General features: G+C 42.4%; 1 protein-coding gene across 1 annotated transcript; it reads right to left on the bottom strand.

Moving 5' to 3' along the window:
• Window positions 1–6,367: 6,367 nt before the first annotated feature.
• SLC9A7 (solute carrier family 9 member A7) lies at window positions 6,368–111,213 on the bottom strand. The gene is made up of 17 exons (XM_065411081.1): window positions 110,958–111,213; window positions 50,563–50,762; window positions 49,302–49,379; window positions 48,480–48,556; window positions 46,332–46,444; window positions 44,676–44,781; window positions 44,189–44,344; window positions 40,685–40,797; window positions 39,503–39,591; window positions 39,263–39,376; window positions 35,980–36,091; window positions 34,435–34,588; window positions 27,567–27,626; window positions 22,405–22,468; window positions 19,056–19,138; window positions 16,179–16,284; window positions 6,368–6,616 (listed from the first exon to the last, which is right to left on the bottom strand). The coding sequence occupies exons 1-17, from the start codon at window positions 111,211–111,213 to the stop codon at window positions 6,368–6,370; spliced, it is 2,130 nt and encodes a 709-aa protein (XP_065267153.1).
• Window positions 111,214–121,802: the final 10,589 nt, after the last annotated feature.

Genomic DNA, 121,802 nt, shown 5'->3' with positions numbered 1-121,802 from the left:
TACTGGCCTTCCTTGGATTCCCCCTCCCACCCTCTTCTTTCTGTTCTCTGGGACTTTAGTCCATATACATGAAGGGTATTACTCCCACTGGCTACTAGATGACTCATTGAATACTGATTTCACTCTGACAGACTTTTTTCCTATCTTACAAGCTTAGCATCTCATGCTTTAACTTTTTTTTTTTTTTTTTAAGCACTAAATTCCATTCACTCATGTGCAGAAGCAGGAACTCTGCCAAAATGGAGTTGGAGCAAGTTATTAGTGGTGAGTTACAACTTCAAAACAAAAGTTCCAAAAGGCAACACTGAACCTTTCTCTGAAGGGCATTAGAATGAGTGTAGTGTTCAGGTTTACTGTGCAGAATCAGCCTCCTGTAACCAAGATGCTGAATTTTTTTAAGTGAATAACTACTCCTCTGATCATTAGTGTCTGAAGAAAGATTGCAGGTTTTGTTAAACTGAAATTATGTAGAAGGACCAAGTCCTTCAACCCCCACTCATTTCAATGGGGCTATGTGCATGTGTAAGCTTACAGAACTGGGCCCTGTTGTGGTTATAGGTAGAGCTGGTAGCACCACCTATTAAAGTTACCCAACACTTCCCATTATAAGACCCTGTTTTCAATTGCTATTTTTTGCCAAACAGTAAGCACGTAGGCCAAAATGTTCCATGCTGGGCATCTACCTCAGCTTGAAATCTTTTTAGAAAATTTCACCAAGATGGGGGTTCAGCTGTTTTAGAGAATGACGTTAGGGGGGGGGGGGGAAATACATTTTTCACTATTCAAAAATTCCAATTACCTCTTGGAAAAATTAGAGGCCCCATCCTGTGGAGCAAGGACTTTAAATTGGGCAGGGGCTGGGCCTTTGTATTGGGCTGTGCCTTTTACCATCCCCATGAAAGTTTGTCCAAAGGTGGCCAAGTTATATATCCACCTTTCAAAAATGGCAGTTAGCACATGCTCATACTTGATTTTAGCAGCTAAAATTTTAAAGATTCTCTCCTTGCTTAGCATGTTTGAGCCTCTCACAGCCCCTAGTGTTGATGACCAGGCTCTGCCTGGGCCATCCCCACAAAGCATGCTCCCTCCCCCTCACACTACATGGCAAAGGCAGATATTTCCTTGTAACTGCTGCTTCTGCCTGTTCTAGACTAGGCACTGGAACTGGGGGAATCTGTCTTTCCTGTACTCTGTGACCCCTCTGCTAGTACCCAGGCAGCATGCAGCTGGAAGCACTCACACCTGTGTGAAGTCAGTCAAGGGGAGCTGTGCTTTGAACAATAAAGTGCTAATATAATAGGAAGTACTCTGACATATCAGGTTATGGGTGTCAAGCTAGGCACCCACAATGGGGGAACTGAGATTTTAAGTAACCACGATCTGTGAAACTGGGTTAATATCTAATGTGCTCAGGTTGTGACACCCTCATTCTAGCAATAAGTGCCATAGAAAAGCCTATGAGGATTTTTTTTTTTTTTTTGGTCCTCAGAGCCAGGTTCAATAGTGTGCACTAAATCAGACATAGGGCCACACACTGTACAATGGGGATAAAATAAAATACTGAGTGCACTGAATGAGACAGGCCCCATAGAAAAAAGTGATCATAATTAATTAAACTAGCAATGCATACACACAAGGGGGTCAAATTAAGGTCACAGGAACCTTAATTGTAGCATTTCTTTTCACAAGAGCTTGTCTTTGCAACTTTAATGATTTTAACAGATTTTGTTTGCATGTAATCCACATATACAAGTTCCACTGGTAAGTGACGTACATAGGAGTAAGAGGTAGTTGTGCAGGAGAGAGAGAAAAGGTTTGTTTGTTTTTTTGTACAGGAGTGTGAACAAATTAGTTTCACATCTACTAGCACTGGGGCAAAGAAACGGGCATAGTCATATTAAAAGCAGAAGTTCGAAATTTATTAATTTTTTTACATCCTTCCACATGACCCCACTGAAAGCACTTCCATAATTTTTCAGCAGACATGAGCACACCAAGGAAGGGTTAGCTGTGTGCCGAGACGGTTCAGGTACTATGATTGGGTAATTGTACTACAATGGCTTTTCCAGGATTGAATGAATGTTAACATCCTGTATAAAAATCTTTAAGTAGCTGCAAAACAGCTTTCCAAACACAATTGGTACATTAGCTTCTGTGGAGTGTTAAAGATGATTATAATCTTAACTTTATCACTCATTTGGGACAAAGCTCATGCTGGCTCAAAGTACTAAACATAATTTTGTTTTAATGGCTAGAGAGGTGAAGCAGTTTGTCAGTAAACTCAGTTCTTAAGCAAATTCCATAGCCCATTCCTTGAACCACAGGGTACATAGACTTTTGGTAAGCCATAGTTTAAATATTGAATTGACATTAATATCTTAACATTACACTACTGCTATGAAGGCATAATGCACAGGCAGATGTCAGTCACATCTTTGATACAGGTATCAGCCAATGAAGTGATCTTACATATTGTAGGCTGTCTGACTCAGCAACTCACACCTGTTAGTAGGAAGACCAGCTCTTAAATTTCACTCTGATCTGACTAAGATACTAATGTATAGGGGTTGCCTTATTGCTCATCACAGTCTTAAACTATGATTTCCATTCAGAGACTCAGAGCAAGCTTGAGGGGGAAAAATACAGGAATTTCAGTAACTTTCCATAGTTTTGTTACTACATCTATTTGTATGTCTAAGTCAAGCTCTAGCCTAACCCAGCTTCAGTACTGGCATGAAGTTAAAATTTATCACACTGTTCCATGAAAAGGATTTTCACATTTAGAGCAAAATTTCAGTACAAGGTAAATTGGAAGAGCACATGAACCACAAAGGAGAAGGAAAAAAATCTGAGTACCAGCTGAAAACATACCATGCTAAAGATTAGATGTTTCTTGTGAGTTTTTAGTAAAGAAATCTTATTAAAGGGTAACTTTCTGTAACAGTTAATGATTTCTATAGTAACAAGTGGTTGGTGCTGTTAGTTCATTTAGCTTTGATTCATTCTGAAGTCTAAATTGGGAAGAAAGGTTGAAGTCAAAACTGATAAAGTGAAAGACCCATGTTCATTTCATTGTTTTAAAGCAGTGGCTCTCAACCCTTTCAGACTACTGTACCTCTTTCAGGAAGTTGATCTGTCTTGCATACCCCCAAGTCTCACCTCACTTAAACTACTTGCTTACAAAAATCAAACATAAAAATACAAGTGTCACAGCACACTTACTGAACAATTGCTTACTTTCTCATTTTTACTATACAATTATAAAATCAATTGGAATATAAATATTGTACTTACATTTTAGTGTATATTATATAGAGAAGTATAAACCAGTCATTTTCTGTATGAAATTTTAGTTTGTACTGACTTCGCTAGTGCTTTTTATGTAGCCTGTTCTAAACTAGGGAAATATCTAGAAGAGTTGATGTACCCCCTGGAAGATCTCTGCATACCCCCTGGGGTACATGTACCCGATTGAGAACCACTATTTTAAAGCATAAAACTTATAATTAAAGACCCTTTCCTTTTAAGGGCGCATAATGAAGTTATCCCTCAGTCTGACATTCAGATAACTCTGTACTAGACAACTTTGCTGCAAGATGACTTTACATTAGTTTTTACAGTTAAGGGCTAAGGAATGAAACACTAAGAGGAAAGGTACTAGGCCCTCTTTCAGGGTTAGCATTTCAGATTTAACTCCATTTTAAGTATGCTCAGTCTTAACTCTGCTATTGGAAGCATTCTGGTACAGGATGTGCTAAAACTTGGAGCGAGTCTTGCAGTAGAAAATGGTAATTTTGAAAAGTCTCTGTCTCTGGCACTTCATTATAGCATTTTTGAGAAATAAAATGATACTTATTCCTAAATGCTTTGAGCCAATATAGTTTTTCTTGTGTGCAGTGTTGTTGTAGCCTTGTAGGTCCCAGGATATTAGAGATACAAGGTGGGTGAGGTAATATCTTTTACTGGACCAACTTCTGTTGGTGAGAGAGGCAAGTTTGTTGAAGTTGGTTCAATAAAAGATATTACCTCACCCACCTTCTCTCTTTAATAGTCTTTGACAGCTTTTAGCCTGTCTTGAATTGCATATAAAGGTTTGCCTGACTCCAGAGATGGGCAAGTCCATCTGATTTGGACAGGTTCTGCTCTCTAAAATCTGAAAAGCAGTTTGCACCACTTGAGGTTGGCTAATGATTTAAGTTTTTACAAAAGGAAAAGTCTGACATTATTAGGATTTATCACGCCAAATGTGGAATTCAGTAGGCTCTAAAGAGTTAAAGTTATCAAGAGTAAACTTCATCATTTTCATCACTCCAGAAGAAGCAATTTCCTCCATGGTAGTATTTAAGAAGCAAGTCCTGGAATAGCAGAGATAGTGAGTGCTCACACACGATGCTATCCATTCTAATCCTGGGAGCAGAGTGCCAGACAGTTTACGTGGTCTGTTGCTTGAAGTGCTGTCAGCAGGATGCTTGAACTTTTCATCTCTGAACTACTCAAGAAGGGAGCGGATGGACACTGTGACCTTTCCAATTCCACCACAGAAGTGGCAGGTCTAGCTTTAGAAATCTTTTATTGCCTTGCCCCATGATGCAGTCATTAATTTGATTCTTTCAGACAGATCAATATTTTGTCTTTAAGAGGGAAGAAGTAGGAGGTAGATCACTGTATTTAAAATAAACGAAACTAAGTGCTGCTGTGCAGTTGGAACTTGTAATTTTAAAGTTAGCCCATTGTTTAGTTGAACTAGTCACTTAAGGAAAAACCAGAATGGATTTTTATTCATATATAAATTTTATGGGAAAGGAACAAACTGAAGTGGCAAGTAAAAAAAAAAAAAAAAAAAGCACTTTAGCAAACTGATATTACATTACATTTTAATAGTGGGCCACAAAATGCCAGTTTAAAAAATAACATTTTCTAAACCATTTTGAGCCATGAAAGTATAACTTTACACCATTTTAAAGCATGCTTTCAGTAGCTGAGCTTCTGTTTAGGAGGTAATAGATTTCAACTATTTGCTTTAATACGCCAGAGGTCACTTATAGCTACTGAGCTGGGAATTAAAAAGCCTTAAGCAATAAGTTAAAGCAAGTCTACATGAACATGGGCCAAGTATTAAGCAAAGACATTTTTCCCTTTTCACATTTCAGATGGGACTATAGTGTGTAGGCCACTTGCACAGTTTATATATTGTGCAGTGCCTTGCTGAAAGTTCACATGTACTCTGCAAGAGAGAATGAATATAAACACCTTTCTTCAGTTGTAATAACCACAAATGGTTAAATTTATAGTATTATCTTCCCCTTTTGAAATAAAAACATTTGCAGTTTAAACCATCACAGCTAACAGGCAATCAAAGCAGATTCCAGGGATACTTCCCATCTCATTATGGAACCTTTTGGTTTCATATATGTTCAATACTGTTTTCTAGCTTCACTGTAAGCAATATCACTATCTGCTCTATCTCCATCAAAAAAATTGGGTTCTGGCTTCCTTCATCTGATTTTTAACAACCTAATGAGAGAACAAGTGGTTTTTTAAATCTGAGCCTAGATAAGGGCTTGAGTCATTCATTTCGGTCTTGGACACTAAGAAGTTTTTCTCTTGTGATGTGCTAGAAGATATGCAAACAGTAATACTCAAGTTGTCCAAAGCTAAGGGACTAAACAACATTCACTGCCTCCCTATTTAAATACTGAATTATTCTAAACTGTACCTACTATATGTTGCCAGCGAGGAAGTTGTGCTGTTTTCCCTTTTTCCTGAAGTAATTCAGTGCAGTTTGTCATAGTAACAAATCCCAGAAAAGTGTTGCATTCATGCACCTGTACGCCTAGTACATACTGTTCCCTTTTATACATAGTTTCAAGTTTTCTAGAGAGCAATTTAACACTGGACTGCCCGAAAATCAGACATGCACCCATACCTTTAAGTCTCAGAATAACTAGACTTTTGTTTGGGTTTCCCCTCCCTCATTCCCAAACCAAGCTAGAACTCCACCCAGCCTGAATTAGCTTGGTTCTGCTGGGTAACATTTTCACATACCTCTTCTCAGAAAGGTGCTGCAACTGAATGAGAGAGAATTGCAGCATGCTAATTCTACTTAGATTCAGTATGCAATTTTGTGAGAAGAGACTGATCAATTTTCCCATTTCTCTAGTTTAGACATTTAAAAACCCACTGTCAGCATCTTGAGTAAAAAAAAAAAAAAAAAAAAAAGTCAAGGTTGGTGTCTTCAGACTTTAGTAAAACCACTTATAAACAGGTTAGTTCAATTCAGTAAGCATTCCCACCTCAAGTGACACTGGGGCCTTCAGTCTTCCTTGATCCATCCACAGCTATAGCTGTATTTTTACTGAGGCAGTAGTCATGCATTGTCTTCCAAAGGAAATACTAGTCGGGTGCCCCTGCTTGTAACTTCATTATCTCCCATTCCCAGATCATGTTCCAATGCCTCCTCTGAACTACTTTTTGTTTTCCTGCCATCGAGGCTAGTGGTAGCAGTGCGGGAGCCAGAAGAGCCATTAGCAGTTATTGTCGTATCACCATATGTCAGAGTGAGGTCACCATCATTCAGAATAAAATCTGAATCCTCCTCTCTAAGCTGCTCCTGATTCTGAAAAAGAGAGCATCCAGTAACACTTGGTTAATATTCTCTTTTCATTGTTGTAAAATAGCTGAACAAAGGGGTCTACACTTACCAGTCAATACATAAGAGTTAACAGTCAAAATATACTAGAAAAACCTGAACTACTAAATTCTTGAAGTCTAGCCTACGTAAGTAAAAGCTAAAACTTTAAACCAAGTGGTTAAACAACATCTTACTGTTCCCTGTAAAGTTACTGCTATAAATGTAGGTGGTTTTTTTTTTAAGTTTAAAACCCTGAGTCATGGAGCAACTATGGTTGGTTCTTAGCACTGAAGAGTCACTGCAAAATAGTATCATGGAAGAAAGATAATAGTACAAGAGTCTAAAAATCTAGGCTAATTTTTTGCAGGCCAATATGCTAAATTATAAAGTGGGGTAAAAAGTCTAAAGAAAAACAGCAAGCCAAGATTATCAAGGAGAACAATAAATAACAAAGCACTTACAAATATTAAGCTTCACAACACGCATATGATAGGTAAGTACTACTATCCCCATTTTACAGATACAAATGCAAACATGTGAAGTGACTTGTTCAACATTACACAGGAATCAGTCATTACCACAAAAGATGGAGATACTTACTCCAGGCACTGTTGAGAATGGGTGTGTGTGTGGGGGGGGGGGTGTCAAAAGAGGGATGTGCAAACTGATGAAGATTAACAAGTCACCAGCACCAGATGCTGTACATCCAAGAGTTCTTAAAGAATTTTAAGAATGAGGTGACTCAGTAACAAAAATATGAACATATTAAAACTAGCTCCCAGACTGGAAAGCAGGGCATATGTGTGTGAGTGAGTGAGTGAAAGAGCACTGAGGGCAATCCTGAGAATGAAGCCAGTATAGCCTACTTGAGCACAAGGTAAATTAATTTAACTGATATAAAAAAACCCAACAGATCATGATAGCAGCTCATATAAACTTCCATAAATCCTTTAAGAAATTGATTCACAAGAGGCTATGAATACACTCAGTCATCATTGGGTGAGATGCAATGAACTGCTAGGGAAAACAGAAAGTAGGAATAATGGCTAATTTCCAATGCAGCAAAATGGGGCAAGGGACCACAAAGTTCTGTGTTAAAACCAGTGTTCAATATGATATTGGAAAAAAGAGTGAACAGTACAGCTGGTCAGAAAACAGCAACCTCCCCCTGCCCAAGCACCCTCCACCCATGGAAATTTTTGTTAACAAAACCAAATTTCCCCCCCCATGAAATTTCTGTAGAAAATTGACATGGTGGTGAAATATTTCAGCTGAAAAACAAATATTTTGATTTAAATGGTGCTGTGGTGTCTTATGGCACTTGTAATTCAGATGTCTTATACTCCTTTATGGGCTCTCTGACAGGCTACATTTTCCATGATGCACCATGGCCGGGGATTCCTATGATACACCTCTGCAGATCACTAAGAAGAGAGAAAGTAGTGCATTCAAACTGGAACCACAGTGCCTCATGGAAGTTGAAGTTCAAGTGTCTTATGCTCCCATTCTCCACTGTAGGCTAGGCTGACTATTAGACTATATCTCCCATCAGGCATCACTTTCTCCACTTCTGGTGATGGGAGGTGGTGTGTCATAGAAGTCATGGTCTGTAGTGCATCATGTGTAAGGATAGGATTTCATCACAGAGGTCCCTGATTCCATGACTAACAGACCTCGGACTTCTTTTGGTTCAGCTGCACGGCAGGGCTCAAGCTGTCAGCCTCCCCGAACAGGCCCCGGGCTTCTGTGAATTTTTGTTTATTGCCCGTGACCTGTCAGTGACTTTTACTAAAAATAATTGAGACAAAATCTTAACCTTAATCATGTGAGGTGTAGTACAGCAAGAGAGCCCTGAATGGAGAGGAGAACGGGAGCACAGGACTGTTGTATTGTGGCTCCATTTTTAATGGAAATACCCAAATTTTCCACAGGAAGCTACTACACAGAAAATTTCATCTAGCTTAAAATTTTCCACTGAAAAAACAGATTAGATGGAGAATGGTCTATTAGCCCAGGTGAATGGTGAGGTAGCAAAACTTCAGATGATACAAAATATAGCAGTGGTTCCCAAACTGGGGTTCGTGAACCCCTGGGGGTTCAAAAAATGTTACGGGGGTGCTCAGAAAAAAATTCCCTAATGGCGGACAGAGCTGTCCCTAGGGATCCTGGGCAGCACGGGGCCAGCAGCCCGGAGCCCCTAGACTTCCAAGAGCTAAGCAGATCAAAGCAAGCCTATCTATCACACTGAGGAGATTTAAACTTCAAGACTCCTTATACGAAATAGAAAGGGAGGTGGATATTTTTTGCTGTTTTTAAAATTAAATAGGCTGCTAGTGTTATTTTAAAATTATTATGAAGAACAAGTTTAAGCTTTGTTGTAATGTACATTGTTTGCCTGGACTGCTCAAGACCTGAATGCTTGTGTAGGAGGAACTCTTTGAGTTGGCTTCTTAAATACCTTCATGCTGGTTTCACATCTGACACTCCTTGATGAAACATAGGAGGCAGAGATGCCAGTACGGGGGGCGACGAGGGTCATGTGCCGCCCCCACGTCGGCGCACCGTCCCACAGGGTCCTCCTCTTTTTTTCCAGCAGCCCCTGTGGGCCCCCCCACTTTTCTACTGGCACCTCTGATAGGAGCCTTGTATTATAACAGGCTTAATCAAAAGTGATTAAGCTACAAAAGTGAGATCTATGTCGTTTTCATAATGTAATAAAAATACTGTAATGATAAATAATAAATAGTGTGTAATTAGAATGTCATAAAAACAAATTTTATATTTCCAAGATCCCTGCTTTTATAATTTATGCTGAGGTAAGGGAGAAAATCCCTGGAAATATTCATTTTTACGAGGGGGTTCACAAGACTTGACATTTTAGTGAAAGGGGTTCGCAGGTTGCTAAAGTTTGGGAACCACTGAAATATAGGTTAGTCAGGACTGGAGAAGGATGTGATTAATTAATTATTTAGGCAAGGTAAGCAAGACACTCCTATTTACCATGTTGTATAATTAAGGCTGCAAGACTGTCACGGATTCCGTGACTTTCCATGACTTCTGCAGCAGCCAATACAGCTGGCTATGGGGCGTCTCAGGCAGCCCCTGCGCCAAGTGCACCAGCCACTGCTGGGGCAGTCTTGGGCCACCACACCCTCCCATTCCTCCCCCAGCAGCAGAATTTGGGTGTGGGAGGGGACAAGGAGTTGGGGCATGAGATGGGGTGAGACGGGCTCTGGATGGCACTTACCTGGGGCCTCTCCAGAAGCAGCAACATCCCCCTTGCTCAGCTGCTAGCTGGAGGCGTGGCCAGGCCGCTCTGGGCGCTGCCTCCACCCAGAGTGTTGGCTTCACAGCTCCCATTGGCCAGGAACCGTGACCAATGGGAGCTGCGGGGATGGGGCCTGCAGGCGGAGGCAGCACGCAGAGCTCCCTGGCCATGCCTCTGCCTAGGACCTGAGTTAGGGGGATGTTGCAGCTTCTGGGGAGCCCCCCAGGTAAGTGCTGCCCAGAGCCTGCCTCACCCCACCCTGTGCCCCAACCCCCTGCCCTCTCCCACACATAAACTCTGCTGCTGGGGGGGCAGGAGGTGCAGAGCGTGGTAGGGAGCTTGCTGGCCCCGCCAACACCCCCCCCCCCCCAGCACCAGCGGGGGTCCCGGGCCATCTGCCGCCCCCTCCCCAGCACCCAGGCTGCCCTCCCCCAGCACCCGTGTGGCCCCCAGGCAGCCCCCCCAAGTTTTATTCACTAGTATTTTTAGTAAAAGACATGGACAGGTCATGGGCCGTGAATTTTTGTTTACTACCCGTGACCTGTCCATGATTTTTACTAAAAATACCCGTGACTAAAACGTAGCCTTATGTATACTACAAGAGGGTAAAATCAACGATGCTGCAAGACAGAAGATTTAAGACTAAAGTATCAGAGTCTAATATAGAAGACCTTGATGTTTGTATGAATAAGAACATCCAATTAGACTGAATAGAGAAAAATAGATTTTCAGAAGGTATATAAATGCTTATATTGACCAATAAATGAGGATTGTGACAAAAACAGTAAATCATTTCACAAATTATCTACTATAAAGCTTCTTGCATCTTCCCCTGAAGCATCCGGTGTTGGCCTCTTCTGGAGACTGACTAGGTGGACCATGTGGTCGGATCCTGCTTTGCAGCTCCTGCTTTGCTCTTGGCTACCATCCTATGATTTTGCCATAAGACCATGCTTATGAACTTACAAATGCGATCAATTTTAGGGCAAACAAATGAGTTTTCGCCAATATTTAAGAAGAATGGCCTTCTATAACCCAAGAGACTATTGTATTTATCCCAACTCTTTGATTAGCATTTGCAACCAACAGGCTATTTAATGTTTTTTTCTGAACAATCCAGGCTGCTATGAAAGTTGCTTCACAAATGATGAAACTTGTTTTCACAGAACATGTACTCTAACAATTATGTTTAATATGTAAATCTGTGATTGCATATTCCCAAGCAGAAAGGATGTGTGAATGAACCTACTGAGCTTCAGAAGGATCCCAGGCAACATGAAGAATTCTTTTGAGAAAGACAGGAAATGTATCCAAGTGGATCCCTGGGGACTTGAAATTCTTCCAAGAATAACTCTAAATTGGCCTCTACAATCCCCTATCATTCTGTGAAAGGAGCAGTTTGAATTCACTCAAGAAATATATATTTTACTTCACTGTTAACTCATTCAATTTGTCAGTTACACCCCCCCCCCCAATTCTGCCCTGATCTATACACTGCAATGCATTCACTTCAATGAATTTCACAGGCAGTAAGTCACAGTAAAACTTGGCTCTTAAGACTATCACACTCCTGGGAAAGGGTGCTGGGGTTACTAGTGGTTAAAAGATTAGAACCTATTTAAGATCACTAATTACACAGGCAATCTCCTCTGCTATCTATTAGAAAAGAACTGGGAGTGCGAAAGACGTGTACATGGCACGGTTTATATGGTTTTTGTACCAATAGCTGCGGTTTAATTGTAACTACTATCACCACTTTTTACCAGCACAGACAGTATGTGTAATTTAAATGACCACTTCTGATGCAAAGTTTTCAACTGTAACAAACAATATCAAGTAGCATGAGCACAAAAATCTGTGCTACCTTAAATTTGGTGGGGAATGCACTCTGTCTTCAATATTTCTATTAAATAATCAAGCAAAATTCTGTATACCATCATGGAACAAATGCATGCAAGTCTGGTATAAAAACAAGTCAATAAAAACCATGGGGTGGGGGGAGAAACTGAGAATTTCTGCACAATTTTATTCCTGTTTGTCGAAATTTCAAGGAAAAAAGACTTTCCAAATTTTGAAATGTGAAAACTTTTGACCAGCTGTAGTAAAAACCTATTGCCAGGTTTTCACTACCCTGAAAAGTAATTTAGCTCCCTCTGCTGGTTTTACGCCAGCAATGTTCTGTCCCTAATACATCCTGACATCAAAAGTATGAGTGCCCAATCAAGCAAGCTATTAACAGAAAACCTTTGATAAAATGTAGCTTCATTAGGACGAGCAGACAATAGCACACAGCTGTGTTTTCAAACAGAAGAAAAAAAGATTTGGTAGGATAAGCCAGTTTAAAGTAACAGCAAATATTATAAGCTTTTATAGAGATATCTGTAAAGACTTAAAAGGCAAACACCAGGGTTATTGTATGGGTTATTTATTTATTTTTTAAATAATGAGCTTCAGTATGGGAGGTATAACAAAGTTATTTTAAAATTACAATTTGTTCCATTACTCCCATTTGTGCTAGTAAACCAGCATTTGAGGAAGTAAGGATTAAAGATTCTGGGTGGGGTTTCCAGAAGCAATCAGTGTTGGCTTACCTCTCCTTCACTGGAGTCAATGGGAGAACTTCAGTGGGAGCAGAAGTAAGCCAATGCTGACTGCTTTTGAAAAATATCCCGCTCTACATACCAAGGTTTGCTGCCTCAGCACCTCACATTCAAACTACTTGAATTCAAGTGGTAAGGAGTACAGTAAATATCAAAGTTGGAAGCCATTATTTGCATTCCACGTACAAATGGGGTTGCTTGACTGCCAGCAAGGTATTCGATCCCTTTTCATCCAATTAAAACGCATCCAGTGCACAATGGGAAGCATCCACAATGTGAAAATAGCAAGATAATTTTAAAACCAGCTGTGGAAAGGGGAGGCTGCTTAAGTTCCCTCTAAGCTGCACCTACCAAGGGCCATGCAGGCGGGGAGAGGTGCCTGTCCCCCGGCCCCAGCCTCGGAGCTGCTGCGGCTGGGGGAAAGGCACCTCCCCCCTGGCCCCGGACTGCTGAGGCAAGAGAGGGCTGGGGGGGGGTGAGGGGAGTCCTCTCTCCCCACCGCAGCCCCAGGACAGCCTGCACCCCAAACCCCTCATCCCCAGCCCACCCCCCCAGCCTGAGCCCTCACTCCCCCACCCTCTGCCCCAGCCCTGAGCCCCCTCCCACACTCCGAACCCCTTGGGCCCATCCCTGCCACACATTGCCTCCATATTGGTGCGCATAACAAAATTCATTCCGCACATGGATGTAAAAAAATGAGAGGGAACATTGGCACTGTCTGCCCATTACTTCAGAGAAGGAGCACGACAAAAAGGTTGAAGGGTAAAAGCAATGTGCTCATGCACGGTCTTCTCACCACAACCTGCAGATCATGATCTCCTCAGGCAAAGGCCTACAGGAGATCTCAGAACTGGACCTCATTTTATTAAGTAGCTTTACTTCTTCCCTTTGGAACTAAGTTTTTGGCTGTGTTAGTAATGCATTTTTAGATAAGTCATTAATTTTATTCTTTAATCCTCTCAATTATACTATTTAAATGTACTAAACGGAGGGCACCAGCACAAAAGCATATGCATTACGGGCTGATCTCTTTATTCCACAACAGACAGGACTGTGTTTTAACTGAATCCCCTGCACCTGGTAGGGAAGGGAGAAAAACGTCCTCTGGTTTGAAGTGTATGACAAGCTGGAGAGCTTACACAGCTGTCGCAGAACCATAGTCACCTACTAGGGTGACCAGACGTCCTGTCCCGATATTTGCTTATTTGTCCCGCATCCCGACCTACCTTCGGTCGGGACGCGAATTGTCCCGATATTTTGCCTCCGCTCACAGGCGGAGCGGAGCCCGAAGGGGGCTCACGCCCCCCCTGCCCCGATTCCGCCCCCTCCTTCCCCCATTGGATCCCTCCCCAAATCCCCGCCCTGGCCCCGCCTCTTCCCCAAGCACGCCGCATTCCTCCTCCTCCCCCGTCTCTCCCAGGCTTGCGCTGATCAGCTGTATGATGGCGCAAGCGCTGGAGGGAGGGGGGAGATGGAGACGGAGCGGAGGCAAGCTAGTGGGGGGGGCAGGGCGTGGAGCTCCGGCGGCCAATTTTTTTTTTTTTTTTTGTTGCTCGCTCCACCTGCCCTCCCACCCCCACCCCGTGTCCCGATATTTCACCTGTGTGATCTGGTCACCCTGTCACCTACTGAAAGTTGTAGCATAAGGATAAGCATAGAACAACTCTGGGGTTCAGAGCTCTGGCAGAGACGCCAGTGTATAAAGCTTAAGGTTATTAGTTTTTTTCTAAATCTAAATTTAGGAACACGCCAAGGCTACATCTATACCTCCTACCACTGTACAAGAGTGAAAAGCACTGCAGTGAAAAAGCACACCGTGTCCACACGGCTGTGTGTAGCAATACATGTCAGTGAAAGGCTCTAGCAGAGGGGAGGCAATGGGGAAAGGCTGAACCTTTCACTGCTGTGAGAGCCTTTTCCTGTTGCTAGTCTTTTTCCACTCTGGGGAAAGGCTCCAGCATCAGGGGGGTGGCAGAGCCTTTCCCCACTGCTGTCTGGGGAAGGGCTCTGGCAACTGGGAAAGGCTCTAGCAGTGGGGAGGCAGTGGGACACTACGCTGCTAAGAACAGCAGTATAGACGAGGAAGCACAGGTCGGGTGCATAAAGAGCTGTGTAGAGAATGTATTACAGTACATACCCACGCCTTTCCGGAGTGTCTTTACTCCCCTAAACTGTGCCTCATGGTCTACTCTGCTATTTATATCCGTGTGAGAGGGGCTACGTGGGTACATTCACTACATGCCATCACAGAAGCAAGCAGTGTAGACATAGCTCAAGAGAAAAAGGGACAGAAAGAGTGAGAGTTTCACAGTATTGCTTTTTACAGTACAAGAGTTACATAGCTGAGCAATTTGGCTTACAGATTAAAAGTTGCATCCTCATGAGAGTTTTTGATATACAAACAGTAAATCATCAGCTGATTAGGGCAATGCCCCAAGAGGAAAACCAAAAAACTGTACTGATTCAAATGTACTACTAGCTAACTTACCATTTGAATTGGAAGTTTAAAGTATGTAAAAGAATAAGAGTAGAAAATAAAGCCAGACTACAGAGCTAAATGAAATCCAAGACCTGCACACTCAACTAGTTAAATCCTTAGTTAACGGATAAAAGGTGAAGCTGAACTATAATAAGCTTTGAGATCATAAAAGGGCTGCTGACAGTATGCTAAATGGTTTGATGGAAGCCTTCCAGCCTAAAATCTATTTTAAGATTCCTAATGGCATGCCTATGATGGGAACAATGCCACTTTTAATGTCTACTGACAGAGAGCAATTAGTGTCATGGGAATTCACAAACTTTTTTAGGTCTAAAGTTTGACTTTGAAATGAAAAATGAGTTTCTAACGTGTGCAGAGACGGTGGAAGAAAGTTTTTCAAAACTTCTGGTGGAGGGTTATAAATCTTTACTAGAAACAGGAGAGTTCTTAACAGTCTGCGTCAAGAGTACGTAGCACGACACCCACATTTAAACACCAGAGAACCTGCAAGTTTGAATTCGGTCACATTTAATATTAAGGTTCCATTTATAAAGCGTTAACAGATGTTCTAAGCAAATTCAACTTGAGGAGTACGAGTTAGATTGTTGCAAGAGCATCAGTAGAAGGGGCTGGTTATTTTAAAAGTGATGAAAGCAGCATACTGACCGGTTGGTCTATCAATCTATAAAAATTATTAACAATTAATGAATTATTTATAAACAGAACCTTAATAAAGTGTTTTACCAAGTTCTGCAGATTGCCTGCTGAAAGTGGATCATTTGGCTCTCCTAAGAGACGCTAAAATGCAACCCCCAAAATAATGAACAGAAATCTTGGTCTTGTCTTAATCATTTTGTATTTAAAACCAGAAGGGATACTTTTAAGGGACTGAACAGTAGCTAGATTGCTGACAGGGCTTCATGGCCTCCTAATATCATGAAACGTAAATACTATTTGTGTATGACTTGAAAACATCATAGGCTAGATTCTCAGCTGGTGTAAGTCAGTGAAGTCATTGGAGTGACTGATTTATACCAGCAAACGATATTGCCCTATGGATTGGGTCTCAAACCTTTTGCTACCATAACTTAGCACGAAGCAGCACTTGCAACATCTTTCAAGTTATGTAATTTGTCCTGTAAAGGAAACTTTTTAGTGGAAGGTAGAAAAACAAAGTTAATATTTTGCCGTCATACTTACATCATAAACCTGTGGAGTAGTCAAACAGCGGGCCAGCAGACCACAGCAACTTGGAAGGGTTGTAGTTAGCGGAGGGCCACTATGGGTGAGAATGGGCTTTAAATAACTTTTAAAAACAATTAAGGAAAACAGATGTGTGCTTGAAAACCACTGTAAAAACAAGATGTTGTAATATAAATAATCCAGTCATTGATGCATAGCCAGTTCAAGTACTCTGTGTAAACTGATTACACTAACAGAAAAATCGGGTTTTTGGGTTTTTTTGCTTAAAAAAATTAACACACACCAAAGTGGAAAAAGACTTTTCCCTTTAGTGAGTTTCCCCATGATCCTGTTGGAATCTTTTCCCCTCCCACATACTTCCAACAGAGGACTGGACTACTCTCTTCCCAATCATTCATGAAACAATAGCTGGATCCATATCTGGGCACCATCTGGAACGGACAGAGGAGAAAAGTGTGCACATCTGGAAAAGCTTTAGTTTTCTGTGTTGGCAGGCTAGGCAGAGGGGCTCAGGAAGGACAGACACGTTCTCCCACAATCCGCAATGAAACAATTTCTAGAGCGGCTCGGTTTAGTATGGCACTAAGAACTAAGCAATAAAGGCAGCGCTGGTGCTCATCGCTGACCGAGAACAAGCGAGGGCAGGAAGCACAAAACTTGAACCTTGCCATCTTCAGCATAATGCAGTTCCCAGGCGTGGGAGCTGGGGGAGAAAATTGGAAGGCCAGTAAAATGGCATCCCAAATTCCTTAAATCCTAAAAACTACTACAAAACCACTAACTATATACAAGAATAAAAACAGTCTTTTATCTGCGTTTTAGAAAACACATCACAAGGGACGAGAGAACAACAGAGGCTCTGACTCAGACCATGCAGTGGTGAGAAGGAACTGAGGGCGCGGTTGGTCTTCCCCGCCCTTTATCGCCTGGGACAAAACCATGAGATGGAGCCAGGCTGCATGCATGGACCAACAGACACTAGTTCTTTTTAAGTAGACTAGGGGTCTACTTAAATCACAGAGAAATCTCACGATTTTCACGGGTTGGTCATGGAATAAATAGCAAATTTTGTGGAGGTGTTACCCAACCATGAAATTTGCTATTTATGCTGTAACCAACCCATGCAAAAGGTGTGATTTCTCCACAGCATTTCTCAAACTAGACGCCCAGACCCAAAAGCGGGTCACAGGCCTATTAGGGGGTCGTGGTATTGCCACCCTCACTTCTGCGCTGGCTGTACCTGAAGTTGGGGTGGTGGGAGAGTGGTGGCTGCTGCCCAGCATGTTATTGGCACCCTTACTTCTCTATAGCTGCTGGTGGGCAGAGCTGGGCTCCTGGCCAGCAGCTGCCACTCTCCCTTCAGAGCTGGGTAGTGGGGGACCAGGGAAGACCATATTTCATGGTCCATGACACGATTTCCACAGCCGCAAATTTGGAGGACGCCTATGTGTAACCCCTCAGTGGAATACAATAGGGACTATCACTCAAAGAAGAAGAATCTCCTTTTTACTTGTGAAACAATTGAACAAATTTCATTTGTTGAGAGAGCTATCCTGCAACTACTTTAAACTTGGGATTCAGAGGTGACAGGCTTCTAAATGAGCCCAGTGTATTAACCAACTCCAACAAGCAGATAACATTTGTACTGAACTGTACCCACCAGAAACCTATTGCGCCCTACCCAGTCATCGGTGCTGAAGGGCACATTTTAACCGTGCTCTTTGTGAAACTAAAAAAAGCCAATAGCAATAAGAAATTCTATTTCTGGATTCCAATGTTTCATCAGCACAAAGCCTGCAAAGATCTTTCCCCAGCCCACTAGTCGCTATTGAGAAAACAAGTGCGTTAGAAGCCAATCTCTTACATTCAAAATTCAACTGTAATAGAGCGAACAAAGCTGCTTTAAATTAATGCTTTCCCCTCTCCTGCACCTGCTGGGGACTGTGCTTGTGCCAGGGTCGGACAAGAGGAAATAAACACTGCCAGCCAACCCTAGTTTACAAAGGCACATCCTTCAGGAGGGGGAGGTGTAGTTTAGTCAGCTCTGCTTCCTTCTTCAAAGGCAGTTAATCACTACCACATACTCTGAATTATTTCCCAGCTCTCTTCACAGTGAGTCTCACAAAAGAATGCTAAGTAGCAGTACTATCACAGCAGTTTGGCCTAAAAATTGACCTACTGATACTTTGACAGAGGCTCCAACCACTTGAAAAGTTGTCTCTTAAGGATTACAAACATTTACAAGTATTTCAACAAATCAGTGTATGTGCTCCCTTAGGTTATGTCTACACATCAATGCAAGCCTGGGCTCAAGCCTAACCTATCTTGCGTCCACACACCAATTGTGCTAACATTTGTAGCCAGGGACTTTTTTGGAGGGTGGATGAGTCAGACTGAACTTCTGAGTCCTAGACATCTCATATCATCTACAGGGTATCGCATAAGGGCTCCATCCTAATGAAGCAGTATGGCTATTCAAAGCAAAGTAACTGAGCTGGAGAACAGAGGTTCAGGAAGAACTAGACTGCTAGTTCTTTGGGCATTAGCAAAAATGAGAATTGTTTTGCAAAATGGATCACTGACTAGAACATTTGATCTGTTTCCCGATCATTGCTTTTGATGCAGAATTCCTTTTCTCAGTAAAGCTCTTCTCTCCCCACACAAGGGTGAAATACCACATGCCATAATGAAGGAAATTAACTGCAAGTTCAAGTTTCTGCCCTGTGCCCCAAATCTATAATGCCCTCTGCTGAATGACCTTTATAAAACCCCATCTTCAAATCCATAAATCCAGAGAGTAATAAATGGCAAAGAAATTGAACATTACATTAGCTTCCATATCTTGAAGCTAAGCAATGCTTGTTAAAAGGATACTTGTGATCAAAGCTATACCATAACCTGAAGAGCCAAGCACTTTCCTGCTTTGTCCGGTTTCCTCTTTCAGAATCTGGACCATCCTGAGAATGAAAGGACAAAATGCACTCTGTTATTTCTGGAAACACAAACATACACTTCCACCCAAAAATTCCACTGAAATTATAGACATAAATGTAATCCCCCTGAAATGAGTAACACCACACTTACATGGGATTTTACGGGGGCGGGGGAATAATTTAAAAAAGAGTTAGGAAGACTGGTGTGCTGAGAAAATGCCCCACCCTACTCAGATCAGTGAAGGGCCATTCCGCTTGGTTCAGTGCAGAAGATGTATGCTGCATGTCATGGGTCCCTCTGCACTGGAGTGAAATTCATCCTTAATTACTTGAATGATAAAAAACATTCCTTGTCCTAAGACTAGTTAAATCACTGATGACTGACTGTGTACCTTGGGGAAAAGTCACTTTACCTCTTGTGACTCAGCTGATGCAGTAGTAGCATTGGGTAAAAATCTAAAGCTGAAAACCGGATGTTGCATCAGAGAGCTAAGCCTTCCTGGATAAATACTCTTAAACATTAGACCCTATGGTTTGAAAGTTTTTACTGAATAAAATGGACTGGAACATTTCCAGATTTGTTCCTATTCATCTCAACTTTGGCTTCCTTTACTCTGGGTTTATTTGATATCTTTGCCTTAAGCTTCTTGTTTCATGGTCAGAACAAGAGGCTTTAGCACACCTGATGAATTTCAGAGATAAAATTATGCTTTGTCAATCAGCATTAGAAGAAATAGGCTCATCAGTGAATCCATGTAAGCTTGATACATTATATTTGGGTGAGGTTGTGAAGGATTTGGTAAGTGCCAGATCAGACTAAGTCTCAGAAGTATTAAAGCATTAAACAGGGGCTGTGCCCGGGGGGGTGAGGGGGCTTGCTTTCCACCCCAAAACTTGCTTTAGCTCCCCCCCACATAGCCACCCCTCCCAGCGCAAAGGTCAAACCTTACACAGATACTTCTCCTCTGCCTTCAGAACTGGGTGCCTGGCCAGCAGCCACTGCTCTCCAGCCACCCAGCTCTGGAGGCAGCGCCGCTGCCAGCAGCAGCGGAGAAGTAAGCCCAGGAGGGGGGCAGGGATCCAGGGCGCACCACCAAGGGCAGGTGGAGGGTCCAGAGCTCCCCAGAGCAGCCTGGACTGACCCGCTCCGGACTGGGCTACTGGGCCCCACCCCTCTGCAGTCGCTGCCCCCCCGAGGGCTCTCCCGGCACAAGAGCCAGGTCCCCCCAGCCTGGGTGGCTTTTACAGGCTGAGAGCAGTCAAAGGGCGAAAAGGAGCTGAGGCGCATACACAGCCCTGGGGCTCTGAGCAGCAGCAGGAGATGGGGAAGCGTTACGGCCACCCGCACCATGGCACTAGCCAGCGCATCCGCACTGCCCGGCTCCAGCTTCTGGCCTCCAACGTGGCCATGGGGCAGGGCCCCAGGGGAGGAGGCAGGGCTGGCACTTAACTGAGGAGCAGGGGATGGGGCCTTGTGGCAGGGGGCACAGCCCCCCCAATTTTCTGTCTAATCCACATCAACCCTTGCACTAAGAAGAGTTCCTGGCATTAAATATAAGCCTTTTAATGTAATAGCAGCAGCACAAGTGATCAACCAGATGGTGTTCAGCTGCATTTGTTTTTACTTTTGTAACCGCTTTTTCTTTTGGCTAGAAGCTGCCAAAGCTAGGTCAGAGAAACCAATGAAGTGAGAACACCCATGAAACAAATCTTCAAATCATTGGAGAAATAATACTGAAAGCCACAGAAAGCCAGACTTCTCAACAAACAGCTCTCTGGTCCCTCCCAAATGATAAATCTATTCTGCTGTAATTGCGACCTGCTCCTGATCTTGGGCCTGTAAAATAGGGGGAGAAATCCCACGGAAACTATAACTAATGGCTTTTGTTAAGGATACAATACACACAAGTAAGCAGAAACACAGTTCAGACAAATGCTTTACATTTCAGTGGGACAGAATATAGAACAAATGACTAGCTTCTAATTTCTTCACAAATATTGCCAATGTGAATATTATACCTTGTTTTTTCTAATTTTTTCTGCTGCAAGCAGTTCCTCAGATACGGCTCAGTCTAGTCTGAATTGGCTGAGAACATTACATCATTGCACTGCCATCTAACCTTGGGTCTTACCCTGCTTCCACTGTCTTCCTTGGGACTGGGTAGGGCATACAGAGATTAGGAAAGGCAGAAAGAGAGACTTCTGTCGCTGGACTGGGCCTATTCTAAGATCTTCCAGACACAAAAGGCCAAATTCATACTTTGTGTTACCGTATCCCCACAGTCTTAGAAATTACATATAACATGCTGTTGACTTCAGTGAAGTTATACCAGGGATGGATTTGACCCAATATCTACAAGGAGCTCAATTCAGATGTGTAGCTCAGTTCCTGTGATAAAGAAAACTGAACAAGTTCTTTTTAATCGTCATTTGCTTACAAGAGGAACAGCAAGCTAACAGCAAGGAGATACAGCTAACAGAAACTTCACTCCAAATGCAGTCAGTGATATGTGTGTGTTCTGTTGGTGTTCTGTACCCTGAATTTCATGGAACTGAGAAACTAGAGCCCTGTGAATCTTCTGGGTAGAAATATATTAGTGTTTTATGTTGTGCGCTTTGTTTCCCCCTTGGTCTTGCAGTGGTGATCGGCAATACAGGGGTGAGGTCAAACTGTGCTGGTGCCCTCTGTAAAATAGTGAGGGTGCGCATTAACATAGTGGTGAGCACAAGGGAACTTTTAATTTGTGCTGGCAGGGTCTACCTGTGCTGTTAGCATGCAACACATTGGTGCACCTTTGAAATCATTGCCCTCTAGTGCACACTGATGTAGATGAGACCAAAGATTAAATTTGATAATCTGACTGCAGCTACTTTACACAGTTAAAAGTGCAGTATTTGGTAGCAGTCACTGAACAGAAGCCAAGAGGACTTTTCTCTATCCATTGCTCCTAAAAAGAACTGGTTATGGTTTAGAACATTTAAAGAATCCCTACTGAAAAAATAAAAAAGCAAGCCATTAGACAGCATGCAAAAAACTCAGATCTGGGGAATTTTCTGGTGCTCTTACAAAAGATCCAAATTTGAATTACAAAATTTAGAAGCACATATCAAGCACGTATTCTGTGACCTGAAAATGTTCCCATCGGCCACCACAGGTATCAATCAGCAAATAAAATGCATCTCTCACTAGAGAAAATATTCACCAATGTCACATACCCTTCACGTTCTTTTGGATTATCTCATTTTATATTAGCTCACCAGCCTAGTAAGGAAGTTATCTGATTACTTACTCCTTGTAAGACTTGAAAGCTGTCATTGCTGGGTGGGGGATCCTGATCTGGGTCAACTCCAACCCTATAGAAACATTAGGAAAACAAACAACACAAAAGCAAACGGTTATCAGATGGTCATAAACACCATAAGCAGACGAGAATGCATTTTTAAAAGCGGCTTAAGTGGTTAGTTCAACAGCATTCCACATACTTATTATAGAAGTCATTTTAGGAAGAGTCTTTCTTTATTCCATCATAGTTACATAGACCCATTACAAAGAAGTTCCTCTTTCAATCAACCAGAATCCTTCTCCAGGCAGCAGATTTTCATTTACAACTCACTACACTCTTCCTTGGCTGGCTGCCATCCCTGCTGGGTCTTTTAGAACCATATCACTTTGTGCACAGACTAGCAGAGTTGTGGCCAGCCTCTTGTTCTGCAGGGAACGTGCCTCCTGTATGGCAGACTGTGTACACAAGAGTACTGTGATGCTAGACAGGCCTCAAAATGGCATAAGCATATATGATCACTTACACTTTTAAAATATACTTCCTAAAAAGGGATCAGCAAAAGAGTTTCGAAAGCTAGGTCTTCACTGCCCCCCAGTTTGGATTACAGTAGTGTGAACAGCAGAGTGCCCCAAAGTGCTATACTCCCCCTTGAGGATGCTGCGGGCGTGAACTAAAAGGTTCCTAGTTCACATGAATGTAATCCTGTTTGAAGAGGACTATGTTAACGTGAACTGGGAACCTATTAGTTTGCATCCACACAGGAGTTACAGCATTGGACTTTGAGGCAGACTGCTAGTCACACCCCTGTAGTCTGAACTGCCCGGGAATTCATTATCTTAGTTTGCTCTGTCTTTGGGGAAGTTTCATTATCCTAAATAACATGGGAATTGCCACACTGGATCAGACTAGTAATCCCTCTAGTCCAGTCTCCTCTCTCTTAAAGTGATCAGGACCAGATGCTTCAGAGAAGGAGCAAGAAACCAGACAGCAGGCAATTACAGACTAGCAGGCCCATAAGGGAATTTCCTTGCTATAGTTATTCAGTTAGTGATCGTCTTATGCCTGAAGTATCCCTTCCAAACATCTATTTAATCTTATCTAAAGTAACTCAATATTTCCGTTATCCTTATAGTTGTCAAGTCCTTCTGAAATCCTATTAAGCCCTTGATCTCCAGGATCTCTTGTGGCACCAAATTCCACAGATTAATTGTGCATTCCACAAGAGAATGGTTTATCAGTGTTAAATTTATTGTCTTTCAATTTTATTGAATGTCTCCTCGTATTAGGAGTAAGGGAAAAAATAGGAGTAAATTACACACTCACGTTGTGTAACTTAATCATGTTCTCTCTTATTTGTTTACTTTTGGAGAAAACGGACCGTTTAGTTTACTCTCCTCATATAGAAGATTTTCCAGGCCACTCGTTACATATCTATAACTCTCCTCTATTTCGGCTACATCCTTTTAGAGATGGGATTACCAGAACTGAACAGAAAATCCCAGGCGAGGGCCTATCAATGGTGGACAGAAGGGACATGATAAAGTTACAATGAATGGGACAGAGAAGATAGATTGGACATTACTGTTCCCCTCTTATCATAAAAAAAAGAGGGCATCAATGAAACTGAAAGGGAACAAGCTTTAAACTGATACGGAAATACTTTTTCCGCACAGGGTGAGATTCTATGTTGTGCCTCTTAAAAGCACAGCACAAAGAGGAGAATGGGGGCATGAGGCACTTGAACTACAACTCCCATGAAGCACCATGGCAGCATTTCCAAAACAGAATTATTTTGGGTTTTGGCTAAAAATTTTCAGTATTCAAATTTCTGCTCCAAACTGAAATTTTCTGTGGAAAATTTAGATGCAAACTTTTAAAGTTTTCATTGCAATTTTCTGTGGAGGAAAAAAACCTCATTTCTGTTGATTTCCCTTTGTAGAAGTCAGACGGGTTATTTCCTATCATATGTTTACCTTAGTGTTCTTCAGTCCTATTTTTGACTTGTTTCAGACAATTAACAGGGTACCAAAATAGGGCCTACTGGTTTGAATTATTAGTCTCACCTTTCAGCATTTTTTTAAACAGGTACAATATTTGGTGTCCTCCAGTATAGTAGCTGATTTTAATGCAAGTGTTTATTTTTCTTAGCAGCTCAGCCACTTCATTCTTAGGCTTGTACTAACTGGGTGACTTTTTGCTTTTTATCAATTTGTTCTAGCAGCTCTTCTTTTTGAGACCATAATCTCAGACAGTACGTCATTTTATTACCAGAAAAAAGGGTAAGTATCTCCCTAATATGCTCTGTGGTGAAGACAGATGCAAAGAAAATATTTAGCGTCAATGTCCTTCTCCTCCTTAATTGGTTCCTTTGCTCCCTGTTAGTCTGTACTCACCAGTCCCTCAAAGTCTTTGGTGTTTTACCCTCCTTGCTTCCCAACTTCAGTACAACCTCACTTCATATCTTCATATAAAGCAGTCTTTCCTAAAAAAAAATCTCTTTGTTTAATGTCTTTGATTATTTGCTCTTCAAAATTCTCTTATCCTTCATAATTCCCATTTTACCTGCTGTAATTTATAGGCTTTTCTATAGGCTTCACTTAACCTGGATTTCCATTTTCTGACACACACCTCTGAGGCTCAAATAACCTCTTGCATCTTAACACTTAGCCAAGCTAACTTTTTTCTTGCCCGTCTGCTTCTTTTTTGTTTAGGGGGTACGTGTGCCTGATGTGTCTATTATGGAATGCTTATTAATAGTTTTCATGCAAAGTCTAAGGATTTTTAGTTCTTCGCTTAACTTCAGGGTCTTTTTGACTAGGTCTCTCCTTTAAATAAGTCCCTTTTCTAAAGTTTAAATGTTCGAGTGCTAGTTTTTGTTAACATTACTCCCACAAGGATGTTGGCCACTAGTAATTAAGCAACCACCAAATAATTAATAATCTTTAACTACAATTCATGACAAATCCTACTATTCCCACCATCAGAATTTAGTGCAGAGAATGTAATCAAATATTATAGTTCACTTTGAAGTCAAGACAGAGTTCCAGTTCAGTTCAAGAAAAGCTCTTGATGTTGGAGAAAAGTCTCTCAAAGCAAAGTGGTTTCCCTTTACTTGCCTGCTTCATAAGCAATTACAAAGATCAATTGCTATGGAAGTAAATATTTGTTCCTGTTGACTTGAATTGTATTGAAGTACAAAATTCTTCAGGGCTGGATTGATTTACTTGGATTAGCTCTTATACACCAGGTGCACAGTGACCATAGTAAGCCCAATCATCTTGGAATTTCACTGAAATAGTCTACTGGAAAGCCAGATGAACAAGCATATGTTGGTCTAAGCACTGACCAGATTACGTGACTTGAAGGGCATGTCAGCTGCAATGCAGCCAAGAACATGGCAGTGCAGTCCCAGCAGCCACCACTATTTTCTGTGCTATCCACTCTGACAATCCATAGCTGCAACATATGGTTTCTAGGATTGCACAGATGAAGTGTTTGATTTGGCAACAAAATTATTTACGTAAGACTTGGCTGAGGGATAACAGTATATGAGAAAAGTCACGCGTGAAAAATTTTCTGTTGTGACTAGATAAAAAAGTCTGAAATCGGCCAATTAAAAATGCATTTCTCCTTTCAGCATCAATTCACTATTTTATTATGTAGAACCAGATGACTACAAACTGTCCTAGTAAAAATACTATTTAGTCACCATTTTCATTCTGGTCTTGGGATAGTCAGTGGAATTTATACAGACACAACAAAGTAACAGTCTCTAGAGCAGAAAACAAGCTCATTGAAGTGAAGGTGTGACCCTTATGAAAATAATTCTCTATTTTTCAGAATATGAACAGCTTATCTTACTTTAAGACATGTTTTAATGGTAAATGGATTATCACTGAGCTTGTAACTTCATCTGCCAACTGAGTTCCTTAACTACCAACCTTTCCCTGTCAACACTATTTCCTTAACCAATTTGGTTTGGAAGGGATCTAGAATTACAGTAGAATTCCAGCATCACTCTTGGTGCCATAGTAACTACTCAGATGTGCCACTTGTGACCCAAAAGCTGAGCACTGTAGTTAGGCAGACTCCTCCCCACCTTGCATGCACATGTTCATGAGCCCAGTCCCTGTGACAATGGTGCTACTGTCATTGTGACTTCTGCCAACACACACGAAAACAAACTCAAAGGGAAAGTTTACATGGAAAACAAAAAAAAGTTGGCAAAAAACACTTTTAAAAGCCCGATTGATCCTCACTTTGAGAAACTCCACACTGGGCCATAGAAAGCAGAGCAGCTTTAATTCTTGGTGATATTGCCTAAGTCCAGCCTTCCCAAAGCCTGAAATGGAGGGCAGGAATTCACCATAGGTGGCATGTCTAACTAAGCATGTACAGTTACTGTGGTAACAGCCCTGAATGCTGGTAGTACTTTAACTATTCTGGTTCTCAATGCAGCTTGTTTTGGTGTTGGCCTATTTGTGGTTCTAAAAACTAACCGGCTGATTGGGACTCCTGTGATACAACAGGGTGCATTAAAGATGCACCAAAGGAATGTAATTATTACACTATACACATCTTCAACAGCCTACAACAGGCCTTGTTTACCAGTTCACTGGTTTTGGAAACTGATCTTGACTCCCCTCCCACTAAACTCAATGGATCAGCTCCGATCAGCACCTTTCTTGGGAGGGTTCCAATATGGAACAGTCCTGCAACTGTGGTGGGAGTCAATCTTACTCTCCTGAGTAACCCCTTGGAAGTCACGTAGACTACTTGCATGAATAAGGATTATAGGATCAAATCCATGATTTCCCAATTCACAGAAGTCAGATGAGGCTTTTATTTTTACTATTTTTACAATAAAAGAACCATTTTACTTTCTTTCCTAAGCGTGTGGTGAGGTAGAAGGGGTCTGTTATCCAGATTTTAATGGGAATAACAAAAAAAAAAATTGGAAAAACTGAAAGAGTGAAAGCCCTGCCTGTGGGAACCACACCCTTTCAGCTCACAGGAACTAAACTGGTTCAGAATTATGGAAATTGTACAGTCCCTCATTTGAAAAGCAGCAGCATGCCACAGCATAGAAAGAGAACACATACTTTGGGTTAGAAAGGTGAAGAAAGCCAAGCACCAGGTTAATTTTATACTGAGGAAACCAGTGTCACCTGAAGTACAGCCAGCGGCTTTCATTTATCTCTTCCACCGATGGAGCATGATCACCAACTCTGGTACAGCACAAGAATGGAATGTAAGTAACAGAAAATGTTTGTGAGCTGGTATCTTTAGCCATGCTCAAAATAAAAACAAACCAAAACCAACAACAAAAACAAACACACAAAATAAAAATGGAATACAAAATAACAAAAAAAAAAAAATCATAGAAAGGAACAATGACAACACTGTATGATAAACATTTGCCAATAACATCCCTTAGTTTGTTTTCATACAACCATGTGGGTGGTAATCACATCCAGAAGCTATCACCTCCAAGAAAAGGAAATCCAACCATGTTACCACAGAATCTTTACAGGACAACAAAGTGCATGTAACAATTATTTCTAGTAATTATTACAAGGTGGACAAAATTACTATAAGGTGGGTGCCCAACTGGTTGAAAGACCATACTCAAAGAGAAGTTATCAGTGGGTCGCTGTCAAACTGGGAGGGTGTATTTAGTGGGTCTTGCAAGGGTCAGTCCTGGGTCTGGTACTATTCAGTATTTTCATTAATGACTTGGATAATGTAGTGGAGAGTATGGCTATAAAATCTGCAGATGACACCATACTGGGAAGGGTTGCAAGCACTTCGGAGGACAGGATTAGAATTCAAAATGACTTCGACAAATTGGAGAATTGGTCTAAATTCAACAAGAAGAAATTCAGTAAAGATAAGTGCAAAGTACTACATTTTGGAAGTAAAAATCAAATGTACAACTACAAAATGGGGAACAGTACTGCTGAAAAGGATCTGGGAGTTATAGTGGATCACAAATTGAATACGAGTCAACAATGTGATGCAGTTTTTAAAAAGGTTAATATCATTCTAGGGTGTATTAAAGGGAGTGTCGTACCGAAGTCCCAGAAGGTAATCATCCGACTCTACTCTGCGCTAGTGAGGCCTCAGCTGGAATAGTGTCCAATTCTGGGTGCCATACTTTAGGAAAGATGTGGACAACCTGGAGCGAGTCCAAAGGACAGCCACAAACATGAGAAAAGCTTTAGTAAACCTGATCTACAAGGAAAGATTAAAAAAAACTGGGCATTTTAAATCTTGAGAAAAGAAGACAGAGGGACTTAATAAAAATCTTCAAATATGCTAATGGCTGTTATCAAGAGGACTGTGATCAATTGTTCTCCACGTCCACTAAAGGTAGGACAAGTAGTAACTGGCTTAATCTGCAGCAAGGGAGGTTTAAGTTAGATATTAGCAAAAACTTTTCAGCTAGAAGGGTAGTTAAGTTCTGGGACAGGCTTCCAAGGGAGGTTGTGGAATCCCCCTCAATGGAGGTTTTTAAGAACAGGCTGGACAAACACCCGTCAGAGATGGTCTAGGTTTACTTTCTCCTGCTTCAGTGCAGGGGCTGGACTAGATGCCCTCTCAAGGTCCCTTCCAGCCTTATGTTGCTATGATTGGCTACACATATACATATAAGATATAGCTATAACAGTGGTAGGCAACCTATGGCACATGTGCTGAAGGCGGCACGCGAGCTGATTTTCAGTGGCACTCACACTGCCCGGGTCTTGGCCACCAGTCCGGGGGGCTCTGCATTTTAATTTAATTTTAAATGAAGCTTCTTAAACATTTTAAAAACCTTATTTACTTTACATACAACAATAGTTTAGTTATATATTATAGACTTATAGAAAGAGACCTTCTAAAAACGTTAAAATGTATTACTGGCATTTATTAGACCCATGAGTTTATTATTAGAGTTAATAAATGAAGACTCGGCACACCACTTCTGAAAGGTTGCCGACCCCTGAGCTATAATATAGATATAGATTGGAGAGAGAGATTGTGTGCATATGTACATAAGATATGGCCAATTCATATACACACAAAAATATATTTAAAAAAAAACATTAAAGGTTGCAAAGTTGAGCATTCTAAAATTAGCACATTCCAGAATTAAGGTTACCTTGTGCAGGTAGTCACACCTACAGTTAAGGTTGCCTGAGTCTCTCCATTCTAAGATTCTCTTTTCAGTTGCTTATAACTGCCAAACTAACAGGCAGATATTTTCCATGGTGTATGTCCATGGAAGATATTTTTGGAAAATTATAGCAAAACCTGTTCAGCTTTTTCATCAGAATAAGTTTAGGGAAAAATACATTTTTACTGAGGTTAAAATATCCATCCAACCATTCTGTTGAGAAGCTCTAGTGCCTCCATACTTTGGAGCAGGGACTTCAAATCTGGCAGGAGGGCACCCTGGTGTCAGGGATGTGCCTTTTGGCATCCCCCGCAATAACCCACACTAATTTAACCACATTACAAGCCCCTAAAAATTCCACTTTGCACATGCTCAGTAGACACTTCTTGGAGTTTGGCCACTAAATTTTCCTGAAGAGTCCATATGCTCTGAGCACGCTCTGGCCCTGGGATGCAGGGACGGAGCAGGATTAACTGCTCTTTCCCAGTACTGGAGGCTACAGTGGCACCAGCACAGGAACTGAGAGCAGGAAGCCCGTCTCTCCAGGCAGAACAGAGGATGAAGCAGTCTGACTTGAAGGCAGAGGGGACTAAGGCCAGAATGGGGTGAAGGGGTGATTGGGTCCTATTGGTCAAGGAGACAGGGAGCCAGGGAGGGTAGGGATGGGGAGACTGAGCTCACACTCAAAATTGTGGGGGAGGGTAGGGAGACCGGTTGGGCAAGGAGATTGGGAGTCGGGGAAGGTAGAGATCAGATATGGAGCCTGGGGAGGAGGCTGGGACTTGGACAGAGAACCTGGAGGAAGAGAAGACTGGGATGAGGAGCCAGGGCTTAGGAAGGGGGCTAAATAGGTTTCAACCCAGCTGATGACCCATGTGGGTGTCAGTATGATGTAAGTTCTGCCTGTGCAATCTTAATTCAGACCCTTGTGATCATGTAATTAAAAGCTGAATTACAATCTGCACATTTTCTCCATAGGACACCTGCTAATTCAGTGCACTGGATGGTGCTCACTGAATGAGTTAGCTATTAAATATTTTGTTTTATTCTCATGGGTCAGTATCTGGCCCCATGCCTCATTTACTGCACATCCCTCAATTTCTCATTGCTTAAATTTTTAAGCACAGTCGTACATTGTGCAATTTTACTTCCATATAGTTAAAACATTCAATAAGTCTTTGTATCTGAATAAGCTGGACAACAGGACTTCAATTAAAAATCCTGCTATTTCAATAGTAACCATGTCACTATGCATCATTTAAGTACCAAAAAAACAGAAAAGTTAGTATTGGAAATCAAAACCTCTCCCCCCAGCAAGAACAGTGCTTAATTATATTCTCTCTCACAAGCTACTTTACAGTTCCTAAAATTCAGAAAAAAGTTTGTTTACTAATTAAAATTCATGTTTTGAAATGAATTAATTTCAGCTACTTGTAGTGACTCTTCCCACCCACCTAGTTTGAAACAACAAATTCTGAACAAAAAAGGGGAGGACATTAGTCAGCATTTTGCTTCAATGGCAACAGTCAGTACTAAACTGGAAAAAGGAAGCACTGCCCCAACGGGTCACCCATTCCTAATGAACAATGACAGGTTTGTCATTTTGAGATATAAATGCAAGAGTTCCCTTTCCCTGTGAGAAGTACAAGTGAAACCTTGTCAGCCACTCTCTAGAGAGGAACTTTGACAATGCTTCTGATTTATTGGCCTGTCAGATCTCTCTGAAGTTTTTTAGCAGCTTCAGGCAGGAAAAATGTTTCTTGTCTTTAACCACCACTGGATTTTTAAACTTCCCCCAACCCCCGCTAGATTATTCAAGCTAAACTGTATTTTCCCAAACAAAAACAAACTCACTCCTCCAAGAACATAGCCATTTACCATTCAGGGACTTAAATGTAATCTTCCAAAAAGACATCTATGAGATCCAAGAAACTCAAGCATCTGGCATGATGGGAATGAAAAATTATTATTACTGATGTTTAAATTTTTAACATGTTTAGTTTCCAATGGCTGAATCTAAAATGGACACAACTTCCCAAACAAGGCAAGCGTGGAAGAATGTTATTAGTTTTAGCTGGACTTTTGGTTTTTTCTTTTATAAACTCGTTATACTAATGGCTCAAGAATTAAATTGAAGTTTAAGGTTAAAACCACTCTGAATTTCACAGGGTACAAGTGGCCTTTTTTATGGTTGTCTGCAACTTCTGAATTATAGGTCCAGTTCATGAACTGCATCATTGCCCCCCTCTCCCACTTAATCTAGTAAATGAACAAAAAGCAATGTTAACCTTTAATCTCTTTTCTGTTAAAGTATCCTGTATAATTAAACACTTCTTAACTCTCAACCTCTCACGCTTTATTTACTGCCATCTAATTTAAAAGGGCATAAGTGCCAGGGGTCCAGGCATCATCCATTTAAAGAAACAGTGAATACCTTGAATTCCATACTGCACCTCAGCTGAGCCCTATATTCCATGCTATTGCTTCTGTTTGAGATACAGACTTCCTTTAGTTTTTTCTTTATACTGCATCTTCTGATGCCTCACACCCCACCCAAAAGGATAAGAACTAGCATGTTAAACTCTTCTGAACTTCACTAGGAAGCTGCAATCTCTATCCCCCTGCTACCCTCCTATAACAAAGGGGGCATTTTACTTCTCAGTGGCTGGCACTGTATCATGACAAATGACCACTAACCAGTGTTTGAGTTTCTAACTCTTATTCAGCTGCACATGGCTGCCATCTCCTGGTTTAAGTAAGTTTAATTTTATGTGGCCTATGGGAAGACAAACTGCCCCAATTCCAGTGAACACTGTACAGGGGTCAGTCAAATACTGCATTTCCTAATCAGAATGCTACAAACAGATCTATATAATTATATAGATGAGAGGTTAACCATTTTGTTCTGTTCAACCAAGCCAAAAAGGTAGTGATTTCTTGTCACTTCCAATCAGGGGGTTCTGTTATGCCTCCAACACACAATTTAATATCTATAGGTATGTCAATCTGCCCTGCTGTGACATTACAGTTGTCTTTTGGAAGCCATTCCAGGAGTGGTATCACAGCACTGGTCAACTAGTGTTTTCACCTGTGCTGCTTCATGGCCTGAATTATTGATTTTGGGGAGCGGCACTTTCATGAACAGCATAAGAAAAGAACATGGTATCACTTACTGATGGAGCAAAACTATTGAAGTGGCCCTATCATCAACAAAACAATGTCAGAAAAACCAATGTCCTCCCTCAAATGCCTCCAGAAATGCTCATGTCACCTCAGGTTCCTGGACCATCAAAAAAAGGTTCGTCACTGCAAGAGGAGAGGTACACCTCATCCTCAAATTGCAAAAAATAACGACAGGCCTGTGATATGAGTAATATTTCCAGCTGTCCCAACTAAGCCCAACCCAAACACTCAAGAATGTACCCAGCTGTTTGAATTTAACCATCAGCCATCTGGAATGACCCCAAGGTCATCACGGCGAGGTGAGAATCTAAGGAGTTGGGGGTGGGTAATGCCTGAGTGTCTTTGCTAGCCATAGCTAGTCTTTCTTCTGAGAATTTGTCTAGAAAATTCTAGAGGAAAACAAGTCAGTGTGTGGGATTCCCAGAAGTGCTCAGCGCTGGCCTGTTTCTGCGCCCATTGACTGCAATGGTTCAACTTCCACTGATTTCAATGGGAGCAGTTAGGCCAATTCCAAGTGCTTTTGGAAATCCCACCCACTCCGAGTCATTTCTTAACTGAACCAAGGAAATACATATCAGCTGGCAATTTCCTCTCTTTGTCCAACTACAGAGGTGGTCCCTAACCTGCTAACTTTAGCAAAGATAAATAGAGACTGTTACCTCAGCATCTGCAGTTTTCCCTGGTGCTTACCTATACCCTACTACAGGACCTTGGATATTGCAAATTCTGGTGAACACACTTAGTATTGAAGGCAATCAGTATGTTGTAAGGGCCACACAGCATGTGTACAGTACGCCAAAACCCTAATATAGCAGGAGCATACCTGCTAAATAACTGTTGATGGATTCATGATTCTCTACGAGGGCTTTTGCTTCCCAAGATAAGTAGCTTCAAAAATATACACCTCTACCCCGATATAATGCTGTCCTCGGGAGCCAAAAAATCTTACCGCATTATAGGTGAAACCGCGTTATATTGAACTTGCTTTGATCCGCCGGAGTGCGCAGCCCCGCCCCGCCGGAGTACTGCTTTACCGCGTTATATCCAAATTCGTGTTATATCGGGTCGCGTTATATCGGGGTAGAGGTGTATATGCCTATAACCTCAGAGCATCTGTATATTGGCAGTTTGACTACGTTGTTATGATTACATACCATAACCATAATCTTTATGTTGGCCATGTCCTCAAGCAGTACAGTAAGATCCTGATTGTTCTAACAGTCCAGGAAATACCAGATTTGTTTGGATAACAGCCTGTTTAGATCCAGCTCCCACTGAAACCATGGAAAGTCTCACACTGAATTCAATGGGATCAGGGCTATTATCAGGGGCCAAGAGATGGGGACTGGTGTTAGTTCATTGATTTAGAAGTTGGGATACAGGGGCCCTATTGTCTCCTTGTAGGATGTGAGCAATTTCCATTCAAGTCAATAGATGTTACTTGTATCCTGCTAAGGAGCTCAGGCCTCCAGGTGTTTTGGTTAATAGGGATCCTACTGTACTATACACTCATAGTGTCAACGAAAGTAACTTCTTATTTAGTGTCCTTACCAATACATCTGTACCCCTTAAAATCTAGAGATGCCTAACAAGCATCACACAGGTGGTTTTAGTGTATCAGCGACTAGCAGAGTACAGTGTTTTTTTCTTTTTTAAAGACTATAACATTACCCAGTGTTTGGATGTGTACTGACCTAATGTTCAGCCATGACAGCATGGGTGTTGTGCCTCCACCAATAATCCAGACAGTGAAAAAGACAATAAGAAGGGTTGTTGAGAACATCATTTGATGGGAGTAAGTAGCAGTGTCTCGTATGGCCAGAGCAAATGCCATGGCTCCTCTAAGACCTGCACAGAAAGAAAGGAATGAACTAGGTGAACTTCTTAAGTACTAGTGACAGTTTTCACAGCACTTCCTTAAACATTCATCCAGTCTAAAAACAAAACCCCAAGATAGTGTGTAGGAGCCAAAAGAAGGGACTCCCCACTGTATCAGCTTCTTAAAATAACCAAACACCATGAAAACACCACCTGATCTGGCCCATTAAGATGTGCAATGTCAGCACTGCAATGCCCTGCACAAACTCCCACTCACCTCAGGCACAGGGGCTACGTTATGATAGGGAGGGGACATGGTTAGAGTGTTCTGTGCTCCAGCTATGCTCAGCTGGTTATGGTTCCTTACAAACCAGAGTCAGCAGGCATAAGTTAGAGCAGCTCTTAGACTGCTCTAACCTATGCCATGCCTCAGGGCGGAGCATATCTGCCCTGAAAATGAGGAAGCAGTAACAAGGTACCTGACAGCTTCATTCTCTGCCACAGCATTTTCATTAACATGGTTATGAGTCCAAAGGTAACTGTATAAATAATAGGGACAAATATTTCCAGAAAAGCTTGTGGAAAGAAGTTGCCTGCTGACTGAAGTAAAAATACTTTTTAGAAATTAAGAAGCTCCCTGCATCCAGAAAGAGCATGCAAACCTTTCAATTTGCTCCCACAGCTCTAATACCAGTGTTGCTATAAAAGAGCTGAGAGCTTGGAGAATTCTGGGTAATAACATGCTTCTAAGCACAACACACATCCCAGGGGGTTTCAGAATTCCAGCAGCAAGGCCTACCCAGACAGGCAGCCACGGACTTATTTGTAACAGTAAAAACACTCAGTAATTTGTTTTTACTAGCAAGGAAGCATGAACATTAGCAGCTCACTTGTGTGACAGAGAAAGCAAATAAAAATACTCCCCTCTCCTTTTCTTTACTTTAACTCTAGCTCTAGGTGGTTTTTCCACACTTATATTTCTGACAGCATTGGTTCCGGTCCTGTCATTCCCTAAAGGTAATTTTTTTTGGGGGGGGGGGGGAAGGAGGGGGAGGGAGGAGAATATTGCAAAATTTCTATTTGCAAAATTTCAAAACAAACATTTTGACCAATCTTAGTCATAACCATGCAGGGATCATCCAGCTGCCAGAGGCCAGAGACTGTCACTACTGTCAGAATCATGACAGCTTCTGATCTGTCTGTAAAGAAATGAAGTTGAATAGGAGACAGACACTGTATAAAGATGCTATGCTAAGTCAATTGCTACAGCATTATTATTTTTTTTTAATTAAAAAAAACACACACCACACTACTCTTCTCCCGATTAGAAATTGCACATCAGTTATAAAAAGGAGGATTTTCACGAGAGGATTATTTAGACTTATGTAAAACAGAATTATTGCTTCACCAAACACTTTTACCTGAAAACATCATCATGTGCTGAAAGTTCCAACTGATCTTGTGCCTTCTGCCCAGATTCAAGAAGAAAGAGAGAGGGTAGATGTGTGCAGCTCTGCCCAGAAAGATTGCAATCTGATCACAGCTGGGGGTTAAGGATCCACTGGTCTTAAGATAAATACACAGTCGCTGACATCTGCTCCATCATCATGCTACTGGAAACTTAACACAACCTACTCACTGGAGCAAAAGGTACGTTATTTTTCCTCCTATAAGTGACTTAGAAATGTACACGGACAGTAAAAAGGTCTTCTTACTCATTAGGCTGATTACTTTATACCTTATTGCAGTATATAAGTTTGATACTGTATATATAAATCAAGACTATTTGATGCAGATTGAAATATAAAAAAAATTGAAGGATGCAGACAAACACCTTCAAATATTAACAACTAACAGACCTCAGCACAAGAACTTAAACTCTGCTTTTTAATACAGCTCAGAAAACTAGCAGGAACCGAAGAGGATTCGCCTGCCCCATTTATTTGTTCTGAATCAGTCTGTTGAGGGGAGAGGGGTGGATGAGAAGAAGGAAGATACAGCCTCCTCCAAAGCACTTTTAAAATACAATATGGTACACAATATGGTACAAAAACCTCATTGGTTGCCCATATGTTTAGCTCACACAACAGGGAACCACTTTATATGCAGTACTTTGCTATAGTATGTGGAATTTGAAAAGGCCGCATATTAGGCAGGGTGAGAGAACAGCAGAGGAAGGAGAATATGAGATTAAAATACACTAGTGGAAGGCATCTTTTGAAAAAAAAAAAAAAATCAAACCCATCCATCCAAAACTCAGGAGACTAGGCACATTGGGAAGGGGACACCTTCTGTGAACCTTGCCATCAAGTTTAACTATGTAATTCCCTTGGGCAGGTTTATATTTTATCATAATGAAGGCTGCAAAAATCCATGCACATTGTTCAGATGGGGCGTGAGATAAAACAACCTCCTTATAAACAATATTCTTACCTAGCCCATCCCAGATGTGTTTTGATGTGCAGATGATACAAAACTACTTAAGATAGTTAAGACCCAGGCAGACTGTGAAGAGCTACCAAAGGATCTCTCAAAACTGGGTGACTGGGCAACAAAATGGCATATGAAATTCAATGTTGATAAATGCAAAATAATGCACATTGGAAAACATAATCCCAACTATACATATAAAATGATGGGGTCTAAATTAGCTGTTACCACGCAAGAAAGAGATCTTGGAGTCATTGTGAATAGTTTTCTGAAAACATCCACTCAATGTGCAGGGCAGTCAAAAAAGCAAACAGAATGTTGGGAATCATTAGGAAATGGATAGATAATAAGACCGAAAATATCATATTGCCTCTATATAAACCCATGGTACGTCCACATCTTGAATACTGTGTGCAGATGTGGTCGCCCCATCTCAAAAAAGATATATTTGAATTGGAAAAGGTTCAGAAAATGGCAACAAAAATGCTTTGGGGCATGGAACAGCTTCTGTATGAGGCGAGATTAAGAAGACTGGGACTTTTCAGCTTGGAAAAGAGAAGACGGGGGGGGGGGGATTATCACAGAAGTCTATAAAATCATGACTAGTGTGAAGAAAGTGTTATTTACTCCTTCTCATAAGAACTAGGTGTCACCCAATTAAATTAATAGGCAGCAGGTTTTAAACAAACAAAAGGAAGTATTTCTTTACACAACGCACTGTCAACCTGTGGAACTCTTTGCCAAAGGATGTTGTGAAGGCCAAGACTATAACAGGGTTCAAAAAAGAACTAGATAAGTTCATGGCGGATAGTTCCATCAATCGCTATTAGCAAGGATGGGCAGGGATGGTGTCCCTAGCCTCTGTTTGCCAGAAGCTGGGAATGGGCGACGGGATGGATCACTTGATGACTGCCTGTTTTCTTTATTTCCTCTGAAGCACCTGGCACTGGCCACTGTCAGAAGACAGGTTGCTGGGCTAGATGGACCATTGGTCTGACCCAGTATGGGTGTGTGTGTGTGTGTGTGTGTGTGTGTGTGTGTGTGTGTGTGTGTGTGTGTGTGTGTGTGTGTGTGTGTGTGTGTGTTAATGCCAGGCAATACAACATACTTCCTTGTGTTTTAAAACCTGGAGAAGATAAACTTTACTGAGCCATTTCTATTTTACAAGAGGTGATTAAGGCTAGATGTGTTCTGGACTAGCTAAAAACCCAACACCACAAAAACCTAGAACCCTAACTTCATCTTGTTTTATTGAGCCATCGCTGTTCACAGAAAGCTAGTACTCTCTTATATGGACTCTGACATGGTAGGTTCTCAGTTATTTACACTCAGCTAATCCATTTTCCAGGTATGTGCAAAGGAGTGTCTAAGGCCTGTCTCCACTACAAAGTAAGTCCATGTAAGGCAGCTTACGTCAATCTAACTATGTAAGCGTACACACTACAGTGTTCTGCCTGTTGCTGTAATTCGTCTGCTACGCCGACCTAGTAAACCCACCTCGACGAGAGGGGCAAGGCTTAGGCTGATGTAGGTTGGGCGATGCAGTATCTGTATAGGCTCCAGCTGGGAGCTCCGTGGGGAGCCGGGAGCTGAGAGCACGGGCGGCAGCCGGGCTCCAGCTGGGAGCTTGGTGCCGAGCTGAGAGCCTGGGCTCTCAGCCCACACACTGCCCCTCTTAAGTTGGTGCAAGCGCTCTTGGTGAGGATGCGCACCACTGACAGAAGGAAAAAAACGCACCACTGACGGACATGGAAAAAAACGCAGTAATTATTGCAGTGGCTGTAAGTCAGCCTAACGTAGGTCAACTTAATTGTGTAGTATAGACATGGCCTAACTAATGCAAGATAGTGCCTTGATTTGTGTACGCTGATTTGAGCGGACAACATAGGGTATCCTTCTCCTATCCTTTAATTCAGAAACACCTTTTCCACCCTGAATATTTGAAGCTTTAAGTTCTGTTATAACGGCAGGGAGTGTAGCTGTCTCCAGCATATTTGCTGTTGAGCACATAAACCAATGATACACAGCTCTTAGAAGCTGTTCAGGTACATGAGAGCCCTGGGGCTTGCATGCCATAAGGTCCTTAGCTCTGCAGGGGCAGATGAAGGTTGTTTTCAAAAGATTCTTGCATCAGCAGCACATTGCAGGAAAACACAAGTCAAAAAACATCATCTCTTTGAGATGCATGAGTGGCTGAGGGAAGGCAAAAAGGCATGGCAAGTTTTCAGGAACCTAAAATAAATAACTTGTTAGATGAAAAGCAAGAAAGGATACAAAAGCTCCAATGATGAAAATTGGGCTGAATATGTGTTTCTGGAAAGTAAAAAGGGCTAAACCCATATATGAAAATATGAAGTTTTCAGCCAGGAAGTGCAGTACCTCAAAGAGCTGGGGAGAAAAACATTCACATTGAAGAATTACATAGTAAAACTGACAGTCTTATTTTTTATTTAAAAAAAAAAAAAAACACCAACCAACACTACACCACATGGGAAGTGAAGAATAGGGTCTTACCTGCTTAGTTCGGCTCCTTGACTCGACTGACAAATTGTTGTATGTATAATGAGCCTGTGTAATTCCACAAAAGAGAACCGCCACCACACCTGCCAATAGATTCACAGACACAAACAGAGCTGGATGATAAAGTTCTTTGCTTACCATCTTAAATCCAGTATAAACATAATTACTTGATTCTCCTGACTGCCTTGTTTATTATTTGTATGACCATTGCACCGAGGAGCTCTAGTCATGGACCAGGATCCCACTGTGCTAGGTGCTGTACCAACACAGAACAAAAAGACAGTCGCTTGCCCTCCTACCTTTGCTTATACTCGTGGTTTAACACATTGTTCTTTAGTTCTGGAAGATTTATTCCTCACAGTAAAGGGACGTTTATATGATGTTTTTGTTAACCAACCATTTCTTTAAGACTATCAAATTTTAGAGCTCTCCAAATGGTCTTCAACAAAATAAATGAGCAACATAGCTTGGACACACTGCTGGTAACAGAAAGCAGAATCACTTCAATACCTAGGTTTAGGTAACTCAGTGCAGTAGACTGGATATCTTCTCTGAGAAGATTCATTAGGAGAGGAGAGCGGCCCTTGATTTAAGTCCAGGAGAGAAGATTTGATGTAGTGTTCTGTATATTATGTTTAGCTGGGGATTTGGGGAAACCATTACCAAGCATCTGAAGAAGTGAGGTTTTTACCCACGAAAGCTTATGCTCCCAATACTTCTGTTAGTCTTAAAGGTGCCACAGGACCCTTTGTTGCTCATTACCAAGCTGTATCTGAAGACATCTCAAGTTACGTAATACAGAGGTGACAATGAGGTGCAAATAGAATTATTTAGCTTTAAAGCTACAATCTGAAGTAGCAACTAAAAACAGAAAGCCAGCTCCCTGGGTAATCAGTGTGGATATTACGGTCAACACAAAATTAACAATCAAGATTAACATTTCTTGCTTAGAGCCAAGTTCTAACATGCACAGACTTTGACAGGTAATAAGAAAAGCCCACATTTTCCAGGGGTTGTTTTCCAGTGTAGTTTTACCAGTAAGGAAAGTGAAAACATTTTAGCACTAAAAACATTCATCCTATATGAAGTGCTGTTAAAACAGATTTAATTCGGCAAGTGAACAAAGGAGATGGACAGAAGTTTGATCTCTTTTTGCTTGACTCCAAAACATCTCACCTGTAAACCCACAAGCTTCAGCTAGCAAGAAAGTGCTCCAGGACATCAGGAAGAAGAGAGCTGTCTCCAGCAGGGGGAAGCAATGCAGTTTGGTAAACTTGGTCACATAAATACTTTGTTAAGGGATCAACAAATACCTGGTGATTTTGGCTGAATGTTAGTACAGTTACACCTAATGTTTATAAAAAGCCTTTTTGTTTGCATTAGTGTGAAGTGTCAATCCAAACCAAGACAATTTCAACATTAAATCCATCAACTCATCTATGTCAAGGCTGAAGTATCAGACACTCAAGAATGAGGAAGTTTAAGGTTTCTTTTGCAACAGTAACCTGGCCACCTTGCACATCTTTGAGGATGAGGCAAGGATGGAGTCTGCAGCATAATTTGGCTGGAGTTAGAGTTAGATAAGACCAACCTGAGATGATGAAGGCTATTCAATGATGGTGACATTACACCAAAGAGTAAATGACATTACACCAACTGGTATTTTGGCTACTACCTTATTCTTCATATTATTCCTTTCCCTCATCAAAGCCCACAATATTGTAGAGAGGGCACTGTACTGTGCTTGTATGCACAACAAGCAGGCAGACTCTGCACTTGCAAGGAAATAGTATGTACAATACTCTTACTATATATATATATATATATATATATATATATATATATATAGTATCACATATAGTTGAGTGTGGCAATACTGACCAGCTATCAGTCCCTGGATATCTTACTAAAAACCAAAAGATCAAAAGCAAGTTATTTGCACAACTATTAGAAACAATCAAAACAATTTTAAAGTGGGTAATGCATGACTAAACTTCCCCTATTTATTTAATCAACCCTCAATGACAAAGAGATGCAGAGGCAGGCAAAGTGCTCTAAGAACTACAGCTGTGTCAGTACTGGGGAAAATCAGTCAGAAGCAGAAGTTTATGAAGCTTGTGTGTGACTTAACAGTAACGTGTTACTGTTCTTTTATAGCTAATTAAAACCTTTATTTTCAGTATTATACTTGGATACAATTAAATTATTTTTTGACGTGAATCTCACTTTTAAAAGAAAGAGTTTAAAGTTTCATATCCTAACTGACGATTCCAGTGCATGTATGGTAAAGCAAAGTCTCATGCTTTTTCTTAACAGATGTTATCTTGTGAACAACCTCCCTTTCCATTCCCTGACTGGCCACTCTGCCTCCCATTCATCAGCAAGTAATATCCCTGTGTCAGCTAGAGCAAATGCTAAAATGGATGTGTCATGTTACAACTATTTATATATTTTAGCTGTATTTTAAATACAATTTGGTAGTTGAATATAAATTGAAATAGCAGCAACATGCGACCAACCAGCTCCATATGGACCATTGGCAGACCAGAGCCCAGTTTGAGAAGAACTATATTAATATCATGTTAATGGTCACTCAAACCTGAGAAGTCTAAAATTTCAGATTGTAAAAGGTACCACGGCACCTTTTCTCTCTTAATGCCTTAAGCATTTTCATTATGCAGGACATGAGCGGGGTGGGGGCAGGGAGAGCAGTCAGATAGCCTGGACTATGGGAACATGTAATGAGAGACACTTTTGGAGAAATGTTGTCCAAAATAAAATGTCATGGATTTATGATTTAAAAAATATTTATCACTTTCCACTCCTTTGAGGTTAGTTTTCTGATGCACACATGCATCAAAGTAAGACAGACTGTGTTTGAGTAAGAGTACACCAGCATATCTAGAAGAAAAGGCTGTGAGTTTGATGAAGCATCATGACCTCTTACTCCGGTCAAGCTTTAGGTCCAATGCCCCACTCCTGCAACCAGATCCACAGAGACTGATCATTGTACCTGTATACAACACTCCACTGCAGATCCAATAGTAGAATTGGGACATAGGCTTGAAAATAATGGAAAAAAATCACGTGAAGTGGGTTGTATTATATCAATACTGATAAGGCAGAATCGAGTTTTATTTGAACAATATCTGAGATGAGACTCCTGCAGAAAGATTAAACATAAGGCCCATAGCAAGAGCCCAATAGTGTCTGAAAGGGTTATTAATGGCTCAAGTGGTTAAGGCATTGGAACAGTGAATATGAACCACCAAGTTGCCTTCCAAGTGTTAAAACTGCTTCTTTTTAAGGGTAGGTCTCCACTACAATTACAATCTATATGTAAGTCTCACTAGTGTAGCTATGTCACTTAGCGATGTGTAATTTTTACCGATATTGTTATACCAATAAAATCCTTAGTGTGGAAAGAGTTATACCAGCATGAAGGTGGTGTAGAGGGGTGGCAGGCCTCTCAGGAGCTTCCCCTTGGCAGAGTGCATATGCAAGCCCTTTCTCTCCTTGTAGTCCTCCTTGGGCTAAGGCCCTTAATTAGTCCCATAGTCTTTAAATGGCCTCGACCCTGGTATCGAGCTGTACTCCAAGACGATTTCCCTGAAGGCAATGTCCATATCCTCTCTAGGCCTTTCTGTCCCCAGCTCTCCTCCTGGGCTACTAAAAGGGTTCAGTTCCCCTTCTGAGGTGTATCAAAGTCCAGGTCACTTCCCCAGTTGCCAATGGGGGGGGACCCAGGCCCACCCACTACTCTGGGTCCCAGCCTAGGGACCCTATAATAGCAGCCATCCACTCTGTCCCTTTATCTATGCTGAGTCGCTGCTATGATTTCCTGGGCCACTTCCCCACAGGCCCAGCACATTCTTCACCCTTACCTCAGGGCCTCGTCCTGGTTGAGTCCCAGCAGCCAGCCAGGAGCTCCTTCTTGCTCCCCCCGGTCTCTGCCAGCACTGCTCTATCCGAGGTCCTGTAGCTTCATCAGCCAGCCAGGCACACCATCCACACTCCTCCAGCTCCAGCAAGGAACTGAACTCACTCTGGCCCTCCAGCTCTTTTTATACTAACCTGCTGAGCCCTGATTGGCTGCCTCCCCTGCGGCCTCTTTAGGCCACTTGGCGGACTCCACCCTACTGCCTTTTTCTGGGGCGGGATGTGGTAAGACCACAGGGCTCTCCAGAGGGCCTCAAAGAGGCCGTCACAGGTGGTTATACAGCTATTCCCCTTGCTGTATGGGTGACTAAGGCCTGATCTACACTTAAAAATGTTGCTGGCAGAACTGTATAGTTTAGGAGCACAAAAAAACAAACAAACAGTTACCCTCCAGATCCACACAGCTATGCTAGCAAAAGTCCCAATGTAGATGCAGTTATGCCAATAATAATGTCCTTTTGTCAACATAGCTTATTTTGTTTGGGGAACTGGTATAACCTACATGAGCAAGAGTTCTTTATAAGCTGTGTCTCCACCTGTTTTGCTGTTATAGCTACATCAGCAAACCCTTCTTAGCAGAGACAAGGCCTAAAATGACATAATACTGATCATGCTTTTACAGTCAGTCAATGTAGACTACGGCAAGTTGTGTTCAGCAATGTGTTGACTAATAATGATTGAAACCTGCTGGATCAGGGCTTCGTTTAATGCTAACACACCTGCACTTTGGAAGAGTTAAACACAAGAAAGGATATCAGAGCTGTAACAACCCCTGTCACTGCTCCCATCATGAAAGAGCCACTGAATATTCCAAGGAAAACTCCAACTGATTTGAAAAATGCTGCGGCATCAAATGCATGGGTGTTTTCACCTGTTGGCTGGTAGGCAACTATTGATCTAGGGAGAAAAAAAGAGAGTCAGATGACAATGGAGGAGTTAGTGATGGCAACAAAATCTTTTATGCCAGATCATTAAGCAAAGGGATATTGTATTCTGCTAGATTCAGATTCTAAATGCCAATTCTCTTCTGACTGATTCATTACACACCTCTGTAGCATAGACAAAAACGTTAGCAACATTTATCAATTCAGTTCACAAGGCAGAATCCATTTAGAAAAAGAAATGTGGAGATTAAGTTTTTAGAAAAATAATATGATTCATAGCTACCACTTAAACCACAAGAAGAAATAGAAAATTTCACATAGTGGAAGCCTGAATTGTTACTTACGAAGACAAGACAATGGCAACAGCATCATTTAGAACACTCTCTCCAAACAGAAGGGCATAGAGATCGACATCAGCATGCAGCTCATTAAATATTGCCAGCACGGTAACTATAAAAATAAGAAGAAAGAACATGTATGTTAGTTTATTGTGAGTGCTTGTAAGCTGGAAGGAGCAGACATTTTCCAATTTGTCTAAAAGAAGCAGAAACCATAGACTGTGGAACAATTTCAAACCAAAATGGGAAGACTTTAGACATATTTAATTAAGGGTCATACTGTACAGGTAAATTGACTGTTGGAGGTGGAATGACAGTTTTAGGGCAGTCTTGTTCCAAAATGGGTCTGGATCACTTGCTGTGTCTCTCACACACAAGAAATTTCTCTAGGAAGTCCTCCCAACCATTGGACATAAATAGACAACAGTTCCACTCTGCCAGAATCCTACTATTTTTTAAACAATACGTCCAAGTTTCACAATCAAATAGCCAGAAAAAAGTTGTGGACTGGTAACAAACAATAGAAGGCGTTTACAGTCTTTTCACACAAATCTTTAGTATTTCAGTTCTTTAAAAAAAAAAAAAAAAAACTAAAACAAAGAACAAAAAAAAACCACATAAAACCATTCGTAAGTACCTTGTCCAAAAAGTACACTCTATGTTATAAACATATTTGCAAACAGAAGTTGAGAGGGACAAGACAAGACTAGTAATTATTCAAAGCAATCCTTTCAAACAATAACTTCGGTCTGATATTGAGGAAGAAGGTCCTGGAGACTCATCCCATGTGTACCTTATTTTCACTCATCATATGCCAGTTTCCATATAAAAGGAAGCAGAAGTGAATCCAACTACCAGCAGTCCATCTCAACTGCTGGCTGCCACTTCCCATTTTCCCAGAAACAGATACTGAATATGTAAAAATATGTGTTTTAAAATATAGTTCCTGGTTTCAAGTATCAAAGGGGTAGCCGTGTTAGTCTGGATCTGTAAAAGCAGCAAAGAGTCCTGTGGCACCTTATAGACTAACAGACGTATAGGATCATGAGCTTTCGTGGGTGAATACCCACTTCTTCGGATGCATGACATCCTGGTTAGTACTTCAGACAGACATATGCATAACAGTTCTCCAGAGACGTTCATTTCCAAAACATACAACTTTATGGGTCTGTAGCACTTTGAAATTTGAAGACAACATTTCAAAAAAGGTTAAACAGTTGGCTATAAAAAAAGTGTCCTTATACTTGAAATACTACAATATATTAAAATAAAAAAAAACCTTCAAATTTCAAATTGCACCTATTTTATAAAAAGTAATACTACATTTCAAGCAGTGAATCTATAAAGGGATAGCCAGGCTCTCCAGAAAATGAAAAGATTACATTCATTCAACTGAATTAAAGTTTATATTCATGAAACTCTATTAAGGAAAACATATCAGCAGAGCCAACCAGTACATTTTGTTTCTAAATGTGTTGTCTCGCCAGATACCAGCACAGTCTTTGCCAGATACCAACTGTCCTGATGCCCAATATATACATCATACAGTACATACACAGAGTTACCATTGTAAGGTAAGTGAAAAGAAAAAAAAAAAGTTAGAATTGTCAGCTATACATCCTCAATGTGTTATCAATGGAATAATTTAAGTAACTGCAGTACCTGGATCAGTAGCAGATATGACAGCTCCGAAGAGGAGACAGTCTGTATAGTAAAATTTATCAGAGAGTTGTCCCACCAACTTCATTAGTTTTACAACACCATACATGAGATTCCTGCAGTAAAAGAGGATAAAGCAGTGTTTATCAAAACAGGGAGGGTGGTGTCTCCTTTGTGAGGCTCTGAAGAGTATAGGAAAGATAAAATCCTCTCATCACTGCTCAGGTAGGCCTTGCCACACTAAGGGGGGGGGGGAATATCTACACTTGAAATGCTACAGCTTTGGTGTAGGTAGTGTCTACACTGATGGGAGGGGTTCTCCCATCGGCCTAGGTCAGTGATTTTCAAACTTTTTTTCTGCCAACCCAGTTGAAGAAAATTGTTGATGCCCACAACCCAAGGGAGTTGGGGATGAGGGGTTTGGGGTATGGGAGGGGCTCAGGGCTGGTGCAGAGGGTTGGGGTGTGGGGGTGAGGGCTGCAGGGTGGGGCCAGGAATGAGGGGTTCAGGGATTGGGAGGGGGGCTCTGAGCTAGGGGTTCAGGCTCTGGGGTGGGGCTGGGGATGAGGAGTTTGGGGTGCAGGAAGGGGCTTCAGGTTTGGGGAGGGTTCAGGGCAGGAGATTGGGGCACGGGATTACCTCTGGTGGCTCTCAATCAGTGGTGCAGCAGGGCTGCTAAGGCAGGCTTCCTCCCTGTCCTGGCACCGTGGACTGCACTGTGCCCCAGAAGCGGCCAGCAGCAGGTCCAGCTCCTAGGCGGATGCGCACAAACGGCTTTGCGCGGCTCTCACCCGCAGGCACTGCCCCTGCACCCAGCTCCCATTGGCTGGGAAGCAGCCAATGGGAGTGCGGATCCAGTGCTTGGGAGCGCATGGAGCCCCGTGGCACCCCCGCCTAAGAGCCAGACCTGCTGCTGGCTGCTTTCGGGGCATAGCGAGGTGTTGGAACAGATAGGAACTAGCCTGCCTTAACCAGGCAGCACCGCCAATGGGACTTTTAACGGCCTCGTCGGCAGTGCTGACCAGAGCCGCTGCGACCCAGTGCCTTACATTTTGCGACCCAATTCTGGGTCGCGAACCGCAGTTTGAAAACCACTGGTCTAGTAATACACCTCGTTGAGAAGCAGTAACTAGATCGATGGAAGAATTCTTCTGTCAATCTAGCGCTGTCCACGCAGGGATTCAGGTCAGCTTAACAACGCCTCTCAGGGGTGTGGATTTTTCACACCTCTGACTGACGTAATTAAACTGACCTAATTTTCTAGTGAAGCCAAGGCCCAGAGTTCAGTATCGAACAGTGAGAGTGGAACTCTAATCTCTCAACAGTTGTTTCCTCATCATCTGAGTCCAGAGTGTGATATGACCCAACACAGGTCATTTAGCACCCAGGAAGTCAGACATGTAGTTTGTCCCCATGATCAAAAAACACAATCCAACAATTTCCCCTAATGAATTGTGTAGTACTTAGGGAAGGAACTTTGCAGTGTAACAGCTATTAAATTATTTTTTCCTCTGAAGTGAAATTCCCTCAAGGTAGCATATGCAATAAAGCAGCTACTGAGTATATATACGCATTAAAGCTCTTACAAAAGTCCACATGCTGAAAAGATGCAACATTGTTAACAGAGTAAGTATTCACAATCAAAACCATTTTGCTTATGTGTCTTATTTTTAAATAGGTGAAAGAGGATGCTTCTAAAAACTGATAGTCAAGATTCTTGGTTAGCAGTTGCCTCTATTCTCTGGATTAATGTATCTTCATTAGAAATAGAGGCCAATTCATGTAGAATCAAGTATTTTGTAAAGTTTTGTTTTCATAACTGATTAATTGAACCAACAGAACCGTGGATCTCTAGGACTGTAAGGTTGGACAATAGCAGTGACCACCACGGAACTGAATTGTTTGGACAAACTTCGTGGTCTGTTTCTGGCTGCTCTGTAAGAAAGCAAAACCCTATTTGAAGTCAACGAAATTCTAGCATCATTTTAGAGGCTCAATTTTGCCCAAAGGGCACACCAATAAAACCCTAATTGAAAATTTACAGTTACTGTTCTAATCACTCGAAATCAGAAGTTTAGGGAGATATGGCATTTATTTCATCAACTTGAAACTAGTATATAAAAGTTGCACAATCTCACAAAACTCACTCACCCGATAATAAAACAAGAGACTGCAGTTCCTAAAAAGGCATAAGCCAGGATAGACCCCAGATTCCTGAAAAAGTGTCTCTGTATGAGAAAAAAATATATATATTAAAGCTCAGCTATGTGAAAACTCAGACATCAACAAAATGTATAGGACAGCCCTACAGCAAGATAAGGAAACAGCCTTCCACTCTGGGAGGAAATAATATTTCCAATCTTACTATGTAAATCTTCTGTAATATTTAAACAAATTTAATATAAGTCCCACCTGAATCACGTTTAAAACCTTGTGGGGCTTGTTGAGACACAGCTTTATAACCAGATGCTTGTGTGACTAATGTAACAGAGGGCCAAGAGTTTAAAAGAAAAATAACTGTAGGTGATGACCCCAAGTCACAAAGTGCAGTCCTGAATTCCCATCCTCCAATATTCAGAGGTGTTCAGATCGCAGTTTAAGTTTGGGCCCATCTCTCTAAAAGTAACTCACTGAATGCATACAATGCAGAGGAAAACCAGACAATTCACTGGGATATATTGTTTAAGTTTATCTTGCTTATTCAATAGCAATGTTCAGGGGTAAATAATGTAAGAAAACATGTAATTAAAACAGCATTCTATATATTTGGTAGTAAAATAATATACTTTCTCTTAAAACTAGCCAACTGTTTAGAAACAATGGACAAGACTTTCTAGCTTTGCAAGAGACACCACAAAAGAGACACTTGTGCTCAGGACTGCGGCACTAATGGAGATTGTACTCTAGCGGTTAGTGATGCAGCATTAGGCCGAAAGTGTCATGGTTACATTCTCAGAAAGTGCTTACGCTTACCTTCTTCAAGCTGTACCCAGCATGGAAAATAATAGGAGGCAACAGAATGTTGAAGAAAACTTCTGGGTCAAATGTTACCTTTATAAAAAAAAAAAAAAAAAAAAAAAAAAAAAAAAATGTAAAAGCCTATTTAAAACCAAAAAAAGAACGGAGTACACAGACAGCAGTTGCCAATAAAATCCTTACAATTTTACCATTGGAAGTAGTTAATGTTAACAAACAATTTGCTAGGTATTTTCTTTACTACCCATGAAGTAACATTATATATGTGCAAAGGCAACAAAATTAAGGTTTTAATAGAGACCACTGTATTTGGAGAACTTTGGTATAACAATATATTCAGGGTTCTTCTAAAGTTTAACAGTCCCAACTGGCGGCCCCCTCCTTAAATGAACCAGAAACACAGAAATTTAGATTCAAAAGGTGCTGCATAAAGCCCCTTATCATGGTATCAACCATGATGTTTCTGCAGATTTCTGGTTCTTATTTGTAGCGCCAACTCTATTTACACCTTTTGCATATAGTTACCATATGAGTAAGTCACCCAAACCACAGGCGTGCACGTATACACACACACACACACACACACACACACACACACACACACTTTCTTCAGTGGAAGTTGTAAGTGTCAAGTCCCAATGAAAGCCAGGCCAAACTGTTCAAGGCAGCAAAAGAATTTAAAATTAAAGATACACCAGCGATTGTAAAAAGTCAGTGATCAGTACTACTAGAAAACTGTTGTGTCTAACTTAGGGTTTATATGTAAACTCCCAGTTTCAGATATTTTACATTTGATGGAAGGGGGGAGAAATTAAACTAGTTTTTCCTTGAACATAATAGAACTAAAAAAATAGAGAAGAAAAATCAAAGATGCTAAGTGTAGAAAACTCCCTGTACTATAGGACTGAGTTAGACCTCAGTAGCAATTAGTGTCTTGACGTTGCTCCATAAATGTTAGCTAATTATACAGAAATGGCTTTGGTTATACTGAGCATACATTAATTCTTGAACTGTTATGAAAGGACACGTGAACACTATGATACAAAGAAGATACAATTTTGCCAATGAATGCTATACAGAGGACACTTTTGAATGAGTTTAAATAATTTAGTTCTATTACATCTGGAAATACAATACTTAATATCATACCATACACTCAGTTTGGAGGAGAAGAAGGGAAATGTGGGTAAAAGGAGCAGCGTGAAACAGGAAATGTCACCTATGCAGCAGTCATTCACAAAATCTCAACTATCCTTACCTTTCGCAACATGTCATTCTGTTCCACGTTGTGTATTTTTCCAGGGCTTATTTCTCCTTTAAGGGTGTACTCAAAAAACTTTCCACTGACATTGACCAACAGCGTTGTAAATGGTCTGTCCTCCTGCGAGCAGCTGAATGGCTTGTCATGGCCACTGCTGGAGGGAGAACCATATCTCAAGATCACGCCAACAATGAGTCCTGAAAGATAAAATGTTTTTAAGAGTCTGTAATAACATGACTCTGGCATAAGCTGAGAGTTTCTAGATTCAAGTATCACTCAGTGCAGGGGTACCTTGTGGCTACCCACATACCATGCACATATTTTGTAGTGACCGACTGTTATTGCTGTTTCTAAATTAGGAATGCTCAAAGCAGGTCAGGATTAAAGATGCTGGTTTCAATTTAACTGAATAGCAAAATTATTTCTTTCCATGTACTCCTCTATCATGGGGAATTATCATTCAGAATTGTGCTGAAAGCCATATAATTGTAAAATACAGAAAATAAACCATTTTACATTGGCAACATCCCACAGAGATACCAATGCTAACAAATACCAGTTTTAAAATAGTTTGCAAGTTATTTAATTGAAACATACTATGGCAAAATAGATATATTTTTATAGAGTATCATGAAAGCATCACTGCTATAATTCTGCAACCAGCATCAGAGAGAGAAAGAGGGAGACATTCAGTGCATTGCAAATTCTGCAACCAATCATCCAGACAATATGCACCAGGAGCCAGCTGCACTTCAGCAAGGCCATTTGCTGCAAAGGATTTCCATTTCAGTTAAGAACACGTCTCCATCTTTCACAAAGGTGAAAATAAACACAGTAAGATGGTGCATTGCTCATACAATACGTGGAAGGGAACGTGAAAACTGCTCTAAAGCTTTAGAGGAAGACAAATTACTCAGATAGCCCAAAGAAAACAAAAACTATTACTAGGGAAAGATATATAATAGTACAAAGCAGGAATGATTTGTACCCTCTCAAAATATAATTTAAGGGAAGGCTCATGCAAGGAGGTTGGATAATCACAGAATGGGATTGTGATTGTGCTCCGTCCCTATCCACTATCTATTATGCTCTAAAAGAATGAGATTTTAATCCAGCACTGAGAATCCACAGGAACGATCTCAGTATGAATTGTAGTCAGCAAAACCAAGCTAAAAATATAAAGTCACCACTATTTTTGTCACGGGAAAATGAACAAATTGCCACGCCTTTGGGTAAGGTGGTTATTTCGAATATCACTTGTGTCTAGCCACTGTTCCGGGTGCCAATTGCAAGGTGAAGATGAAGACAGAATTTATTGATAAAAGGGATGCTTTTGTCAGAAGTAGTAAGAAACTGAATGGCAACCTCAGGTCATCTTTGCTCACTGTGAGCCTGATCCTCCCTTTCCCTGCCCCACAGAAGTTTGTTTCCCCTAGACTGCAGCCAACTGAAGTAAATAAAAAATAACAGCCAAAGGAAGGATGAGATAACAGAGAAGCTTTTTATTTTTACGGCATCAGTCTCTCAAAAGGTCAAAAAGGAAAGAACCTTGTCCTCTTAAATACATAGTAGAAATGCCAGATTTCATTTAGTAACCGATGGCATACAAGATCACTGGAATAAGTCTCAAACGCCTGCACACACAGAGTCACACATGAACAGCAATCGAGCATAGTCAGCCTCACATCCCACTGTTTTCATAATCAACAGAAAGTGCTGGCAACTGAGAAACTGAAAAGCATTGATAGAGGTTGTTAATTGTATTTTCCAGGCTTCTTTTGCCTGGCATCCAGAAAAAGAGAAGAATTTATATTGAAAAATTGCTATCGTACAAGCAAAGCAAACTGGTCTTATGATCTAGCAGCAATTAACTGTTATTGGAAAATCCCAAAAAGGTCACAAAAATTCATGAGACTGATTTCTTATCAACACCAAACATTCAGGCAATTATATTTCACATTTATATAGAACTTTTAATCCCCAATAATCCCAAAGCATTTTACAAACTACACAGAGGACACAAGAGAAATGTGGGGCGGATGGCTACAGTCAGTCAACATATAGCACCCTATACAACAGTTCAGGCAAGGGAAATTTGGCCAAGCTTAATGGTGCAAATTCTCATAGCTTTACACAGTTGTCTCTCCTCACACTTGTAGAAAACTGTGTTGATGGAATGTGTTGTTTTATTTCATTTTCTGAGAGGATGATTTTCAACATGGATAAATAATCGTTCTAGATCAAGATAGCTGAAATGAACTGTAGTCTCACTTATTGTTTACTAAAAGTTAATAGATTCAATTTTACACAGGTAATGAAAGGAAAGAACCTCAGCATAGAAGAGGACTTTGGCTACAGCTAGACCAGGGGTCGGCAACGTTCGGCACGCGGCTCGTCAGGGTAAGCACCCTGGCGGGCCGGGCCAGTTTATTTACCTGCTGAGGCGGCAGGTTCGGCCGATCGCGGCCCCCACTGGCCGCGGTTCGCCGTCCCGGGCCAATGGGGGCGGCGAGAAGCCGCGGCCAGCACATCGCTCGCCCGCGCCACTTCTCGCCGGCCCCATTGGCCCGGGACGGCGAACCGCGGCCAGTGGGGGCCGCGATCGGTCGAACCTGCCGCGTCAGCAGGTAAATAAAACTGGCCCGGCCCGCCAGGGTGCTTACCCTGGCGAGCCGCGTGCCGAACGTTGCCGACCCCTGAGCTAGACTGAGACTTCAACTTGGAAGATTGTTTGTATTTGATTTTTGTCTGAGATGTGGCAGTGAAGTTTCCCTCTTTTAGCTAGACCTGGAAACTACCATCATCTGCTTAACTCTCTACACATAAAAGTTGGAAATCCCCCTTGCTATTGCATTAGTCAGTCCTATTGTAGTGTTGTACATAATCTTATTATAGAATTGGATCCAATCTACTTTTTTCCTGTAATCAAACTAAAGCAGTTCATTTAAAAGTTTTAGGTGAGATATATTTATAACCAATATGCATCTTTTAAAAATTAAACATACTTTGTTTAATCATTATATAGATATAAATAAAAAAATCAATGCAATAATTAAATCAGCCACCTGGAAAGTACCCTAAAACATGCATGTATTTTTTCTGTACTAATGTAACACCAATGCTCAGCTGCAGCTGAACGGGGATTCACACAACATAGCCACATCTGGACCCACCCTCCTTACAGCACTGAGTCTGGCAACAGTAGGCAACATCAGAAACCAAGTTCTCCAAATGTCCACCCCTGCTTAAAAAGTTGCTCTTCATTTCTTATCTCTGGGTTTCCATTACCTGAAGGGTGGGTGGTCAGCAGAAGTAGTGGTGGCATTTTTGTAGAAATTTTGGTGGTGCCCAGAAACCGCCCCTGCCCAAACTCCGCCCCCCACCTGCCCAAGGCTCTGGGAGGGAGTTTGGGTGAGGGAGGAGGTCTGGGGTGCAGGCCCTAGGCTGGGGCAGGGGATTGGGGTGCAGGCTCTGGGAGGGAGTTTGGGGATGGGAGGGGTGCAGAGGGATGGGGTGCAGGGGTGAGGGCTGTGGGGTGTGACTGCAGATGAGGGGTTTGGAGTGTGGGAGGGGCTCAGGGCGAGAGTAGGGGATGAGGGCTCTGTCTGGGGCTGGCAATGGGGGGGTCTGTGGGGTGGGAGGGGCTCAGGGCGAGAGTAGGGGGTGAGGGCTCTGTCTGGGGCTGGCAATGGGGGGGGGTCTGTGGTGTGGGAGGGGCTCAGGGCGAGAGTAGGAGTGTGGGGGGTGAGGGCTCTGGCTGGGACTGGGGATAAGGTGTTTGGGGTGCTGGAAGGGCTCAGGGCTTGGGCAGAGGGTTAGGGTGTGGGGGGGATGAGGGCTCTGGCTGGGACTGGGGATAAGGTGTTTGGGGTGCTGGAAGGGCTCAGGGCTAGGGTAGAGGGTTGAGGGTGTGGTGCGGGGTGAAAGCTCTGACTAGGGGTGTGGGCTCTGGGGTGGGGCAAGGCTGGGGATGAGTTTGGGGTGCAGGCAGGCTGCTCCGGGACAGGGGCCAGAGAGGAGGACTTCCCCCAGCCCTTTCCCTGCCAGCAGCAGCAAGCTCTGGGGGAGGAGCCTCCCTTTCCTGCCCCCCCCCAGCAGCACACTGTCACTGCATGTGCTCCTAGGGCCCCTCTCAGGTCCAGGAATCTCCCTCGCCTCCCCTGTGGTGGGTGCCGTGGGATGCTGCGTGCGCCTCCTCCCCTGCTGTTGCCCCTGACTGTAGCCTCACCGGGGGTGAGGGATGGGGCGGCCTCCTTGCCCAGCATGGGGCAGGAGCAGTGACTGTGGGGGGTGGGGGGGGGAAGGCCCTGTGCTGCTGGAGGGTCCTGTCGGGAAAGGGAAGGGTTTGAGGGGGAAGGGCAGGCTCAGGGTCAGTCTGCCCTGGCAGTGGAGAAGGGGGGCACTAGGACCCTGCGGCAGCAGTTGCTGCAAGGAAGCAGCATGGAGGAGACAGACAAAGACAGAGACTTTCTGCTCCAGGCCGGGAAGGCAGGGGGGCAGCAAGTTGGGGCCACGGGACACTCGGGGGAGGCGGCAGGTGGGGTTGGGGGGGGGGGACACCCGGCCCCAAATATTGGTGGAGCTGGGCCCCTGGGTTCTGAATATTGCTGGTGCCCGAGCACCACGTGGGTATGGAACTCACCACCTATGAGCAGAAGCAACACAGAATGACAGAGGGAGACTGCAGAGAGACAGGGTGCAGACTGAGGAGAATGTCATAAGTAAGGGCTTGTCTACACTAGAAGCACTACATCAGTATAGCAGCACCAATGCAGCTGTGCCGCCGTAGTGCGTCTGGTGAAGACGCTCTATGCTGATGGGAGACAGCTCTCCCATTGGCATAATAAAACCACCTCTGCGAGAGGCGGTAGCTATGATGGCGGGAGAAGCTCTGTTCACACCAGAGCTTAGATTTGTGTAATTTACGCTGCTCAGGGGGGTGACTTATTCACACCCCACAGCGACATAAATTATACCGAAGTAAGTGGTAGTGTAGACCTTGCCTACGTGGAAACGGGTATAAATGAGGAAGGGACTTGGATAGGGCCTCTCCTATCATTTCACAAGATCTATGGCTAGCCGCATCAAAATTATTAGTATAAGTGATTAATCTACTGGGGGTTTAACAGACCGGCTAAAAGGGGGGGGGGGAATCTGATCTTGTCTTGCAAAGAGATATTTAGAAATAGTTTGGACCCAAGACACAGGTTTTGTAAATAAAAACTTACATTAAATACCTATATACCTGCATCACTGCAAAAAACAAGATAAACTATAACCTTGTCCACATTGTGTGGGGTTATCTTTGAAATGGCAGCCTTCAAAGCCCTGAGAGGCAACAAAAGAAGCTAGTAAGGAACATTTTATTTGAATAGTGGGAAGCCAGGGAAATTCCATCCCCTTAATATAATTATACAAGAGGTGGAAATTACTAGAGCTAGGCAGGAACCAGATCTTTTCATAAGAAATTCTGCAATGTCAAACTTTGTTCAGTTCCAAAATAGAATGAAAAACATTTTTTCCAAATTTCCCATTAAATGAAATTTTAAAAACCCCACAAAACACATTTTAGATCAAAATGTTTTGTTTTAGTTTTGCCATATCAAAATGTTTTTTGAGATATAAAATTTCAAAATGAAAAGTTGTTTTGAAACAAAAATATCCAGATGTTTCACTTTGGAAAATGTTGAAACAAAATGTTTCAACCCCATCAAAATGTTTGTCTCTTGCCCCCCTCTCTCCCACAAAGACAAAATTTTGTCAAAATCAACACATTTATGTGAAACATTTTGCTTACAAAAAAATGGGCATTTTTGTCAGACAGACATTGCTCTAAAAGGTACATGTGCTTTGCCTATCAGTTCAGGAGATGGATGGGCTTGTTACCAAAGCACAGAACTGGGCTCTATTCTAGGCTCTGCCACACAGTTTTAATATGACCTTGGGAAAGTTATTTAACTCTTAGTACATCTGTGAAGTAGATTTATTTTACCAATCAGGAAAGTGAGGTGCAGAAAGGATGAATTCATTAACAATTATCCAGCATTTTGAGATCCTCTGGTGTAAAATGTAGAAGTATTTTATTTTCTGCTACGTATTCAACCTTCTACATGCCTTGGTCTGGCTTAGAGACCTTTGGGTTGCTTTCACATCTCCCTTCAGACATATGACAAATAAATCAACTCTGAAAAGCTGCCACATGCCATTAAGTTTACTTGCTTGTGATAGGGCTGCATGAATACAAAACTATAGAGATACTTAAGTTTTAGGTAGACTGATCATTTTGATTTACAACATCAGAAAGGCTGGATTTGCAAGCCGCGCGCTGAAGTTTATACATCACAAGGAATACAAATTCATCTTTTAGACAGTCTCTCTCAATATATGGCTTAACCCAATTCCAGAAGAAGTGTGACAGAAAAAGAAGCCAGATTTAGCATTGCTTGATGGGAAAGTTGTGTAATCCTGGTTTACTTCAGCATTAATTCCTGCCATGTTATCACTAAGCATAAATCTACTAGAGCTTTGATTCCATTACTGTTAGATAAAGCCTTAAGGATTCTAAAAATAAAAAGTCTATGTAGCAAATTGCAGAATATGTAGTGATTCTGTTTCCTCATTATGAGGACTCTTTGGTGAAGAGTTAATTAAGAATCAGAATCAATACAGAAAATACTTGTCTGGAGGTCTTTAGGAGGAGATTTTACCTCATAAAAAGAGCCAGGAGCCTCTAGGCTAGGATCTCAAGTACAGTATTGTATTTTTGGCTATATTTACACTGCACAATTCACTCAGGTGATTGGCACCCAGGTCACCCGAGCCTGGGGTGTGAGCAAAGCCCTGCCCACATTATCCTCATTCACTCGTACATGTTTGGGGGCCAATCCTTTGTGCTAAGATGCTCAGGGGAACTTGTCTGTCCTTCAAGGGAGGGGGTGGGGGGAAAAATTGTGGAAAGGCACTGGAGGACTATCAGCACTCGAGTAATTTAGCCTGCATTCTCACTGCAGAGTGGGTGGATTCCAACCTGAGTTCAAGCTGAGCCCAGCAGAGTAAACTAGCTCAGGCTTAAAAGCACCTCCACAGCTGGGTCAGAGGGTATTCTGTGTGGATGGTAAGAGGGTTTGGGTTAAAACCAGTGCCTGAGTTAATTGTGCAGTGTAGACCTACCCTTCCAGTGCTCCTAACCTCAAGGGTCAAATAAGGCACCATTGCAAGAGGAATATCTTCTGTAAAACTGCTGGAAAGAAGCTAAAACATTTCTTGTATTGAACTCAGGGGAAATGGTTTGACCCAAGACTCTGAAAAGACTAATTGGCCAGAGGACATGTTTGCGTTACCAGACACAGCAAACTGAGGTCTTGTCTATACTACACTGTTAAGTCGACATAAGGCAGCTTATATCAATCTAAGTGTGGAGGCGTACACACTGCAATGCCCCTCCTGCCGATTTAACTCTGCTGCTACACCAACATATCAAAACCACCTTGACGAGAGGTGTAGAGCTTATGGCGACAAAGTTAGAGCAATGCAGTGTCAGTGTGGACACTGCATGGCTTATGTCACCCTAAGTGGCCTCCAGGAAGTGTCCCACAATGCCCATCGTGACTGCTCTGGTCACCAGTTTGAACTCTGCTGCCCTGCAGCCAGGTATACAGGCATGCATTCCTCCCCCTTTACAGTCCCAGGAATTTTTGAAATTCCTCTTCCTGTTTGCTCAGCATGGAGAGCTCCCCGCTCTCCTACAAACGGTAATTCCTATACATATACAGTGGCAATCGGTGCATTTGCATTATAAAATTAACATATACACAGCAATCATTACTACAGCACAAGAAAACAATACCTGGGACAGACATTACTGGAACTCGTTGTCAAAATGCTCCTTCAGAGCCTCCCTGATTTGAATACCCCCCCCACCCGCATTGCCCTCCAACAACCCTAGTATCTGGCTGCTCAAAAGCAGCAGCCCAGCGAATCCACCTCAATGTTCCACCCCTGCGGAAACGTCTCCCCCTTAGTTTCACAAATGTTATGCAGAGCACAGAAGGCTGCTATTACCATGGAAATATTTTCCTCATTGAGGTCTAACCTGCCAAAAAGGCAGTGCCAGTGACTCTTTAATCAGCCATTTGTCCTTATTGAATTTCATCCTATTTACTTCAGGCCATTTCTCCAGTTTGTCCAGATCATTTTGAATTTTAAACCTATCCTCCAAAGCACTTGCAACCCCTCCCAGCTTGGTATCATCCGCAAACTTTATAAGTGTACTCTCTATGCCATTATCTAAATCATTGAGGAAGATATTGAGGAGAATCGGACCCAGAACTGATCCGTGCGGGATCCCACTCATTATGCCCTTCCAGCATGACTGTGAACCACTACTCTCTGGGAATGGTTTTCCAACCAGTTTTGTGCCCACCTTATAGTAGCTCCATCTAGGTTGCATTTCCCAAGTTTGTTTATGAGAAGGTCATGCGAGATAGTATCAAAAGCTTTACTAAAGTCAAGATATACCATGTCTACTGCTTCCCCCTCATCCACAAGGTTTGTTACCCTGTCAAAGAAAGCTATCAGGTTGATTTGACATGATTTCTTCTTGACAAATCCATGCTGACTGTTACTTATCACCTTATCTTCTAGATGTTTGCAAACTGATTGCTTAATTATTTGCTCCATTATCTTTCTGGGTACAGAAGTTAAGCTGAGTGGTCTGTAATTCCCTGGGTTGTCCTTATTTCCCTTTTTATAGATGGGCACTATATCTGCCCTTTTCCAGTCTTCTGGAAACTCTCCCATCTTCCGTGACTTTTCAAAGATAATCGCTAATGTCTCAGATATCTCCTCAGTCAGCTCCTTGAGTATTCTAGGATGCATTTCATCAGGCCCTGGTGACTTGAAGACATCTAATTTGTCCAAGTAATTTTTAACTTGTTTTTTCCCTATTTTAGCCTCTTCTGATCCTACCTCATTTTCACTGGCATTCACTACATTAGCTGTCCAATCACCACCAACCTTCTTGGTGAAAACCAAAACAAATAAATCATTAAGCACCTCTGCCATTTCTGTTATCCCTCCCCTCCTTCAGTAACGGACTTACCCTGTCCTTGGTCTTCCTCTTGCTTCTAATGTATTTGTAGAATGTTTTCTTGTTACCCTTTATGTCTCTAGCTAGTTTGATCTCCTTTTGTGCCTTGGCCTTTTTAATTCTGTCCCTACATACTTGTAGTATTTGTTTATATTCATCCTTTGTAATTTGACCTAGTTTCCACTTTTTGTAGGACTCTTATTTTTAGATCATTGAAGATCTCCTGGTTAAGCCAGGGTGGTCTCTTGCTATACTTCTTATTTTTCCTACGCAGTGATAAAATGATAACTTATTATTATAAGAGTCAAACCTAATTTCTGAAAAAAAATTTTTAGAATTTACTAGGTGCAAGATGCTTTCCAGAGTTCCAGTGTAGCAATGTTCAACTTAATTGTCTGATAGCTTTTACACTGGCTCCCCACTAAGGCTACAATTTTTTCATGGAGGTCACAGAATCCGTGACTTTCAAAGATGTCTGTGACTTCAACCCCGGCGGCTGGGAGCTGCAGGGTCCCATCACCTGTCGCAGTGGCAGGGAGCTGTGAGGTATACCCGCCGCCTGAGGCAGCAGGCCCCCAAGCTCCAAGCCACGATGGGCAGCGGGGGTACCCCGCAGCTCCCTGGCTGCCAGGATGGGGGTAGGGGGATCCCTGGCAGTTTTCCGGCTGTGGGCAGGGGGATCCTTGCCGCTCCCTGGCCCCACAGGGGACAGGGGGACCCTGGAGCTCTGAGCCCCCATAGGTGGCAGGGGCCCAGGAGCTCCCAGCCCCCCTGCAGCTGCCCCAGCACCTTCCCATTTTAATCATGGGAATTTTTAGTAAAAGTCATGGACAGGTCAAGGGCTTCCGTGAATTTCTCTTTACTGCCCGTGACCAGTGCGTAACTTTCACTAAAAATATCCATGACAAAAATCTTAGCCTTATTCCTCACATATGGAAACATACAATTGAAAATTAGAACAAAAAGGCACCTCAACATTGTATGTACAAGACGCCAATAGGAGACTGAGAAGTGCAACTGTAGCACATCTTTCTTTACAACCATTTATTGAGGAAGAGGTCTTTGGCCTGGTACATATATTTGCAAAACAACAACAAAAATTAATGTGCACTTTGAACACTCTGCACATGTCATTCAATCTAGATAATACTACGCAGTAAACCTTTGATATATGTGTAAACTAAGTGCCAGAAAATATTAATGATAAAGTAAAGTTTGTTGTAATTATCACATACTTTCCTCCCATTTCTTCACACACACTTTGAAAGGCATTCCCTACAGCCCACCATAAGCTCTTAAATTACTCTTGTTCTCTTCATTAGACAGCAGAGATGAGGCACAAGAGAGCTAAGACTTCAAAAATGAAGAGTGTGTGAAAATAAGGAATAAAACTTTAAAATGGTAACTGGGATGATTCTGAACTGTGAATCATATTAATGGTTGCAAAGGACTAGCTATTAAAGAAATACCTGCAAGTCAGCAGGACTGGACAAGCTACAGCAAAGAGCTTGACAAGAAATGAGGAAGAAAACTGCTGAAAAGGTAGTAATCATTTCTGATAAGTCTTCGGGAACAGATGAGGTGTGATGCAATTGAAGAAAGGCAAATACACTGCCAGTCTTTAAAACTTGAGACAGACTTATACCCAGCTGTACTGTAATAACCACATAACTGCATTTAAGAAATAACAAGAGGATCTGTGTAAACACTTGAAGGAATCCGGTGTGCAGTAATTAGATTTCATGGGATTATGGGTTCATAAGATATACCAGACAAGCCAGCTCAAATCTTAAATTTGGGGACATCCATGAGGTTATGCCACACCATCTCCTTCCCATCTCTTCTAGCCAATGCTGAATGAAAGAAAATAAGATCGAGCATACCAAAACCTTCTTTTTTGCAGGATCTAGGAAGAATCTCTTCACCATTCAAATATTGACCCAGAGAATTTTTATTTTTTTTTAAAACGTAACAGATTAGGGGGACGCAGTGGACAAAAATTAACTTGATTTCAGCAGGACTTTTGAAGCAATTTTATAAAAAAACTTGAGAAGTTAAAAAAAGACTATAAACAGCATAGTACAAAATATATCCCGACTTACCATCGTATGTCGTATAGTATTCTACAAAGGCAGTATAATATTTTCCATTTTATATTACATATGAACTATTGTTTACAGTAGATTAGTTACATATTACAATGTAGTTTAAAAGATGCTTGACAGATACAAGCAGAAAGTAGTCAAAAAGAGTGCATTTTCATTCGGACCAATAGAAAAATAGTGGGTGCAAGGGTGTGATCAAACACCCAGCAAAAATCAGCCCTGGAATTTGCACTTTTTATTTTAATAGTCAGCAATCTGGAGAACATTGTTCATTCCAGCGTGACTGACTACCACAGTTATAAAGCATCAGAAAAAAAAACCCATTAAAAACACCGGAAAAAGATCAAAATTGCATACCCATTATGGCAAATGTAGAGAGATGAGCAGATAAAGGGATACTAGCCACCAAAGTATAGTAATACCTATGGGGTAAAAATGATAGCCAGTAGTTATACAACTGGACTCTGCTATTTAGCAAAAAAAAGTAAAGCAGAAAAAAATATATATATGCTACAGTGCAGTGGTTTTCAAACTGGGGTATGTGTACCATAGGGGTACGCGAATTCTCGTCAGGGGGTACATGAGAAAAATCCTGTAATGGCAGACAGCGCGTTTTATTTAGTAAAGTGGTTTTCAAACTGGTGGGCGTGGAGGAATGCTCGGAGGTGTGAGCTGAGCCCCCATTTGGAGTTACTGTTTTTGCTTGCACTCCTCCACACCCAGGCTTGCTGGACGGCCCGCTGAGGTGAGTCAGGGGTTGCAGGTGGCGCTCCCTCCCTGAGCCCTGCTGCACAGGGCTGGCCTGAGCCACTGGGTGTTGCCACCTGCCCCCCGAATGTTCCTCCGCACCCCTCTACAGGGGGCGTACCCTATAGTTTAAAAACCTCCAGAAGCTCTTGCTAAATGGACGGCAGAAATCTGGGGGGGCAAGTGACCCCTCATACACCCGCTGCGTGTTGCCTACTCAGATTGGTGAACTCAGTAGACTACATTATTTGGAAAGGGGTACGCAGCCTAAAAAGTTTGAAAACCACTGCTATAGCATATAGGAAGTTGAAGACTTACAATACAAGAGACAACTGCCATCCCATACGGTGTACATGTGGTGTACTGATACAAGCACGGAACTGTGAGTCAGGGCTCCTGAACTGGTTACTACTGACTCACCAGAAGAACTTGGACAAATGACCTCACTTAAAGAGACACCGTCAATTTACAGGGGGCAGAGAAAGTGGGAAAATCAGAATGTTTGGTCAGAAAATATTATTATTTATTTTTGTTACAAGTAACACCGAAGATTTCTGTAAGTGAAATAGATTTGAGAAATGCCTACTTTTTCTGTTTGTATACTTTGTAAAGCAGTTTGTGTTTACTCAATGGTTCCCCTGTATAGCAAATTCTCCCTGTTCATAAGAATCCTCCACACAGGAAAAGGATAAGCAAAAATAGGAACAGGATTCTGAAGACAAAAGTTTAGCAGGAAGATTCAGGGGCAAAGGTAGTACCTGAAACTACTTTAAATTGCTTTCTGAAGTTTACTAACTTTGAAGTTGACAGTGTCACTTTAACCTCTGTATTGGTTTACCCATTTGAAGAAGAATGGTTGTCATGATTAACTAACATGAGTGGGAACTAAGGGATCTGGGTTCTAATTTCAGCTTTGCCACACAGACTTCCTGTGTAATCTTAGGTGAATCTACCTCAGTTCCCCACTGGTAAAATTGAGATAATACTTCACTTTTAAAGCACTCAGATCCTGGGACAAAAGGTGGTATTGGACTAACTCCTTCTACCTTTATTAGTTCTCATTAAAATTCATGGAAGTTTTTGTATGAGTGAGGAGTGCAGGATTTGGCCCAGTTATTCTAAGAGGAGGGAATAATGCTGTTTTACCCAACCTTAGTACAACCACACTTTGAATATTGTTCTTTTTAGGGCCCCTCAGGGCCACACTCAATACTGTCTAGCTTTTCAAAGACTAACACTAGACAGTAACAAAATCTGGAGAATGTCACAGAAGTTTATTTAGCACAGAGGAGAAAAAAAGAGTAAGGTTCAATAGGGCAACCATGTACAACAAATCTGGAGAGGGATTAATAAGATAGAACAGAGCCTTTTCTTCCAAGAGTGAGCAAAATGGCCAAACTATAGAATAAATAATGTTACAGGTTCTGAACATTTGGTGCATCTCAACCATGGAAATATATAAATGTGGTGTATTTAGTTAACTCTAGAGACAATTATCTCTGGGGGGAGGAGGGAGAATAGCTCTCTGTATATAGGAAAACATTACAGGCACCTGCATGGGACACAGTCAAAAACAAAGATACCTGTGGGATTAGTGCAGAAAAGAACCTGCTGAACCTAACTAGTTTTGGAAAGTCTCCCATGGGCCATCCACTCCATTATTTATTATTGTGAGATATTTTAGATTTAGAAGAATTTCCTACTAGCAAGTTTTGACAGTTCATTGGCTCCAGTTGAGAACATGTAAGCCACAGCTTGGAAAGTAATTAGAAAATTAATGTCAGAATCTGGTAACGTTTTATCTGACAACTATGCTTTTCCTCCAGCCATTCCCATACACAAGAATAGGTCCAAAAAATAAATATGCCATGTTTAAGATCTGACTGAAAAGTAATAATCAACCAAGTGGCAGGGGCGGCTCTATGTATTTTGCCGCCCCAAGCACGGCAGTCAGGCAGCCTTCGGCGGGAAGTCCGCTGGTAACGTGGATTCGGCGGCATGCCTGCGGTCCCGCGCCTTCGGCATACCCGCCGCCAAATTGCCGCCAAAACCGCGGGACCGGCGGACCTCCCGCAGGCATGCCGCCGAAGGCTGCCTGACTGCCGCCCTCATGGTGACTGGCAGGCTGCCCCCCCGCGTCTTGCCGCCCCAGGCACGCGCTTGGTGCGCTGGTGCCTGGAGCCGCCCCTGCCAAGTGGAAGTAGTCAAAACTAACTGCTTACAAAAAATGTTTGAAGACACTAACCTTTTATGCAAACCTAGAGCTTTACAACACAAAATCGCTCTGCTAAAAATAAGCTGGTTCCCTTGTTCCCAATTAAATACTGAATTCAGCAACTGTGAAGTTTTGTCCCTTCAGTATGCAAGTCTCTTCCTTCGTTTTGAACGTACTGAGAGGTCACTCAAGGGGGATGATTCAGTAGAATTCTTAGACTTGGATTTCATCCCTTTTCTGCTAAATTTATCAGCTCTATTTGGCACATAATAGAAATAAAATAGCAGATTCAAATTATCATTCAGCGTTTGTTCCAAGAAAAGCTATTGCCATTCTTACGTGCTTTACTAACTAGCTGGATTATGTGGCAGTGAGGGTGGATACAGAAGTTGGGACACGGGTTTAGGTTTCCATGCTCCCAGCTGGTAGGTATTATCAGGAGCAGCATTGACTTTATTTCCTTGCTATTTATGTGTGACAGTTAGTGTATCAGAAACACGTGTTACCTTTCTTTAATTCAAGGAAACGGCAATACCATTCCATTCATTTGAATGGATCAGTATTATAATGTTATGAAATTCTGGTCTGCTTATGAAAACAAACTAAGCCTTGTGTCATGAACAGTAATACTCTGCAGTTCTCTATTGCTCCTTTGACCCGAGAAACTCAAAGCCCTTGACAAAGAACTCACTCCTCTTGTTCTTAATTTGAAAGATCAGTGTATCATCTGTTACTATTTTGAGTTTACAAAACATGAAATGCATTAGTTCATTTAGGATTTCAGTCTAATGCCTCACAAAAGATTTAAAAACTAAAATTAATGTTTTGCTTGCTACTCAAGTCAAGGGCATATAATTACAATAGACCAATCGCACCCAGCTGAAAATATTTTTTCAAGTTTCAGACTTCATAATACATCAGGAGTTTTGTTATTATTTGTACTAGAGAAGTGCTTTAGGTTCCAGCTGAGATCAGTGCCCCATTATACAAGCCACTGTCAAGATTCATGTTCAGATAATCCCTGCCCTAAAGATTTTACAATCTTTGGTCCAATTCTCCATTTTGATTCATGCAATCACAAAACAGAATTGGGATCCAAACAGACAAGAGACATAGACAGGAAGTATTATCTCCATTTCACAGAAGGGAAACGGAGGCATAGAGAGATTAAGTGACTTGCCCCAGGTAATCTAGGATGTCTGTGGAAGAGATCTGTGAACTGAGCCCAGATCTCCTAAATCCCAGTCTTGTACCTTAACCACAAGACCATCCTTGGAAACTGGGTTATATAATAGAAAGCTCCAATCCTTCATTACTCATACTGTTCTAGAGATAATATATATTATATACTTAATCATACCTAATCAGCTAATGTGTATGCTATTGAGTGAACATCACTAGCTTTAATGTACCAGCATCAGAGAGGTTTGATTGCAAGTACTTCGGAAGCAGAGTTGATTGCTCTTGTGATGCTTTTCAAGGCTAAAATTAGTCTTCTCTATTTCCCCAAAGTTAAAGACCACATTGGTTTAAAATAAACGTTTTGCAGGTTGAAATTGCTTCCCATAATAGATAAATATAAACTTTAAAAAAACTTTTAAAGCTATTTCATACTACACTGTTACTTTAGATTTCAAACAGACCTAGCTATTGAGTTCTACAATTCTGAGGAGATATTTAAAAGTTATGTGATCAGTGAAACAGAATTAAGACCCACTTAGGGAGATTTTTTTTTTTTATAAAAAGAAGTCTCTGCAGTCTGATGAGCTGAGCTATTCCTTCTGACAGATGAAGCCCTAAGCCTGGAAGGACTGGGACGTGTGGGTAGGTCTACACTGCAGCAGAACGCGTGCCTCCCAGTCCAAGTAGACGGACATGCACTAGCTCCACTTGAGCTGGTGCACTAAAAATAGCAGTGCAGACATTGCAGCACTTGGGCTGGCCACCAAAGCTCAGGAGACTCCAAGCCCCAGGGTCCAGGCCTGGGTGTCTAGCCCGAGCTGCCGCCCAGGCCACAATGTCCACACTGCTAATTTTAGCACACTAGCTCCAGCGGAGCTGGGGCATATCTGTCTACCCAGAGCAGGGGTGGACAAACTACGGCCCGGGGGCCGCATCCGGCCCTCCAGATGTTTTAATCCAGCCCTCAAGCTCCCACCGGGGTGTGGGGTCCAGGGCTTGCCCTACTCCGCGCAGCTCCCGGAAGCAGCAGCACGTTCCCTATGCTGATCCTATGAATATGGGCAGCCAGGGAGCTCCACACACAGCCACCGCCCCAAGTGCTGCCCCCACAGCTCCCACTGGATGGAACCATGTCCAATGGGAGCTGCCGGGATGATGCCTATGGATGCAGCAGCACGCAGAGCCACCTGGCTGCATCTCCACGTAGGATCCGGAGGGGGGACATAATGCTGCTTCTAGGAGCTGCTTGAGGTAAGCACCCCCCCAGAGCCTGCACCCCTAACCCCCTCCCATGCCCCAACCCCCTGGCCCGCCCCGATCCCCCTCCTGCCCTCCAAACCCCTCAGTCCCACCCCAGAGCACCCTCCTGCATCCCCAACCCAGAGTCCACACCCCCAGCCAGAGCCCTCACACACACACACCCTAACCCCCTGCCCCAGCCTGGAGTCCCCTCCCACACCCTGAACTCCTCATTTCTGGCCCCACCCCAGAGCCCGCACCCCCAGCCAGAGCCCTCACCCCCTCCCACATCCCAACCCCCAATTTCATGAGCATTCATGGCCTACCATACAATTTCCATACCCAGATGTGGCCCTTGGGCCAAAAAGTTTGCCCACCCCTGACCCAGAGGTTCCCAGCTGCAGGGTAGACCTATCCTAATCAGTCCCAATCTTCTGCAGAATAAGCACAGCCTATCTGCTTGTTCATTTCAACTCTAGTGATCAATTTACAATTTCAAGGCTATCTTCTCAAGGAAAAGGGTTATACAGACTTTTTTTTAAAACAAAAAACAAAAAAAAGCTGAGATTCTCCTTCACAAGATGCCAACAGTAGTTCTGTTACCAAAGGGCTTGCATGGCCACCCTCCAATTTAACCTAAGTAGAAAAAGTAGGAGGGAGGAGGGTGGAGGGAGAATTAAGCAGGATTGCACATTGAATGGAGTCTTGGGGAGATTACTGGGTAATACCTTTGCCAAGACTGGACAGTTTTGTAATTTTTCCTTACTTATTTTTCAAATTTTTTATATGGTACTACAAGCTCCAGGTTGGGATACTTCAGTAAGGAGGAAAATAAAAGGTTCCTTTAAAAAAAAAAGAAAAGAAAAAGAAAAGAAAAAGGCATATCCTTTAAGAATCGGAGGGACGCAACTTGGTTCTCTCATAGAAAGCTTCACAGTAATACCATGTGGCCCCCTCAGATACTAGCAAGAGAAAAGTTTACTTTAAAAGAAATAGAAATGATTTAAGATTTTTTCTTTCACTTTTTCATAAGCAAAACAAAACATAAGCCATAAAACTTCAATGAAGGCTTCATAGTAACAACAGTAGCGTAATACCTGAATGTTAGCCTGAAATTAAATAAACTAAACTAAACAATGAGATTCAATAAGGAGAAGCCATTTCTTCTCTTACCAGCTAACATTATTGTAATTCTTATTCCAAGGGCTCTACACATAGAAAAATATTCATCTCTCCACGGTTTTGGCTTCAGAGGATCCACAATAGTTACAGGCAGAACTGTTTACTAGAGATAAGGATTCTGCTCATCTTCAAGCTTTAAAAAAATTATATTTATATCTCCAAGTCCAGGCCTGCATTCACTTGATAAGCTTCTATCACTTTTTAGAGTCTTATATTTTAAATAAAATACCCCAAATCCATTCATTCTAAACCAATAAACCCTTCTGTGAGCCCAGTAAAAATGAGGGGGAAGGTCTAGGCTTTGCATAGTGCTATTAAGTGTCTTGACCACAGAGTAATTTGAAAGAGAGCAAAAGATGGAAAGAAGCTGGAACAAGGCAAAAGTGAACTGAAGTCTGATTAAGACTTAAACAGAAAATGGATTTTCAATTGTCTTCAAGACAGAATCCCCAGTTCCCCATCTCTTCCCCAGTCTTTTTTTCTCCTTGACCTTTACTGCTCCAAGCAAGTAACCCTTTGTCATCAACTAACCCCAGGAATCCTACAGTCAGAGCTCTCAAGTTTAGCAGATTTTGCACGATGTTCCATGTTCTAGCTGAATCAAGCTCCCTGTTCTGGAGCAAAGGGGAGGGGAAAGAGGGAGACTCCCCATCAAAACACCTTGTAGCCTAGGGGGAAGGTGCACTGATCCAAGAGCCAGGAGATCATGGAATTCTAATCTCACCTTGGTTGCTGCCATTTACATTTAGGTGCTCCACAGAGCTCTTATTACTAACCAAGGCCTCACACCCCAACCCTAGAAGGTAGGTAATTATTTATTAGTTCATCCCAAAGTTAACAGAGAGATTACACAAGGTCTCTTCATGCAGAGCTGGGAACAGAATTTAGGTCTCTAATATGGCAGACCCAAGTGTATTCCACTTAGCTTTTCAGACAGAATGTGCTAAATAGTTGCACTCTGGCTATCCTTTCTCCTCCCAGACACCTGAACAGAACACAGAATTCTTGATCTCTAATATTCTACTGCTGTTTAACAAATAGCTGTAGAACACGCTGGCACTATGTGTGTCTATCATGTACCGGTCTCATCTCTCTCACTCACACACTTTAATTGCAAAACAAAGAAAAGAAAACCAAGAAGCATTTCTTTTGTCTAGCAGTACACAAAGGGATCTAGTAGGACAAAAGCAAGGTCAGCAGTCTGGCTCAGAAAGCTACCTTTTTTGTGCCTTATTTATAGCAGATATTTTAAGTGATTGCTTTGGTAAAAATAGTGTATTAACGAAAGCTAGGAAAAATATTACTGTAAAATGATTTTTGTTGAAGTTTGAAATAGAAGAGCAATTTTATGGAATTTCAAAGTTTCTGATGAATTCGCATGAACTCCAGGGGGAGATGGTGCTTACAGTCCCACAGCCAGTCGCAAGGCCAGAGAACACTGTCTCTAGCGAGTAGCATCCAGAGCTCCCCGTTATCTAGAATCCCCACACAGCCCTACAGCGCCAGGTGAGGCCAAGTAAAATCAACAGACTCAGTCATATCTGTATCACAGATATCTGCTCCTGCTCAGCAGAAAGATCTGGCAGCTGATACCCACTGCAGCTGCCAACATCTCAGTGACTCAGCTTGCCCTTGGTGTTGACTGGACCATGGTGTGGGAATACTGAGGTGCAGGAACTGTTACACATCCCTCTCCCATTTCTTGGGGTGGAAGCATCATAAATCTACCCCCCTGGCCATTTCTGTCCCTGCCTGATATTTTAAGTGTGTATAACTGTCTACGCATTTACTTAATCTCATGCTTTTTCCCTTGTACCAAGCAAGTGAGATTTAAAGGATGCAAAAATTGTAAAAAGTGAATTGGTAGGTTTCTATGTGAAAATGTTCACCAATTTTGCCAAACAAGCTGGAACTAATTCCCAGAGGTAAGGGACAAACAGCTAGGAAGAGAGTTTTTCTCCTTTCCCCCCCCCTAAGTAATGGACATGGAGTATGTTGCTAGGGCCAAAAGCACCTCCATATTTACACTGCCACAGCCTCAACGTCTTGCTTCACACAGACACTTCTCTTCTAGCACTAGCTCTTAAACACTAATCAAGACTGCCTCAAAAAAATCTGTCACCGCCATTTCTTGTGACTTGGCTTGCACCAGCGAAAGCACAACAGTGTGACTACTTATAATCAGTTCTGTTATATTGGTTTAACTATACAATGTAAAACTGTACTGATGCAACTTGTGTGTATACAAGGCCTTAAAACTACAGGGGATGTGCAAGTCATCAACCAGGAACATGAAACACTCCCACTTCCTGCTAACCCAAGGAACAATAAACTGGGACTCACTCAAACCTACATCTTTTGTTCAGCAGAGCATTATTAGACTGTGAAGCCAATCCCTGTCACTCTTATTGTAGAATCAAGTTGTTTTGCTTATTTGAATACCCTTTTCAACTTTGTGGTTTGATATAACAAGACTGCATTACTGCCAAAGCACCACTTTCAACACAATCTTCTTGTTTTACCTGTTCGTTTAGGTTTTCCAAACTAAATAACATCCACGTGCACACATTTTTAGCCAGCTTAAAGAAGGGAAAATACCAAAAAGCAGAAGTGTTCTTTGCATCAAAAATTCTAACAAAACAATTGACAGTGCGATAGGCATACTAGAGTTAAACTTAATTTTCATATACAATATGTTTAGCCATTTTCTCTAACCTACATCTGCCTATATCAACCTTAGTCATAGAAAATCCTTACTGTAAGAACATTTCTTTTTAAAAGTCTGTTCTAAGCAGTTATCTGATACAAGAATATAAAACACAATTATTATTTCTTATAGCTATCAGGTTGTATCACACTGCATCGCATGCGGAGATAACCTAAATCTGTCAACATTGTTCACCAAGAGACAGTTATCCTCAGGGAATGTGTGAGTCATTACAATGAGTTTTTATTCTTAAGTCATGTGCTAGTGATGGTGTTCTAGAACAAAGCTTTAAAAATTGCTTTCCAAATGTCCAACTAGTCCTTGAAGTCTTCTAATTTCATTTTAAAGTAGAACTTGCTGCAAAATATGTTACAATGTAGCTGTTTGAGGGAGGGGATGGTCTTCTTGTGTGTGTATATGGGTGGAACCATCACAGAAATAGACTTGTTCTGGTATTTGAATCAAACACCAAATATTTTGACAAATGTGTTCACGATTTAAGAAAAAAAAAAAAAAACTCCAAACAAATAATAAAAATAAAAGACTTACTTTACTGAAAGCACAATGGGTCTGACCCACAGTACTTGGTTCTGAATTCTCCCAAAGATCTGACCTGCAGTTTGGGATGAGCCATTCAGTTATTTAATACTGGACAATTCCCCAGGGTGAACAGATGGTTCTCACCTGCCCTAAGACATAGCTCCTCTATGCTTCTTGTAGAGCCAGATCTCATCCCCTTCGTGACTTTATTAAATTACAAATGATAAGGCAACACAACATCCAGTCCAAGCACATGCTTGGCTTCCCCTAATATTCCTAGTTAAATCCTAGCTACGAACCAAGATCTGAAGCCTGCTTCATCATTTTTTATTCTCTCCAGATGTGGCATTTCCAGCATGCATTGTAGGATGAGGCCAACTGCCAGTGGTCTCCAGGATCCATTTCTGCCCTGCAGGACCTGTGTGGGGTTTTCCCACTTGTCACATTACAAAAAGCTTTAAGGCAGACCAAATTTTAGTCCTGAACTACTAGACGGGCCAACTGAAACCAAATAGTAAATGAAAGATGAATTCTTATAGCTTTGGGTCAGACCTAGGGTTGGGTGAAATCTGTAGAAGTTTTTAAAAAGTAAGTTAAATTGGGCTGAAAGTTATTTGCAAAGAAGCCTGTGAAGACTTGAAAAGCCACTTAATATGAAAATTCACACTTGAGAATTTTGAAAGAGCTCCAGGAGATTTAAGTGATGCCTTCCACACCACAGCATTTAGAACAGTGTTGCTCCATCTTTTCAGGATGCTAACTCCTTATCTGAAGTTAAAAAATTTTCATGACCTCCCTTACATTTACAAATGGAGAGTTAAAATTTATCAGCAGTACCGTTTTAAAATCTGTATAACTTATTCTCCTATAAAAGCTACATTAAAAACATTAAGGATGCACAATGAAGCACTCAAAAGTTTGAAAATTACCACGTTCAGGTTGCTTGTGCAACCTTAACTGTGTCCTCTTTTGTATGTGCATTACAAGTCAGTGTTTTTACATGATCACATACTCTTTCTCAAATACTAAGACATTAGAATCATACCATTTTTATACTATGTTAGGTACACATCTAGAATGTAATCCATCATGTAAAAAAATAGCTATTCCCAAAGTTTAAAGAGAAATTATTTTACATGTTTAATATCTAGGCTTTATTTTTATATTCCACTGAACGTGCATGCATGTGCGCGCTTCTTATTATAATGACCCTGTTTTCAGTTTTTTATGAAGTCTGGCATTTGGGGGTGAGTTTTTCCATGCCTGCTTCAGGATGAAAATTTTTTGAAATATTTCAGCCAAAAGATTCAGCCATTTCCTAAAACAAGACTAGAGAAAAATATTTTGTTTTGTCCAGGTTAAAATATTCTGGCAACCTTTATATGAAAAGCTCAGGTGTCCACATGCTCTGTAACAGGGACTTGAAATGTGTGTCAGGGATGTGCCTTTTCCCATCCCTGTGAAAATATGCCCAAATTACAAACCTCTGAAAAACTCCAGTTCACACATGCCTAGGCGATGCATAGATTATAAAGCCAGAAGGGACCATTGTGATCATCTAGTTTGACCACCTACGTAATACAGGCCAAAGGACTCCTCAGAATGAATTCCTGTTTGAACTAGAGCATGTCTTTTAGAAACAAATCCACTCTTGAACTAAAAATGTCTGGGGATGCAGAATCTATCACAAACCTTGTTAAGTTGTTCCAATGGTTAATTACCCTTACTGTTAAAAATTTGTACCTTGTTTCTAGTCTGAATTTTCACAGCTTCAACTTCCAGCCATTGGATCGTGTTATAACTTTTTTGTTAATTTGAAGAGCCCTCTATTATCAGATTTTTGTTTCCCATGTAGGTATTTCTAGACTCGTATCAAGCCACCCCTTAATTTTCATTTTGTTAACATTAACAGAGTGCGCTCCTTCAATCTATCACTATAAGGCATGTGTTCTAATCCAGTGATTTTCAACCAGGGGTACGCGTACCCTTGGGGATATGCAGAGGTCTTCCAGGGGGTACATCAACTCATCTAGATATTTGCCTAGTTTAGAACAGGCTACATAAAAAGCACTAGCAAAATCAGTACAAACTAAAATTTCATACAGACAATGACTTGTTTATACTGCTCTATATAATATAATGCAAGTGCAATATTTATATTCCAGTTGATTTACTTTGATTTTTACCCTAAGTATAAAAATAAGCAATTTTTCAGTAATAGTGTGCTGTGACATTCTTGTATTTTTATGTCTGATGTTGTAAGCAAGTAGTTTTTAAGTGAGATGAAACTTGGGGTATACAAGACAAATCAGACTCCTGAAAGGGGTACAGTAGTCTGGAAAGGTTGAGAACCACTGTTCTAGCGGCAACGAAAGTCAATGGGAGTTGTATAATGTAGAATGCCTAGTACTCTAAATTGTTAAATTCTTGATGTCTCAAATTAGGCACCCAAAATTCATGGATACTTTTTATCTTAATATCTCTGAGCTTTACTTCCTCACCTTAAAATGGTAACACCACCCCTTTGCAGGGATACTGTTAAGATTAATTACTGTTTGTGAAAGACTCCGATATTGTAGTGATGAGCTTCACAGAACAGCCCATGAGGAAATTAATAATTCTGTCAGAGCATGGTTTGAATAGTGGCAGTAAATAAGGCATGAAGCCACACATTGAACTAGGATAAAATAAAATATGGAATAGCTGTTCATTGGAGCACTGTCTATCCTATGCACTGAATGGGTAGGAATCCTGTCGGGGGGGGGTTAAGTTTGTCATCATATAATTAAAAAGACTATCATAATTCATATGCAGAAAGGGGCAAAATTAAGGTTGCACAAAAAATGTCAGAATCAAGGTTAACTAACACAAGTCCTTGACTTTGCAACCTTAATGTTCTTTTAAAATAAGGATTTTTTTAATATAATATACTACTAGATTGTTCCTGAAGGAGTAGGACATAGCACAATTTCTCTTTTAACAAAGTCCTGGAGTTTGGCACTTTTCTTGCCAAGAATATATTATTCTTTACTTGAATTACAGTAAATGCCTAGAGCCCTAGTCACGGACCAAGCCCCCATTGTGCTAGGTGCTGTACAAAGAACAAAATGACTGTCCCATAAACTTAGCAAGTTCTTACATTTTACCTTTTCAAAGTATTGATACTTGTTTAACATTTCTCTGTCAAGACTGAATAAGATCTCAGTGGCTTATGAGAGATATATCTATTTGCACTAGTACAAAAATATCTGGAATGGTCACATGTTATGTTGTAGGGCAGCAGCTGTCCAGAGACTTAGTGTTTCTTCCTAGACATCACTGTAATTACAAGCGACTAATAACACTGAGGATAGAGCCACTAAACTGCTTTATCAGTAGACTCTGTAAGGTTTTTAACTTGTTACTGACCCCAACTACAGGGTAAGCATACATGACAAAGATGCAACACAAAGTGGAATTTAAATGCATAACATTGTGGTACTATTTTTCACTTGTGAACATAAGGTTCAGGGATCATTTCAGGCTGCAGCAGGGCATGTAATCCTGATCCAAAATTGCAAAATTTTCCCTTTTTTAAATTGTCCTAGGACAGCATGATACACTTTCCCATGAGGAAATGCTCATAGCACTATTTGCATTTGATGAGAGAAGTGTGGCTAGCATTGGACCCTAGAACTACTAATACCTAATTTAGAAGCTCTTTTGGGGAGGAAGAAAGATGCTATCATACAGAAGAAGACGGGGGGGGACGACAAAAATGAGAGTAATACTACAACAGAAGACAAAAGATAGTTTATCCCATGACACCTCACCAATCCTGGACAAGAAAATAAAATTTGGGCATCGGGTAGCCTAACAAGCAATAGGGGAATAGAAAGGCCATATAAATTAGTCTATGCTAAGGAAGGGAGAGTGTTATAATCATTGCTGTTAAGTATCTGAGCCCCATTTTCTGTCATCAGTGGGACACTGTCCAATTACAATGTATTTCCAAGTGAAGTATGACAAAATTAATTCTTAATATTGTTTAGATTCTAAGAAAGTAAGTTAAGGAAAGAGGATACAAGTCATGAACATGGTAAGGAATCACATAGGTAAAGATCTCTGGAAGGCCGAGTTGAATCTTCAAGAAAATGTAGAGTATGACAGAGGGTATAAGGAAGAAATCAGGTTTTCATTCAGCCACCACATTTCCTCTACCATAAGTAAAGGACTAGAGCAAGTTCATTCTAGAGCAGGGGTGGCCAACCTGCGGCTCTTTAGAAGTTAATATGCGGCTCCTTGTATAGGCACCGACTCTGGGGCTGGAGCTACAGGCGCCAACTTTCCAATGTGCCGGGGGGTACTCACTGCTCAACCCCTGGCTCTGCTACAGACCCTGCCCCCACTCCACCCTTTCCCACCCCCTCCTCTGAGCCTGCAATACCCTCGCTTCTCCCCACGAGAGCCTCCTGCATGCCATGAAACTGCTGATTGCGAGGTGTGGGGGAGGGAGTGGGAGGCGCTGATCAGCAGGGCTGCCGGTGGGCGGGAGGCGCTGGAAGCCAGGGGGGAGCTGCTGACGTATTACTCTGGCTCTTTGGCAATGTACATTGGTAAATTCTGGCTCCTTCTCAGGAGGCCACCCCTGCTCTAGAGTACGGAGGATTAGAACTTCTGTTTATACATAGATTGAGCTATGCCACCCCATGGTTAGGACACTGCTAACATTTTTCATTGAACATAAAGGCACCGTTAATGTAACTGGCATTAGAAAGGCAGCATAACCAGAGCCTGGAAATCAAGAACTCCTCAGCTCAAATACTCATTCTGCCACTGACACTGCTATCTTGGACAAGCCATTCTCTCCATTACAGAAGCGTGGGGGGAGGGGTGGATGGATACTTCTCGAAAAAGAAAGGAAGACAGGAAAGGGGAACAAATGAGAGAAATTGACAAGTACAACATTCTGAACACTGACATCTCCACTGCATATAGAGTTATGCGTGTATTATCAACACCCTTCCCCGCTACCAATTGAGAGGGATGGGGTGGGGAAGAGAATACCACAACGTTAAAACAATTCCAAAGTCTGACTGGCCTAGATTACTCTCTTATAAATCCACACTATGGTTTCAATGTTGAAGTGCCCATTTACAGTAAAAACAAAACAAAACAAAACAAAACACAACAAACCATGTAACGTAAGACAGGAAGGTACAGCCCGCTTCAGAGTCTACATATGTCCCTCTAGGCATTTGTTAAAACTCTGCTTCACATGGCTCTTCTGATACCAACTGAAATCATTCATGGCGAGATTTATTATTATTCATTTGACAAAAATCCAGCACCGGAACACTTTCCCAGAACTGATACACACTACCCCTCAGCCAGCACAAACACATCACAAGATACTGCCAACTAAACAAATGTACTGAACAATCCATTCACTCATCCGCATTGGAGTTCATCATTCCAACTTGCTCTTCATACTTCACAGATGTTGTTGTTCTCATGAATGCAAGCTTTCTTCCTTTGGCTCTCACAAAAGCAGTGATAGCACTACAAACAAGGGAAATCCAAGCTTTCAAAAAACATTTCAGAAATTTGCTGTCCAATAGAGTGCTTGTCCAAAGAACGTGCTAATTTTAAATAAACAGAAATCAAAATAATGATTTGAACTTAGGAAGTTTAAAAATATATTGAGTTCTGAATTTTTACTATGAAATCATTTGATAATTTGGACTGCCATTATTTAAAAACACTGTATTACAGTAAATTGTAAGACCCTTCTGCTTTGAATTAAGTATTTTTTCCTTTCTGTTGAGTTCTTGCTTTTTTACCCTATCTCGTGAATGACTTTCTTCCATGATTAAGGTAGAGCAAGGACAAATTTTTTTAGGCTCAACAAAGGAACTACTATAATTTGAAGGTGACCTGCAAAGAAAAACAAAATTGGGTTGATGCCCCTTTATGATTTATGAAATGTTTTGGGGGTCAAAAGTCAAATTTAGTGCTCAAATTCTAGGGTGCAATACAGACCAATGAGTGGTTGTGTTACCACTTGCCCTGTAACCCTAAGTGCTTTAAATGCTCTGCTGCTGCAGCTCCTTGCTTGGGATGCTCACAGTAAGCAATGAGCATGCACTCTGTGTGTATGTTGTGCAACCCTGATCCAGTACTCTGGCATCAGTAGTTTGCCTCCTGCAGCAATCACTGCCTGGTTTCCACCAGCTTTGATTACAAGATGACCAACAACCCCCAGTCCCAAATTTTCCCAAAACCATGTGCTTGGCAATGTCCAGCCCTTTCTTGGATCATTCAGAGGAATAATAAAGTTCATTTGTCCCTCTAAAGAAACAAAATGAACAGCTTATCAGTGTAACTGAAGTAAACAATCACTTCAGTTCAAACACAGTACTGGGTTGCTTTAGATTAAAAGCAAAACAAGTTATTAAACTTTTAAGTGATGCCAAGTAGAAGTAGTAAAGTTAGAAAGGATTACAAACAAAAGTAAAAATATACTGCCTAGTAAGGCATAACAAAACTACAATCTTGGTTCAAGATAAGATTCTTGCCACACTTCCTTCCAGCAAGATGGCTGACCACCCCTTTGGTTAGGATCTCCCACAAAGCCTAGAGTGTTGGGTTCTCGTTTTCTTAGGAGAAATAACTTGGGGTTCTTTGTCCTTCTCTTGTATAGTCCAGTGGAACCTCTGAATGGATTCTTCTGAAGGTTACCCTCCAAAATAAAGTTTCTTTAAGCTGTGAGGAAGGAGACATGGAGTCTGGTGGTGAAGGAAGCCCCATGCTGGTTTTTCCCCGTGCTGGTGTTCAGCATTGCCAACTTAGTGACTATGTCACTAGATTTAGTGACTCTTTGGTTTCCTTGGCAAGAAAGTATGTATCAAACTGACCAGTGACAAATCTAGCAACTTTCACTGTCAATTACAGTGACATTCAGAGAAAGAAGTCACCAATATCTATAGTCACAAAATCATTCACACGCAGCTCAATAGTGTTAATAAAATCCATTCCATGCTCTCCTTACTACATTCTGCTGCACAAGTCAATGTCATTACGTCTCAATTGAGCATGTCCTCAGAAGGAATCACATTCCACGGCTTCTTGGGCTGAGATCACTATAATCTGCAGGCAAGGAAAAGAAATCTGTGGCGGCTAATTAAATACTTTGCGAAAGCCAGGCGCACTTGGAGAGAGCAGCACATTAGCCAGGGCTTGTTTTTACCCAAATGTGTTTTCTTGCTGCTCTGTAGTACGTAGCACACCCTGTGATGCAGGGAAAGATGGCTAATGAGGCGGGTGGGCGGGGCAGGGCAGGGCAGTTTGCCAGCGAGGAGAGCTGCACGGATGGAAGGTGGGGTGGGACAAGACAGGGCCATGTGCCCCAATGGGCTGGGGGGGGGGGGCACTGTGCCTCCAGGAATGAAGCTCTTACTACAGGATCAAAGGTGGAGCTAGCTTGATTTCAGTTCCCCTTTACTCCTTCCCCTGGCTTAGCCTGGGGTGAGCTGCCCAGCTGTTTTCAGAAATGAAACTCTGGAAATGGGGGGAAGGGATCCGGGTAGCAGATTTTTGTTTTTAAATCTACTTTTTTGGCTCCCTGAAGTGCTGAGCTCAGGTCAGGTGAATGCCCTCTTCACTCTGGCTCTGGGCTCTCCCCTTCACTCACCTGGTGGCTCAAATCCAGGCTGGCAAGAAAGGGAGGCTCAGCTGAAATTAACTAACCCCAGCCAACCTGGGCTGCAGTGTACAGAGCGCCCTTCCCAAGGAGCAGAGGGCTGCAGTTTCCTCCCAATGAGCAGAGGGCGCTCCCCTGATGATGACAGTGTACGGTTGTAGTTGCTTCTGGTGTGCAACAGAATGTAGTAAGAAGAGCATGGAATAGATTTTATTAACACTATTGAGCTGCTTGTGAATGATTTTGTGACTATACTCGCCTGTGTGTCTGTGTAATTCTCTGTTGAAGTCTCTGGAAATTTTGTTCGGTGACATTTTTGACTCCTTTTGAGTGCTTAAACAGCTACATCTAGTGACTTTTCAGGGTTCGTCTGGTGACTTTGTGCTACGTGGAGTTGGCAACGCTGCTGGTGTTTGCTAAAATGCAAATTGATCTGTTCCTGCCCCCTTGGATGCAAACAAACAGCCACTTAACAGCTGATTACACCTGGCTGGAGGCATCAGCTTGTCCTGTGTTTTTGGGAAACCTGTTTACTCACTCCACAGACTTGTCTGGTAAACACATTTTAGTCCAACACATCCTTCACATTGTATGGTCCTTTGGGCATTGATCGTACCTATACCATGCAAGAATATTAATAATCAGTGTGTTCGTTTTCCAAGGATACCTTACATGACATATCAGATATAGTTTATGACACTAATGAATTGGAGTACACTGAACTGATCAGGCCAGCTGAAATGCTACCAGATATCAGGGAGTCCCTTGCTCTTTAGTATTGGGATACGCTAAGGTACATTGGTCCTGCTGGAAGGTGTGTTGCAGGTATCAGAAATGTAGACATGGCCAGAAATACTGTCCACACTACAAACTTTGGCTGACACAAGTTACATTGGCATAAAACCACTACAGTTAGTACATCACTTCTGCGGATGCATAGTTGGCTTCTTGCATTTCCAATCCAGGTACTCACCAGGAATGAGTGAGTCGATGCACACTGTGGTGCACCATGGGTAGGTATCTCACCATGTAACTTGCCTCCATCCAGCACACTCTCTTTTGGGAAGTTTTGGCAATGCATGGTGAGGCAGAAACAAGTTGCACAGGTGTGAATGGGAGCAAGGGGTCAACTTCCCAGCATGCAGCGTTCTCCATCCCATAATACCATTTATATTGCATAATTTTTCACATCTTTTTAAAAAATCCTATGAACCCCTGTCCACCATCTCTGACAGAAGCATGGACAACTACATACAGTAACTCCTCGCTTAATGTTGTAGTTATGTTCCTGAAAAATGCTACTTTAAACAAAACGATGTTAAGCGAATCCAATTTCCCCATAAGAATTAATGTACATGGGGGTGGAGGAGGGTCTTAGGTTCCAGGGAAATTTTTTTCACCAAACAAAAGACTATATATAATATGTGTGTGTGTGTAAGTTTTAAACAATTTAATACTGTACACAGCAATGATTGTGAAGCTTGGTTGAGGTGGTGAAGTCAGAGGGTGGAAGAGGGTGGGATATTTCCCAGAGAATGCCTTACTGCTAAATGATGAACTATCAGTCAGCTGAGCCCTCAAGGGTTAACGCATTGATGTTAATGTAGCCTCATACTCTACAAGGCAGCACAAATAGAGGGAGGGAAGACAGCATGGCAGATAAAGACAGACAGACAGAGAGTGTGAGTGTGAGTGTGTGAGTGTGAGTGTGAGAGAGAGAGAGAGACAGACATGCATTGCCCCTTTAAGTATGTTGACCCCACTCTAAGTACATTGCCTTTTTAAGTAGATCAGCAAGTTGAGACAGCAGCTGCTGCCAGCAAGCTCCCTCTGTCCTGAGCCCTGTCGTGTCCCATCCCCCCAGCTCTGTGGAGATGGCCCAATGAGGTACAAGAACAGGGTGAGGGGGACACCCTGACATTAGCACCCCTCTTCTCCTTCCCCCCCACTCCTCCACCCCCGCACAGCAAGCAGGAGGCTCCTGGGAGCAGCTCCAAGGCACAAGGGCAGGAGCAGCATATGGCAGTGGGGGAAGGACAGCTGAACTGCCGGACAATTGATAGCCTGCTGCGCGGGTGCCGCACAGGGAACTTAGGGGAGCAGGGAGCGGATACGGGGGCTGCCGGTCCACCCTGGTTCCAAGCCCCCACCAGCTAGCTGCAATGGGCTGTTTTTTCTGCAAGCAAGTGGACAAAGCAGGCGGCTGCCAAACAACTTTGTAAGGGAGCATTGCGCAACTTTAAACGAGCATGTTCCCTAATTGATCAACAACATAACAATGAAACAACGTTAACCAGGATGACTCTAAGTGAGGAGTTACTGTACTACTGTCATGAGCACTGCAAGCACAGGATACAAGATTCTCTGGTATTTGCAGAGTCGCAGGAAGAACCACAGCAGCAGGGGAAATGACAATTTCCTGGAGGGAAGACTGCTGTGGGACATAGTGAAAACCAACTCAAGATTGGTGGTGGTGTTCTCTGGGCAGCTGTAGACAGTGGAGAGCCACTTCTGGGCTTGAGAAACGAGCACTGACTGATCACACTGTAATGCAGGTTTGGGATGATGAGCAGTGGCTGCAGAACTTTTGGATGCAAAAAGCCACATTTCTGGATCTGTGAGCTGAGCTCACCCCAACCCTCCAGCACCGGGACACCAGAATGAGAGCTACACTGACAGTGGAGAAGTGAGTAGTGATCGCACTGTGGAAACTTGCAATGCAGATTTCTACTGGTCAGTGGAAAATCATTTTGGAGTTGGAAAATCCACTGGGGGGGCCATTGTCATGCCAGTGTGCAGGGCCATTAATCATCTCTTGCTATGCAGGACTGTGACTCTCGAGAATATGTAGGACATAGTGGATGGATTTGCAGCAGTGGGGTTCCGGACCTGCAGTGGAGCGATAAACATCACATATATCCCTGTTGTGGCACCAGACCACCTTGCCACAGAGTACACCAACAGAAAGGTTTCAGAGTAGCAGCCGTGTTAGTCTGTATCCGCAAAATGAACAGGAGTACATTCTATGCATCCGAAGAAGTGGGCTGTAGCCCACGAAAGCTTATGCTCAAATAAATTTGTTAGTCTCTAAGGTGCCACAAGTACTCCTGTTCTTTTTGTGGATACAGACTAACACAGCTGCTACTCTGAAACCTGTCATTATGCAAGGCACTGCATTTAGCCGTATGGAGTGAAAGTCCATTCTATGCATCCGAAGAAGAGTAGCCCACGAAAGCTTATGCTCAAATAAATTTGTTAGTCTCTAAGGTGCCAACAGAAAGGGTTATTTTTCTATTGTTATGCAAGTGCTGGTGGATCACCACGTATGCTTCACCATCAGTGTGGGCTGGTCAAGAAAGGTGCATGACACTCATATCTTTACGTACAAAGGACTGTTCAGAAAGCAACAAGCAGGGACTCTCTTTCCTGACTGGCAGATTACCACTGGGAATGTTGAAATGCAAATAGTGATCCTGGGGGACCCAGCCTACCTCTTACTCTCTTGGCTCATGAAGCCACCTCGACAGCAGCAAAGGAAAGATTCAGCTACTAGCTCAGGAGGTGCAGAATGACAGTTGAATACACTTATGATAGATTGAAGGGATGCTGGCATTGTTTACTCACAAGATTGGACCTCAGTGAGAAAAATAACCCAATGGTTGCAGCTGCCTGCTGTGTCCTGCATAATATCTGTGAGGCAAGAGAGGAAAAGTAGCCACCGGGGTAGAGATGGAGCAGCTGTCTGCTGAGTTTGAACAGCCAAACAAGGGCTATTAAAAGAGCTCAAAGTGAAGGTCTGTAACTCAGGGAGGCCTTCAAAGAGTACTTTAACAGAAAGCCACAGTAATGCATTGTGGTGGACGATGCTCTACCTGGTCCTGCAGTTTGGGGGCCTGCTAGGAATTGAGCAGTGCTTGGCACACATTTATGAATTTAACACAGTCACTGCAGCTATTAATTTTGTGGTGCTTGATGTACATTTATGATTATTACACGGTGTTTGTCACGGTTCCTATGAGTTATGTCACAATGTACATAACAAATAAGTAGATGCTTTCAGTCCCGTCAGGCATTCTACATTACATACTGCATGATATGTTGGGAACGAATAAAGTTTAACTGCTTTCCCCAAAACAAAATTGTATTGAGTAACAAAACCAGTGCAAAAAACATTATGTGCAAGTTACAAGTTAACACATTAAAAACTTAAATTAATGGAACAGAAGTTAACGAGGCGAAAGAACATTCATGTCCATTTTGGCCACACATACAGCAACTGTGGCTCTCGCATGTCACTGCATATGACGCTGTGGAGTGGTAGCAGAGCATAAGCAAACTAAAGAATTTATTAGGGCCCTGAGCAGCTCAAATGGGCTCCCTATTTGCTTTTTTAGTATTTACTTTGTTGTGTGTGGGAAGGCTCCCCAAAATATTCCTGCTTAGGGCCCCCAAAGGTCTAGCACCCCCTCTGAGTGGCAGGGGTAGGTAGGTGGCTGCTGAAATGGAGTTCTCCATGGCCTGCAAAGGGAGGTGCCCCCATGACTGTTGACCCTATAGGTCCACCAGAGTCCGCAGTATCTGTGTTTGCTGCCAAAGAAGCCCCATTATGTCCTAGTACATCTCTCTCCCCTTTACCTGCTGGGCCTCCTCCTGTCCACTCCTTTCTTCTCCATACAGCCAACAATATTCATCCTCTGCTCAAGATCTGATGCAGGTCTGGCTTGCAGAATCCTGCTGCACATGTCATCCTGAGTCCTCTTCTTTTTCCTCATCTGGCTCAGGCGTTCAGGGGTATGGAAGGGGAACCCCTCAAAGTCACAATGGCAGCAGATAGCGATAAAACACTCAGAGGTACCATTGTCAGTACAGTCACCACAGAAAATTAAAGTTAAGATTCAGACTTCCCTTCCCTAGCTCCACAAAATAAGCATGTCTTGTGTAAAACTTAACACTCTGCCTCAGAGCACTTGTGCAGGGCACCACTCACCAGCATCAGCCATAGTGAATACAGCCCACCAAGGATAACAGACATGAAGAGGGAATTGCTCAGTTGCATGAAACTATGAGGACAGGACAATGGCACTGAATACTGGCACCATTTTCCGCAGGGGGTAATGATTTTAGCTAATATCTCACTCCTGAGGATACCAAAGGCACAGACAGCACAGCTGCTGCTGGCATCCCAAAGCTGCTTGGGGCTGTATGCTGCTAGCCTAAGTACTACAATGGTGCTTGCCAAACTTATTGCCAAATGGCATCGGAAAGTGTCCTACTGTGAAGGAAGAAATATGGCAGTCCTCCCTAGAAACCTTCAGGAGAGGATTGCAGAGTGCCCCGAGATCTCTCAGGAGGATTTAAGGAACAGCCCTGTGCAGACAAACAAATGGCTTTGCATGGCCCCCTCTGCCTAACTCTACAGGGGAATGAAAAGCAGATAACAAGTCTACCTCTTCGTTGAACTGCTACCTCTTCTAGCACAAGTAAATTAATGAAAAGTCAATAGCTGTGTTCTGTTAAGTTGGGGGCATCATCAGTACATCACTGTAATGGGAAATACATTTACACCCGTACCCAAGATTCCTTCCCCCACATGAGGATCACCCATGCTCAACTGCCGGGACTGACTGGACTGCAGTGGAGTCTCAAAACAGGTCCTGGCTCATTGCCCAGCTGGACCCCTCCTCCTCCTCCTCTTCCACTACCTCATCCTTGCTGTTCATGGCAGGGGTCTGCGTCTCAGGCTCCTGGGAAGTATCCACAGCGGTCTGCGGCGTGGCGGTGGGGACTCTGTCAAGTTGTAAAAGTGGCAGGTCTATGGCTCAACACCGGATCAAGAGTTGGCCTCCCGGCCTTCTGGTCCACCTGCCACAGCTCCTTCACTTTCATGCAGCACTGTTGCTGGTCCCTGTTGTATCCCTTCTTCTGTACACCTCGTGCAATCTGCTCGTAGATGTCCACGTTTCTACAGCCACTCCCTAGCTGTGCTGGAAAGCGTCTTCTTCTCTCTGGCCCAAGAGATCTAATACCTCCTGTCTGTTCCAGGCAGGAGTGTGTCTGGAGCGTGTAGCCATGGTCCACCTCCATGCTTTGACCACGGCTTTACGCTGCTTAGGGAGGTAGTATTACCGCGTCTCTGTACCAAGGTGCTACCATCAGTGGGAGACCGATAAGTGTAGACACATGCACATCCAGGTCAATACGAAGTGTCTTATGTTGACTTCATCTTTTAGTGTAGAGCAGGCCTCTGATCTTAATTGAAGAAGTGGAAGTGTTTAATTTTAAAGATGTCCTTTCTCCTCAGTTTAAGTTAAGTGAGTATGATCATAACCATGAAACATTTTGAACAGTCTGAATAAAAACCACTTCCCCCTCACTCCTGTTTCAATTCCTCAGTGCTTGATGATCAAATCACTTCTCCTGTCATCCTAGTCCTCCAGGGTCGACAAGATCTGAAGTTCTAAAATTGTTAACATGTTTGACCACCTTTCAGACCTTATTTATACAATCACAGATCAGCAAAGGGGCACAAAACCCACTTATGCTTTTTCACTTTTAACATATTGCAAAAACACCCAAATACTGCTGAACAACTTGCAGAACCTCCACTGTAGAGCTATAAAGGTTCTCATGCCAGAGATGCTTCTGGCTCCCTATTCCTGTCACTCCTCATGAGCAGGTGTTCAAGACATGCTGGCAAGAGATTCTGAACCCCACATACACTAGTGCTTACACCTTTCCCAGTGTTGGTGCAGTTCCACTATTGCTGGAAGACTGCGACACACATTCGCCTGATATAGACAAGGCAAAGGAATCACAAACCCATCTCCCAGGTGAAGTTATGCAGACCTTTATCTAAAGACTAATGCAGCTTCTCCTATCTAGTCTTCCTGACGCTCACTTTCTTCCTTGGGTCCATTAAAAAAAAAAAAAATGTTGCTAAGCTCATCTTCCTGACCTAGCATTGTGACCACATCACCCTCTCTCTCAAATTCCCTCCACTGACTAACTCTAAACCACAACCAATTCAATCTTTTCGTTCCCACCTAAGGTCCTTCACAATTCTTCCCCTCCCTACTTATCTTCTCTGGTATCTGACTGTATTGCTTCTACTATGCCAATTATGCCAGCTTCCATCACCCATTTCCCAACAACACTTCTTTCACAAAAACCTTCCAGCTTTCCACCATCCTGCCTCACATACATAAAACATCTTCATTGAACTTAGTCCATAAAGTTATTAACTCTGTTCTCAAATCCTATTTCCACCAGCCTACTGGAAACTGCCAAATGGTAATGGCTAAGTAGAAGGCCAATAGAGACTACTTGTTTCATACAATATCTCTCTCTCTCTCTCTCTCTCTCTCACACACACACACACACCCTTACCCCTTTAGTAATATAAACTGAATGCTCCAGGTGAATATTTAAGGGAGCATTTTAATAACAGCAATTTCAGAGTTACCTTTCTCCATGCCAACAGGTCCACAAAGTACAGAACCAACCATGACCTCCAACCCAGCTGGTGAGCCATCCCAGAGTCAGGATTCACTCTGCAGGTGACATCACATCTGCCAATGAACTATGCTGGAGCTGGTTTATAGGGATAAGGTAACTTCCTTTCCTCCCCAATATAGAAGATTTTCCTTTAAATAGTCTTATTTTACAAAAACAACAAGGAGTCTGGTGGCACCTTAAAGACTAACAGATTTATTTGGGCATAAGCTTTCGTGGGTAAAAAATCCACTTCTTGATGCATCTATAGAAGTGGGTTTTTTACCCACGAAAGCTTATGCCCAAATAAATCTGTTAGTCTTTAAGGTGCCACCGGACTCTTCCTTGTTTTTGTGGATACAGACTAACACGGCTACCCCCAGATACTTGACACCATGCAAGGCTCTTATTTTACAGCCATCAAGGTATAAAATAAGGATATGAGAAACTTTTAAAGAAGTGCGGGGGGGGGGGGGGGGGGAAGCGATTGAGTTTGACAGACTGACAGTTGCGAGAGGTGATGACCTGAGGAGCTGGAAGCCTGAGAGTGGGTGCTCTTGGGGGACCACTGAAGGGAACATACACACTTGCTCTGAAATGTGACAGGGAAGAATTAACCCTGATAAGGAAGTTTGCAAGCCTCACCACTAGTCTATTGTGGGCGCAATATCACCAGCCAAGTGCATGCTGTGCAGGAGCAGGAGATCCCAAAGGGCCAATGAAGGTATCTGAAAAGTGTAGGTAGTCTCTTGGTCTATCCAAGGCCGTGATCAAGTGTCTTGATGTTTTGGTCTTTTGGCCTCGAGATGAAAACCTTGCCTTTGTTTCTGGGACCTTGAAGTGAAAAAATTCTCCAAGTTAAGGACCTGCAGAAAGAAGGAATGATAGAAGCAAACTGAAATTCTTGTTATGCTGAAATGCCCCAAACAGTACACTGTGTGGCATCAGCTTCTTTTACTTTGAAACGGTGTGTGTTGTGTTGTTATTCCCGACAATGACACACACTGTATGTGGAATGGAAAACAGCTCCTAGAAAATGGAAAATTGTTACTGTGATGCCTGTTTTAAAAGGAATTGCCAAGGGAACTAGAGACCCAGTCAGCCTCTTCTCAGCAGTAGGCAAATCAACAGCAACTAACGTAGCACTTCGGTTGGTATAACTTGATAGGAAAAAATGTGTTATGCCTTTAACCCTTTTAAAATGTATACAGAGAGACACTTCCCTTGGCTTTTACGAAGTTTTTAATGAAGTCTTATCAGGTTAAATAAAATAAAATCTTGTTATGAATTATAAACTGGCTAGGTGAAAAGAAATTGAAAGCTCCTTAGAGTAATGAGAGGTCAATAGTTAGAATCAGAGGGTTAGAAGGTACCACAAGGGTCATCTAGTCTAACCTTCTGCCAAGATGCAGGATTTGTTGTGTCTAAACCATCCAAAACAGATGGCCATCCAGCCTCCTTTTGAAAACCTCCAGTTAAGAAGTTTCCACGATCTCCTGAGTTTCCTAACGGATCTGTTGTGGGGGCAGTGTTAGTCTTTTAATTATTAATAAATATGTAAGTGGACACTATATACAATATTGTTTTCTTCTGTGCCCATCATCATCATAGTATCCAAGTACCATTGGTAAAGTTTGATGAGGACCAAATTATTTTGGTTAGAAATCCAGAGATTATTCCAAGAAACCGCAAATGGATTTATAGATTAAATTTAATTTGGGAATTTGTAACATAATAAGAGAGTAATGACAAACCAAACTCTTGATTTCTCATCTCATACACAAATCCTATTTTTTCAGAAGATCCTAAGGAATCATCATGTTGAAGTCAGGGAAAAATTATATGAAGAGTGCAGCAGCTAAATGCTAGAAGGATGACTGAGTGCCCTAAAATACAGAACAAATTATAATGACATATGAAGAGTGACTCATTTAGAGCACTGCATTCAGTTTTGCCCATCTTCTTCTCAGGTAGTTAGGACTCAGATTGAAGGGGAAAATTAAGTGGGGGATTTGCTATGAAAGAGATTGAAAATTAACAAAACCTTCCTTTTCATGCTGTTTAGTATTCACAGAACAAGCCATCATTCACTGTAGCTAACAAATGTACAAATACTGTAGAACCTCTACAGGGCACACACCTCATTTAATGCACACACCATGCTCCATATGCCCTCCCTCCTTCTCAGCAGCAATTTAATCGCTGAGGTCTTCCAAAGTTTGCTATAGCACGTTTTCTAGCACTCAAGTTCTATAAATGTTAGCTTTAATTAAGGATAAAAAATTTGCTAGACTTCAAAATTCAGTAACCTGCAGTGTGCATCTGTGAGGTTTGACTGCAAAATACTTTTTCATGCAGCAGGTAGTCCACCTATGGCACACAGACTGCCAGAGAATCAGTTGATTTTATTACCAGGGACAGGTTATAGTTATGATTAGGTATGTCTGTTAAGGTAAGAGTAATCAAACTGCATACGTACAAGGCATTATATCATGACTACAAGGGAAAGGGAATTCATGCACAAACACAACTTTGGCTGCACTATGGCAGAGGAGGTGCACATCTATAAGTAGTCACTTCCATAATTTCTTGTGGTCGACGCACAGAACGGACGCAAGAGACCTGGGTTCTACTTCCAACTCTGCCACAGACTTCCTGTCTGATCTTGGACACCGCAATTCCTTCTCTGGAACATGCAGACAATATTTCCCTATTTCACAGAAATGTTGTGAGGGTCACTTCAATAATGCTGTGAAGTGCTCAGATACAAAGATAAGGGCCAGAAGTATAAAGGTAGGATGAGACACAGATTCTGGTTTAATTTATCAAGTCCCCTGATTTGTTTTTATGCACTCAGTCTGAGATAACATCTGAGTACTTCAAAAATATTCCTGGATTTTTTTCCTTTAAGGTAAGACTTGAGTCAGGCCAGATCTGCATCAAAAAGTTGGGTCAATCCAGCTAGGTCACTCAGAGGACTGAAATATCCACACCTGTGAGCAAAACCGTTAAACCAACCAAACCCCCGGAGTAGACAGCACTAAGATGACGGAAGAATTTATTTCGTCAACTTCACTACCTCCTCTCAGGGAGGTGGCTTAACTACAGTAGAACCTCAGAGTTATGAGCACCTCGGGAATGGAGGTTGTCCATAACTCTAAAGTGTTGGTAACTCTGAACAAAATGTTATGGTTGTTCTTTCAAAAGTTTACAACTGAACATTGACTCAATACGGCTTTGAAACTTTGCTATGAAGAAGAAAAAACTGCTGCTTTCCTTTATTTATTTTTTTAAGTAGTTTACATTTAACACAGTACTATATTTAAAAAAAAAAAAAAAATTGGGGGTGGGGGTGTGTCTGCTGCTGCCTGATTGCGTACCTCCGGTTCAAAATGAGGTGTGTGGTTGGCTGGTCAGTTCGTAAGTCTGGTGTTCGTAACGCTAACGTTCTACTGTACAGCGACCGGACAACCGCTCCTGTCACTGTAGTAAGTGTCTACACAGAAGCGCTGCAGCGTTTCTAGTGAAGTCATAGTCTCACACTGTGCTCCCCTTTTGATTAGTTATCTACTTTTAGGCTACAGACAGTGACTCAGAAAAGCCATCTGTACAACTCTTCATCCTTCATTTTGCTTTAATTTATTTTTGAACAGCGTACAAATACCAATTTATGGTAAACTATTAAGAAAGTGCGGAGTTGAGCATTAAGGGCCTAAAACTGATGTCCTTACTCACAGGAGCGGTCTCTTTACACTCAAAAGTCAATTTGGCTTTCAGTTTCTAACATTGAAAAATATAGTCTTTAAATGAAGTAACTGAATATGGAAGGCAATAGGAAAGCTAACTAGTCACAGTACACGGTGTACACATTTTAAGAACAAGAGGTTGTGAAGGCTAGGACTATAACAGCGTTTAAAAGAGAACTGGATAAATTCATGGAGGTTAAGTCCATTAATGGCTATTAGCCACGATGGGTAAGGAATGGTGTCCCTCTAGACCAGGGGTCGGCAATGTTTGGCACGCGGCTCGCCAGGGTAAGTACCCTAGCGGGCCGGGCCAGTTTATTTACCTGCTGACGTGGCAGGTTCGGCCGATCGCGGCCCCCACTCACCGCGGTTTGTCGTCCCGGGCCAATGGGAAGCCGTGGCCGGCACATCCCTCGGCCCGCGCCGCTTCCCGCCACCCCCATTGGCCCGGGACGGCGAACCGCGGTGAGTGGGGGCCACGATCAGCCGAACCTGCCACGTCAGCAGGTAAATAAACTGGCCCGGCCCGCTAGGGTGCTTACCCTGGCGAGCCGCGTGCCAAACGTTGCCGACCCCTGCTCTAGACTCTGTTTGTCAGAGGGTGGAGATGGATGGCAGGAGAGAGATCACTTGATCATTACCTGTTAGGTTCACTCCCTATGGGGCACCTGGCATTGGCCACTGTCGGTAGACAGAATACTAGGCTAGATGGACCTTTGGTCTGACCCAGTACGGCCGTTCTTATGTTCTTAAACAAAATTAATCACACCGTAAGCTACATGCTCATACCAGAAGCCTAGGCCAAAGCACTGTAAGTCCTAGCTTATATCCTACACAACTTAATGGCAGACAATGGTTTCCAAACTTGAAGCCCACATATAAACAGGTAACTAAATTTAGGGCACATCAGCAAGTTTCTTGAAGTCATTATAATGTTGTTAACCAGTTGCCAAGAACAGTTTATTTTAAATTTAAACTTCCCTTGGCTTTGAAAACTAAAACTCCAGTAGCACTACAACATTATGGAAAACAGTTTTGCTCCCAACACATGTTTAGCAAATACAATAGGTTCTTTCCCAGTTATCTAGACCTTTAAAAAGCCCAGGGTGAGCTGACTGACAGCATAACTGTTCCTACAAACAACAATTTTATCAAATCCAGATTTCTTTGGGTTTTTTAGGGGGCATTGGGGAGGGGACAGAGAATAGTATGCACCCCATTTCTCAACCAGCAGCAATATACAGTATATCCCCCATTACAAAATGACTGTCAAAAGAACAGCATTGTAGAGAATACAGATCTTCCATACTATTTCATGGTATTCTATATTCTTCACTTCTATTGTCCTGTGACCTTTGATAAAACAGAAGAGTCCCAACAATTTCCCTTAGTTGACAGGTCTTATACATGTATAGAAAATACCACCAATACATTCAAAAGTGAAGTTTTGCTTTCCTATACAACTCCAGAATACATTAGAAACTGTATTTTCCTCCTGGATGCCAGTGAAGCTCCTGAAATAATGTTGCTTCTCTGTATTCAGAGAGGATATTACAAGAATAAACCTCTCTGTAGTAAGTTAATAATTCAGAGTATTTAGAAAAACAACACACATGTATGTAAGCAGGAAGTATTGTCAACCTTAGAATTTTTACAATCTCATGGTGTCTGGAGAATAGCATCTCGATTCCAAGTATCGTAATTCAGCCACCTTGTAACCAGGGTAACAAAAGTAGCCAACAGTTTGGTATGCTTTCCTCATCCCCCCTCCCAATCAGCCCCCTCCCCTTCATAAGGCCCAAAAAGAGTAAGCTCCCTTTTAGCCTTCCCAGAGCGGTGCATGATCTTACTTCTACTATGCACAGACAAGTGAATTAAAGAATTATATGGTCTTTAGCACTAAAAATGCATTCAGTCCAATACTGACCAAATGAAGAAAGGTTAAATTCCTTGCCAATAATTCAAGAAGGTAACAAAAAAGCCAGTGCTTAATTTGTAATGAAAGAGGTGCCGGGGCTCAAGCAATTTTTTTACATTCATAACTGATGCAGTAAGCGCAGAGGTGCCGGCGTAGGGTTGCCAGGTGTCCGGTTTTCGATCGGAAAGTTCAGTCGAAAAGGGAACCTGGCAGCGTCTGGTCAGCAGTGCTAACCGGCCACTAAAAGTCCGGTTACCCGCAGTAACCGGCCTCCACCACCGCAGGGCGGGAAGCGCAGCAGCTGCGGCGGCTGGAGCCTGGAGGAGCTACTCTCTGCTCAGCTGCTCATGGAGAGAAGAGGCTGGCTGGCTCTCGGCCGGCTCCAGCCTCTCTGGCAGATAGGTTGGGGGGCGGGGGGGGAGGGAGAGAATCCTGTCGGACCGCACCCGCCCCAACTTCTCCACCCTGGCCCCTTGCTCCAGGGACCGACACCGCGCACCCCTCCCTCCCCCTCCATGCCCCAACTGAGCAGGCAGGTGCCATGTCAGCTCCTCCCAGCCCGGCTCTGCAGGTGGCAGGTGAGTCCCGGGACCGGGGGGGGGGGGGAGAGCAAACAACAGCAGGGAGAAGCGAGCAAGGGGTGGGACCTGGGAAAGAGGCAGGACCAGGGGTGGGACTTCGGGGGAAGGGTGTCCCATTTTCAGCAGTTAGAAAGTTGGCAACCCTAGTGCTGGGGCTATGAACTGCCCAGCCTGGAGGTGCTGGGGCTCAGCTTTGGCAAAAATTAAGCACTGAAAAAAGCCCAAAGATGTTGGGTAAGAAGATAACGCTTCTCACATATAGAGCAGGATCAACAAGGCTAACAGTTCAGCTGGTCCACGTCTTCTAAATATGAAGTCATTTGCTCTTAGGTGACTTTCAGCCACATGTCTTGAAGTCCTTACAAACTTTAAACCTCACAATATAGAGCTTTCAGTCAACACATCCCACACACAGTTCTTTAAATCAAAAGATCAAGGAGCAGACAATAAAAGCAAAGAGTAACACATCTGCAACTCAGATACCAAACAGTGGTTTAAACCATTTAAAAGAGAATAAAATCTTTCTACCCAGGGAGAATTGTGTCCTTCCCTTTTATGGTGTTTGGTGCAGAGACGTATGGTACCCCATGAAATGAATTTAAGAATGTGGCCAGTTGTTTTGTTTTTGTATGCTTATAATTTCAGTTGCAGGCATTTTGGAAGAAAAGTGAGAGCAAAGGAAAAGGCATACAATGCCAAGCCATTCAACATTTAATATTATTTATAAATAGACTCAGCGTTGCAGAGGCCTCTTTACCTACCTTAAATGGAAAAAAGCAAATCGGCATCCGTATGATTTTTAATTCTTACCTCAATAAACAAGTCTTTTTTTTTTAAATGCAATTTTCTGGTTAGCCAATTTTTAAATACATATAATTTTTGAATGCAGGCCTCCCTAAGTCATCAACTTCTGCCTTTGCTCTGCCAATGCTGGCAGCTGACATCTTCAGCTTCAGCAAGTACTTTCAGAGAGAGTATTAGAACATCTGTCTCATGCAAAAAATCTACAGCGTTTAGTAGCACCTCTCTCTGTGGCACTGATAGCATGCAAGATAATTTTAGTGGCAGCCTCCTCACGGAAGCTAGGAAGAAATTTCACTGAACAGTGTGAGGCAGCAGCTTCATTACACCATTAAACGACAAAATTCTTCAAGCAATTCTTTGCATGCTGGAGCATTTTCCCTGCAATGTATGCTGTTAACTCTCCTTCATGTAAATATGAGACAGTAGCTTCTTCATTGTGACACTGGAGATATTCATAGAGTCAATGAATTTATATTGGACCAAAACCACAGAGTCTCTTCTTTCTGTTAATACTTTTAATTGATTCCTCTGCGTATACATCAAATGCAAGGTGGATTTAGTCATAGGTTTAGTATTTTCTTTGTAGCCTCATCTGAAGTGTTCAGCCGAATCTCAGCAGATGTTAACAGTTTCTGGGTTGTCAAGAGCTTGCGCCTCAGCCATAACATCTATGGCTGCCACACTAAAAGGCCTCCGCAAAACGAAGTCTTCGTGTTACTGTTGACATCAGTACTTTCTTCCACTATTGATAGCGGCACGTCTCTTGCAGCTTTTAAGAACATATGCCGTGATTCACTTCTATGGATTGCTAAAAACAACATCCATATCCACAGTTCATCTTCAATACATGTTCTAAAAGCCTTTCTGCTAAGCATTTGGTCCTCTTCAGTTCCATTTAAAGCACATATTTCTCTATATTCAGCCTCTGCATCAGCTATACCCACCACCTTCTGACCATTAGAGCTTCTGTGAGGCAATTTATGAACTCCAGCTGAGTTGCACAGTTTGCAGGAGTAAAAAAATCAGTATTTGTTTCAATTCCCTTTTACTTACATTACGTATATTCTTAATGCAGCACTCAATGTGATATGCAAAGTCAATGTGTGGGCATCTTTTGGGTCAATGCACCCAGTTTACTTTCCATGCAATGTTCTAAGAGTGACTACTTCATACAGTTTCTCACTTGTTTCATGTTGAAACTGTGCTTAAATGGGTGTGTTTGGGCTTCCATCTTACCGCAGAAGAAGCAGGTATTCATCTTGAAATGTGTGCCATGCATCTTAGCACAAGGCAATTCTTGCCCACAGGACGCGCTTGTCCTGGCATCTTCAACGTTTTCCTGATGCTCTCTGTACTTCCTCTCCAACCTTGCCAAATTCAGTTTAAGGATGCACTTCTTGTAGCATGTAAGGTGCCCTGAGCACTGTGTTTAACCAGGTCCTTCGCAGTGGTATTCTCCAAAGATTCAGCTACTAGTCTACTCTTCATCTCCCCATTGATACCAAAAAAATGATCAAGACCAAATTAAAAACATGGATTTTGTAATAAATTACTTTGGGACAGAGGTAGGTAGGTAGGTGTGTGGGGGTGTGTCAGGGGGCCATGGGCCCATCATAAGGGTGAGCGATGAGAGGGAGGGGGCAGAGAGGAGCAAGAAGGGAAGGGGCGGTACAGGAAAGGCAGGGCCTCAGTTCTGGCACTGGTGGTCCCCCCACTTTTAGCGACCTTCAACTGCTCCTGCTTTGGGATTATAATTAATTATGTTACATAGTGTATGTTATGGAACGATGTGCATACCATCTGAAGATGGGATTCCAGTAATTCTTGATTAGATGCTGATGTCTTAACCAGTGCCTCATTAAAAAATTTTTAGCAAAATAAACAAAGCTGATAATCAATACCACTGAACCGCTTCTTTTCCCCCCCGATAATACAAATCAACTGGAAGCACTCCTTCCATTTATATAATCTGTAACATTAAAAAAAATTAGGCAGATATGTTTCGAGCATTAAATGATAACACCGTACTGTCAGTTGAGGGCCACCATTCAATTTTGTGAGGGCAGCATGTCTGACAAGCCAGCATTTAAAGTATAAGTTCCAAAAATGTTGATTTTTAAACATTTTCTCGACTTATATATCTACAGAATTGTTTGAGGTTTGTCACGTTTGGTACCTTTGTATTCATGGGAGAAATGGCTTTCTAATGATATCTAACTTGACCCATTTCCGACCTCACTATATTAAGAAAATTTCCACCAACCAGAGGACCTGGAACTGGGAGCAGTGAGTCCCCTCCTCTCCTTCCCCCACCCCACCCTGCCACACTGCAGAGGGTGACACCACTGAAATTAGGATTCTGTAGATTTTTACAAATCAAATGACACCTTTCTGTCATTAACTTGCCCACGGAATTACACATGCTCCCAGACTATTTTGGTGGCACCCAGAGGCCATATACAGGCTCATGGCTCCATTATGAAGGTATGGTACAGGCATTAATGCAAACTCCTCCCCAAATAGCTTATACTCTAAAACAACAAGAGGGAGGTAAGAGATGCAATCAAATAAATACATATAATTATGAGAACTACAATGTGCATAAAAACTAAGTGTAAGAAGTTCCAAATATCCCCATTGGCCCTTCAAACCATTATTAGCTGACCGATTTCTTACAGACATTGCACCAGAGATGGGTCTTGAGAGATCTGAAGGCTGAGCAAGCAGTGACCTTCCCCAGAAGAGTTTGAGACATTTAACAGGAAGAAGAAAAAAAGCCCACACATTTGAAAAGTAAGGTTTGGGATTTCCAGGGGGAACCACACAACTCTCCCGGCTAAAGAGCACAATTAGTCTTATTACATTTTCCACTCCTCACCCACAATTATTCTTTCCTGATAAAACCAATTTCTTCCACCACAGCTTTTAGGAGCTTTAGGCTTTTCTAAGGTAACGTGAATTTTCAGATTTCAGTGCATGAAGAAGCAATTTTATATCATTTTTATTATATTCTTGCACATCCAGGTAATTGCATTCTGCATTCACCTTCTACTAAAAAAAAAAAAAAATAATAAAAAATAAACTGAGTATGAGCTAAATTACCCATTTCCTGGTAGAAAAAAATCTGAAAAGGTCTGATATGTATGAAATATTTAGCAGCTTTTAGCATAACTAATAAAAATACGCTCAAGATGAATGTTCTTCTTAAACTAAATTACTTGTTTCTCATCCTCCCAATACTGATGTCATATAATCTCCACAGATGTATTCTGAGTTAAATATGGCTAGACTGATAAACTCAGAATCCAGATTAGGAGTAGGAGTTTGAAGAGTGCCTAGATGACTTGAAAAAATAACAGGAGTACTTGTGGCACCTTAGAGACTAACAAATTTCAAAATTTTCATGAAGTTGATGGATTTCCACTCCATACGGCTAAATGCAGTGCCTTGCATAATGACAGGTTTCAGAGTAGCAGCCGTGTTAGTCTGTATCCGCAAAAATAACAGGAGTTATTAAGTTATTAAGGAGTTATTAAGGTGCCACAAGTACTCCTGTTATTTTTGCGGATACAGACTAACACGGCTGCTACTCTGAAACCTGTCATAGATGACTTGGAAAGTCAATAAGACTTGTACCTCTAAGTCACTTAGGCACTTTTGAAAACCCCACCCTAATGCTTACATGGAGAAAAAAATTGATTGGGAAGTGCTAGGAATCCCCAACCTGCCTATCACCTGATCATCCAAAAAAAAAAAAAAAAATGTTAAGTGCATAGTATAGAAGATTCTAAGAAGAAACATCCAGAAATTCCAGGTGGAGAAAGAGGAACTTTAACCACCATAGATAGATCCTTTACTAACTTAATTGGAAAGAGCACATCCAAATTAAGTCAGAAAGGGATGAATGACATTGCTCGGTAGAACAAATAGAGACCTGATTGTGTGTAAATTATTATTAACACATTTGTCAGCATGGCCAGCTAAGAGAATTCCTATTAAATTTCAATTACCATCTATAAAAACAGGTGGCAACCACGCCTTGATACATATAACGTCTGACGGCTTACCACTGGCAACACGGACACTTGTTCTCCACCTGTGAGAAGAAACTGGTTATGTTTCTGTTTTGTGAAAACAAGGACCTTGGGTACACATCACAGCTGTTTTGTTCACATGTTCATAGATTTTTAATACCAGAAGGGATCATTAGATCACCTACTCTGACTCCTGTATAACACAGGCCAAAGAATTTCACCCAATAACCCCATATTGAGACCAATACTTAGTAGTTAACTAAAGCACATCTTCCAGAAAGGTATGCAGTCTTGATTTGAAGACATCAAGAGATGTGGAATCTACCATTTCCCTTGGTATTTTGTCGCAGTTGTTAATTACCCCCACAAGTAAAAATCTGCTTCAACCTCCAGCTATTCGTTCTTATTATACTTGTCTCTGTTAGATTAAAAAGCTCTTTAGAACCTGGTATTTTCTCCCCATGAAGGTACTTATGCACAGGAATCCAGTCACCTCTCAAACTCGTTTTTGAAGAGATTGAGCTCACAGACTGATCTCTCGCTGCAAGGCATTTTCCAGCCTTTAAATCATTTTTGTGGCTCTTCACTGCACCGTCTCCAATTTTTCAACATTCTTTTTCAGACATGGACACTGAAACTGGAATATTGCATCCAGTTCTTGTTCCACCATTTCCACATAGAGAGGTAAAAATTGTCTCTCTACTCCTAAGTATCTTTTTATCTCCCTCCCTTCAAGACAGTCAGCCAGCATTGGTTCCCCAATTTAAATACAAATTATAGTTGCATTTTAATCAAATGATTTAAGAAACATTTTTTGTCTAGAAGCAGGTTATGAAAAGCCTCACTAGAACAGTCTAAGAGATTTCATTACGAAGGTTAAAGAAGAGCACACAATAGCTCAGAGCTTGTTGATGTTTGTACAACACTACACTGTACAATAGCTCAGAATTTGAAGTGTGGGTGATGTCATGTAGGGATTTACTACAGGATACCTAACAAGGAAGAAGAGACGGATGAAGCTTTTTTTAAACAACTAACAAAATCATCCAAAACACAGGAGTTGGTGGTGAGGCGGGACTTCAACTACCCAAACATCTGTTGGGAAAATAATACAGCAGGGCACAGATTATCCAACAAGTTCTTGGAAAGCACTGGAGACAACTTTTTATCACAGAAGGTGGATAAAGCATCTAGGAGAGAGGCTGTTCTAAATTTGCTTTTGACAAATAGGGAGGAACTGGTTCAGAATTTGAAGGTGGAAGGCAGCTTGGGTGAAAGTAATCATGAAATGATGAGTCCTGATTCTAAGGAATGGTAGGAGAGAAAACAGCAGAATAAGACCATGGACTTCAAGAAGGTGGACTTCAGCAAACTCAGAGAACTGGCTGTTGAGATCCCATAGGAAGCAAGTCTAAGGGAAAAAAAGAATTCAGGAGAGTTGACAGGTTTTTTAAGAAAGATTAATGGCACAAGAGCAAACTATCCCAATGTATACAAAACCATACTTCCTATCTAAGGCCAGGTCTATACCCAGCCGCTAGTTCGGCGGCTGGGAATCGAAGTTCTGGGTTCGATTTATCGCGTCTGGTCTGGACGTGATAAATCGATCCCGGAAGCGCTCGCCGTCGACTGCGGTACTCCAGCTCGGCGAGAGGAGTACCGCGGAGTCGACGGGGAGCCTGCCTGCCGCGTGTGGACCGCGTCTGAACCGCGGTAAGTTCGAACTAAGGTATGTCGACTTCAGCTACGTTATTCACGTAGCTGAAGTTGCGTACCTTAGTTCGAATTTGGGGGTTAGTGTAGACCAGGCCTAAGAGACCACCCTCGCTTAACCAGGAGCTCTTCAAGGCCCAGAAACTCGAAAAAAAGAGTCTTTCAAAAAGTGGAAACTAGGTCAAATTATGAAGGATGAATATTAAAAACACCACCACCACAAGTACGTAGGGACAAAACTAGAAAGGCCAAGGCACAAAACAAGATAAAATTAGCTAGGAACACGAATGGTAACAAGAAAACACTTTACAAATAAATTAGAAGCAACAGGAAGACCAAGGACAGGATAAGCCTGTTACTCAATGAGGGGGAAAAGACAACAACAGAAAACGTGGCAATGGCTGAAGCGTTAAATGCCTTTTTTGTTTCAGTTTTCACCAAAAAAAGAGTTAGCAATGATCGGACGACTAACTTAGAGAACATCAGGGTAAATGGAGTAGGATCTGAGGCTACTAAAGGGAAAGAATAAGTTAAGAATTACTTAAACAAACTAGATGTCTTCAGCCTGACAAAGTACATCCTAGAATACTTAAGGAACTAGCGATTATCTTTGAGAACTAATGGAGGACAGGATAGATCCCAGAGGACTGGAAAGGGAAAATATAGTACCTGTCTATAAAAGGGGGAATAAGGACAACCAAAGGAATTATAGACCTGTCATCTTAACTTCATTACCCAGAAAGATAACGGAACAAATAATCAAACAATCAATTTGTAAGCACCTAGAAGACAATAAGGTGGCAAGTAACAGTCAGGTCGGATTTGTCAAGAACAGACCATGTCAAACCAACCTAATATCCTTCTTTGATGGGGTAACAAGCCTTTGTGGGAAAGCAGCAGAAGTGATGTAGCTTGACTTTAGTAAAGCTTTTGATACTGTTTCACATGACCTTCTCATAAATAGCCTAGGGTAATATAGCCTAGAGAAACCTACTATAAAGTGGGTGCAACTGGTTGGAAAATGGTTATCAGTGGTTCACAGTCAAGCTGGAAGGGCATATTGAGTTGTGTCCCACAGGGACCAATCCTCATCCGGTTCTATTCAATATCTTCATAAATGATTTGAATGACAGCATAGAGAGTACACTTATAAAGTTTGTGGATTATACCAAGTTAGGAGGGGTTGCAAGCGATTTGGAGGACATGATTAGAATTAAAAATGATATTGACAAACTGGAGAAATGGTCTGAAATAAATAGGATGAAATTCAATAAGGCCAAATGCAAAGTACTACAGTTAGGAAGGACTAATCAAATGCACAAATACGAAGTGGGAAATGACTGCCTAGGAAGGAATATTGCGGAAAAGGATCTCGAGGTTAACAGTGGATCACTAACTAAATATGAGTCAACAATGTAATACTGTTGCCAAAAAACAAAAAACAAAAAAAAGCAAACATCATTCTGGGATATATTAGCAGAAGCGTGCTAACCAAGACATGAGAAATAATTCTTCCACTCTGCTCAGCACTAACAAGGCCTTAGCTGGAGTACTGTGTCCAGTTCTGGGCACCACACTTCAGGAAAGCTGTGGACAAATTGGAGAAAGTCCAGATGAGAGCAACGAAAATTATTAAAGGTCTAGAAAATATACAAGGAAAAATTGAAAAAAGTGCATTTGTATAATCCAGACTAGAGACCATTGATGGGGGACATGAAAACAGTTTTCAAGTACGTAAAAGGTTGCGATAAAGAGGAGGGTGATAAATTGTTCTCCTTATCTACTAAGGACAGGACAAGAAGCAATGGGCTTAAATTGCAGCAAGGAAGAGTTAGGTTAGACTTAGGAAAAGCTTCCTAACTGTCAGGGTAGTTAAGCACTGGAACAAATTACCCAGGGAGGTTGTGGAATCTCTGTCACCAGAGGTTTTTAAGAACAGTTGGACAAACACCAGCCAAGGATGGTCTAGATAGTACCTAGTTCTGCCTCAGTGTTGGAGACTGGAGTAGATGACCTCTCAAGGTTCCTTCTAGTCCTACATTACTACAATTCTATGTATCAATCCAGTTGGCTCTTAAAGGCAGTTTCTTTTCCTTCTCCTAATTCTCAAGAGGACGTCAGTGTATATTATTCCTGAGGCCGTGTGTGAAGGTAACAAAAGCCCTCATTAATCAGAAAGAGGACTGACGTAATGGCTAATAGTGTTGTTGTATCTGTGTTGTTGTAGCCGTGTTGGTCCCAGGCCATTAGAGAGACAAGGTGGGTGAGGTAATATCTTTTATTGGACCAACTTCAGGTAGTGAAAGAGAAACACTTTTGAGCTAGACAGAGCTCTTCTTCAGGTGCGTAGTTTGAAAGCTTATCTCTGTCACCAACAGAAGTTTGTCCAATAAAAGAGATATTGCCACACTCACTGTCTCTATAATGGCTATTACATATCCACTACTATATTTTCCAATTTCAAGTTCTGTATCCCATGCTGCAGCAGCTTTGATTTCCTTTTGCATACTGAGCTGAGTCCAAGACACAGATTTTCAAATGCAACTAGTGGTTATGGGTGTCCAACACTAGACACCTTAAAAGTGGCTTGATTTTCAGAAAGTGCAGAGCACTCACCCACTGAGTCTCAGATCCTTTCATGTTGGGCACCCAAAACTTGTGGCACTGAAATCAATAGCTACTTTTGGAAGAAGAAGGAAAAAAAGTGCCTAAAGCCTTTCCTAAACTTCAAAGGGAACTTTTTCCATCCTTGGTAGGTGTAAGTCAGATGAAATGACTTACACCTTCCCCATCATCACTTTCAAGGAGTGTTTTCACAAGCAATAGTTTGATAACTCAGTCTTTAAAAATGAATATTAGATCTTTTAACAGTTGTAACACTTCCCCCAAAGGAGTCTTCCCATATAGAAAAGACAAATTTCATAAAGACATGTAGAACAACTCATTAAGAACAGGCTTCCCTTCTCCCCAGATCAGAACAAAGTTATAATATTTGGCATGGTCTGATCAAACACCTTGTTTGAAACAGAAACTTCCAAAAACAAAAGCCAAGCAATACCCTATGCTCATTGCTAATAAAACTGAGTCAACATGGTGCCTGCTGTGACAGAGTTGGTCTCTACAGACATTTTATCATAGCTATCTGGCTGCATTCCTCCACACTGTCTGCAGTACAGTTTGGAAATGGGGAAGTAGACTCAATTATCTTATCGCTGTCACAAGCCTATCTCAAAAAACATGGGATTGGCCTGTGACTGGGTTTGACCTTCAGCTCAGAGAGCAAACTCTGAGGATGGACAATTGGAAATCTGAGCATCACAGTTCCTATAGGGCAAGCAATATAGTTGCCCTATATTGTGTGGCTTAACAATATGCAGAAGGTCCAGGTTGCTAAAGAGAGCATCACGTTTTCAAAATTAGGGTGACTAAAGTTATGCTCCTAAATCTGTATTTAAACACTTAAGTAAGTGTGGCCTTTTTACACAATTGTTAAGCACCTGCAACACCCATTGATTTTGATAGCAGCATGGAGATTCCTGATGTTATTTCCACCGTGTCTGAAGGTCTATCTTGTCACACTGAGCACTGTGGTGGGAAAAACAGAAATAAGCCCTTCTTTCACATTTACAACAGGAATTTAGGAGCCTAACTTTAGGAATCCAAGTTTGAAATTTTAGCCACACACATTTATCGGTGAGCGTTGGAGAACTGAAAAATTTCTCTTTTCTATAGTCAGACATCAGGAAGGTAAAATCTGCACATTTGTTAATTTGACATTGGTTTCCATTTTTCTTGTATGTTGTTTCTGTACATTTGATACTCTCAGTAAATAAATCTCCTGTTTTACATTACCAACAGGGAGTGTTGTTTTCAAGTAACGGTATAGCAAAGGGTCTTATTACCTAGATGGGTCCACACGATATAAAAAGAGATATTTGAGGTGATTCAGAGGGAGACTTTTCCCCTCAGGAGGCAACATTAGTGGGGTTTGATAGCTACAATCAATAAAAGAAATCCAAATAAATGTCTTATGATGACAATATGAACAGAGATCAATTAAGTTATAAGGGTGATCATTATCAGGAAATATGTGCATCAAATGCAGGACTCAGATCAATGTCAAGAAAAAATGAACTTCCACCACCCCAACTGCTATCACAAGTTTGTATGCTTGTGCCAGGAAGGACCTGCTTCTGTACCTGCTCCATACGAGGTACTTTCATTGACTTCAAGAGCAGTACCACGGGCAGGGCAGCTGAAGAAGTGGGTCTTACATGATTACTGAACATTTATATTGTGTTAGCACCTAGACGCCTCAAAAAGGTCAGTGCCCAATTGAGTTCTGCATTTTACAAACTATGTACTAAATGGCATTGCCTGCCCCAAAGGGCTTATAATTAAGGCTACAATTTAATCACGGGTATTTTTAGTAAAAGTCATGGACAGGTCACGGGCAAGAAACAAAAAATCCCAGCCCATGACCTGTCCACGACTTATACCATAAATACCGGATTGAATCAGGGGGGGGGAAGGGGATGCTGGGGAGGGGGAGCCCGGGGGGGCACGCAGTACCGGCTGCTGGGTTGGGGGGGAGCCCTGGGGCACCAGTGGCTGCTCCAGCCGCCCCAGGACCGCTGCTCAGGCGGTCCCCAGGGCCAGCCACATCGGCTGCTGCTTGGGCAGCCCTGGGGTCAACCACACTGGCCACTGCAGAAGTCACGGAGGTTGCAGGAAGTCATGGAATCTGTGACTTCCGCGACCTCCGTGACAAACACGGAGCCCTACTTATAATTTAAGAGATGTGTAAGCTGGGTCTGCATGAGCTCCACCGCATCTAGTGATGAGCAGGGGGGAAAGACTTCAGGAACAGACCGTGTTTACATTGACATACCTACTCTGCCTAGATACATAGCATGATGGAGCTTCTTCGCCAAAATGATCACTTTTGGCTGGTGTTGGGCTACAAAGAACTTTAGTAATGAGTGCAGGGGTTATGAAATGTTGTTATCCATATTGTACGAGTAAAGGGCAGCAGAACTGTACTTAGCCATCCTTGATTGTGGGGGTCACCCTAATCTGAACCTTACTTGCTAAGCAGGGTGTAAGGATGCCACATCCCAGTGAAGGCGAGTTGGGGTGGGCACAGGTGTTCCTATCTGGTGGAGTGGCCTCTGCCCAAAGAGTCCTAGATACTATTTGACCTTCCCCCTCCACTGTTTAAAGACAGAGCTAATTAGACTCAATTGAGATCCATTGTTTCTGCTCAGGGATTAGCTGAATCACTGATAAGCAGGTCAAGGAGCTATGTCTTAGACAATGATGAAAGGAAAGACAATGCAGAGGCTGTCCTGGCAGTGAGGTTCCCTGAAACCAGTGAAATCATGAAGAGCAAAAATCACTAAAGATCTGGGTTCAGTGGTAGAACCTCAGAACACAGCATCACAGAAGTGGCAGCGAGCATCCAATAGCAGCAGCACGCGACCAGTGGCGGCAGAGAAAAGTGGGGGTAGCAAGCAACCTACTGGGGCAGAAAAAAGCAGTGGCAGCAGCAGCAAACAGCCAGTTGGCAGAGGCATGCAGTGACCACAGAAACATTGCTCGACGTCCGCCTCCCCCCCCATCTTTTCTGGGATGGGAGGGGAACCCCTGCAAACACACCTCTAAACTCAGGTCTTGGCTAACCAAGGACAGCCAACTCTGCATGGGATGCAGCGGAGAGAGATGGGAGTTATGTGTTAAAGGGACATTCATTCATCAGACTTTCCCACCACAAGGTGGGAAACTGAGGCAAAGGACAGTGCCCAATGCACTGTGGGGTCAGGTTTGTTTATGGTAACATGCTTTTGAATGTGGCTGTGGTGTTTTCCAAAACTAATGCTTGGTTCCCTTTCCCTTTTATTAAAAGTTCTCTTTTGTTATACATAGACTTAGTGTGTGGAAGAGAGGGGAATTATTGCCTCTTAGAGGCTCCCAGATGTGGTATTATGTTTTCCCACATCACTGGATGTGAGCTCAAGCCAGTTCTGTTTTGTATTGTTAAGAGGAAACCCTAGCTCAGTGATACTCAGACTGAGGCGCGTGAGCCGCAAGTGCCTCTTTAATGAGTCTCCTGTGTCTCTCTGCAGCACATGATATTAAAACAGTTTTTAACCAATCAGGATGCTTTTACTATGTTAACCAATTGTAGTTGGTAAAATAATACTTAAGTCAGTTTGCTGTAAGAATAATATAAAATAAATATTTCCAGTCATACAGTTTAAATATGAATATGTAGTACTACAGTAAATGAAATCATGAATTCACACTACTGTGGCTCTTTTGGGTAATGTTGATCGCTAATTTGGCTCCTGAACCCCTGAGGTCCGAGTATCACTGCCCTAGATATTGAACCCAACCCTTGTGGCTGCCCATGCCACCTGGCAGAAGGGTTACAGGTGTAATTGCAGAACTGTAATTGATTAACAACATCTACTAGCCATCTGAAATTAAATGTAATGCACATTGTTAGAGTATTTTTCAAAGCCTGTCAAAGAAGACCTCCAGTACTTGTGGGAGATGTCCAGGACTCAACACATATTGCTTAATCTTAAATAAGATTATAAATTACAGGTGTGAAAATAGGGAAATATTTGTATTTTCTTATTATTACGGTACATGTCTCTGTGGGTTTGTTTACGATGGGTTACTTGCTATGGAGTTAGATCAAAAGGATTGTTAAAGGAACCAAGCCGGAAAGACACCATAAGGGCGTAACATCCCAACAAACACAACAGCTAGGTTCATAGCCACGAAGAAGCAACTCCTCAACACCAGGTGATATAGCTGTTTTGCCAAGGCTGAGAAGAGAGAGATTAAAGGGAATGATAAACCACTGCAGAACGCGGGCCTAGACGAGGGAAGGGGTTGAATGAGTGGTCCCAGAGAGCCAGCAAGAGCTGACAGGCTGGCAAGGAACACACCAAGGCACAGAAAGAGCAGGTAGCAAGCAGGACCATTTGCTTCTCCCAACCAGACATGGGGGTTAGCTGGGCTGAGGAGAACTTTCCAAACCTGGCAAGGAAAGATTATGGTGCAAATTCTACACATAAAGGCCTTTGATAGTTTTCACCATTTGTTCCATATGCTTTGAACCTTCAGAGGAATTAATAACTAATGGTTTGTTTTGAAGACACTGTTTTTGAGTTTCTTTAATAACTTGTTGGACACAGGTCCCCAGAGGAAAAGGGGTAACAGGTACCAAACCAGTCGGTAAGCAGGGGGGCTGCAGCCCAGAGATCCACTTTAAGAATGATTGGACTGCATGGTTCCACCGAGCATGATATTAAGAAAGCCAGGCCTGTCATCTAAGGGCTGCGCTCAAGAGGGAATAAGGGATCTAAGGTCCAGTTCATGCTGCAACTGTGACAACAGGTTATGAAAAATATGGCTTACAGTATGAAGAGTGATGTATGAAACCTCAAATTCTACTTCATATCTCAATAATACAAAGTTTTTACAGAGCATATTTAATCAGAACCTATTGCAGATAGACAAGTGGTGATAGCGTCCATTGAGGTGGTTGTGACAGAGCAGGGAATTTATAAGTGTTGTAGGACTCCACAATGGCTCTTGGTATTCTGGAATCAAGTCAGCCAGTAATGTAAAGTTATGGGAAAAGGGCAAATCTGGGCATAGCAGTGGCCTTATCAGACATGGATTCCATACAGACCTCCAAGAACTCAGCTCTTGTGGACAAACTTGTTCTTTGAAGCATAACCAACAATTATGGCCAACAGTCTGGACGTTAGTGTCCTATGAGTGAAAAAGTAACTCAGTGTTGGAGAATGCAAATCTGCTTCTTTTATAAATGTACTTAGATCGCATAAGCCACTACTCTTGTTCAGCTACCTGGGACTTTGGAGTGCTTCTTTCCTTACTGAAATTAAATTTGATGGGGAACCTATCTTGTCTTGAACTGAAAGTTAGTGCACATCGTACTATTATCTATTATGCACTGTTTAGCACCTATACTGATAAAAAAAATAATCACATGCATGTTTTTATTGCAGGGACACCCAGAAATCCAAGTCAGAATCAGAACTCTTTGTTAGATATTTGTTTTCCTAGACTGTAAGCTCTCCAATTACCATGTGTGTAAAGCAGTACATGATAATGGAGGAGAGGATATTAAATTTTATATACATATACAGATTTGCTTGTGTTTTGTTTTATATTCCTTAAATACCCAAGTATCATCTTTCACCAAATGCCTCTCAGCTTAGCCACCATTCTTTGTGTGAATGTTTGTGTAAAAGGAAGAAAGAAACTGCTATACGAATGATGTAACTTTGATATAGCACATGTGCTGTATATAATATCAGAAACGTAACAAATCTAGCTTGTTTTGTTCTATAGGAAGCCTGCAATATTTTTAAATAATGTGAGACAGACCCTGCCATAGCTTTATTGGCATGAAGACTAACATCGGGGGGGGGAGGGGGACAAAAAACACCTGCAAACTCATTTAAATATTTCTTCCCAGACGTCTGCTGTGTCATGGCAAGAGGGTGTTCTTAAACAAGCACATCATATATTATAATCTTGGAACAAAGAGGCTCATCTATGCATTCCAAATATTAAATCTTTTAAGAGTTGCTGTTTGAAAACATGTAATAATTGTAACAATAGATATATTTTCCTCAAGCACCAGGATCATGTAATAACTAAACGTTTTGACATTTCCCCTGACATTTTTGCATTCACAACAAGAAAGCCTACAATACTATATTTCCTGAGATTTATAAATACAGAATTTTCACTTTTCTGTCAAATATCAGAAGCTAGGGAACCATCTTAAGTATCAAGGCCTAAAAGTTACAGTAAATTTATTGCATTTAATTAAAATCCAAGATTTTTCCAATTGAAGTATTTCACATTTTGTGTCAAAATGCATCTCAAGAGGTAAGCATGATACATTCTTACATTCATTAAGGCCCGGCTTGACAAAGCCCTGGCTGGGATGATTTAGTTGGGAATTGGTCCTGCTTTGAGCAGGGGGTTGGACTAGATGACCTCCTGAGGTCCCTTCCAACCCTGATATTCTATGATTCTATGATTCAAATACCCTTGGTGTCCTATAAAATAAATGGTGTGCGTATTTTAGAAATGTAGTAAACGCACACCACTATCAATAGGTATTTTTAAGCCCTTGATGTACATAAAACTTTCATATACAATTAAAAGAAAAAACACTTAAGTCTAGAATACTGTGATGTTTTTAAATACTCCCACCTGAAGCAATTCTGAAGATGACTATATTAAGGCAGTAACAAAGTTACATGCATGATATGATCCTAATCTTTCCTTTCTAATTAATGTTTGTACTGTGCTTCACGCCTCCAAAGTGTTATTTGAGTGCTAAGTAGTACTATGCTAGTAGATAATTCGCCAATCTTTTTAACTTTTAAGTTTGCAGCAGTGTGTGTGTGTGTGTGTAAAATGAAATGCACAGCAATGCAGCAAAAGACCAGTGAGTAAGAAGAGACTGAGATGGGTTAAGAAAAATATCAGCAGAGGAAAATTCCACTGCTTTAACAAGCGATCAGATCTTAGGATAAGTTAGTACTCATCGGGGAAGAAAAAGTTAATTGTTCCTATGTGTAGAATTTCTCATCTGTGCTTATCACATGCAAATTTCAATTACTGTAGGTGTTTTACATTATGATGCAAGAGCTGGTCTACCTAAAGAAAGAAAAGAAGTTCCACTAGCAGTAATAGTTACCAATCAGAGACAGACAAGTCATTTTTTAAGTGGATGACATCTTATGGTCAAAATTGTTTATGTTCTCTGAGTAACTGTGTGTGTAAGTGTGTGTATAAAAACCATCAGCACAGGTTTACCTGCAGGCCTCTGCACCACTCATTAATTATAGCAGACTGTGGGACTAAGCATATCTGAATTAACAGCTACACAGAGTGCAGATGTGAACATCTGTTCTGTTGTGTCATTTATTTTTGTCCTACAGCTGGATTTTTTTTTTTATTAAAAGAACACGCTCTGTTTGTTTCATTGCCTATTCAACCAAGAGGGCTTAAGATGCACTGTGTAAGAGTTTCCTGGTATCTAATTTTGTTGCAATCAATTGGTAGCCAATAAGTACTGGGTGCCAGAAACAACAAAATAGCAGCTCTTTGGCAGTCAATTACCAGGACAGAGCACATGAACATTTAATGATGCTTCTTTTCATCTTGTGAAATACTCACCATGGCAGCAATGTTTAAGTTATATTTCAAAGTAATGATGGAGATGATCTGTGTGCACATAGTACAAGAAATATAGAATATATTCTCTTAGCAAGCTAGCTTCCTAAAATCAGAGAAATTGGTTGAAAACCCGAAGACTTTTTCGTATTGTATTATGGCATTAGAGTGTACAACGATGCAAGTGGGACAGAGCACAGCTACCCCAAATATACATAATGGGGGGAAAACTGTTCATCTCGGATACTATACCCCGCATATGAACTTGCAGGCATAATGGGCGCTTTCTTCTTCTCTATGATCCAGAGCAAGTCCCCAAGCTAAACTGCCTGAAAAACTGTCACCAAAAATAAGTTATGCATTTGGGGGCTTTATTGGCCTGACATGGATTTTACAGGACTTGTCACTTACCATAAAAGGCAGCCCGTTCTTATTTGATTTTTTTTTTTTTAAACACATTCCTGGGTCTCCTAGCCGTTTGACAACAAGGTAGCATGGTGTAAAAAAACAGAACCCAACCACATGCATGTTGGAGGTTGTCTGCCTTCTTCATCAGAATAAAACAGCATGTTTGAGAAAGGAGCAGACAGGAGCAACCTCCCCCCCACGACACACACACACCATGTTATTGTGTATGGCTCCCTCCTCCACCCCCGCCTTCCTTCCTTCCAACCACTGCGCGACTGAACCTCAGCAGAGAGTAGCACCGAAGCACCTGGCTACTCCGCTTCCCTCACACCGACCAATCACGGCCTGGGCCCATTTCATGGGAAATCAGAACTGAAGGAGGTTCCCCTCCAATCCATCACCCCCACCCCCACCCCCCGGGCAGGCCGGGGAAGGGGGAGCGCAGCCGGATCGCCCCCCAAGGGCCTCGCAATAAAGCGACAGGTCAAGAGGAAAGTGTGTCAGAGACATTACGTACTAGAGCCGGCGTCTCGTTATAAGCGGTGCGGTCCCTGAGCTCACGGGAACGCGCGTTTACACGGGGAAAGGAAAGTGAAAAGGAGCAGGGGGAGGAGGAGAAGGGGGGCTCCTCCCCAACAGCCCGGGTCATTCCCCCGCCCCCGGCTCGGACCGCTGCGGAGATCACAGGAACCGCCCCCCCCGGGATACACTGGACCGGCGGGGGCAGCTCCCCCCCGGGGCGCAGCAGCCGGGCCGCGCGGCTCCAGCTCACCATAGATCATGGCCAGGCCGGTCTCGTGGAGGAAGCGCACCCGGCGGTGCTTGAAGAGCCAGATGGTGAGGATGGTGAGGGTGAGCAGCAGGATGAAGGTCAGGAGGCTCACGCTGTCCTGCCGGTGACTCTCCTCCGCCTCCTTCTCCGTGGCGATCTCCTCCATGGCGCTGCTGCTCCGCTCCCCGGCCCGCAGCCCGCTGGCCCGCAGCAAGAGCAGGAGCAGCAGCAGCCGGGAGCGCACGGGGAGCTGCATGGCTGGAAGCAGCCGCCGCCTCCACCCGCCCGCCGCGCTGCAGCTGATCCCGGGCTGTCCGAGAACCCTGGGCTGCGGCGGCTGCTGCTGTCTGCGCGCAGCCTGTCAAGCAGGGCGCAGCTCCAGTGCGCAGGATCCCCCAGCGCACACGGGACGCGCCGCCAGCCAGCCGCCCCCTCTCCTGCCCAGCCTCTTAAAGGCGTAGGCCTCCTCCCCACCTCCCGAGGCCCAAATCCAAACGGGGTGGGTGGCAAAGCCCTCGCGCTGGGTTGGAGCTAGCCCGCCTGATGCCGTGGTACTACTCTGCAGGGGCAGCCTGGAAGCCGGCAGGGTGAGAGTCAGTTGCCCTTTACCTTTGTACTAGACTATGCAGAGTCATGTCTGATGACTGGCTAGTCCAGGTGTGATGGCTAGCTAGGGTAGCTATTAGATTGTCCGATTAACCCACCATTTCCCCAGCTGAAGATTTGTCTCTCCCTCTACAAAATCCAAATGCTGTGAGGACCTGGTTCTCTACCCTCTTGCCCTTTGTGTAGTCATTGGCAGCTGTGCAAAGTGGCAATACAACACTATCCATGCACACTGGTGGGGTAACATCTTGTACAGGTGCTTGGTATAACATAACATGCAAAGCACAAAGTGCTTCATTTCTGCAGCAGGATCTGGTTTTCCACATTATTTTTATTATTTTATACACCATAATGGTTAAAATAAGGCAATATTTTAAGAAAAACTACATTGCCTGTGATATTTACACGCTTTATGGTTTTAAAACTATAAGAATTTTTGGGGTGGGGGAATCATCTTGCTTTACTTTTTTCAGTTGACTCACTTTGGATGATAAAATACACTACTCAGTGTCACTTAACCTGCTCAGTTTCAGTTATATCTTAGCATTCTGTTGTAACCTTCGGTTTGTAGACACAGCAGAGGAATCCAAATCCAAATAAGTTTCTGTTTTCATGTATTACTTTTAAACATTTGAATAATACAGTTTTATTAACATTCAGTTTTGTAAACTGCATTGGGGGGCAGTGACCCTCCTAATATTTTTTTCAGTCACCATCCATAGCAATCAATATCAGAAGTACCTAGGAATTATGGTAACAAAGCAGCCTCTCATCATGGCCTAGGATGACGCTTTAGATAGCCTGCCTCAGTTTCCCCTCTTGGACTGATCAAATAAACGTCACTTCAGGCTGTCTTGATTAAAAAAAATACCCCTTCTTGGGGACTAAGTTTATCAATATAAAATAACCCATAATTAAAACTCAGAACCTCAAAACGAAATTCATTCTTAAATTCACAGAACACAGTTTCTCTTCCTCCTCCCAGGCCTTCCTGGCTAGGGCTTTTACAGTCCTTCTCCTGTTTGGATAGGGTCTATCCCAGGCATCCCTGCTCGGCCAGGGTCTCTCCCAGGACTCCCTGCAGACTCTACCATAACATCCTAGACTTGGCCCACTTCACTGCAATTTCCTGCTCTTTTACACTGGAATCAACTGATTACCTTTTAAGCAGGGTTGGCTTAGCCCCAAGGCAGGGGTCGGCAACATTCGGCACGCGGCTCGCCAGGGTAAGCACTGTAGCGGGCCGGGCCAGTTTATTTACCTGCTGACACGGCAAGTTCGGACGATCGCGGCCACCACTCGCCGCGGTTCGCCATCCCGGGCCAATGGGGGCGGCGGGAAGCAGCGCGGGCCAAGGGATGTGCTGGCCGCGGCTTCCCGCTGCCCCCATTGGCCCAGGACGGCGAACCGCGGCCAGTGGGGGCCGCGATCAGCCGAACCTGCCGCGTCAGCAGGTAAATAAACTGGCCCGGCCCGCTAGGGTGCTTACCCTGGCGAGCCGCATGCCGAACGTTGCCGACCCCTGCCCCAAGGCCATGGGGCAAGCCACTCTGTTACAGATGACATTTCAAAGACACTAGCAGCATTAGGGAGCAGGTTTTAGACTTTCCAGCTTACAAACTACTCATCTATTTAGTAATAATCATAGAAATATAGACCTAGAAGGGACCTTAAAAGGTCATTGAGTCCAGCTCCCTATACTGAGCCAGGATCAAGTAAGCCTATGCCATTCCTGACAGGTGTTTGTCTAACCTGTTCTTAAAAATCTCCCATGATGGGGATTCCACAACCTCCCTTGGAAGCCTATTCCAGTACATGACTAGTGTTATAGCTAAAAAGATTTTCCTGATATCTAACCTAAATCTCCCTTGCTGAAGATTAAGATGATTACTTCTTGTCCTACCTTCAGTGGACATGGAAAACAATTGACCACCAGCTTTTTTATAAAATCCCTTAACATATTTAAAGACTGTTATCAGATTCCCCACTTATTTTCTCAAGTCTAATCATACCCAGACTTTTTAACCTTTTCTCAGGTTTTCTAAACCTTTTATCATTTTTGTTGCTCTCCTCTGGACTCTCCAATTTGTCCACATCTTTCTCATAGTGTAGCGCCCAGAATTGGACACAGTATTCCAGCGGAGCCCTCACCAATGCTGAATAGACCAGGACAATTACCTTCTGTGTCTTACATATGATACTTCATTTAATACACCCCAGAATGATATTAGTCTTTTTTGCAGCTGCATCACATTGTTGGTTCATATTCAGTTGTGATCCATTATAATCTCCAGATCCTTTTCAACAATACTACTGCCTAGCCAGTTATTCCCCATTTTGTAGCTGTGTATTTGACTTTTCCTTCCATACTTTACACTTGTCATTATTGAATTTCATCTTGTTGATTTCAGACCAATTCTCCAATTTGTCAAGGTAATTTTGAATTCTAAATCTGTCCTCCAAAGTGTGCAACCCCTTCCATCTTGGTGTCATCCGCAAAATTTATAAGCATGCTCTCCACTCCATTGTCCAAGTTATTAATGAAAATATTGAATAGTATCAAACCCAGAACAGACCCTCCTGGGATCTCACTAGGTATGTTCTTCCAGTTTGACAGAGAACTATTGACAACTACTCTGTGAGTATGATCTTTCAACCAGTTATGTACCCACTTTATAGTAATTTAATCTAGATCACATTTTCCTAGTTTGCTTATGGGAATTTAATGTGGGGCTGTGTCAACAGCCTTACTAAAATAAGATATATTCAGATCAACTGCTTCCCGCCACCCATTCACTCGGCTAGTAACTCTGTCAAAGAAGGAAATTAGACTTGTTTTGTTCTTGATAAATCCATGCTGGATAACCCTCAGAATCCTGTTATCCTCTAGGTGCTTACAAATTGTTGGTTTAATAATTTGTTCCAGTATCTTTCCAGGTATCAAAATTAAGATGTCTGGTCTATAATTTCCCAGGTCCTCTTTATTCCTCTTTTAAAGATACGAACTATGTTTGACCTTCTCCAGTCGTCTGGGTCCTCATCTGTCCCCCATAAATTCTCAGTGAGTTTTCAAAGGTAATTGCTAGGGTTCTGAGATTGCTTAAGCTAGTTCTTTAAGTACTGTAAGATGAATTTCATCAGGCTCTTGAATATATCTAACTTATCTAAATATTCTTTAACCAGTTCTTTCCATATTCTGGCTGTGTTCCTTCTGTCATGCTGTCTGGAGCGGCTCATGACTGTGAGTGCCAACCTCAGGAGAGAATGTCAAAAGGCAGGGCAGAAACTCCAAATGGGTGGTATGTTCTATTTCACCAACCCAGTAACAAGTGTGAACTCCGAAAGCACAACAACAGCCTTACCATGGAGTCACAGACAGTCCCCTTGGCATTCCAGTCTATCTTGCCACCCAGGCAAGCTGGACTATGTGATAGATGGTCACTTGACACCAAAAATCACATCAATATTCAGGTTACTCCCAGTCCCAAAGGACCAGTTACTTATCCAGGTCTATCATACTCAGATCTCAAACCAAAAACAACACCTGTAGCCAATCCTATAACAGACTAATTAAAGATTTATAAACTAAGAAAAGAAATTAGAGTTATTTATGAGATAAAGCAGGTAAGCATACACACACAAATGAGATACAAGCTTAAATTCAAAAGGTAATAGAAGCTTCTATAATAAGCAAGTTTTTATGTCCTTTGGGGCTAACCCAAGCCAAGCAGCTTGGGGATCGCTTGTTTATGTCTAGGAATCTTTGCCCCTCAGAGTTCAGACAGCATAAAGAAACCCAGATTTTCCTTGTCAGGGATTTTTATCCCCTCTCACCCCAGAATCCAAGGTGAAGGGACAAGTGCTCCAGCACGTAACCTCTCCATGGGTGGATGGGTGGAGCATTCGACAAAGTCTTTGTTCCACAGTAGCCCATTTGGATTCAATAGCCCTTCCTGATGGGCAGGATATGACACTTCTTGGAGTAAACTAATACTTCACACTTGGTAATGCTTCTCCCCTGACTGTGGGGAGTTTACAGTCTTAACAAACATTTTTATAGTTACAGAGCAAACATTTAAACATTACCTTATAACATGGGATACAGACATTGTAAGTAGGTTTGAAGCATCCTACAAGCCTTCCATAAAATCTAAATGCTAAACACGATGTTATCACTCTAATAAGTATTTTGATAATGCTAACACAGATAGGCAAGACTTGTTTCCAGCTGTGCATTTGTAAATGTACAGTGAGGCCTACTGACCTTGGTCCTTCTCCCTAGTTGTTAACAGTTCTCTTCTCGGAGTTTGTTAAAGTCTGCTTTTTTGGAAGTCCGTTATCCTTATCTGGCTGCTCTGACTCCTCCTGTTCCTTGGAATCATTACATCTATCATTTTCTGATCACTTTCACCCAAGTTGCCTTCAACCTTAGATTCTCAACCAAATCCTCCCTATTAGTAAGAATCAAATATAAAATGGCTGTCTCCGTACTTCCTCCACCTGCGTCTCAGCAAGCTGATCTAATTAACAAGGCAGTGTACTTAAGGGAAATGTGCATATCTCCCTCCATTCCTGCTGCCTTGTGTAGAGAGAGAGTTAACCCTTGAGGGCTCAGCCAATTGCTAGTTCATCATTTAGCAGTAAGGGAAATATCCCACCCTCTGACTCCTCCACCTCAACCAAGCTTCACAATCATCATCACCGTGTACCAGTATTAAATTGTTTGTTTAAAACTTATACTGTGTGTGTGTGTGTGTGTATGTGTGTGTATATATATATAATATAGTCTTTTATCTGGTGAAAAATTTTTCCCTGGAACCTAACCCCCTCATTTACATTAATTCTTATGGGGAAATTGGATTTGCTTAACATCGTTTTGCTTAAAGTCGCATTTTTCAGGAACATAACTACAACGTTAAGTGAGGAGTTACTGTAGTCCTTATTCAGGCAAATCTCCCACAGCTCTTTTGGCTCAGTAAGGATTGGGCCTTAAGGGTTATCCACTGTATCACCTTGACAGTTTTTGATATACGAAGGGACAGTGCTTTCGCTCTGTCCTTACAGGAACAGATTATGCTAGGCAGCTGCAATGACGGAGGTTGCAAGAATCTTTCTCTCCAGTTTGCAAACTCTCTACAGTGGCTAAGCATAATTGCTGGCTCCATGCCCTATTGAGTGTAGGGACTACTCCCTCCTTGTGTGCCAAGGGTTGCAAGCCTAGGGTTACCATACGTCCAGGTTTCCCCGGACACGTCTGGCTTTTTGGTCTTTAAATAGCCGTCCGGGGGGGATTTGTAAACATCTAAAAATGTCCGGGATTTCCCCCCGGATGGCTATTTAAAGACTGAAAAGCGGCTGACAGCGGGGCCGGGCCGGACTGAGCCGCTCGGATTGGGGCCTCTCTGGCAGCCAAAGCCCCTCCCTGGCTCCCCTCCTCCCCTGCAGCCTCAGATCGCCACGCCGGCAGCGCTGGGGGGGGGCTGCGCGCTCCATGAGGGGGCAGGGCTGGCAGCGGCCGCCAAAGCCCCTCCCCCGCTTCCCCTGTCCCCTGCGGCTTCAGATCGCCTTGCCGGCAGCACCGGGCGGGTCTGGGCGCTCAGCCAGACACTCTAAGCTGAACATACATGGGGAAGTCAACTGCAACCTTGCAAAGGTGAGGTAAATCACTCCCTTTCCCCCTCCCCTTGGAGCAAGAGGGGAGTGCATGCATGTGGGGGAATTGTGATTCTCTGAATCAGACTTCCTCCCTGGGATGTTCCTGGAATGGTGCAGCTTTTTAATGCAAAGACCCTTATTCACAGCTATGCCTAAGGGCATAATCTATCTCTAATGAACAAGTGCTTTGATAAATGCAAAACACCAACCTAGACTCTGCTTTACAAATGAATTAATTCTAGCATAAAGGAGCTGAAGGAGCACTGTGATTGGCAGCATACAAGAGCACAGATAATGCAGTTTTGCCACTAATCACAATTTTATTGCCAGTCTTGCTATGTTTGGTGTTTTTCTCAAAGTCCCAGTTTCTGAAGTTATGGGATTATGTGACAATCTCAGCTTTTTTTTTTTTAAAGGCAAGTTTTTAGCTTTCATAGTTGTGGGGGCCGGGGAGTTGGAGAAGGGGCATGGGATCCTGGGGGTCAGTCAGGGGACAGGGACCGGGGGGGGTTAGATGGGTCGGGGGTTCGGGGGGGGAGGGCTGTGGAGAGGGGTTGGGGCAGTCAAGGGACAGGGAGCGGGGGGGTTAGATGGGTTGGGGGTTCGGGTGGGGCATTCAGGAACAGGGAGCAGTTGGATAGGTGTGGGAGTCCCGGGGATCTGGCGGGGGTGTGGATAGGAGTCAGAACAGTCAGGGGACAGGTAGGGAGTGGAATCCTAGGGGGGCAGTTAGAGTGGGGGGGTCTCAGGAGGGGGCAGTCGGGGACAAGGAGAAGGGAGGCTTAGATAGGGGGTGAGGTCTCTGGGGGCGGTTAGGGGCAGGGGTCCCGGGAGGGGGTGATCTGGGGACAAGGAGCGGGGGGGGGGGTTGGGGGTTCTGTGGGGGGCAGTCAGGGGGAGGGAAGTGGGAGGGAGCAGCTAGGGGGCGGGGCAATCCCCCCCGTGGAGTGTCCTCTTTTTTGAAAGTTCAAATATGGTAACCCTATGCAAGCCACCTCAAAGGGGATAGGAAGGCAGTAGTGAAATAGCTCCACCTCTAGTCACATTAGACTGCTGAGCTGGTAAGGAGTATTTTGAGGGATGCTACTCCTGCATACCTATGTGTCTAGGAGAACTCAATCTCTCTGGAGCATTCCTAGTAGAGGTGCAACTCCATACTACCCACAACATAAGGTTGAGCCTGTCAAGCACCAGTGGCCCACAGTCTTTTGCTCAGCACTCCAATTTGATCCCAACGACTTTCCTAGACATACAAGAGTCTGTTTTAGCTACTGTAAGTCCCACAAAGGGCAATACACATGCACACTTCTTCACCTTGAATAAGTGAGATATGTCATATGGTAGTTTTGTTTCTGGAAATAGGCGGCTACTCAGAGTATAAATATGTTCACCAGTTACTCATACTGTTAATAATCGGGGAGAGTTTCAAAAGTCCCTAAGAGATTTAGAAGCACCTAGATCCCTTAGGTGCTTTTGAACACCTCCCCCATGTGTTTATTAACAAATATGTATTGAATGCATATTTATAAGTGCACTTCCCTTGGACCAAAGAGGTATACACATGGCAGAAAAACATACAAAATAAAAATGGAGTTAACATTTAATGGCTCTAACTATGGCCTTGGCTACACTTGCGGATTCACAGCGCTGCCGCGGCAGCGCTGTGAAGCGTGAGTGTAGTCACGCCGCCAGCGCTGCGAGAGCTCCCTCGCAGCACTGCAACTACTCCACCTCTCCGAGGGGAATAGCTTGCAGCGCTGCGAGCGAGCGAGCAGCGCTGCAGGCGCTGATTACACTGGCGCTTTACAGCGCTGCACTTGCTGCGCTCAGGGGGGGTGTTTTTTCACACCCCTGAGCGCAGCAAGTGCAGCGCTGTGAATTGCCAGTGTAGCCAAGGCCTAAGACTTTCCATTCAGATGCCTTTTGTGCTATCTTGGAGATTTGGTTCCAGGAAGTAAAACAGTTAAACTAAACTTCAGAAATAGATAGTAATTTATCTGCTGTTTCCTCAAGGTGAGAAACAGGATGAGGTCTTGATGCTGTTTTCTGTGAAATGTAAAGTAGAACTGGTCAACTTTTTTCATTTGATTTTTTTTTATTAAAAAGTAGCCTTTTCTGAAAATGAATGTTTTGCCAGAAAATGTTTGTTGTTTTTATACTCTCCAATTTTTCAATTCTTCTTTTGGTTTTTTATTTTTTTGTTTGTTTGTTTTTCCCCTTTCCACTCCCTTGTTTCTTTTTTCAGTGGCAAAATGGAACTGGGAAAGGGGGGGGAGGGAGAAGAAGAGGAAGAGGAGGAGACAACAGGGGGAAACCCAGAAATGAAAAATGTTTGGCTTTTCAGGGTGTGTGTGTGTGGGGGGGGGGGGGTTGTAAAAAAAAATCAGAACATCTTGAAATTTTTCATGAAACATTTCAGAAAACAAAATTTTAAAAATTGTAAAATGTACCATTTTTTGACCAGCTCTGGTAAGCAGCTCTGGAGCAGACTTTGACCTTGACTATGGCTAGAACTGTTCCACATTTCCCCTTTCTGTGGGAGTTATGTATCTAGATAACCCAGCATAAACATGAGCATGTTATTTTGGATCACAAGTCCTAGTAAATTTATTCTATCTGTAATATTGTACTAAAAAACCCCTCAAAGCCTTTGGTCACACATGTTTAATTAACCATGTTGGAGGATCCTGATTCTCTCAGTGCTGCTGTTTAACCTTTTGTGTAGGTGTTGTCAGCTACTCTATTTAAAAATCTTGTCCTGTTGTAAAAGTGTACCTGCTCCTCCAACTCTTCTTTTCTCTCCTTCATATTATCTTATCACATATGCTCTGATGAGTTGGGTTGGAAAATATACTGTATATAATTGGAATATTCTATCTTTTCTGTACCCTATTTGTACAATACCATTCCTCAAACCAGTACAAAATCCTTGTAAATTAGTAAAAATTAACTGTCTCCTTCTCTTGATGTTTTTCCTCTCCCAGTTCTCTAATACGTTGGCTGTCATCACTGCAAGGTCTTGAAATCAATTTAGCTTTAGTCCACACTGTATCCTATTCAAAACATAACCTCGCCCAGAATTCAGTTAACCATTAACAGACATTTCAAGACATTAACAGTTTTAAGTAATCACTCCTAACACACCTAAGGTGTTTATCTGAAGTCCTTTTAAATGTGTAGACTCCTTGAGTTTGAACAGCCTTGAGATTGCAGTCTTCTCATGTGCAATTACCTGTAAATATTTGAACATGTACCAGTGAGACTAGTCAGACTGATACCACCTGCATTTGCAAACATTTTAACCATCAAAGAGATTAGTTCAGTACTTAAGATCTGTTCCTTAAAAGTTACCTTAACAATTAAAGGTTAACTTCTTCAGACTGTCTGATGTTGCACATTCTCATTAATTATTTTAGTATACTGTGAGCATTATATGTTTAAATATTTAAGTTATAACATACTTCACGCCTCGCACCAGAATATGGCCTTACATCCATTGGTGACAAGCTTGCCCTCTGCACAGGAGTCAGATTTAATCCAGAATTGGCTCCATTGAAGTCAATGCATGAGCAGTGATATGCCCAAAGTACTTTATTATATACCAACTTTATATACCCCAGTTATATACACATAAATCTGACACAAATCACCCTTATCATGGGTGTGCATGTGATGAGATGTCTGCTTTGAATTGCTAGTGAGAATATGATTGTTTGTGTCCCTTTAGAAGTTTCATGTGGGATGTAATTAAGTCAGCCTCACGTGACCGGCTTGTCTAATGGGAGTACACTGCCAAGGAATTTATTGTGCACTGCCAACACTGTGTTTGATCACTGAGCTGGCCACCCTCATTCTCAGTGAGTAGAACCATACTGCACGAATAATCCCACTGATCTCAGTGGGATTACTTGCAGAGTAAGGTACTACTCAACATGAGAAAAGGTATCAGAATTTGGCATTATATGAGCCTTCTACCTGGAAAAGTTTGGGAATGTCCTATTTTGATTGTTCTTTTATACTCTGTCAGCACAGAATTTTCCTTTTGCCTATGAGATTCAACAGCATTATTTTTATTTACTGATTTATAAAAATACATCCGTAATGAAACCTTTGCAGTATGGTTAGTGATTTAGCAGGTGATATTCTTCTCTTTGAAACAATGCTATTCTGTGGGGATAGAGAGTAATGTGGTACAGAAGCTACTGCTGTCCTTCAGGTGAGGTGCAAAAGTAAGGCATGACCACCTGTGATTCTTAACATTCTCATACCACTATCTCTAAGAACAGGAGTCCTGGTGTCCTAGCCAAATTCCAATTAAAATACTTAGATTCTTTCCATCAAAATTCCCTCTTCAGTTCCATTTTGTGATGGAGTGTCCAACCCACACAATAGATAGCAGTTTAAATTAAATCAATTAATCTTGTGTTCTGCACCTGGAGGAGAGCCAGGGTGCAATAAAGCTGAATGGAAGATGAAGGCACAGACTGGACTTGTATAAAGGGATGAAGCCGAGAACAGAAAGGGGCTGCAGGGGAAGTAGTCTGCAGTCACTTTCAGAGAGAAGGGAAGTTTGTTTGGGGGCTA

This window comes from Emys orbicularis, chromosome 1 (assembly GCF_028017835.1).
Source record: "Emys orbicularis isolate rEmyOrb1 chromosome 1, rEmyOrb1.hap1, whole genome shotgun sequence".
NCBI classification, from domain to species: domain Eukaryota; kingdom Metazoa; phylum Chordata; order Testudines; family Emydidae; genus Emys; species Emys orbicularis.
The sequence above is the reverse complement of the archived record's forward strand: the minus strand, read 5'-3'. Positions and strand labels throughout refer to the sequence as shown.

Excerpts from the sequence above, each read along its gene's own strand:
- SLC9A7 (XM_065411081.1), bottom strand. The coding sequence starts at position 111,213 with ATGCAGCTCCCCGTGCGCTCCCGGCTGCTGCTGCTCCTGCTCTTGCTG. Across the intron at positions 27,627-34,434 it reads CTGTCATGGCTGAACATTAG|AGTTGGTGATCATGCTCCAT; the intron begins GTCAGTACACAT and ends GTGCTGTACCAG. Across the intron at positions 16,285-19,055 it reads TGGTATAGCTTTGATCACAA|TTATTTAAAGCCCATTCTCA; the intron begins GTATCCTTTTAA and ends TGTTTTTAAAAG.